The following is a 144179-nucleotide window of genomic DNA, read 5'->3' on the forward strand; positions in this document are numbered from 1 at the left end:
CACCTGGACTTGGCAGGGGCAGCAGAGATGGAAGTCCTTGTTACATGATGGCTCTGCGATCAGAGTTCAGGACAGTTTCTGCTGCCGGGAAAGGTGGAAACAGATACCTGCAATGGCCCGAGAGCTGGGAGATTAAGTTCTGAGCACCCACCATTTGGACCAAAGACTCCCTATTAGCGGTCCTTGAGGAGCAAGTTGCACAGGTGCGGATAGATATCTATGGCTCTTTGTTTGGTCTAATCCCACACAACTTAAACCAAGGCTCACTGCCCACACCTTTAAGCTGACTCTGCGACACCTGAGGGGCCTGGCCACTGAAAGCAGAACTCAGCTACTTTTGTGAAATGTGATTTGGCTAATTGATTTTGGAGTGGCCAGTCTAGAGTGCCTGAGGGGAAAAAAGCACAGGGATGACTGTGATGGAAGCCGAGGGTGCTTCCTTTATACACAGCAATGCAGGTGGTAAAATGAACCTGCTGCTACCAGAGCTCTGTCCTTTCAGGTACAAAATGATGCTTAATACAAAACACAGACATCTTAGCTCAAACTGTTAAGAAAATAAACAGTGACCTGTAGCCAGAAACCATGTAATGCTTTTACAGATGTTGTGAGAACCTCTCTTTCCCTGTTCTGCCTGGCAACAGCTGTTGCTTCATCTGTCGTTTGACTCAGGTATGGAGCCAATCTGTGGGCCAGGAGGGTTTTAACCCCAATCTTTTCTTCTCTCGTCTCACAGCCTGGCACACATGGGCTGTGCAGCTGCACTTCCCATTGATCTGGGCTGCCTGGATGGCTGGCTGGAGGGAGATAGATTGGAGGGGAAATGGCTTAATTGTCCTCACTCTCACTGCTGGAATGCAAATAGCCCTCCACCACTGGCCTCCTCTGTGAGGAGATCCCCATGTTGAGAAACCAAGGTCCTATTTGCTGTGGGGAAGAATAATATAATATAGTATAGCATAGTATATGTATGTAATAAAACACATGAAATCACCTCAATGCTGTGTTCTATCCTTTCGCCATGGCTGTAATCAAACAGGCAATTTTAATTTTTAATGTTTCATTACCTATTTTGTTTTTGTCCAATAAAGAAAACTGGCAGCCTCACAGAGGGCCTATATTGGTCAAACAGATGCAGAAGGTGAAGGGTTATGACTCATGTATGAAAGGCGGAGGAGATGAAAGAGTTAAACACTGAGGCGTATGTATCCTGTCTGACTTTGATCTCTGCCTCAGGTAACTCTTCCACAGCCATCAATCTTGGCCAGGAGCTGATGGGAGGCAGCTCCCTTTGCGAACAGGCTTGCTCAGACCGAGACTGTCTCCTCGCCTTGACAGAGCGCTGGCTTGGCAAGTCAGATGTCACGACACAAAGCTGACACAAAATCCACAACGAATCCTCGGTTTTTCTGTTTAAATTTTCCAATTGGTCTGATTTCAGTCTTGCGCTAATCAATTCAAAAGCAAAAGAAGGCTTAAAGGGTGTGGGGCAAGAATGCGGGCAGGCAGGGAGGCAGAGAGGGGAGTGTTTCGGTGAGGTTCAAAGATGATATGAGCAAGTCTCCGGGCTTTGATGTTTCTTGGCAGGCTTCAGACAGCAACTGACAATCTGATGATCTGGGAACACAGGCCTTTTTAAATCCCCAGCCCATCCTGGCCCCAGTCGTCTAGCCCTCCAGTAACAAACACTTTAATATGACAAGGTTAAACACCTGAAGCACTGCAGCAAAATGGTCACGACCAAGCTGGGGTCAGGGGAGCAAACTTTAAACACTAGGTGGCTTAATGGTTTACTGTGACTGTTTACTTATTCATGCCTGTTTTGCACAACAGGCCTCCTCTTAGTTTGTAAATTGAATCTTGAGGAAGGTAATGTGAAAGAATGGGTGTTAATGAAAACATTAATTAAAGCTGCTATAATACATATTTTTATATACATGACTACTTGTAGGTGACCCTATACAGGATTATCACTGGACTCTGCTGTTCCCTTCAACTCTATGGAGCTATATTGCCTCTTTAAAGTCACTGTTTCAGTTTTGGTGTCTCACTGCTCTCATCAGCGTCATTTTTAGACACAACAGGCAGCTGTTTTCAGTGAAGAAAAGCTGTAAAAACAAAACAACTGTGTGCTACCTGCCCAGCACCAAACAGCAGAGAAAAAAAGTTAGAAACTAGCTGATGAACAAAGTGGAGCATTAAGCAGCTAACAAGGAGTTAGTAATGACCAAAAGCAGAGCTTTAAGACTTGCAGTCATCATAAACATGACTCCGAATGAAGGTGGTGTTATGACACTGTTGTCGTCACATCTCGTTTCTGCTGCAGTATGTGTCTACTTATTTTATTTCCTAAAAATTCTTAATAATAAATAAATACATGTGTTTCCTGAGATCACTACTATTGCATAACTATTGCAGTTAATTATTATTATAATTAACTTCAAGGGGGGGTGGTTCAGTGGTTAGCACTGTCACCTCACAGCAAGAAGGTCATGGGTTCAAATCCCGGTTGCCCCAGCCTTTCTGTGTGGAGTTTGCATGTTCTCCCCATGTCTGTGTGGGTTCTCTCCAGGTGCTCCGGCTTCCTCCCACCATCCAAAGACATGCAGGCTAGGTTAATTGGTGACCCTGAGTCTATGTGTGGCCCTGCGATGGCAACTGGCGACCTGTCCAGGGTGTACCCCGCCTTTTGCCCGATGCCAGCTGGGATTGGCTCCAGCCCCCCACGACCCTGTATGCAGGATAAGCGGTTGACGATGGATGGATGGATGGACTAACTTCAAGGGAACCTTTAACTTGTTTTGAAATTATTACAGACAAGTGTTAAGAATTTCAGTTAAGTATTAAGTTACATTTTTTTATAGTATAGTATACACTTTTGTGTTTGTATGATATAGAGGGGAGGGCACAGGCAGGGAAATTACACCGTCAACTTTCTGTCACCTCACACTTTTAGATAGGATATCTTGTTGGTTATTGTTATTTCAATGTGTTTTCTAGATTAGAGTACTTAGGGTACACGTAAAGAAATATTTGTAAGTATAAGAAAGAATTTGAAATTACGTGTATTTGAACTTCTAAGAAATCAGAAAACTCCAAACAATCCTTGATCCTTTTTGTTTTTAACATTTTCATTTATACTGAGTAAGGAATTCTTGGATACCCCCATGCTGCATGATGTAAAAAAAAAAGAAATGATACATACAATAGAGACATTTTCTTAAAATCAGTTTGACAAGTTTTTCTCTGAGAGACGCTGTCATTTGATAGGCAGCGTGGTACAGGCTAGGTGCCATTGTGCCATATTGTAGGTCACAATGGAACTTAACACTTGACAGAGCCGGGGCTTGTTGTCAGGAGCTGAACTTGATCCTGTCAAGTTGTTCCCATTGAAGAGCTATAAAGAAAGGGCTTCGACCTTACGGCGGTGCAAGCTCTATATCAGGCCAAATATGAATTCTCTGTTTATGTATAATAATGGAGCTGCTGTAGGTGTCTGTGCTTTGCTGGAAACGTGTTTTGGCATGTCTGTCACATGTTTCTTTACTTAAATTCTCATAAAACCACTTTTTGATCCAACATAAAAGGATATTTTGGTGTAAGATTCTGTGCCCACTGTCACTTAACCTAGCTGGCAACCCTGCCCAGATGACCCGTCCTGACCAGACAGATGTCCCGTCCTCCGAGGACTGTCACTCCCGTCACCTCTGGCATCTCAAACTGACGCTTGCCTTGTGCACTGTTGCCCTGCAGACCACAAAAGGGGGTTCACGTTACCCAGAGGGGCAGGTAACTTCAGAAGGATAATCCTTGGACCTGGTAAACCGGTCTTTAACAGGACCTACTGTCTTAACCTGGCAACCCTGAGCAATGTGTCATTGTGTGTTGATTGGGTGTGCATGTTTGACTCCCCTGGGCAAATCATTGTCCGGTGTGTTCAATATTTCCACCTCCGTCTGTCAGCTCGTCTGCTCTCAAGAGGAAAAACAATAAATTATAGAAGTTAAATTATTTTCTTGCCTAAACATCTGCAGCTTGTTAAACCTATGGGCCTTTCTACTGGGTTTATGAGCATGGTGAATCTTTCTGTTGTTTATAGAGGAGATTTATGGCCTGGACACATTGTCTGTGCAGTTCTCATACATTATTTTCACAAACGGCCTCAGTAGATGTCCTTTGAAATACTGCTGGAATGTAACGTCGGGTGCCTGTAAACGGACAGTTTGCATACACAAGCTGCCCTGGCGGCTCATGATGCCACTCCCCCAGCAGTTCTGGCCTCAGCTGAACTCATATGCCATCTCAGCCACCAGGCCTGACAGGATTCTCACACAGAGACAACTGTCTCTCTCTTTCTCTGGGCCACTCCCCCAGCTTTTGTCGCCCCACTGATCCATGCCAGCTTCCAAGCTTTTGTTTTCCTACCAGCCTCCCTTGATACTGGGGGCAAGATTTACAGTGGAAAAATATAGTTTATTTTTCCCCCCATGTTGAGCTGGTGAGTCTGGAATGTGTGTTTGGGCAAGATTTTGCGAGGAGTGTGAAAAAACAACAGAGCTGTAAACACCAAGGGTAGACCCAGACTGGCTTCTTTGTTCCAGATGTGGAGCAGGCACACAGTAATAGTGCAGCTCCAGCCAAGCACTGGGCTGTAATCCAATACATGCCACCACTGTCCCACTGCCTGTCCATCAGCTGGCCTCTGGCTGCATTTGCTTAGACAGGTTACTGCATGAATCTGCAGAATTTTGAATGAGAACAAGCTAAATGTGTGTGTGTGTGTGTGTGTGTGTGTGTGTGTGTGTGTGTGTGTGTGCCAGCGCCCATATTCAGAATTGGTACCAAATGCACATTTGAGCGCAACCAGACGATTGAGGATAGAAAAGAGAAAAAAAATCAACTATGTATAATTTAGACATGTGACCGCCGTTCTCTACAAATGAAGCCGTTTAAATCAGATGCCCTGTGTGACACCGAGCTCAGGTTGCACCAGAATGGCTTATGTGCGTATTACGGTTAAAGGATTCCAGACGGGTTTTTTCCCCCGAGTTGCCAAGGCCTCTATATTGAACCAATCAATTAAAAGTTTAAGTCTAACAGTCAGCGGCAGTGGGCGATGTCGCTGTCATCCGCTGTCTGGTAACAATTATGCCAATGATGAATTCAAAGCTCGAGCCAAAAGACCAGACGCACTCCGGGATTTCCCACGCAATGTTCACTTTTAGTCACTTTAGTTTTAGGAGGTAATTGTCAGTGTAATTTATTTATTTATTTATTGAGTTTATTATAGCCTATCTATTTTTCTTTTTGTGCGCGGGTAGCCTCGGGCACTCGATGTAATTTTCTCTTCTTCTTTTTTTAAAATGTGCCAAAAAAAGTTACAAATAACCTGATTGATGAAGCTTTTAAATCTGCAATTTGACTCTCATTTCTAATTACCCAATAAAATCCGCGCTTTGAAGATAACCTATTCCAAAACAATCCAGGTAAGCAGTGCACGTGTGGGGTGTGAAAGGTAATACATGAAGGGATTTTTTTTTAAATCATCGAAACAAGAATTTTAAACAGAATTAATAAACAAGGATAAATAACCAAAAATACTTTTTTTTGCCGAAGTATAAAATAGCTTTTTTGTGCTTGACATTTTCCTTATGAGGAGAGACAAATGCAAATTTTCTTTTCATAATTTAAATTAAATGTGTGAATGTAAAATTAATTGTTTTAATGGAATATTGACCTACCTTATAGTTCCAACACAATCAATGATGGACATATAAATACTTTTTATTAATTAAACTGTATTTTATGTCATATATTCTATCATATTTTTAACATCATATTGCAGGTTCAAGATAATGTGTGGAAAAATAATCTGAAGGTTTTTTACACAAGCTTTATTTATTCACAGCAGACAGCACAGTATTAACATTTTAATTACTGTCTAATATTTATGAACACAAATGGAAAATGTAAAAAATCCATACCTCAAATATATTAATTTTAGTAAGAAAACATAAATAAAGGTTGACACACTTTTAATTGAATTTAGAATTAGAAAACCACAACATGTATTCACTAAATTGTTGCCATTAAAATTGGCAACTTCTCAACACAAATCAATCACAACATAATATGAACTACTCACCTTAAAGCTGTCAGTCCACATCAACAGCATGCAATTATAGTTATGGTTTATTTTAAAGGCAACATTTCACACAATAATCAATAAACCAGTCAATCCAATTTATTGCAGGCCTCTATGCCATATAGTAGAAACAGAAATTTGAAGTAGAATAGAGATTACATAATGCAATAAACCAGACAATTTCTTTTTTAATCAGCTGAGCCAGCCTGTAAACATTTGATCTGTTTGTGCCAAGGATTTCACACATGATTGATGTCGATCACTGGTGAACTCTCTGGGCCCTCAGAGGCTGCCAGCACAGGCACAACACACGCATATAAGCTGCAACGTGGCTGCACTTGAGGAATGGGAGGCCGGCTGTGCAGATATTAGTGTTTCTGTGTGATGGCGCCTGGAGGAGAGATTAGGCCGGTTCATCCTCTTCTCTGCTCTGGCTCCTCCTCTGCTCCCTTCTCTATCCTGAGGCAGAAAACAGTCACAGAAATACGTCAAAGCTATTGTTTGCATTGGCTTTGTTGGTGCAAAAGGATTTGGAAAAAAGCCGCCTTGGACAGTGATCATGACAGACACCTGCTTAAAGTGAAAGAAATGCAAAGCCTTATCCAATCAGAATTAGATGTTTTCATATAAATGTATAAAACCATACATAAAAGTCAATATACATTATATGTATCATGATTATGATATCTGGTTTTCATCTGCTTAGAAGTTAGTAAAAGTGTTTAGATGTTTATCATGGCGTGTACACACTTTGATTCTTTCTGCTGGGATAATTGTGTGAAACCACACCTCAGCTTTGGATCCATCATAATGTGCTGCCAAAATGGGACATGTGGGTCTTTATTCGTGTCTATTATGAGGTGAGCCCAGTCTATGATAATAAATCCTGGCATTTTGTTGGGGTCGTGGACCGTCAGTCTAGGTCCAGGCCTCAGCCTGGGCCCCAGCAACAGAGGGTTACTTGTAAAACACGATGTGCCAGTGGAGAAGATCACAGCCGAGGCAGATGCCTGGGAATGTAGTCTTGGTTTGTACACAAAGACTGCTGTCACTCTGCATCAGAGCTGCAGCAGCAATGGACAAACTCAACTGGTGTGTGTGTGTCTGTGTGTGTGTGTGTGTGTGTGTGTGTGTGTGTGTGTGTGTGTGTGAGAGAGAGAAAGAGAGCGAGAAAGAGCACACACTAAGGACACGCACCTATGTTGGACACACCTCTGGAGATGTATGCCTTTGTGCACTGTGCAGCAAAGTAGACGCCAGTGAGTCTGGGCTGAATTCAAGAGTGTGACTGTTAACATCATCCCTTTGCGTGTGTGTAAGACAGCTACGGAGGAGGACTCATCCCTGCCCTATATGACTGCAGGGCTCAGCTTTGTTCTACACCCCTAATACAGACATAATTACAAGCCTTAAAGAGCCTCCTCACCTTGCTTTCTCTCTCTCTGTCTCATACACCTTGGATTTGCTCGGTTTTGACAGATATTCACATCCAGGCCACAGTCCCCTGCATTCAGCTGCTGAAGTGCCTCACAAGAGCGCTGCACACCTTACGCCCACAGGCCCCTGTGTCTTCAAAGCCTTGCATTTTGTGTTTATCGTCATTTGTCCTCACTGATCCTGTCCATCAGTCAGAGAGTGTGACTTTTCTGTGAACTATACGCCCACAAAGGTTGTTTCCCCAATCATAACATGGGCTCAAATGCAACACCTGCTCCTATGGCAACAACACTCTCTCAGGCACTGCTAATTGAAAAAATACCATATTGCTGCTATAATCCCGACAGCAATAATTTGTGGTAAATTCCTAATAGACTAGCCACAGAATCGCATTTTCTCCCAATCCTCAAGTGAGGGCTTACAGCTGTGTGGCCTTATGTGTGAAACTCGCACCCACGATGTGAAGCTGGCCTCCCAGCAACTTTTTAAAAAATTTTTATTGTGTCTGAAATTTTACTATGATAATAATTTGTGGCTTTGTTCTGGCTGGCTGCTTGGCTGAGGCCTGTGGGGAATCGGGAAGCGGTCCAACCCCCAGCAGGCCCTTTAGTGCTGCTGGGTTCCCAGTAGTTGCAGGCAGAGTAGGACATGACCAAAATGACGGGGTTGGACAGCAGCTCAGCACCACGCTCAACCCAACAAACACTCTGTTTATAATTTGACTGCAGCATATATATGATTCAGCGCGTATGGGAGGTGAGATCTGTATTAAACCATGCTGTAACACGAGGTGAATTTATTAGATTTGACTTAAAATATAGCCTTAGTGGCAGGATATCCACTCTTCTCTCCTCCCACTGTATTTTTCTCCACCTCTGGATTTACTCTGCTTGAGGGTGAGTCAACAGAGGCTGAAATATGGAGACAGGGTTCTCTCTTTAAAACTGTGGTCACGATTTTCTCCCCAACTCCCACACTTTATTCACATGCACCTTGTGAGTTTTTGCTGACTCTGCAGTGTGCACCACAATCCCGCCCTCTTTTGGCAGGTCTGTGTTTGCCTTATTTTATAAACTCTGAGATTCAGTTGGAAATAATTTGAGTGACATGTGGGCTGAGTATTTTTATTTCAGGTCAAACTGAAATCAAACATCCTTTTTGATGGAGCGTTTTCTTCTTCTGTCTCCTTCAGGTTCCTGAAATGATTTATTTAGTTTTAGAGCAATCACTGAACCATTAGTATTTATTCAATTATGTGTAACATATACTTTTGCACTAGTGCTAATTTTTAATTGGGGTTGCTGTACATCAGTATCCCCATTATAAGGCTAATTTATGTGTTGAAACTTGGGATGAGGTTTGTTGAGTGAGCAGTATGAAGCTTTCCTTCCTAAACCAAGCCTGAGTCAGCATGTCTTGCTAAATGGCGTGTGGACACAGTGTCAACAGCAAAACAACATTTTATGTATCTGTCTTTGATTTTGCTGCTGGACTTGTCCATAAATATTGTAAACGCTTGCTGCAAAAGTAATGGAGCAAAATTCCAAATATCAAAAGATGTTGTCTAAGTCATCGCGAAAATTTTGGAGTCACCAGAATCTCTGGTGCAATAATATTTCATTATCCGGTGCCACAGAGGACACTGATGTTTTTAGCAGCACTGCTGAAAATGAGAAATTAACCTGTTTGTTATCTGTTCTATTCAGTGAATAAAGGGTTTGTAATAAACTTGATTACATTATTAAAGCTATTATTAAAACAACGGAAATTTGAACTCGAATTTTGACAAGAATTAGGGCGCATGAACATTATAAATGAAACGATGTCCAATCTCTCTGTATCTGATTTATTAACACCAGATAAGATTAGTCTAATAGCTCTAACTTACATTGTATAGCTCCTGCATTAACCACTGCACTGGCCAATCCCCTTTATATCATATAGTAGAGCATCACGCATATTTTTACTTGACAATTCAACAAAATTGTCACTATTAAATAGTAAAAGAGATATATTTACCGACATTTTCACTAAGTTATTAACTGTCCCAAAGAAGGTAGGCCAATGTTTAAAATACAGACAATATTAAGTCTGCGATTTGACGCATTTTTATTTGATGGAATAAATTACTAAAATAGCAATTATATGATTATTTCATAATCCATGGAAGGAGGTTCCTGCTGGCTGCAGAGCTGCATCCTGTATCATATGTTAATGAAGTTAATGGTGGGGCTTCAGTGACAGCTGGCTGCTGAAGACCAATCAGAGAGCTCGCATGGAAGGCAGTGTGTTCGAGGCTCTGCAGGCAGGAGGTGTTTGAAGAACCATGTCAGCTCTTCCAATGATGTAAAGAAGAATCCCTTTCGCGATTAACCTCATAAACAGTGGTGAACATGAAAACCTTAACTTTTTGGAGCGGAAAACGTTTTTTCAAGAGCAATGCATTGGACTTGAGTGTGGATTTGTTCCAGGTTTTCGTCGTTGCCCGGCAGAACTCATGAAACCCTCTTCAGATCGACGGGTTTATGGACTCGCGTATTAGCTAATGATGTCTATGGGTTTCATGCCTGATAGTCTGAATGCCTCAGATCCCTCCAAATCGGCCTTTCTAGAGTTTGGCCACGGACATCCGGCACACCAGCAGCACTCCTCCGGATTCTCTCACATTTACCCCGTTCACGGCTTGCATGCTGCTGGGCATTCCCAGCACGAAAGTCCTTTTCCTGGCAGCGCGTCCTATGGCCGCTCTTTGGGCTACGCCTACCCCGGCGCGGTGAACACTCATCCCCCGTCTGCTTACATGTCCTACCAGCAAAGCAATCACAGCAGCAGCAGCAGTGTGGCCCACAGCAGATTAGAGCAGACAGGTATGTGAGAAAGTCAAATCGAGCCGCACTCAATTGTGATTTCATTCATGGCTGTAAAATTCTAATCTGTCACCATGCTGGAGCGCAATTACGCGCATGAGCGCGCAATTTCCCTGACCGGTGAGGAATTAAGTTCACTTGACGGTTTAGAAAGTAAACAAAAATAACTCATTTTTCTTCCTAAATAAAGTCTTATATTGAACGTTTAATTATGGAATTGACGTCAGGAGGCATATTCTACCTCAATCATTAATGTCCAAACAAGGCCTATAGCGTTCAACCAGGCCTCTCGGGGATGCTCCCTCTTTACCACTCATGTTATAATGAGGCAGATGGTGCCATTCATTTTATTGACCATAATTTTCTGTGGGTAAATCCAATTATGGCCCATGTAGTCTGGGCCTACCTCAGGAACTCGTTTTTACCCTCATTGTTAGGGTACATTGACAAAACGATTCCAGAAAATAGCCTAGTCCTTTCATGTCTGTGTGTGCTTGTGGGAGTGCTCCTATTTCCCACTTCTTGCATGCTTTTGTTGTTAAAGTGTGAGGGTAATATCTTGATCCAGCGCTGTCAATGCCACGCGAATCCCTTACTAAAACACAAAGCTGAAACTCTAGACTTAACTTAATAAAAACTATAATTAGGCCATTTATGTTCATGGGATTTGATGAAGCTTTAACACGATGGTTAAAAAACACACAAGTTAACTTCCTTTTTTGTGTTCATAGCATGAACTGCAGGGCCTGTCAGTGGAATTACCAGACACTATATTTCTATTTATTGTTTGTACTTTCATCTGTAAAATAGAACATTTATCAGAGCTCTTATGTTGTTTGAGATGGTAGATTTGTTTTTGTTTTTTAGGAGATCAGGAAAAGCCGAAAGCCAGCTCAAACGTGACATCTGACCTCCTTCTTTAGAGAAAAGTAAAAAAAACAAAACTCTCCTTATTTCATCTCATTTTTGGTTGTCTGTTGTCATTTTTTGTTTTTCTACAAGATCGCGAGAAGTCCACGGTGATTGAGAGCAGGGACACTCGTCTAAATGGCAAGGGGAAGAAAATCCGGAAGCCTCGGACCATCTACTCCAGTCTACAGCTGCAGGCGCTGCACCAGCGCTTTCAGCAGACCCAGTACCTGGCCTTACCGGAGCGCGCAGACCTGGCGGCCAAACTGGGACTCACCCAGACTCAGGTGGGCCTTCGACTCACCCAGTGGTCCTAAATGGATCAGGGAAAATTAAGGGTTCAGGATCAAAGATGTATCATTATTATTATTATTATTATTATCATTATTATTATTATTATTATCATTATTAGCAATGAAGTTAAGTTAAGAGGATGTTAAGGAGGTTGTGCATGATAAATTTCCAATTATTCAGCAAAAACTCCCAGCCTTAAATATCAGGCCTGCAATATTTAGCATTTAGTGGGCTATTAAATAGAACTACACGGCTAATATTTAAAAGTCTCGAATTAAACACAAACTGAGAGATTATTAAACGTATTACTGAGAGAAAGGGGAAGTAACGGCTGAAAAGGCAACGTCTTTTCTGCTGTGTTATTAGGGATCACGGCGCTTCTGGAGATCAAATGAAAAAACTAATTCTTGTGATATGTAGCTCAATCCTTTAATGCTGCCTTATTTACTATGCTTAATTTTGCTCCTGTATTTCCTTTGTCAACCCAGGTGCTTGGAGTGCTCATTTTGTGACTGCAGCCATGCTTCGTTCACCTTGACTGCAGTTTCAAAATGATCAGAAGAAAAAGAAAACAAATAACTGGCCATTACAGGTCTGCAAAAATAGGGTCTGGCAGCTGTTTTCAAAGTTAGTTTATAATAAAATATATTTTATGAAATAAACCAGTTCCTTATAGGTTTTAATCGAATATATTTGTTTCTTCCTTTGTTCCTATGTCTTGTTTTTTATTTATTTATTTTGTTTTATGTGTAACAGCTCATCAGTCTGGTACATCTCTTCTGCACTTATTTAGAGCGCGTTTTCACGGGCATTTTGTAAATGAAATGCTGAAGTGTTAAAATGAGCAGTATGGGAATAATTGCATTCTAATTATTTTGGAGACAAGCAGGTGCACGTGACAATTTATCAATCTCAAAAGGGACAAAAAAATTAGGTCATCAGATGTCGGCTAGCTCTTTTTCTCTCTTCACTTTCTGGAAGTTGTCTGACTACAGTTTTAGTTTCAAAATAACAGGTAAACAAATTAATCTAATCTAGTCATTTGAGCTGCCCCCTGCACATTTTTCTCAAGCCCTCGTCGTTTATCTCAACAATGATCTCTCACTTATATGTTGCCTTTCGTGCTGTTGATGCTTACATGTTTATAGAGTGTTTCGTTTGAGCTTTTTGCTGCAATTTAAGAAGATCCACACCATTCTTTCCGTGTAAAAATAGCCATCTTATTTGGAATCAGCCGAAATTTCAGTGACCTACCACAGCGCTCTTAAGGGCTGTTTTTATTTCACAATATTTTTAGTCTCAGCTTGTTGCTGTCACACTCATGCACAATTGGACTAATAAAACAGCGAATAAGAGAGCTCAGTTTTAATGGATTACAAGTGCCGCTCAACCATAAGGCTGAATAAGTAACAATGCGCCAGCAGTATAGCCTGGGATTTGCAAAAACCAACACAAAAAAGATGAGAGTTATGAGGACTTATTTATTGTTTCCAAATGTTCACTTGGGTTTAATTGAAGGGAAATATGCTCATAAAAAAAACACAGTATAATTTATTTTATATTACTGCTGATTGACAGTGACAATTATGTGCATTTTCTCTTTTTAGGTGAAAATTTGGTTTCAGAATAAGCGCTCCAAGTATAAAAAGATCATGAAGCATGGCAGCGGATCAGAGGGAGAGCATCTCCACAGCACTAGCTCCATCTCTCCCTGCTCGCCCGGGTTGCCCCAGCTTTGGGAGGTCTCCATGGCGAACAAGGGAGCCCAAATGCACCCAAACAGTTACATGAACACTTTTGGTCACTGGTATCCAAACCACCATCCTCACCAGGACGCGATGACGAGGCCTCAGATGATGTGAGTGGACTGTTTTTGGTGCAGCCCAGGTGCATCGGGCCCATATGAAGGGCACTTCAGACTACACTGAACTTGCTGGTTTCTCTCAAGGCCTCTTCTCAAAACTGAATTGTGTTTAAAACGTGTGTTTAATAGAACTTGTGCATATTCATTGTATTTCGTGTGCGTTTTGAATTCAATTTTCACTGCAAAAAAATCGACTAGGCATCAAATATATTTTTAGCTTTGTTATAATGTCACTGAAACTAAACTCACTGAAATGTGGACTTTAAAAGAGTGTGCAGTTTAACCACATACTCTGGATGACAGATTTTTTTAAAGAATACGCTGCCTATTTGTGTGCGTGGGTCTTCTTCATTAGCAAAATAGTTTCAGCTGCATGGTCCAACCTATGGTATGAGCATTATGCAAATAAATAGCTGTTGGATTGATGTAATTATCATTGATTTCTTCTGTGACGTGTTTGTTTGGGTTGCTGCTTTATCAGTTAAATGTTTTCACTAAGAGATAGGCATATGGTTTTTTTCATCACAAAGAGCCGTTGACTGCTTATGTGAGTCTAGATTAATGGCAACTGAACTCAACTGTGAGGCTTTAAGTAAAGGTCTTCCTGGTCTGTGGGTAAAATACAACATCTCCAGACTGGTTTAGTGTAGGCTAATATAGAGAGTTTTGTTAACCACCACAGCTCAGCCCGTGTTGTAATTTCTAGCTGGGATATCAGCTGTCTTTTGTCCATCAACACTTCTGCCCTGCTGTGGATGAAAACCTAAAGATGATTGGATTTCGAGAGTTTTGTCAAAACAAAGATTGATTCCTGTTTATGATTGGTTTCTTATATCTTATCCACTGTTCATTTTAGTGTTCGTGTTTTAGGATGATTACTTTAAAGGTAATGCAACATATCACCCCTCCCGTAAAGGCAAAACAAGAGTTCTCAGCATGGTAGCCACAGTGGTTGTGTTCAGTATAACCTTTACGCACGGACAAGTGAGGACACATCGCTTCCAAATTGTTTATTTGAAGATGAAAATCAGCACTGGAAGAGGAACACGGTCATGTATTACAAAAACTTAGGCAAACTGTTTCTCATTCACTAAAACAAACTTTTACGCATATAAGTAACGTTTGTCATCTGCTGTTAAAGAAGGCCTGATGCCTCGTCTCTCCTTTCCCCCGAGAATGACACATGCCACGAGGAGAGGAGAAAGGATGTGCAAGACAGCATTTTTATGATTTTTTTTTCACTCTCGTCTCAAGTTAGCTCAAACAGAAACCTTGCCGTTGTTGTAATAAAATGACAAATGGCCATGCTATTCCTCCAATAAACTGCGCCTGATTTATGGTCGTTTGCACTGATTTGCACATTCTGGCGCGTACACTGTTTAAACACAGATAATTAGTTATTTATATCTTTGCAAACACACATCCCGCAATCTGGGCTGATGCTCTTGATTGAATGGGGAGTTAAGCTCTGATTAATGAACCCGAATAGTGCGTTAAAGACACATCCAATTACCTCTTTTTATCTTTTTAATTTGCTGTCTTGGCAGTCTGGCAAACATTAGATACAATTTGTCTGATGTCACACACACACACACACACACACACACACACACACAAAGGGGTTTGAAAAATAACCATGATCATAGATGCAGTTTCTGTGGACATATTCTCTCCTAATATTACTGGTATCACTGAGCTCTATTAAAATCCATCATATTTCTATTGTAGCTCATTATGAGTGATGTCATTTTAAAGGGTCATGACTTTTCACACCTCGTGCTTAAAGGGTAACTTTATAACTTAACGCTATTTTGTTCAAGTTGGTCCAGCAGCGCTGCAGTCAGAAGCAGCGAAACAAGGCTGAAACTCAGTCCTTGCAGAGTAGGTCCACTAAAGTGCTTGGTTTTGCCACTGACAGGCTCAGATTGTTATTATACATGTCTGACTACATTATAGAAAATTTCCACACAGAGATATACCTTTTTTTTAAAGAGTATCATTTTGAACTTTTGTTCATACAGAAACAGTCACCATATAGCTCTCATCAAAGCCACCAGACTCCCTTGACAAAAATAGTAGTTTTACTTCTCTGATATCCCGCTGCCTTGATATCGGTTAGTTTGTGTTAGTGTATGACTTTGTTTTTTTTAACCCTTTAAAACTCCATATTCACAAAATCACATGAACAAACAAAAACAACAAAGTTACAAAATAACACAAACTAACTGACCGAAGTAGCGGTCGAGCAACGCCCATGTTCTGTGAGGTGAAATTGCTGTTTTTATCAAGAGTCTGGTGGCTTTGACAAGAGCTATGTTCTTACTCTCTAAAAAAAAAAGGTCTAGCTCTGTAGGGATCTCCAGAATGTTGTCAGACACTTATAATAACAATTTAAGCCTGTCTATGGCACAATCAGGCACTTTAGTGGACGCGTTTTGACTGGACGCAATTGTCTGCAGCAACCATTTCAAAAATGTTGTCCCAATTAGTCACATTGACACAAAAACATTGGAACATTCAAGGTAGAAAAATATAGAAGCTACCCTTTAAGCAGAGGCGTCCTAGCACAATGTATGCAAAAATAAAATTTTAACCACATCAACCATATGCCAATAAATTAATTGAACTTTAATTTTGCACTTTTCTCACTGAGTTTTGGTACAGCTGTGATTTTTTTGCTGTTTAATTACAGCAAAGGCCACTCGATACACATATTATTGCATTCGAAAATAACATGCCATATAACAGCCGACATTCAAGCTTCTATAACCACCACGTCACCTGCCAACATAAAGTCCTGTCTTACCTTAAGTCAGAGAAGCGCAGCCAGGAGGTCTACAGCCTGCTGTGATGTTTCTCTGAAGAACAAAGCCACATCAGAGCCCTGTATTTTCACTCCTCCAACCTGATTTTCTCACATAACGACAAGCATTGTGTTACATTAACATCTCCTTCTTTATATACATACACCCCTGATGCCCCTTTTTCCTCATTCCTGATCATTATGTGCCTTGTTAAACATGCAGGCCCTGGGAAGAAGAGGCGAGAATTGCTGAACCAAGTGACGGGGCATCAGGGAAAATTATAGGCAATTTCGCATCTCCAGACTGCAATAATGGCCTGTGGAGTTGGACAGATAGAGTAGGACCTTTCAAACGGGCGGCCAATTATCACGCATGGCAGATTGAAGGGAAAGTGAAAAGGCTCCTCGTGTAATAGACAAGCTAAGAGGAGGGGACGGAAGGCCGGAAGATGGGTTTGAAGGGTAGTGATAAAGGCAAGTCTGACTGTATCAATGCGCTGGATGGTCGGAGTTATCAGATACAAGGTGTCTGATGGGTTTTAATTGCAGGATAGCAATAAGAGGGAAAATAGCTTGTTATTAAATCCCAGTTGCTTTGAATGGACGAATGGCAAAGCAGGTCTCTGGGGTGATTATTGTTATTATCTAGAGTGATCTGACATCTCGGGTAATTGTGAGCGGCTCCCCTGATAGAGAGAACGCATGATTTGGTTTCATCCGAAGGAAGGCTTGACTTAGCTTGGGGTACGATGCATACACACTCTGAGGGGTGTTCAAAGATGGAATACAGTTTGGCAGGCAGAAGGGCATCCAGACACACACACACACACACACACACACACAGATTAGTTTCAAAACACTGGATTTAAGCGGGAAATGCAGCATTTCCCCCCTATTCTTTTACAGCATTTACAGTTTCTAATGTCTGTTTTTGTGTGTGGAGGACACGTTTTTAGTTTGTTGGTGAAGGTGAGTTCATGCTGGAGCAGCACCCTCACCATGGGGAAGGTTTTATCTGGATGTGATGACTGGATGTGAAGCATCAGCACACAGCCCAGTCTTGCCCTGGCGTGGGGTCAGCAAAGGTTCACAAGTCCACAGCTGTCAAGGATGCCTTTCCCTCCTTCATTTCTTCCCGGTTTACAGCAAAATGCAGGGAGTGAGTGATCCTAATGCAGCCGAGGCTCGGCCCAGGCCCGGACTAAGTGTTGGACAGCTGCTGGAAGTCTTTCCATGGATGCATTTCAGTTCCCGACCTCCATCTCAACCCATATCGCTGCACCCCAGAGACAAGTGCCGACACCACACTGCTGACTGTTGCAGGGGGGAGGAGAAAGGCTTCTAGGGGCCCGGGCAGCGGCTCTATTTAGGGTGCTGTGATGTTGTGCCATGCAGGATCACATTCAAGTTCAACAGTTCACCTCCATGGCTACTAACACTTGTTAATGTTCAGAGATGACATATATGGACATGTCTGACAGCCCACACACACAAGTGTAGCCTGTGGCGAACACACGTTTGTCTTCGGCACAAATGTTTCCCCTGACAACCGCAGCCGAGGGCCACACATGCTGAGGGAGCTGCCGAGGGGAGGTCACATGTCCGCTTGATGAGATTTCATTGATATTAAAAGGCAATAGTAATCATGTTGCTTTTGTCAAATCAGCACAGTGCACTGGAATGGTGAGTGATGCTATAGACAACTGGTGTTGAGTTCACAGAGATAAACTAAAGGGAAGACATTAGAGAAATAGGATTCAGACCTTCATAGACATCTGTGACATATTTGATTGTTTGTGGCAAAATGTTTGCGTATGTGTGCGTTTGGTAGAAATACGTACAGTACTATTTAAATAAAATGTCAAAGGAACCAAGACGTGCACTAAAAAACGTTATGGTAAATGTGACTAAAAGAAAAGAAAATTATTGGAATCACAAATTACAGTTCAATAACACTTTCAACTGATCAATGGAAAGAATAAAATTCTGTGGGAATATTCTAACATTATTAAAATGTTAAAACACTGCATGACTGAAATGATGACAAAGGTTCAATTGAATTAATCTTAAAATGAAGAAGAATGGATTGCACAATGTGACATGCCTCACAGGTGTATAGGCTTAATCAAAATTTCCAGTGTATTTGTCAGTTATATGTGCTCATATACAAAATAATAATAAAAAAAACACAAGGCAGGATCTAATTCTAATTCTTTTTTAAATTATCATGTTTTACATATAATTAAAATGAATAATACATTTTTAAAAAGTCAACCAAAACGATGTAATAACCGAATCTCTGTACTGAGTGAATTATATAGAATACATTATTATTATTATATGATCGTCCTCAGTATAATAATAGAGTAGTCTATATATATAGGCCTATGGTAATAAATAGCATATACAATTTAAGAAATAAGAAAATAGTTTAGGGCACAGAGTTTGACGGCTCAAGATGAACATTTCCAAATTTGAAGCTGTAATGTTCTGAAATTATTGTAATGACACAATGTTTCAATAAAGTATCATACAGTAACACCTTCAGACCTGGGCGCATACCATTCTACTTACTAAAAGCGGTAGAAAAGGTTATAAAACCGCTAACGCCGTGGGTACATTTTCTCTGGTTGCATAATGTCGCCTTGGTGGTCCATGTGGATAAGATCGCCATTAGCTTTTTCTCCATCATGTCATTTTTTGAGCAGCATATTTAATAACGTGTGGTTTTTGTGGCTCAACTGAGGTTTTGTCCAATGTCATTAATATAGCTGTGAAGACGCAGAAAGACAGGTTGTTTTTTCTATCTCATTGTCTCATTCTCACCGTCATTGTCTTTGACAGTCATTATCGCAGTAGTTGTCATGTTAATCTGGCATCACTCAGCTAATTAATATCCCTGTATCCCCCAGGTTTCACTTGTGTCACACTTGTTGCCTTAGGCTGCTTTATCATATTTTTTTTAAAGGTGTGTATGTTTTAAAATGTATTGTATAAATATTGGATAAAAAGTGCCACATGAATAAGCTGAACTAAAGTGTGAAAACCTTGGATAATTTTTTTGGAGAACTATAACTTTGCAAAATGCAATAGAATGAAATCCAATGTCTCAAGTGAAAATAAAAAGGGGGTTGCTAAAACCTTCAATATTCCGCGTTTCCATCTATCCTGCTGCGAATGTGTGCGAGTGCGCGCACGCTTGAGATCCCCTTCGGCAACTGCCCTGCTTCACCCCCGCACACCACCAACCCCTCCTCTCTGCGTGTGTGTGTCTGTGTGTGTGTGTGTGTGTGTGTGTGTGTGCAACGCGCTGAATTCTCTCTTGTTATCTGGCAGCAGAATAGTAATAAAACCGAGTGACTCCAACATGTCTGCTTGTGAGTCGCCTCCTACTGCAGCGCTTTGCACGCAGCCCACGGCACCAAAACAGAAGGAGTCGGTTCACTATACCGTGACCATAATACTTCTGTGCACAAAGTGGAGCATTGATCTTTTAGGGTCAGTGGGATAAATGACCTTTTTGATAATTAGATAATGAGCATGTATAACAAAAAAGATTATTACGAAGAGGAGCATTGGTTCTGTCATTTAACCTTTTGGTTCCCAAATTAAAATCAAAAGTGAATTAACCAGTGCATTGTACCATAATTGTAATAGGCATGGATACACTTAAACACTGCCACTATAATCCTCTGCACAAGACTGTATATGAATTAAGCAGTTTCCAGTGCAAGCACATTCAAACCAGGCAAACGTATCCTAAATTCAAAGTGAGTAAACTAAATATCTGATTTAATTCAATAAAACAAATATTCAAACAGATAAAACTGGGAAACTTCACCACATTTCACCACATAATCTCTGTCCCTCCAGAAAGTTGTCCTGCACTGTTTACTGTTGTTAAGGTGCCGTGGACTCTAAAGACCCTACATTTAATTATCTGCACGGTTTGCATCTCAGAAAAGGCGGCTGGACAGTTGCCTGTTTATAAAGGGGCTGGACACACAACATGCAAGTAACTCCTTTATTCAATTGAAAAGAAGGCAACAAGTTGACTAATTACATGGATATGAAAATGGTTTTGGAAGCACCACAGAGCAGTCTTTCCATTTCAAACAAATACGATCATAGTGGTTCTGCATATAAACACATATTTACAGCCTTCGACGTTTTGTACAAATCTATATAAATATGACCTGAGTTTTTTTCGCACTCTCTACAAACCCACATGCATGATTTGAATGTAGCATGGATCACCTGCACAGTTTAGTCAATATTCGGTTTCTCGTTACTTGTTTAAAAAAAACTTTGCATATTCATTTACAAACGAAAGTAGGGAAATACAACAGAAGCGATAAATAATTTAAAAAACACGCCAGATGTCCGTTAAATATGCTGCCACAAGTGATCAGAAATCCCTTATGTGCTTTGTGAATGGAAACCCCAGTTCTGAAAGAGTCTTGATCATCCAAAAAAATAAAAATAAAACGCAATGTTTCACTTCAGGCCTGTTCCCGGTCCAGTCACCCTTTGCTCTGCAGAGTCATTGTAGAGAGACCTCGTTTGAATAAAATTCTGAGGAGACTAATCTGATCTTGAGTCATTGTCAATAAACAGCTCCCACACTTTGCTGCGGGACTGGGTGGTGCACGGTGCCCGGGTGCTGTAGGTGTGATCCCTGCTGGTACCAATGGTTGTTATAATCCTCCAGGTACGGCGGCGAGGAGCTGTGCGTCGGCTGCGGGACCTGAGGTCTGCTGATCGGGGTATTCTGAGAGGTGCTGTTCTCCCACACTGCGGGGGAGGGCGGGGAATTGCAGGCCATGGAGTCGCTGGCGTTGGGACTGTGGTCCAGGGGAACCTCGCCGTTTTTGTACAGTTTCTTGAACTTAGACCTCCGGTTCTGGAACCAGATCTTCACCTGAGAGAAAAAAAAGTCTCAACATTAATTGTAGTGCAACAGAAAAATTTAAGACAAAGGGCTACATAATGTGTATAATGTTTTAACATAAATATGATCTCTCATGTACAGTTAACAAAACACACAGTTAACAGTATTTATTCACAGTGAGAAAATAGAGAATTATTTAACTTGTATCTAAATAAAGTCGACCAAAACGAGACACAGACATCCAGAGTCTGCTTTGCGTAATTACGCATTGTTGGATAATTACAAAGCAAATTGTTGGCCATTTTGGGAGGTCCTGGCTCACGTGACTCCAAAAGTATTAATTGATTAGAAAACCTCAGGTGCTACACCGGGTCAGGCAACTTACCTGTGTCTGAGTGAGGCCCAGCTGAGCCGCCAGCTCCGCTCTCTCGGGCAGAGCGAGGTACTGCGCCTTCTGGAAGCGCCTCTGCAGAGCAGCGAGCTGGTAGCTGGAGTAGATCGTCCTCGGCTTGCGGATCTTTTTTGGTTTTCCATTCACCATGCGGACCTCAGGCTCTGGCTCTTCTTTTACTAAAAAAAATACAACAAAAATGTCGATTAAATACACCATCAAGAAATACGTTCAGCGGCCATAAAGTGTAAAACATTGAGTATAGGCTAATGAAATGTAAAATGTATGTAGGAGGTATTGAGAGAATTTCGTCTGCCTAAAAACTGGGTCTGGAAAAAACTCTGCATTTTCCAATATTTTGTCAAATGAATGTGGAAAGATTGCTTCAAAGTTAAAAGCTTAAAATTTGGCAAACAACACACATGTCATAAAAGAAATCTAAACTAAATCACTGAAACGGCATGATTTTATTTTGTCAAATTTCCAATTTGGCAAGCCAGAGTAAACGTGTTAATATTGATGGAGTGAATGTTATTAGCTTTGATCAGCCATCATCGTTTTACGGCCGACTGTTAATGACTGGCTCATTCCCAGGCGGGCTGTTAAAACGCGACATTAACATTAACATCAGCCGGTAGGTTTCCACTGAGCAAATGTTAGTTTTTCTACCTGCAAGTATAATGAATCAAACACACCGGCAAGTAGCCTAAATATTATTCTGGCCATGCAAGGTAAAATGTATGGAGACATGAAACGTAGAGAAATCACGTTACACTTTATTGTCTCTCTTTATTGCCTGTACCATTTCTATACCACAAATGTTTTCCACAAACTAAATGGAAAAATACGTTAGATAAAATATCAAAAATGAGACAGAAAAAAACTTGCGGGTAATACAGTCTGATTCGTGTTTTCATGTGCAATCATGGCTCTTTTACAAGACGCTTAAGAGTTATTCGCGCTGGATGTAAACATTGCAGTAAAATATAGTGGTTATTTACCTGAGCTCGGAGGCGAGGCCTGCAGGTGATCTCTGTTGTAATGTCCATACTGTCTGTAGCTATTTGTGTAGGGGTATTCGGATTTGGTGGCATACGCTCCAGCGGCTCCCATTCCGTTCAGATTAAACTGATGATGGTAAGAGTTCATGGGCTGTCCGTACGGTTGACTCTGATAATATTCGTGCTGGCCGTGGGCCGTCTGTCCGCTGTAGTAGCCCATGTCTGTCACCGATGACTCGGGCAGAGTAGGAGAGTCCTTGGAGTTCGGGTGGCAACTCATAGATCCTGGTAGATCGGTCAAAATACACGCAATCTTCTTCTCATATGTCTGTCCGGCGCTCATGGTGAAAGCAGCCCTCCAGAGTAAAGAAAGTCCACTGGTCGATTATTTCGTTGTGGAGTGCGCAAAGCAAACCCGCAATAAAGAATTGGTGTGCGCGCGCTCTTTGAACGCACAGCTTTAAAGCGTCTATAGTCCAGTGAATCTCTCCCAGCTGCAGAAACTTGGTTGTGGCATGGCTCAGCCCCTGTGACACAGAGTTATAGAGAGCTGGGCTGGAAGCTTCCTTCCAATTGGCTCCCCCGTCCACCCCCCTCCACCCCTTGCGCTCCAGGCGAAGTCGTGGTGAAACCCAGCCTTCAGCCAAGAGCGCCTATGCACGCATACCTCAGTGTCCTGGGTTTTTTCTTTAGATTTGCATTTACCTGTTCAGTGGGCGAACATGTAGCTCCGTAAGCCTCAAGAGACTGTCAGTCTGAAAACAGTACTACCTACAGGTTCCGTTTTCCTCACCAGCTGCAATGTCTACAGGCTGGCACCAAGATGTTACAACACAATAACATCTCAGAGCCTTTCTAAAGCCTTAATCCTGCAGCCAGACCGTCCCCTTCATGTTTTTATGCAATGTTTTCTTAACAGAGCCTAGAGATCACACTTTATTCACCCTATTGAAAGGCTGCTAGCCAGTCTCCCACAGACTCCCATTGTCATTCAAAAGTGTTGGCGGACAGTGAACTTTACCTGAAAGAGATGGAAGAGATAGGTAAAAGACTCGTTCAACTGATATTGCCTGCGGGTAAATTCTTCCACACTTTACGTGTTGTGTGTATAAATGCAAATTCGTTCAACACTGTTAGAAAATGACGATAAAGCATTGTAGTCGCAGAAGACACGGTGGAGGGTAAAAAAGTCCGCATTAAATCGTTTCATTTTGAGAACTATTTTGCTGAAGAAATAGAAAAATATAGTTTGACCCATAATTTACACAGGGAAAAGTTTCCATTCTTTCCGTTTTTTTCTGCAGCTCATGCGCAGCCAGCAGACAGGACGATGCACAGCGCCCCCTGCTGTATTGATTCACACATGGTACTGTCGTTTTCTGCTTGCAAAATAGATCCATACAGCTTCACACAGCTGACGGTGTGCAAATTGTGTTTTGCCGACTACTGCCAATATTTGCCATTGTTACATTAACATTTCTCACAGACCATACTCTCAAGTTTATCAATGACACCTCTAGTATAACATGCGTCTCCTCTGTAGCCATTCATGTCCGATAAACTACCGCCCTCTTTTGGTAAGTTTCTGAAGCACTGAGGTGAAGTGTTAAAGGGTGAGTTCATCCAAATTGAACTTCACAGGCACCATCTTTGCATTAAATCGTGCCCCCTACTCTGTAGCTAACCCTAACCCTAACCTTAACCAACGGAGGCAACGATTAGCCAATAGCTGTTGAAAACATGGAAGTAACTCTCAGAGAGTAAATCATAAGTCAAGATAGTTGTATATTGAACCACATAAGGACACATCCATGATTCTGTGTGCACTTGACAATGGTTGTAGCATAACAGTACTGAATTTATATTAAAATCTTAAGAGAGTCGAAGCCCCAGTAATAGGAAAAAGATGGCTCAGGCAGCTACGGTGAAATGTCAAATAAATAAACCGATTAATGTGCCTATTTGAATAAAATAAACAACTCTGATCCTTTATACCCGTGTTGAAAATCACCTTTCAATGCTAATGGGCTAAAAGTAAAGTAAAATATTAAGTGTTCAGAGAAAACCAAATCATTTTCACTTAATGATATATTATTCTCAGATGTGTAAAGTTTTGTGTTTTTTGAGATTTTCGTGCTGGCTGCAAATGCCACAATGTGAAAGTGTTTATTTTTTATTTGAAGAATATGGTGTTGCACATTGGTTGATAATTGAACATATGCTTCTTTGTGTTGTTGTAGGTTTTCACTGTTTGGATGATGTGACTCAAGACTGTTCAACCTCATTAACAATATGTCATCCCAATCTCCCATGTAGGTTACTTAGAAACAGAAGTTGAAAAAAACATTCTGGTGAATTGGGGTTGCACACACATGCACACAAACACACACGACCAAATGCATTATCCCCTCCAGACTTGTGCCTGGCAGAGATAAAAAAAATACAAAGAGGACACCTTTTATACTAATAATTACACAATAGCTTTGAGGCAAACTGAGTGTTGATAACTATAACCTCTCTTAGAGTATGTAGATTCACTCTCTTTGCCTAAATTAAAAATTGTTTTTTTTTTTTCGGTAAAACATGTTCCCGACCGCTTTAAATGCAAATCAAAGCTTAAGAGCAGACCATAAAATCTGAAATATAAACAAAAGTGAGTAGACATTCACTTCTCTTGTATTGTTCCTATCCAGTACAGATCTGTCCCAGAGAGACGTTTCCTCTCTCTTACCTTCGGGGGGAGCCAAATCACAACGTTGAATTGTGCAGTTTTAACCCAAAAGACACAGGGAAAGTGAATACTTTTTTGTTTTTGACAAGTTTTCTATTATTTGATATTTATCCTTAAAATAATCATAAATATTTTTTTACAGATACATTTTTAATTTTAGAATTTCAAATTACCCATTAATATATTTAAAGAGACATTGTTGCACCGGGGAAGGTGTTTTGGCATTTGTTGAGGGCAGTACACTACTTGTTCCTGCAGGGAGGAACAATGTCTTACAATTAACTTCACAGCACATCAGTGGTTTCTGATCTTGCTCATAACTAAACTCATTTCATCTTTTCCAAGCTTCTAAAATAGTCACCACTTTTGTTATATTCCTGCTTCACTATTTCAATGGAAAACCCAAAATGTGTTTAAGATACTACGTAGAAAAACTTTTAGGTTAATGAACAGCAGTTTTATGTTGTGAAAGTGTTTTTTTGTAATTATTTTGCCAAACCAGCAAACCAGTGAAGACACTGTGGGAAGCGGAGGCTAGCCTGTGTGGTCCGATCCAACAGACGAGCAACTGTAGATCAGATATCTGAAAAAGTTCATGCTGGTTCTGATAGAAAGGTGTCACAATACACAGTGCATTGGAGTTTCCGTATGTGGCAATGTAGCTGCAGACCAGTCGGGATACCCATGCTGACCCCTGGCCCCTGCCCACTGCCATGAGCATCAGAACCTGACCATGGAGCATTGGAAGAAGGTGGCCTGCTCTGATGAGTCATGTTTTCTGTCACATCTTGTGGGCGGCCAGGTGCGTGTGCTTTGCTTACCTGGGGAACACATGGCACCTGGATGCACTATGGGAAGAAGGCAAGCTTGATGCTTTGGGCAATGTTCTGCCACAAAGCACAAATGGTTCAGGAATGGTTTGAGGAACACAACAAGTTGAAGGTGTTGACTTGGCCTCAGAATTCCCAAGATTTCAGTCCAATCGAGCTTCTGTGGGATTTGCTGCCATGGAGGCCCCATCTTGCAACTTACAGGACTTAAATAATCTACGGCTAACACCTTGATGCCACAGCACACCTTGAGAGGTCTAGTGGAGTCCATGCCTCAATGGGTCAGGGCTGTTTTGGCTGCAAAATGGGACCTACACAATATTAGGCAGGTGGTCATAATGATATGGCTGATTGGTGTAAATTGCTGTTTTATAGTGAAATGGTCATGCCTTTGTAATATCACAGAACATCCAGAAGATGGTGTAAATGTCTTAAATTCAACGTGGCATTGTCACTCTTAAAAAACTTTGTATTTGCCTTTGATCCACAAACTTCTGGTTAGATTCTAAACTGCATTTTGTTGTCTCAGTATATATATTCTCTGTGCAGTTTAATCTTATCTAATAAAGTCTAATCTTATTTTACAGTCTGATGCAATTGCTCCTCTGTAAGGTATAAATGAGTGTACAAATGGGCATGAGTTGCACCATTGGTGTAAATTCTTTATTCCTGTCAGAGAATATGTAATCTTCAGGTGAAAATCTATCCTGCATACGTTCAAATGAACTCATTATGTTCAAACCCTCCACAAGACAGTAACATGAGACAGCTTTCAGGGGCATGTTTTGTACTTTTCTAATGTGTAAAAGTGGAACAGCTGGCTTGGTTCCAACACAGGACAAAAGCTCAAACCTTGCACAGAGGAACCCTGGTAATTACTGGCCAACTAGGGTTTGGTCTGTTCGCTGTCAAGGTAAAGAAAAACATATCGTTTGTACTGTACATTACAAATGAAGCCATCTTCAAAGCACTGTTCTTCTCATTTTCAACTTCTCAGATCTTCCTAAGAGTCGTCAGTGTGAATACGGGAGCCCAAGAACAGCAACACTAATGGTTGTGACCCTCAGACATGACGTATGAGGGAGAATCAGAGACATACCAGACTAGGAATTTTCTCATGACCTTGATAGGATGACAATGGCTGTAGTTATCAGTCTCAAGTACAAGATGTACCTCTCTCTGTAGTTCCCCTTACAGATCTTCACTGGTTTTCAGCTTCAGCATTCCAGGTTGAATTGATTCTCCCTCAGATTGTAAACATTTTTATTTTTTAAGTCCACAAGGCTAATATTGTATATTCTGTTTTCTTGTGCATAAATGGAAAATGATTTTGTTTAGGTATATAGAAATGCAGATGATGTAAAAAGCTTCTAAGTTTTAACAAATATGCAGGAATACCATGCGCCTGCAGGACTAACACATGCATTTATTTATACACCAATCCAACCTGCTGCTCTGCATTTCTACATAGACTCTATAGCAACACAAAGTGTAAAACTTACCCCCCTACACATATAAACAACTCAAAGGGATCCCCATCAGTACAGTAATGTGCACATAATCGCACATACATACACCTACACTGCAGAGGATGTTTAGACTTTAATTATGAGGGGGATGGTGACATCACAAAAACAAACTCCCCTCATTGCTTCCTACACCCCCGCAACCATCAACCGCAATTTCATCTCCCTTTGAAAACTTCAAGGCAGCGGAGTGGAGCTCCTTGAGATAATGAAGCGCCACTGGCCAGTTTGTGCTGATCTGATTGAATGGTCGGCTCGCTCTGGGAGTCTGGGCACTCTCATGAGTGGGAGAACTGGAAGTCTATTAACTGCTAACTCTCTCTTTCTCTCCCCCTCTCTCGATCTCCCTCCTTCCTCGGTCCTGATTAGAGATAAAACAAGAAAATGGCAATGAGTCAAGGACTCTGTGCCATCTGTGTAATGTAGATCTGTGTGTCCAGATGGGGAAAATCACCTGATGCTTTTTACTTCTACTCTGCTTTCATGAGTAAACTCTTGACAGTCTTCCCTCAAAATGTTTCCAGATATCTATGAGCTACATGATCTGTAAAATGCATTATCCAAACACTGACTTAACATGTACAATATAATGGCCCAGAGAGAAACTCAAAGCCATCAGAAAACTACAGTAATTGGCTTCCCCTGAAACAGGCCAACATCTCAGCGCTCCCATTCCTCCAAACTAAAAATACTCCACTTGATATGAGATTTCTCTGGAACAAATGATCGTTTCAGCCTCCCAGCGGTGTTGTAAGTTGGCTATGCTACATGGGATCGAGGCCACATTGTTCTCAGGCTGCTTCACATCAGGAAAGCGCAGAGATGTGTGTGTGTGTGTGTGTGTGTGTGTGTGTGTGTGTGTGTGTGTGTGTGTGTGTGTGTGTGTGTGTGTGTTTTGTTCACTGAAGGGGACCAGAGGAAAGAGCCCAGGTAAGGCCTGGGCAATGTGTTCCCAGGGGTCCACAGCTGCCAAAGGAGTCAAAAAGTTAATGGAAGACACATGTGGCTAGATGTTAAAGGGCATGTCCCTTACCCCGAACACACATACGCACATAAACATATCCAAAACATCTTCGAAGGCTAAACACTCCCCTGCAGGACTGCTTCCACCCACACTGGCTTTCCTGTCATCTAAAAAACAGAGTGGGTCCACTGCTACTGGCCATCTGTTGCTTTTAATGGAGCACTAATGACACTTGTCTCTCCGTAGTCACGCTCAGCAGTTAACACACTTCCTTCACTCTTTGACTCGCACCCTGTTACAGTATAGATAATCTTTAATGTGAATTTGTATGTTTATTTGTTTTTACACACACACCTTTTCTGAGTCTGAGATCATCTTTTTTCTTTCTGTATTCTTAGCATCAGCTCCTGTTGTTGTCCTTTCAACTAAATAAGTTGCATCTCACATTTAAATCATAAAAATATCAAATATACGTCCATTCGTTCATCCTACTATATAAAATGAAACAGAGAAATAAAAGAGCTGAGTAATTCAATTCAATTCAATTTTATTTATATAGCGCCAAGTCACAACAACTGTTATCTCACATCGCTTTTCATAAAAGAGCAGGTCTAGACCATACTCTATGATGCTATTTACAGAAGCCCAACAGTTCCCACCAAGAGCAAGCACTAGGCAACAGAGGCAAGGAAAAACTTCCTTCTCTATTTTGTGATTTAGCTTCCATTTGTCATATCATTATATATATCTGAAACATATTGTTATTAATTCTGTCATATCACTGAATCTGAAATTATTGTAATCAGCCTCCCTGAGGTGAACACATACTTCAACAATTATTCAGTCTGTAGTCCGTCTGAATGCAGAGATGTAAACAAACAGGCCTCTGACCCGGAGAGCATTCCATGTCAATCAGCATTTGCAACAGTGCACTGCGCTAATTGAGTGGTCCGGTCCAACTCAGCTGAGAGCAGAGCAACACACAGTGAGCTAGACAATGGCAGCCTAACAACCCACCAGAGTGTGTATCTGTTGCATGTCTGATGCATCCTCTGTTAGAAGTTTGCTTCCTGCGTCTTTCCTATCTCTTGTCCATTGTGGTTTTTTTTGAGTTTTATGATATATTTTCTTCCCTCTGATGTCTCTCTCTCCTCTGCCATGCCATGCTCCTCATTCACTCCCCTCCTACTAGTCCTCCCTATCTATTCCACTCAGCTGGCACAAACACCAGACGCTGCACAGAGGCATCCGTACAAGTGTCCCCCGTCCTGGCAACCGCAGTCTCATTGACAAGAATGCATCTATTCTCCGGCTCCACTTTGCCAAGAGTGGATGAGTAAGAGCGGCCTGTAGAAACAGCTGTTCAGGGCGTGTTCAAAAGAGAGACTGCTTTGATTACTGCATCTTTGTTCGCCCTCCACTTAAACTTTTGTATTCACTAAGGCCACTCTCAGAGTGGGCTTCAAGCCAACGGAACACACAAGGCAGTAGCATGCTAATTGGAGTGAGACTATACTTGTATCTGTTTGTATTTTATAGCTGTCTACTGCAACAACATGACAAACATCACTTCCCAATGATACTAATTTAAACTACAACATTTGCAAATGTCTCAGTCTCCCATGACTCCCACTATCCCACAGTTTGTCTTGACACTTCACCCCTTTGTTACGATCTCTTTTGGTGCTTATCACAGAATAGTGAATATGTAGCCTTGGTTACAGCTACACTCTCCTTGAGTCCGCTGGGTTGAGATGCCCTCTCCCAGGATTCTAGCAGGAAGCCTCCACCCAAGCATGTTTGTTTTGGCTCAAACTCAAACGCATGGAGGACTAGATGAAACCACTCCCTTCTATCTGCAGATTATCTCTTAATAAATAAAATATCTGCTGGCAGGATGACACCAGTTTTCATCTCAACACAATTGAATTTCTAGCAAACTTTGCCCTGCACTTTGCTTTAAGGCTACAGCCATTCAGTCTCATCAAAGTCTTACCAAATGGTCACAGTAGTGTGTCTAGAAAAGTGGCTTTAACACCAACAGTGTGATCTAGCACTTTTGACGTATTTCTTGTATCCAGTAACTGTAGAAAGCCATGTATAACAGGAGACCCTTCCAAGGTTGAGTTTGCAAAATGAAGATCTGTATTTACATTAAGCTCAGTGTTAAAATCAAAAAATGTCACGTAAAAGATTAATTATTAATACTAAAATATAAAATGAAAATGTTTTCAACTGCCACAACATCCATAGTCACATGTAACACCCAGCGGCTTTGTGTAAACTTAATTCATAAACTGAATTCAGATGCCCAGAACAAACGCCTTTGACTGGAAATCTTTTGTAGGGAGGAAAATCACAGAAAGTCTTGTGTAAGACATCTACCTGGTTATTTGGTGGGCTTGTTAACACAGCGTAGAGCGCTGTCATTTTTGAAGGCATGCCTGAGCACGGCAGATTTTGGGAGTTTCCGTTCTGCCCTCTTTTCCTCCTCAGCTTACACAAAAACTCCACCATGGTCTCTCATCTCCATCTTGGAAACTTGCAGTCATCCACATTAAATCAAATGTGGCAGAGTGAGTCAATCAGCTTGCAAAGTCAGGTTGAAACAAAGTGCCTCAGTCTACAGCCAATAATCCATCTGACCATGAGTAACTTTCTGCCTAAATATTTGGCTCCAGGAGGTGAGTGCCCTCCCCCCTACCTCTGCTCCCTTTTCTCTTGGATTTAGTGTCCTCAGGGAAGTGATGACGACATGAAGTCTAGTCTAGGAAACAAGCGATACGCACCAGGTATTTCTGCAGAAGCTTGGGGGTACATGGCCAGATTGTGGAGTAGCTTGACTAAGTTGAAAAAGTATAAAGTATGATTTGAATTTAAAAATACATCCACATATTGAGTCGTGTTGAGAGTGCTTAACAAACTTCTTAGCAAGGAGGCAGAGAACTTGAAACAGTTTGCTACATGTGATGGATAAATGGTTGAAATCCGGTTAATTAACCATTACTGGGTAAACAGTTGAAAAATGGAAAAACAGCTGAAGTAGTTAACTTAAAGTAATGAATAAACTGTTGAAATGGTTAACTAAATGTGATAGGAAAACAGTTAAAGTAGTTATCTTAAAGTAATGGATATATAGTTAAAATTGCATTAAGTAATGGATAAACATTTGAAATAAATAAAAAGGTAAATGGTAAATGATTGAAATAAAAAAAAAATTAATACTATATGAAGGAGTACTTCAGATCATCTGACTGGGCTGTGTGGGGTGTGTCTGACAAAAATGGTTAGGCACCACTGAACTAGAGCATCTTTTAATAGATATTATTTATTCATTAACAACAAACTGTTAAACAAAGTACAAACAAAGTTGTATTGTGCATGTTCAACTGAAAATCATAGCTACCTTTGAGCACTTATCATTACAATGGTTATCTCAGATGCTATACTTGACTACTTGGCATTTTTGGCTGAGGCAGCCCACCAAAATCAGTCGGATACCCCTCACCAATACACCATCGTTCCATTTAGGGGGTCAGATTAGACGTGTGATGAAACACTGAGACGTAAGATTTACAGAAGATTGGTGTGCATGACTACAAGACAAGAATATATGGTAATAGATCTACTATTTTGAAAAAATATTTATAGATTAAATATGTGATAGGGGGGTTTGGGGGTCCTCCCCCATAAGATTTTTAGCATTAAACACTTAATTTCCTGCATTGTGGAGACATTTTCTGTCTGAAAAGTCTTTATTTTTATAAAGGTAAGCACAAAATTCAGGTGGCAGGTGACAATTCACAATATACAAATATAATAAAAGTAATGCAGTAATCAGTAGCTTATTATTATTTTTTGCTTAAGTTACTTTTTTTGTACAAGGCAGAGGTTTCTTCTGTATTTACATTGCATTGCAGGCTTATTGTGCAAATAAATGTGCAATATTTTCATAGCATTTTTATTTGTTAATCAACATTTCTTGGTGCAAGCTATTTTTCAGAACATTTTTAATAAATGCTTTCAAAAAGTGGTGGCTACATGTCCCCAGCATCCCCAGTGTAAATGACCCTCCCTCCCTGCTCCCTCCATACAGGTTGAGCTACTTCATGCTTACAGCTTCACCTCCATTCTCCTCCTGCTCTCTCTCTCCCTTAGCCCATCATTGTCACTTTGTCACTCTGTTTCACTGTCTCAGGCCTCCTCCTCTTCCTGCCAGTGGCCACCACAGCTCTTTTGCTCCTTCAGGTGCCTGTGCCTGCACTACGCAGTGTACTGCAGCTGATGTTGAAGCTACTGCAGCCCCGGCAGCAACCAGATCGGTTGTTTTCGCGCATTTGGTGGCCTCTGACTGAAGAATGTTTTTTTTTTTTTTTTTAATGGCCCGCAACGCAAGAAACAGAGAGCAGAGGGGGTGGGGGCTAGTAAGAGATGTGATTGGGCCAGCCCAATGTCAGTATAGAAAATTACCCAGTAAACCGCTGTCCATGCTTTATGGGCCGATCGTTGGCCCGTTTTTTTTAAAAACAGTTATATAAATAAATAATGTACTTTAAACCGGCCCCAAAGGTGCGTCAGCCCACTGTGCATTTGCCCGGTATGCCACATTACCAATCCAGCCCTAACTCCCACCCACAGTGTTGCAGGCCACAGTGTGAGGGATGGTGCCCACAGACAGGCCTCTTTGTGTTTTCTTTACTGCTGAATCCCTGCCAGTGTCCCTTGCTAATGAATGGCCATTTAATGATCTGAGAGGGCCATTCAATTGAGTGGAAAATGTGCAGGTCCACTGGAGTACAGCTCCAGCTTGTCGAAGGAAACAAAAGGCCCGGCTCTGTATTCACACACACAGCAGAGAGAGATGGAGTGGATTCACACACTGGCTCGAAAGGAGGCTGAACACACACATGGCATGCATGTCCTAGGTAGTTTTTACATGCTTTAGTGACACATATTAAACAGTACCAGACTGGATTGTTTTTAACACAGAATTTTTAACAAGCATAAGGGGTGATATGCTCTGCTTTCTAAAGACATGGCAACAAATCTACCAACTAAAAAGTCTTTCTGCTGTGAATTATAGTACAGTTAAACAGTACCCACAATTACTCCTTCATCTCCTGCTTCTTCATCAGAAAGCTCAATCGCCTGAACACACACACAGAGACGTGAATATTTCCAATCTCGTGTCAAAACAGTGTCACCACCAATCACATCTGAACCATCTGCCAGCCCCATCACACTCACAACAAACGAAAGGACATGGATCACAGGTTTGGCTGTCAAAAACCAACACATTTGTGTTCAATATAAACCTGTCCTTGTAAGTTCTAACATTAATGTCATGCAAGCCTAGTCATAAACAAAATGGCACCATGTGGTTACAGAGGATCCACTACAAACAGCCGATCAAAAGACGACAGGAAAAGGAGTCCTCAGTGTTTATAAGAGGTCTAAGGGATGACCAGTCAACCAGACAGCCAATACGCTGTGCAGACAGGAAGGAGGCTTTAGAATGAGCATTGTAAATCATTTCAACTCACTTTACCACAGGATGAGAGGACGAGCGATGTGGGAGCAAGCTAGCATTGTGTTTACTGGTCAGATTTACTGCAGTTACCCTTCAGATTGTGTCATTATTCAATGGTCTGTCCACCAGATTACATTAGGCTTGGTCACAGTACAATGCATCAGATTTACTGCCCAATATATTCACCTATTACCCAGGGTGAAGAATAGTGGGGCTCCTAATAATTGGATCAGGTGAATGTAGGTAGGAATATAATTATGCAGTTTGTCAATGTAGCAGTGTGACTTTCAGAGACAACTGTAAGCCAATATTCCCAATCTTGTCATGATATTTCATCTCCAGAGATAGGACTGTTGTGTTAACTAGAGTAAATTGTGTCCACATGTGTATGTTTTTTCTGCTCTGTACCCGTAAAGATAATGCAGCACTTTCTGAAAGAGGGGACTCTTAAGGTCCCAGAGACAGATAACTGCTCCTTTGGTAAACATTGCAGACAGATGATGGTATGGGCTTCACTGGGTTGTTAAGTATCAAGTTCTGAGTTAATGTGTCCCATGGGAGGAGCGGAAAATCTTGACTACAGTGAAATGAGCTCCTGACCTTTTTGAGCACATGCAACAGCCAATCTCAATAACTAGAGTGGTCTGATGAAAAAAAACACAGTGAGATACCATGATTGGGCTCTGGCTAAAGTTCAACCTGGTGTCATTCCCCAGAGAGATAGCTCTTTCACCCTCCCACTCCCTTAAAGATCTGTATTTTCTAGCTGACATATACGCTGCACTGGATGAATAATAAATGTATGGTTTTAGGGGTTTGTTTGGTGGTTATTGCTCACCTATCTTTCAGACTAAGAGCTCATACCCAAGGTTGTCGGTCTTGGCACAAAGCCAGATCAAACCCAAACTCCCCTCAAACATTTCTTTCTTTACCTATGACGCCTCTGCACAGAATAGTTCATTTTGAACAAAAGAGTCTCCATGGGCAGAGAAAGGAATGCTGCATGGAGTGACTCCTTTCTTAATGATTAAACATTACCGAGAGTGCACCTTTGTACAGCTTGTGTTTTAATTTCATTTTCACCCTTAATTAATCATTAACTCTATCACACATTCCTATCACTGTTAATGCAACGTTTCCAGAAAGCAGTAGAAAGGTTGGGAAAGGACGTTTGTTATCACTGGTTGTGATTTTTCTTTGCTACCTGTGGTTTGTCTAAATGCTTTATAGTTCTTTTAAAACTGGCAATGAGCTGCAGGAAGAATGAACTACTCAGCTCTAAGTGCATTTTTAGCAAGTTATAAATTCCATTAAGAAATGTGTCTCACCAACAACATGTTTAAAATGTTCTGATACTGTGAGATGTTGTGCATTACTTTCTGGCATGACAAACAACGTTTTAAAGGAATTGTTCACCATTTTGGGTTATACGCTTATTTGCTTTCTTGCTGAGAGTTAGATAGAAGACCTATACTACGCTCATATGTTAAACTACAGCCAATAGGCAGTTAGCCTAGCTTAGCATAAAGACTGGAAACAGGGCGAAACAGATAGACTGGCTTTGTCTGAATATAACAAAATCAGCCTATACTAGCAACTCTAAAGCTCACAAATTATTTTTTATTTGTTCTCCTTGAGTTTGTGAGTATAACAGAAAGTCACTGCTCATGGCTAAGAAATGTAATTTTACAGTTTTGTGTTTTAATTAGACAAAGAAGGTACAGCATCTTAATTTATGAGCTTTAGAGGTGCTGGTATTGGCCGATTTTCTTATCTCAGACCACAGACTGTATACAAACATAGACGATTGGGTGATTGGGCTTAGAGCAGCGGTATCGTGGTCTCGTCCAAACATCAGGCCAACTCAATCGTGTGCAGGGCTCAGCTATCAATAATGACATGAAGCCCCCTTTTTATAGCATCAAATAACAAATTAAAACCAAACTTAAAAGGAAAATGAACACTTGAACATATATCAGTGTTTGACTTCACTTTTGGGGAGTTATTATGTCGTCCATTTATGCCTCAGACAGGCTAGCTGTGCTTATGCTAAGCTAACTGGCTGCTGGCTATAGCTTTTATTAAGCGGAGATGATATTTCTTTCAACGAGAAAGCACAGCTTTTTCCCCAAAGTCTCAGTGGAGAGGGTTCATTGTTGTGCTGGGAGTATTGTATTTATAACATTACTTTGTGTAACAGCTGTTTTGTTTCCATATCACAGAGACTATGTCCCGCTGTCTCCCATCACTCTATCTATTCTGCCTGAAAGCTAAGCTGAAAAACAGGTGCTACAGGACAGTGGGAGAGTGTTCAGAGCCACGCCTTCCTCCTCAGGCTATACATTCCTACACTTTGCACGAACTGGAGACCTGAAGAACAGCAAGACTTTGTGTGGGTCTCGAAACCCCTGCTGCATTTCCTTCCTGCCACACATCAAACACTCAAAGGACACGCACATGTGGAAGCTGACATACAGCCCCCATATTAAGATGAACAAATGTGAGCATATAGCATATAGCATCACAGATATTTCCATACACACAACCAGACATACTACATGTATGTACTGTACACATGTATGCAAACATTCAGAACTGCCATGCTGCTGCCCTATACATGAGGATGAATGCTCAGCAACCTAGAGAAGTCATAAAACACAATTATTTCACATGCAGAAACATTGTATGGAGAGATATTGGATTACATCAGGCCAGTTGTTCCATATAGATATAGAATACAACATATGTGGTCCAATGGGGGCTGCGATAATGGAAATTCCACATTGTATTAAATCAAGTTGAAGCCCAAGATTTGTTTAAAAAAAAATTAGTTTGTAACACATGAAAAACTGATTCAAAGAGAAATGTGGTGCTTTGGAGGATAAATAATCGCTGATTTATTTTTACAGTGTATCATCCCTCCCTTAATACCGAAACTGATTAGGCGATTAGCTGGTGTCAGTTGTTTCCCTGCTGTTGTGGACATTTGTTTGACAAGACATGGCCAATATGACTGCCCCTTCGCTGTGGACTGTCCTGTATTTATAAACCTAACACTAACTGTCTTTCTGTTTAAACACTGACTGGATTATTCAGGCAAAAGCTTGGTATATGAAATAACATGACATCTTATCAGATTTTGCTCATGTATTAATTCAATTAAAAAAATAAATCGGTTTCATTTGTGTCCAATGACAGCTAAAGTTACAGCAGGGAATTAGGGAGTTAATTGTATATTGTCTTCCCAGGGTGTGCAAAAGTTCATTTGATATTCTGCAGTTTAATCAAGTAAAGAAGGAACTACTAAAGTATGAAATTTTTATCTTCACTCTGGGACAAGAATCTGGCCTTGTAATAAAGCTGTATAATATTCGTGTTACTGTGCACATGCGTCTGCATGAATATGTGTGTGTTTCTGTGGTAAATTCCTGATTTAGTGTACAGAACCGAGTGGATCATGTTTTATTCCTGTGAAAGGTCATCCGAGCTCCTGACTGGAGTTTAAACAGATCACACTGTCTTCCTCCACAGATGCTACCACCGCTCAGGACATACTGGCTTCATAGCAACTCTCAGCTCCATGGCAACGGCCAGCTCTGTCATTGCCATGCAGCAAGGACTCGATGTGAGCGCGTGCTGTGTTTCATATTCAACCAATGTCCTGCTCACTGTTAGGTTCGCCAGTTAATGTGGAATAATATTCATGGAAATTCTACACCAGGCTGACATCTAGTTATTTTGAGGCCACTGATGTTTTTTTGTATCTGGTTTATTTTCGTGCTCACAAGGCTGTACTGTGCCATTCTCACATTGGTTTCATTAGTCTATAATTCAACCCACTGCAAGACTTTACACAAAGCCTATTGGGAAAGTACAGAAACAAGAGATAAGTGTAATCGGACTATTATGGAGCACACTGATGCACTCAGTCTTTACATTTGCTCTGCTCTGGCTACAGTGCTCTACAATAGCCAGTCCATTTCTATTATCACACATTCACATCAGGAACTCCACATAGCATCCCACTCACCCACCCCATCCATCAGCCCTCAGCGTTGTTTGAATGGATTCCTTGAGAAGACTCGGTGGAGCCATTTGTGATATATACGACAAAACACAAAGAAGCAGGAAAGTTGAGCGGGAAGATGTAGTATGTATGTAGGCTTAACCTCCTCAATTAAATGGATATTATGAGGCACAAAGAAAAACATAGGACAAATGAGAAGAAGAGGAACGGTTGAATTCTGTTTTATTTCCAGGGAAGGTATGGTGACGGGGGAGGACGGTGGTGGGTTTGGTGAGGAAAAACACAGGAAACTGGGAGATAAATAGCAAATTACATTCCATGTGTGTTGTGTGGGTTAAGACTGGAGGGTTCTACAGCAGAGGTCTCTGGGGGCAGCAGCAACTGCATTCGGGTCTTTGTCCCGATGGTTCACAGAGCCTGGTGTTGGCTTACAGTTTGGTCTGGGGAATACACATTTAAAGGCCGGAATTCTTTCTTTTTCTACTGTAACACTGGAAAGAGACAAAAAAAAAAGTGAAAGTGGAAAGTGAACGGCTCTCGTGCGAAAAGTTATCTGATCACAGTTTTTGTACTTTTTAATCTCCATTGCCAGGCAACTCTGCAATTGCACACCTTGCAAGACTGTATCTTTTTCTGACAATAAAAAAGAATGCATTTTGTCAGTATCAGCTGTCTAAAGGGTGGGTGTATGACCCAGAGGGGTTAAGGATAAGGTGCTCTTCAGCCGTTTCGCAAAAAGCATGGGAATTGATCAAATAGAGCAAAATTAAAGAGGTGGTATTATGCTCATTTTCAGGTTCAAAATCTTATTTAGGGGTTGTACCAGAACAGGTGTACAAGGTTTAATTTTCAAAAAACACCATACTTTTGTCATACTGCACATTGCTGCAGCTTCTGTTTTCACCCTATGTGTTGAAGGGTTCATTTTAGCAATGGAGTGATAGATCTTGCCTCTACATGATATTTGTTGGGGGTTGCACATGCGCAGTTCCTAGTTAAGGACTACTAGCCAATAAGAAGCAGAGAAGGGCGGGTCAGTGAGAAGCTGGTAAACACAGCTTCGGTTCAGCTGTATATGTTCCCCTTACCAGCTTAGCAACATGGAGTGTCAGAGTGGTGAGTTATTAATTTGTAACAAAAGTATCTTTCATCCATAAAGTTTAACTAAGCTCTGTCTCTACATCACAGTAACAACTTTATGTCCATTGACTGCCTGGTGGGTAGCTAGTGTTTGGAAGGGAGAGGCGAGGTGTGTACTGCAGCTCATTGTTTTTCCACCGGTGTTTTTGAGGGTGTGTCAGACTTGTATTATGAGCATTATGGCACACATTTAGCTTTCATCCCTGTGATGTCACAGGGATGAAAGGGAAATGGCTGGACTACAAACGAGCTGTTTTCAGGCAGTTCAGAGCAGAGTTTTCTGTAGGAGAAGGAACTCCCTTTGGGGTGGCTTTTTCACTTTGCAAACCTATTACATGCACAAAAAAGGTATATAACTCAATAAAGGAGAGGTGAAAGGCAAAAAGCATAATACCACCTCTTTAAGGGGAAAGTCAGCTTGCTCGTCTGTTGTTGTTTAGTCTCTTTAAATTCCTCTCTGCTAATGTCTCTCAGGGTTGCCCATCTTCTGCTGAGGCAGGCAGTCAAGGAGGGTCTCTATTTGCACAATCGCATGGATCTGTTCAACGTCGGTGCTGTAACAGATGCACATCTTGATAAGGCAACAACAGGTTGTTGACACTGTATACACTGGCAATTTGTGCTCTCACCTTTGGGCATGAAACGCACTTGCTAGATAATATCAAAATGCAAACGCAAAGTTTAAACCTGGATTAACTCTCACATGACAGATTCCAAATGTACGGGCCAGGGTTAAATTTAGCAGTATATGACCTCCAACAAAGATTATGAGTCAGATTTGCACTGCATTACAATCCATGAAATGTACCCCAACCTGTTAATTGTAACGCATTTTCTCTGTTTTGTCATATACATACAGTACTTCTTGTTTCTTGGAAACAAAACGGAAGTCACAGGGCATGTGCACAAATAGGGACAGCACAGCAGCAATAGTAAAGAACATAATTACCACTAAATACAGACTTGAAGCACACATCACAACACTTTTGCAATTGCCCTATGGAATGTGCATAGTGAACTAAATTCCCCATAGGGCATTATTTCACAAAAGAATGGAGCAGAGATTACCTCTGGGTGAGAGAAACTCCTGAACTGTGAGGAGAAGCAGAGGAGTGGGAGCTCAGCTCATCAATTAGATGAGGTCAGTGATGCCAGAGGAGACAGCCAATAAAGCAGACATAATCAAAGTTTGCTCATTGCCGAAGTAAACGGGGAGGAGATGGAGCTGTAGCTGTTCTCTTGACACCAGGGGGTTTCTAAAAAAGACAAGAAAACAGGGGAGAGAGGGTGGAGTGGCATTCATGGAAAGGACAGGATACTTTTTAACTACTTACTGGCCTGTTCCATGAACTCTCTCTAAAGGGATTAAGGGTTTAATGAACTGCCTGTTGGATGCCAGAAGTTTAAGCGATAGGCAGTGGAGCAAGGCAGAAGTTGGCTGTCACAAGAGCGCTCATGTGCGTCTATTAGTTGGCTTGGAGGAGTTTTGACAGAAGGCCTGTCATAATATAGTACCCCTACATAAAATATCCTGCGCTGAGTTAACTCAGTTGCATTACATATGTATTTAGACATTAAAGCAGTTGTATCAGCTGAAAAGGCTTTTGTACGACCTTTCTTTCAGGCAAAAAGTGCAAAAAAGGTTTTTCAGTAACAGACAGAAGCATTATTACCATGGCACTATTCAACTAACTTACATGTACTACGTGTATTTGGAACAAATGGCTGTATATTGTGGTTTCTTTCAAGTTCCTAAAAGGAAATTACTGAAAGGAATGTATTAATAAGCTAATTTAATTGTTGACTGAGGAAAAAGGTGTTGATGGAGGTGCTGCTCAAAACATAATTTAATGCTGTATTAAGAGTTTCACAAAGGCATGAATGAAAGTGTAATGAAACTGTTGTTTATATGATGATATTTGATTAACCTTTTTCCCTGAAAAGTGCAACTGCAACTTTTACTGTTGGCAGGCAGAACAGGTGGAAAGCAAAATTTGCGCGTGTGAAAGAAAGAAATAGAGACAGGGAGGGGGAGGAGGCAAGAGACTGAGGTTAACACAGCCAACCACACAGTGTGACAGTAGGCTACACTTGTTCCAAATGGGTGTGGAGGGCAGAGGGAAAGGAAGGAAGTAAGGAAGGGCAGAAGAGAGAGGCAGAGGGAGGCACACACCGACACCTAGGCAGTCACACCGAGTGCGCGCGTGGATCTCAATGGGGAGGTCTCTGTGAAGCGCAGCCTACCTGTTGGAGCTCATTGCGGGAGACTGTGCCGGACCCAGGCTGATCGTGGATCTGCGGGAAGCCTACTGCACTTGCGAGGAATGAACAGAACGAACATGTCTCCAAGACTATTGCTCTGCGCTGTCTTGGCTGTGTACCACGGGACGCAAACCTGCAGTGGATTTAATATAGATGAACGTTTCCCGGTGATCAAAGAGGGGAAAACCAAAGGGAGCTTCTTTGGATTCTCAGTAGCTCTGCATCAGCAGACGCAGGGCTCCACGAAGTACCTGTAAGTTGCCATCCGTGCATGCCTGAGAAAATGCCCCACTTCTTTCTCATTATGAGGTTAAATAATGTCCGTGTAGGCTACGCACCTGCTTCTGAACAGGAGGCGTAGGCTAACGAAACAACAACCATTTTATCCCTCTAAGAAGCTTGTTGCGCCCACTTCCTGCACAAAACCGCGATAAAGAGTCCAGTTTATTGCTTCTAACACCTGTCGCCAGTTTATAAACTGCGCTTACTTCGTAAAACGCGTCGGATAGTTTCCTTCGCATCAGACACTTAACTTTCTACATGGAAAGTAGTTCCTTTTAAGGCACCTACCTGTTGATGGAAACCTGAGCGGGTTAATCTTTACAGATTTATTCAGGCCTGTCCTCAGTTTTTAGTTGCCTACACTAAAAATGTCTCGAACAGATGTTCTGTGCCATGGCTTTGGCTCTGTCGCAAGTAAAAGGGAATGATGAAGGCCCTGCGCGAGTATTTACCTGGTTGATTATTTTTTAAAGGATCTTGCGTTTTAGTCAACAAATGTGGAAAACAGTCACATCAAACAGGAATCTATTAAACATTTTAAATATTATACATATAAAACATATGTGAATGCAAAACTGTTTTTTGCAATATTACATACATTTTATTTGTTTTGGTGTTTTACATGGGCTAGTATTTCAGTTTTTGATTTTTCTGGCTGACATGTTTGTCCAAAACCTTCTAACATCCAATTATTGCTGGTGCCCAGTGTTACTGCAGCCATCAACTTCCACAATCCTGTGGTTGAAAATGCATAATTGACTAAATAAGAAATGCCATCATTCCTGTCACATGCATCTTTGGGATGGACCATGTGTGAAACAGCTGAGCTGTCTGTGCTTTGGAGTTCAGTAGACAAGCAGAAGTGTCTTTAAGTTTATCACAGCATTTGAGAAATTAATTATTAATACTGTTTTAACAAAGTTATTCCAGGTACATTTTTCAGCTATTATGGAAGCACAGAAATCTGTGACATAGCATGCTCTACTTTCTTACGTATCATGGGGCCATTAGGCTACTTTCAGCTATGGCTTGAAGATGTTTATTGGCCTGTAACACTTGTAGGTTGTTATTACCAAGACATGAATAGTCATGTGGAGTGTTTGAGAGGATTTACATAAAAGTAAATGCCTTTTGTTTTTAGGAATAGTTAGTTGTCTTCTTATGTTGCTTCTTTAATGAAAGATCCTCAAACTGTTTCAGTGTTTAGTGTAGGATTTCCCTAGGCCAATTACAGTGGCCCCCTCATCCTTCCGCATCCATGATCACACAGCACGTTCCTAACATGCTGTTATCTTTGTCTTCGCTCTGCTTTGAAGGGTAACGCAGGGAGAAAATTGCAAACCAGCGCCCACTTCCTCTGTGTTGTCACCAGTGATGTCTGAATGTAAAGTTTATCAGCCAATTGCATTCCATGCAAAGTGGGGGATTGTTGTACAGTACAGAGATTTCCCAGTTTATTGAAAGGATACCAGTGTCCAGCTGACACTTGATCAATGTGCCATCTTGGCCCTTTCCCCAGAGGGATGGGGACACTGTCCACAGACTGCAACCAAAGAAGGGGACCACATGGCCGTGGTAATGAGACTTGAGGCCTGTTGGGACAAGAGTGCTGTAAAAAGTCTCATCAGTCTGCTGCTAGCTAAGAGGTTTAAGCAAATGCATGCTCAGTTGTACATTGCATCGTATATCTGAATATGTTAGGATATACCTTTAACACTAACGCTGACCATGATGTCCAAAAGCACTTACACAAAATGACTAAAACATGCCTGGATCAATTAACCTCAGCAGGGTTATGGTGATGTAGGAGTGGAGGTTCAAGCCAGGGTACACTCTTTTGTTCTTTTAATTTGGTATTCACTGATTGATTTCAGGAATGAATGTTTTTCACATACCTCTAAGTTAAATATAAAGGAATACTGTTATACGTTTAGGGAAATACAGCTATTGGCTATCTTGCCAAGAGTTAGATGAAAAGATTGATCCCACTTTCTCCGTGCGGTAAATAAGTTACAGCCAGTACGTATAAAGTATATGTCTCACTAATAACAACACAGTATAACTTCAGACAGAGCTAGTCTTGCTGTTTCCCTGTTTTCAGACTTGAAGGTGGTGTCAATCTTCTCATCTAACTCTCAGCAAGAAAGTGAATAAGCATGTTTCTCAAAATTTAAAGATGTGACTCTAACCATCCGTTTGATTGTGACCTGTGATTCAACCAATTGGTCTGCAACCAAACTCACTTTCACATCCTGCATTCTTGAGGTTTTGCAAGGTGCAGTATATAAATAACAACAGTACCTCCCGTTTCAACAGTGTCCTCTCTAAAGGCCTCTTTGTAATCTGTGGAGCCACCACTGTTGAGTAAAGACAGTCCTCCAGTACTCAGATCTAGTTGTGTACATACTCTGTGATTCTGTAAAGACACATGTTTGACAAGGGTTGGTTTTACAGTCTTGTCTGTTTCCTCCGTGTTGTCTGGCTTGTTTTTGTGGCCCCAGATCTGTTTCACTGCACCACAGAGCTGTTTGTTACACATTTCCTCATTATTGGAGCGAGCTAGAGTGTGAATATTTGAAAAATGCAAGAACAAGGCATAAACCAGTCGTGACATGTAGGCTACATTGTTTAAAGTGGCTACTCTTAGCGCATGCATGAGTCAAACAGAGTCTAAAAGTCAGAGACAGAGGGTTTCCACTCCCAGCTCTGCAATAAAGCGAGCGCAATAAAGATTTTACTTAACCTCTAAAGATGTAGGCTATTATCTCATTAGTCTGAATCTAGCAGTGTATCTTGGCCTAGCTGAAGCAATTCAAAAAAAGCATTTTGAACTGAGGGGGGTACATGACCAAATAGTAGACCAACACTACTTCTTCTTGAGCTGCGCCTGAATAATCTAAAAGCTACCTGAGGCCAATTTGTACAGAGCATTCACCTCACCACTCCCCCCTGCTCTTTGAATCATGCATTTAAGGTCTCACAGAGGTTTTTTTCCTGAGAGGGCTTTTTTTGTTCTCTGTTGTGGCAGGGAGGAGGGCCTGGGCGGTCAGCTGGCCACCTATTGGCTCTTCCAGTCCCCTGACCCCATGGTATGCTTGGAATGTATTACCCTTCTCCGCACAGTCACAACCTGCCAGGTTTCAGGTTGAGGCAAGACAGGAGTGAGAATGATGTTTCTGGGGACTATTGGGGAACACACACAAGCCTTCCAAAATTTAAAATCTTTCTGTTCATCCTTCAGCAGACAAAGTTTCCTTAAGTTTATAGATGGGAACCTCTGTGACCTGAGGAGAAGAATTTAATTTCTCTGACTGATGCATATTTAATCAGAGTCGAAGTGCTTTTGCTTTTAAAGCTCATCTCTGTCTGACTACAGTGGCCTGAGGCCATGAAAGTCAGCCATTTAATTTGACGGGGCCTTCCACTTTCTGCAGCTACAGATTAACAGTCTGACCTGCTGCAAGGTTTATAAACACAAACAGTTTCATGTTGAGTTTGAACATGCACAGGATCATGATCTGCTTTTCCAAGAACCTCCTAGAGTTTGTTGCAATTAAAGGTCTGATTCCTAAATCAAATTTCTGTTTTGCAAAGTTAACGTAATGTTGCAGACAAAATGGTACTCAGAAACGTTCAATACTCTAAACTTCAACTTTATTCATTATGACAGAAAATAGTGCATTAGAAATACATTGCACGTATTTACATATAAACATAGACTGGCTGTTTTACACTTTCAGTCTTTTTGTCAGTCATTTTCATGTTCAGTAGAGTATTATGTTTTGTGTTGTAAGTTCAAAGTGAACAGAAGTACTGTGGCAGAGGATTTCAGTAAAATCAGAAGTTAGATTTTTGGTATCATGTCACCTAAACTCAATGACCTAATGTGTTATATGACGTGCTAATGTAAATGATGCAGGTGGGTATGTCTAACTTGGCTGTGATCCAACATTCCCCCTCATAGAAAAGCTTGTGGTCTTTGTCTCTGAAGTAGGGCCATCAGAGCACTATCGTCATGGCACAGTGAAACAATCTTGTGTCGTCCATTAGTCCCCCCCCCCCCCCTCCCCAGACATGCATTTAATGAGAGATGTGTTCCTGTGAAAAGGAAGCATTGCAAATTTCATTTGAGAGACATTTGATGTTCATACAGTATTTGCAGTCTTAACATCTTAAAGAATTGTCCTTTATGAGCTATTACGTACAGATGCACAGAATTGTCTTTTAAAAATGTACGGTTTCTTACTAGTGTGTTCACTGTGGTAATACATAGTGAGCTACATGAAATGCTGCATATGTAATATGTAATTTATTACTAAAAACTAGATTAATACATATTTTATAGTATTATATTTTATAGCTATTAATAGTTATCAGTTTCTGATGAGGTCAGTTTATTCTACTCAGGGGTGGTGGTGGCGCATAGATAAGATGCTTGCCTTTGGTGTGGGAGACCTGGGTTAAATTCCCCCTGTGAGACATCCACCATTGTGTCACTGAGCAAGACACTTAACCCCTAGTTGCTCCAGAGGCGTGCGACCTCTGACATGTATAGCAATTGTAAGTCACTTTGGATAAAAGCGTCAGCTAAATGAATAAAATGTTAAATGTATTCTTGTTTTTTATTGTTCGTTTCCTTTTTCTACGGTGCCCTTTACAATGGGTTTATAAGTTGTAAGTGGCTTAATTGGTGTTAAATACATTTTTTAATAATTCTTTATAGATCTGTTATAAGAACAAATTTTTGGTTGCAACGCTGTAAAAAAAAAACTCACTTTGATCGGTTAGATCATTTCTTTTTAAAAAGAGACAGTCTTTTTTTTATAGAATGATTAACATTTTTAACTGCAGACATGGTGGCTTATTAGAGAGAGAGAAACCCATGAGCATACACACCTGACAATGAGACTTTTTTTAACCAAAACCTGTTCTAATTGCTTATAATATATTGTATTATTATGTTTGCCGAATAGAACTTCCAATCCAACTGGGTTGGAAGTTATACAAGATTTTAAGTCCTTTCAAATTTATTAAAGTCCAAGCCCAGCCACCATAAGTGTACAAGACCTTAATAAAGTTAAGTGCAAGTTTGTTCATAGTGACTGGCCCTAATCTTTATGGTATTTATTGCCTGTATCCAGTCACTTGGCAATGGCATGAGTTGCATTTTGTGTAGCAGCAGAATGAATGACAGCTTCTAATAACACGTTGAAATGGATCCCAGTGGGGCCTCGTGCCTCCTGCTAGTCTCCACAGAGGAGGGTCTTTATGGTGGGGCTTTCATTGGAAATACCTGTAGTGAAGACTGTGTCTATCTTAACAAAAGTGTAAAAGATCCCCCTTTTCTCCCTTGGTTGTACAAATGCCCTAAAACAGCATGAAAAATAAGCTGGTGTAGATGGCCTCCGGGCTAATGAGAGCTACCTGTAGCTAGAAAAACTATGATTCAATACATTCTCCTCTTCACGCCATTTTTATCTTTGAAGGGGAAATGATCCTGAAGTATTAGTTTACACTTGGTATGTGGATGTCAGTGTATTCAGTAGCTTGTTGTCTATTGTTAACAGTGACAATAAGTTATAAAATGCTTCCTATTATGTTGTTTATTGATACATGTAAATAACACATTAAGCATTTAAACATATGATAGATAAAGACAGATATCAGCTCCAGTGGTCTTTCCTGGAAGTTTTCCAACTACATGTAAAAACAGATGTTTCATGCACACACCTGCACCGCCTTCAAATAAGCTGAGTAATATCTGAGTGAAAACTTGGCACTACGCAGGCACGCTAACAGTGTTGACATCTGATCCATTATAGCTGTGAGGTAGTCCACCTGTATCCATCCCCTCTTCCCCTCCTTTACATATAGCTCAGGTCAAAATGTTAATGGAAATGCTGTTAATGATACTGTCTCTTGTGAATTCTGCCATGGCTGCATGATGTGAGTTTGCAGGAAAGAAGTGTGCTTCTTTGGGGGGGGGGTCACAGAGAAACATGTGTCCAGGCTCAGTCCAACTGTGTGCGCATGTGTGTGTGTGTGAGTGTGTGTGTTCCTTTTTGAATGCATACATTTGTGTGTATTTCTCCCTGTCAGTTTGGTAGATAGCATGTTTGTGTGTGTGTGTTAATCATGTATGGTATTGGGGTGATGGTGGCAATGTCTGACAGTCTGTCATCATTCATCCAGGGACAACAGACCCTGGGTGGGTGGAGTTAGCAGACCAATAGACATAAGCCAAATAACATTGTCTTTTTCAGACAAGGTTTTACTTGTTGCTAATGAAAAGTGAGTTTGTTTATTATCAGGGATGACCTGCAATGTTTAATTTGTCATACTGAGTCTAAATGAGTTTGCTCTCTTGTTACTGTTTCACCAATGGCAGGATGTTTGTCCAGCTGAGATACCCTGTTAGACTGCTATGTGTGTGTGTGTGTGTGTGTGTGTGTGTGTGTGTGTGTGTGTGTGTGTGTGTGTGTGTGTGTGTGTGTGTGTGTGTGTGTGCCACCTCACCTTCCTTTTGGGGACAAAACGCAAGTCCCCCTAATGTAATTATCATATTGTAGAGTGAAGACTTGGTTTACAGTTAGGGTTAGGGTAAATCTCTGAGGAATTATTGTATGTCAATGCAACGTCCTCTGTAGTAATAAAACACAACTGTGTATGTCTGTGTATGCTTGAAGAAGACAGGTGCAGACTGATATTTTAACTTATTTAACTCTGTTCTATTGTTGCAGTAATGTATGCATTGCATTTCATTTCCATTTTTCACAACGATGCCAGCGTTTCATTTTCTCTATTTCACATTTTTATGCATACACAGTCTTTGTTTCTCTAACGTCACCATCAACAGCCACACTGTGAGAGTCTTACAAGGCTGATGACTTATGAAGCCTTGTTACTAGAGATGAGAGCGCAGCTCAGTGACAGTCAGTGAGCTCAGAGAAATTAAAAACAAACGCTTTAAAAAGAAAGACGACCCTGCAGCAGTTTTCTGACTGCATCCTACCAGACGGGCTGCTGTATTGGGGGGTGTTTTTTTGTGAAATAACATTTTAATCACATCTTCCCTCAGCAGTGTGTGTAGATTTTGCTAGGTGTGCACAATTCACCACTAACTTCCTTTTAATCTATGCATGTTTGCTTTGTTAATAATTGACACCCTTGTCTTAATAAGAGGTATACTGTAGTTTATTTCCTATAGGACTCTAGAATGTAGATCATTTTGTGTGCAGAAGGTTGTAAGGGTTACGTTTTTGTGGTTGAATGTTGTTGTTTGGACTGGGCCATAGTTCCATGGTGTTGTTTATCTACTTTATTTGACTTTTGTGTATCATGTAATTATACTACTCTTTTCAGTTGTCCACATTCATCATTCTGTGCATGCTACAATTAAAAACCTACAAAATGAGTTATTGAAGGTCTTGTTTCACATACTGGACATGTCCCATGTTGTGATATAAATCAATATTGGAAAATGTCCTTATAAACATCTTTATAAACACCATATTGCCCAGCCCTGAGAATTAAAAGATATAGGAGATTTAAAGGTGCCTTTAGGCCGGTGTGACTAACATTTTTCTACTTGCAGCAGGTTGATGTATCACTGTTTGTTCAGAGAGGACTCATCTGTTAGCCATGTTCTGTACATGCAGACACATAGTCAGTGTGTTAACAACTGGGCGTGCTCACTGTGAATAGTCTGAAAGCAATGTGCATGCTCACCCCCACCTACTACCGTTTTGTGTGAGTGTTTCCTGAAAGTACAAAGACCTGGATTTATCAGAGTGCTATTGTAATGCAAGTAAAACCACACTGGGTGCATAGCAGTTAGAGAAAGAAAAAAACACACACACACGTTCATCACGTGACTTTGTGTGCCCTCTGATAGTCAGCGGAGTATTAGCTGAACACACTATAACACACGATGTCTATCATATCAACCATCCTCTCATCTTTCAAGTGGAGTCATTACATCATAACAAGAGAATAAAAAGATCTCAGCCCTGGTCTGCTCTTGTGCTTAATTCAATCTGCAAATTGAGACGCTCCATTCAATATTATCTCCATTTATTTGCTAAGTGGCAATGTTTCCCTGGAATCAATATGAGGTGCATGTAGTGCAATAGCTTTGTACCGTGCTGAAAAATACTGAGGGTACAGTATAGGGGAGTGTATGTGTGTGTGAGAGAGAGAGTGTATTGGTGTGTGTCTGTTAAATGGATTTAGGATTAAGGGTGAGGATTAATAGCATTTTTTGTGCCTGTTCCGTGCCCACAGTTGTTTGGCAATTTGGTGACCTGCTATGTACTACAGTGTAGAACGGGGAGTGTCAATACAACGTTGGTGTGTTGTCCGTCTTGTGCTGGAAGAGGCACACCTACCAAGACCTTGCCGAAATCACAGAAACATCTGTCATATTTAGTTTGTTTCACTTTAATTCTCCAGCACTTGTAGTCTCAGTGTGAACATGCCCTCCAGTTACCTGAAATAATTCCCACACAAGCAGCAATGTTGCAAAATAACTAACCAACTTTCGTTCTCTTGTGCAAAAAGTGATTTTTGGAGTGTTGGAGATGGAGACATCATTGGCACATTTAGACACAGTCTATGCACTTCTCTTAAACTTCTCTTTCCTCTGCACACCACTGAACCTCCTCAGCACTGTTCATTTCCACCAATCCTCCCTTTGTATCCTTATCCAACAACCACTTGTTACCAGGGGCAACATCTGCGTGTCTACTTGTTTCCAGTGGGTCTGACAACAGCAGCATGATGCATCACATTTTTAATTTCAGAAGAGGTAGACCACATTCTACATGATGTATAAAACAGAATCACAACTGGTTTATATAGCTGTTGGATGCTATTTAAAAAATTCACACCCTGCAGATGTGCCTTGATTCACTAAATTATCATGCATATGATTTGTATATTGTGTCACACGGTGCTCTAGAAGAAATGAAACTTGTAGAAAGGTGACAATAATCACAACTTCTTTCTTCATGTTGTATATCAGTGGTTCTTCAAAGACTTGCATGGCTAATAATATAAAACAGGCCCTGAGGTTCTTGATGTGAAGCTGAAGGTTTTTCTTTCTATTTTTTTTTTCGCCCTGAGGGCCACAGCCACACCCTGTGACAAAAAGGTAGCCTTAAGCCTTATCTAGAGATGTGATCCATGAGTTGTGTAAGGCTGACATGCTCAAACTCACTCGCAGCGACTATAGTTTTGAGCATGCACTCTAAAAAAAATAAAATTAAAAAAAAGACACACACTGTCCACAGAGAGCTAGAAGCATGAAGTTCCCTCTTCGTTCTTTGTTCTTCTCTTGTACTTTCATTTCTTTCTTCCATCTTGGTCTCTTTGTCACCCCCTTTCTCTCACTTCCCCATGTTTAAATATTTATACCTCTCAGGGTGAAGAGTTGTGTGCCAGCAAAAGACATATATCATGTGTCTCATCACTCTCCTGTTCAGACTGGGCCCAGATGAAGATGAATGTACTAATAAAAGATGACATTTTGCTCTTCTGTAAACACAACTGACTGACCCTGCACATTGTCTCTTTTTGTAGGTCTTGCCAAAGCCAATGAGATGGAGAGTAAATGTCATCCAAAAGGGGTTTAGTCATCTTTAATTAAGTTGGGTTTCCTGTGCTGTTGATTTTATTGAGTCAGGAGCAGTCAGGTGGGGGGAGGGGGGAGCGAGAGCCTGAGTGTATAGAAAGATGTCTGTTTACCAAACTGTGACCAATGTAGTGTTTTCACTTTTTTTCTCTCTTGTGAGACAAGGAGCGATCACCCTTTTCCTTAGCCTCTCTTCCTCCCTTCCATCACTCCCTCGCTTTTTCAACACCTCCTCCCTCTCCTCTTTTTTTGCTGTTGTCAGGACCTTTGTGTGAGTGTTTCTGATGCTGTGGTGATTAAGATGACCAGATAATTTGACCTCTGTTTGTTTAACTTAACACCACTGATATGAATATACAGTAGTTCATCAAACTCCCTTCTACTGAGAGTTTTTCACTCCTAGATGTCAAAAATGCAGCCACGTTCACCTTGACTGGGTGTGTTTGCCACAGTAAATGTTTGGTTTAGCCAGCCATTCGGATCACTTGTTAGGCAGAGGGGGCAAATTTCAACATGTCTTCAGAGTAGGAATGCAGCTGCTGCCCCCCCCCCCCCCCCCCCCCCCCCCCCCCCCCCCTCCTTCCCTGGGCCTTTGATAGCCTGTTTATGAGGAGGTGATGAGCAGGGAGGCAGATAGGAGGAGAACACACAGTGTTTCAGTTGGAACAGGATATGAGGTGTGTTGTCATGAGTCACCGCTTCGTAACTCACGCTTTGGAGATTTTTATGTGAGTTGAGAAGACTTAGGAAATCCCTTCAAATCCCCTCAAATAAAGTGACAATCATCAATTTAAAAATACTTTTTTGTTGACATTTGGAGAGACGTTTTTACCTGATAACAGTGATATCATGGACAGGCTATGGCTAACAATGTTTGGTCTAGCTGGCTTGCTTTTGTGTATTTGAAAAGCATAGTCATTACTGTAGCACAGATTGTTAGGGTCCTATTTAAAGTGACATTTCAAAATTTTGGGAAATACACTGATTTGTTGTCTTGCCACGAGTCAGATGAGATACCACCTTCATGTCTGTACATGAAATATGATCCTGCGTCAGCTTGCTAGTGCTGATTCTAGCTTCGTATTCGTATAAAGACTGGAAACAAGGGCAAACAACAACAACTAGTTTAGCTCTGTTTAACACCTTAGATCTATGTTTTTGTGAGCTTATTAAATGTTTATTTGGTAGTAAACTGAAATGTTAAAACAACATTGTGGTTTTACAGAGGATTATATGCCCAACAATTTCTTGGTCGGGCCCAGTAATTTCTTATTGTCTTATTGTATTGAATTTTACACATTATACAGTTTTTTGTGCTGATTTAACACCACGTTAATTAGTGAGTTTTAAAGGTGCTGGTGTTTTTGTTATCTTTGAACAGACTATGAGAGCGGTATCAATATTCTCATCTCTCTGCAAGAAAATGAATAAGCCTATTTCCCAAAGTCAAACTATTCCTTTAATTAAAGTTTTACTACATGACTTATAACATTATAACACCTGCTTCAGTCAGGCTGAAAACACCATTTTTTAGTTTTTAAGCTGTGTCTTCACTATATATCAAATGCGATAGCATCAATAAACAGTGTTGAATTTCCACAACAAACACAGGTGACCCACTTGGCTCTGATGAGACAGTCAGATGTTTATGCTCATGAGGTTCAGTTGGACTAGGTCTTTTCTTCCGGTTTGCTGCAACAAGCACTCTGCCAGACAAGGTCACCCAAGCCTATCTAAAGCATGTGTGGTTAGCGCTGGACTGTGTGAACAAAGTTCACACTAAGTGTTTTATAACAGTCTTGCTTATTCTCTGGGTTGAGCCCTTTCTTTCTTGCTCTTTCTAAATGCGGCTTGATTTACCCACAAGAATGGCTAACCGTGCAAGTGAGTATGCTGAGACACTGGCCATGACTTCTGCCTTAACAGCCATGGAAGTAGAAATGCTAGTCATAAGTCACTAGCAAATACACACTTGCTTGCTCATGCGCTTACATGCTCTGTATTATGGGAGCACATGCATGTGCTCACTCTTACTGTAGAGACAGTGGGACTCTGTGGCCCTGATTCTCCACATATCTGTCAGCCCCGCTAACTACTGCAAACCTCTGTGGAATCTCAGATGCTGTCTACATTAATGAATGATTACCTGAACCAAGGTCTCTTCCTCCCAGTCCACTGGGAAATACTGGCCATCAGAGGCCATCTTGGCTCTTTCTGGTTGTCATCACTGCGACAGGAAAGTTGATTCATTGCTGATTCTGGTAGCAGAAAGAAGAGTTAATTGTAACTTTCTGTTTCAAATGATGCAGACATGGCTGGAGGATGTCTGTTTTTCGTGCATCAGTGGAAAATATTCAATGTGGGGTTGTTATATAAAATTTGGTCCAGAACTATGACCACATTGCCTCTTTAAGGGTACTTAAAGAGGCAATGTGGTCATAGTTCTGGACCAAATTTTTCAGCCTGGTTGTAATGAGACTAGATAAGAATAAAACATATGCCACACCTAAAAATGTTATCACCAAGATAGTTTCAAATCGGTAACAGGGTAATTCGTTCATTGATCAGCGGCAGTAGAAAACTCACATGACTGACTTTCAGGCAAAGACAAACTTTCTGAGTGACACATCAAAGAGAAAATATTATTGTCTGGGCTCTTCAGGATTAGATTGCAAGTAAGTATGGGGGTATTTTGTCTATGTAAGGGGGTGTATAAATACAGAAGGCTGTGGTGGAGCAGTAGAGCCTGGTACACAGTTTCACAGTTTGTGTAGCATGAAGACCCACCACATAACCTATGAGTAATGTGTGACCAGGCAATAATATTTTACAAACTCTATGAAATATTTATTTATGTTAATCCCCAGATGTGGTCAAAGTAGTTCACAATGACCTTAATCTAAAGGTGTATTTTCAAGTCTAAACCCATTATGTGTGTTTGTTCTTACTTATCAGTGCGTGTAAGGGAGGCAGCTGCTCTAAAGTCAAGTAATATGTACACAAGCTTGACTAACAACTTGACTCACCATTTTCCACTTTCCCCCATTCACCACTGCGAGTAACATGCCAGCGTCCAACCAGCAATGCGTGATAGAAAGCGTGAATGAACCTATTGGGCACTATGCTTTTGTTTCCCACGTAGTACAGCAGTCCATACGCACACTGTAAACAAGACTCTCGGCACCTTCCGCCCTCAAAGTGGAGCTAATAAATCTTGTGTTGACAGTAAATAGTGTGTCCCAGCACAGAGCCTCGTAGAGGGAGTAATCCCTCTGCTTCAAAGTTCTGTGGTGTGTTAAAAGGTGCTGATGCAGGGAATGTCAGGGTGAGTGGACAAAAAGATCAGGTCCATCACCAAGAAGCTAGTTTGTGTGTCTTTGTGTGTGTGTGTAGTGCCCAGACTTGTCACGGGTCATGCTCTGACTGCTCCACTCCTTCCGCTTTTAATTTACAGATGAACTGGCTCACTCTTTGTGTGTGTGTGTGTGTGTGTGTGTAACCAAATTCAGTACATACTCAACAAGTGTGGACAAGTGTCCAAGGTGTCACCCTTAATGATTCATGTACTTTATAAGGGCAAGTTATTCTACTGTTAAATGCTGCTGAAGTTGGAAGCAAGATTCTCATATTCAAATGTAACTTTAAACCTGTAGGATAGGCTTTTCTGTGTTTAGACTAGAATTTTTATTATCTGAACTCATCTAGCTTTTTACGTTGCTGCTACTGTCTCTTTGTTGTATTGTCTAACACCACAAAGCTCTTATATAATCTGATAATCTTTATCTCTGCCTCTCTGTCTGTGTGTATCCAGGATTCTTGCAGGAGCACCCAAAGAGAAAGCCGAATCCCTAAAAAATGTCAGTGAAACGGGCGCTGTCTACTCCTGTCCCATTACAACAGACACCGCTGACTGCTCCAGAATGGACCTGGTCAGCACAAGTAAGCATGATGCAGAGCTCTCAAAAATGATGAGTCGTTTTGGTATTTAACAGGAGAATGCAGAGTTGTAGTATTATAAAAGAGTTTCTATGCAAGGCTAGATAGTGATTTGAGTGAGCCTGATGCACACAGTGATGGTAGTTGACTGCAGTCTGCAACTGAGCAGACTACAAGATGAGGCGGAGTGGGAGAGAAATGAGCATTGATGTGAAACCAAGACTATGGCCAGTCTACAGCTATGCTAGCAGCTATGTGAGCCTGTACTTAGGCAAGGCAATGCTTTGAGCTAAATGCGAACATCAGCATGCTACATGCTCACAATGGCAATGCTAACATGTTAATGTTATGTTGTGTATGTATAATGCTTACCCTGTTAAACCATTCTCTAACGTGTTAGAATGCTAACACTTGCCAACTACAATTGAGGCTAAAGGAGATGTCGTTTGTTTTGAAGTACTGGACATATTAAAATTGTGATCTGATTTTCGGCACTACATGAAAAGTCAGAGGATCACCACAGTGAGGGTGACATGAATGTCTGTACAAAATCTTCATGGCAAACCACCCATTAGTTTTTGAGATCTTTTAGTCTGGACCACAGCGCTAGTGTGGCTCAGAAGCACTCCAGTAATTATTAAAGGGATACTCAATTAAATAATTTAATAATTTAGTATTTCACTTTCATAAAGTTGATTAAAAGTGGTCAAATTAAAATGGTCAAAATTGAAGCAGCAGAGGCAGCGATTAAACTCTAATCTAAAGGTTAAACTCTACAACCTATTTCCCATAACTCACCCAAAAAGTATGTTTTCTGGAAGACCCTCACTGTCTTTCATGCCCTCAGTTTGCATTTCAGGCTTTCTGGTTCTCAAGCTCACGACAAGATATAGCTGATGATATCATTAGAGGTTACTTTATCAGACTTGCCAAAGCTTCCTTTGCCACAGAAGACATTATACAAGGGGTTTCACAGGCTGAGTTGTACTCCCCATGACGAATAAACAGACCTTTTATGTGTAAAATCACTGGAGTTTCCCTTTAAAGTACAGTTTATTGTAGAGGATTTCCCTGACTGTTAAGTGAGGAACTGTAAATAATAACCTGCAAATGATAATCAGTTAGCTTCCTCTTTATTCACTAAGGACAGACCTAGTAGTGTCAAATAATCTCAGAGTCTTATCCCCCAGAGTGTCATATAGCATCATTTGCACTTTCACGATGAGCTCCAGGATATGAAACTCTGAAAGTGCAGTTATTAACTGATAGACTTACCGCTCTACTAGCTGGAGGTGAACAGGCCCCCCGCAGGCTAAATGTAAGAACCATAATAAAAGGATTCCTTGTCACTTTTGATGTTGAGGTTAGAGTGACTGTTGCTGCAGTCACAGCACATTTTTGTGGTTAATACCTGTCAGGGCATGATCCAGGCCAAATGAAGCTTTACTGTTAGGGTTGGTTTTCCTGTGACTAATATCATTATAATCATGTTAAATGTTTTTTTCTACATAATATTTCTACACATCTAGGCTGACTACGGACTTTATGCTGGTTTCTTAGGTTAAAATAACAGGTTAAGGTAAAAACCTTAACCTGTTAAGTAAAAGCATTTCAATAATCTGCATTTTATATCCACATTGACAGTACCGTTTTGCACTTTTAATGTTATTCCCACATCTGACCCATCCACAGCAAATCCATCTGAGATGGTGGAAGGCATGTGGCTGGGTGTGACAGTGGCCAGTCAGAGAGACCAGCAGGCGGGACGCGTGCTGGTGAGATGACATCCTGTTTTACTCGATTAGTCATGTGTCACAGGTGGCATATTACATGGTACACGGTAACATTTACTCTTGCACTGAGGGGATGCAGGGTGAGATAAAACCCTATGTATTTCAATATGTAGTGTCACAGATGACACAGTGCGCTTGCTGCAATATTTACTGAAGCATACAGTAAACGGAGGCTACAGTCAACACACACACACCCAAGACAGAATGACACATGCAGGTACGAAATGGCATGGAGAGTGATACTTATCATGGTAATAAGTAAAATATTATATTGTTCCTTTCCTTTTTATATGATTCATAGAGGAAATATGTTTTCTTTTATTGAGGAAATATGTTTGACTATGAATATACTGTACACATGTAAACACATTGGCTGTATAATCAACTATCATATAATTTCCATTTGATTGATTTTAAATTGTAATAGCACACCTGACACTTCTATTGTTGCTGAAAATTGCAAGGGGGTGTCAGGGTTGGCCGAGTGCAGAGGCAGGTAAACTGAGGTGTGGGCCCAAATGCAGACACTTGACGGAGTAGATCTAGTAAATCATGATTTATTTAAACACAACAAAAATCTCAGAGTTTACATGAAGTAATGCAGGCAAAGATGATTGTCCAAAAATGTAACACAAATCTGAAAGAGAACAGCGTAATCCAAAAACATGGCAAAAAAACATTGAAACAGGACACCCAACTTGTAACGAGGACAAGACATGGACTGAACAGAACTGAGCACATTAAATACAGGGGCAAATGAGCAGGGAAGGAGCAAACAGGTGAGGGTGCTTCTCAAGTGTCTTATTTGTCGTTTCCTCTCTCCTCGCTCCTCGCTTGAACTGGAAGTTGTTCCCCTCCGTCATCTTGCAGACCATCCCAAAGCTCTTATTTGCGCTGTGAGGAGCGAGGAACGAGGATCAAGGAGTGATCTCTGAGGACCTATGAGCGAGGATACACCAGTGCTTCCTTAGTGGAAGTCTTTTACTGACTGATAGGCCTAGATCAGGACAGATGACATTAAACCTAACAGACAAAATCAAAACAAGGACACAGAACTAGAACACAGGGGCAGGGAGTGAATCAACAACTAGCAAACACGTGGAAATGGCAAAATGACAATAAAACACATCATAACAGACCCAAGCAAGATTGTAGCACAGAGCACAAAACCAAACCCCTAACAGGGGGAGTATGGGACAGGGGGATGTTTTAATTTTAAAATTTTTATAGACACAGACATTTGTTATATATATATATATATATATATATATATATATATTTGAATTTGTTTATATTACAATTATAACCATTATTTAACCAGGAGTTTTCTATCCTAATGTATAAGAGCATTTTGCTAACATGTTATATTGTTTGAGTTATATTGATGTATAGGGAAAGACTACCTCATCCTACTGTCCACAAGGAACATTACTTGCATTCATACAAAAATATTTGTGATGCAAAAAAGAGGCAATTGTACAGTCCATAACATCCCAGAATACACACTCTGGTGTCCAGGCATGTGGGCATCGCTATGTGAAGATCATCCAAGGCAGCTCAGAGGAGCAGCGGCGTATGACAGGAAAGTGCTTTGTCAGGAGTAACGACCTGACATATGACCCCACTGATGAATGGCAGACTTATACGTACGAGGTCTGCAACCCCAACTTTGACATGGAACTTGAGGGCATGTGCAACATGGGCATCTCAGGCGGCATGACTGACAATGATGTCTACATCGGCGCAACAGGCAGCTACGTGTGGCAAGGTGGGCACTGAAGAGTTAATGTCAAAAAGAGAGTGTTTTGTTACTTAAAATTGAAATAATAGTTGGTTTATTATAGCTATAGCTGGTTTCATGGACACAGATTAGACTGTGTGCAAGGCTGCTAAATTTCAGTGTTAGTCTAACGCTGACATTATCCTCTGTCTGGGAAACCTGTCCATTGTGCATGAAGCAGACATTACATTGTTGTCTAATTCTGCTCTGTTTTACAGGAAATGTTCACGTAATATGGAGAGATCCAGATCCTGCGAATGCCTGGGACTCTATAGACAAAGACTTTGGCCAGCTAAAAAGACGAAACAGTTATATGGGTAAATATACAGTATGATTTTTCACGGTATAAATTGTAAAATCATTGGAGGAAAAAAGTTCATTAATTTAAAACTGTTTAAACCTCACACACTCAGATGTATATCTATCTGTCAGTATAATTTGCAAAAGTAGCAGAAAAAGCAAGATGATGTTATGTACAGATAGTTTTCATTTCAGAAAAGTGTCATATTTTTTATATGTGGGATTCAAAAAGGCCTGTAATGCCAGTTTAGCATTGAATCTCAAATGTTTTCTTCTGCAGGTTATTCAGTTGTTGAGGAGAAAAGGCTGCTGCGTCATGACGATTACACAGTGGTGACAGGGTCTCCCAGGGACGACTCCAAGGGCTCTGTGGTGTTCGGGACAAAGACTGACAAAAACATCAAGCCGGTGCTCATCATCCCAGGGGAACAAGTGGGCTCGTACTTTGGGAACAGCCTGGCTGTCACCGACCTCAACAATGACGAGTGTGTTTCTGCACACCACACTGAAAATTTATACTATCTTTAGACTTTTCATTTTATATTTTAAATATAAGGCTCCTTCACAATGCACTCGATTAGACTACTGCTGGGAATTGTAAGGACAAGGATACCATGCTGGGAATCTATCTATTCTCTGTAGATCATGTTGTTATATATCATGGTGTTTGAGAACAAACCCAACTTAGAAGTGATTTTTAATTAAAATTCAACAGTGTCCTCAAAATTAACAATAATCAGTGTGGCCCAAAACAAATTGTGGATGACAGCACGTTAATTAGTTCAGAATTTCAAGCACGATCTGCCTGTAACTCTAAATTCTCAAATGGGAAAATAAAGAAAATGTGTGATGCAAGGCATATAATTATGAATAATGCTCGGTCATATTTAGAATGCCATCTTCTGGGGGGTGTGTGTGCATATAAGTATATTTTTGGATATCTTTTTTGACTGTTACAGCTGGAATGACCTGATTGTGGGCGCCCCATTTTACTTTGACCGTATGAAGGATGAGGGAGGAGCAGTGTATATCTTTATGAATGAGAATGGATCTTTCCAGAACAACGCCACCATGGTGCTCAAGGGTCCATCGGCCTCGGGATTCGGCTTTGCAGTGGCTGCCATTGGTGACGTCAACCAAGATGGATTCCAAGGTATGACTCTGAACGCAACATTTGTTTTGCACTGACAGGGACAAACGAAAAATAAAGTAAATACTAATAGTACTAAATAGTAATAAAATGGAAAAGCAGTTGAAAACACGGCTTCAAAACTCCAAAAAGGCAAAATAATTGCACCCCAACTGCAGGTTCATTGATAAAACAAGGTGATGTACTTGTGAAATGGTACTAATGCAGGTACTTTAAGTTAAAGTCCATTTTAAGAAGGGTTTTCATTATTTTGTCCACCCCTGTGTATACTACTCTATATTAAGAGTTGGTACACTGTTCTGCTGTGAAAAGAGGAGTGTGAAGAGAGGAAGCATGGGTTAGAGTTGTTGTTTTTATGCACTGTTGCTAAGTGGGTATCTAAACAGGGAAATATAATGTACTGTGTTGTATTTGAGACTACTTGAAAACCAAAAGATAATAAGATAATAAAATTGGTACTGCTGCCATTTTACTAATCATTCATTAGTGCTTTACTGCCACCTAGGGAGCTAATATGTCCCATGCACAGCCTCCCTTAGATTATTTTCAGCAGCCTGCGTATGCATGGTTCCTGTCAGTATTTCACTCTATTGTCAATGTGTGCAGATTTTGCAGTGGGAGCTCCATTCCATGACACAGGAAGGGTCTACATATGGATGGGGAGTAAAAAGGGAATCTCACAGGAGCACAGTCAGGTAACATCTGTCTTTAAGCCATTGATGCACTTAATCTGAAAGGGTCAAAATTTATTGTGTTGATCTCCCATGTGTCATTGTTGTCCTCTGTAGGTGATTGAGGGTAAATCAGTGGAAAATGGAGGATTCAAGACTTTCGGCTACTCCATCAACGGAGGAATGGACATGGATGACAACAGTTACCCTGACATCTTAGTTGGCTCTCTGGATGACCGCATGGCCCTGCTCAGGTAGAAATAAGGGAGAGGCTATACAGAAACATGGCATTATTGAGTTAAACCCGGTTTCTTTGTTTGTCATGATTTTACTTAAAATAAATATGAGATAGTCCTGTAGCCTTTTTTGAAAACCTTTTGGACGTTTTGGTCAAACAAGAAAATTATATTTGCCTAATGCAGTTATTTTAAACTTAGATCATGAAAATATTGCATTGTGGAAGGACATAGTTTTCAAGGTTAACAACAACTTTTGTTGCAGTAAATGGTGGATGCCTCAGTTGTAAATAGGTAAAATGTGTGTACTGTTTTTATATGATAATATAACTTGGTTACAATTTGATTCCTCTTTTTTTTAAATTTGTTTTCAGAGCTCGACCAGTCATCCACTTAACTAAGAACTTCACCGTCGGGCCAAAGATTGTGGACCCTAATCAGTGTGCTGGAAATACACCATGGTGAGATGTCTGCTCAGAATATTTTATTCTGAAACAGGCTTATTCAATTTTGTTTGAAAATAGATTGTGATTTTTCTTTGTGTTTTACAGCATTACAGCGACTGTGTGCATGTCCTTCACTCTAAGCACTGGAAACAAAAACTTCAAAAAAAACATCAGTAAGCAGTCTTTCTTAAATTTGTGATTTCTTTCAATCACAGACTGAATGAAATTAAGGCTGCAATATTCAATCTGCTGTAAATCTATAAACTGTGGAGATACTGGCTTGCTTGCTAGTCTGTCCTAATGTGATTTGTTTGTTACATTATTATGTTTATATTGTTGTATTATTTATTAAACAGTTGAACTTGCCGCAGGGTTTTAAAATGTACTGTATGTGTCTCTACTTTGTAAAGCGGTAAAGTATACAGTGGAGGCTGACATAGAGAGGAAAAGAAGCCCCCGTGTTCGTTTTGAGGACGGTAACACTGACACATATACCGGCTTCCTGAGCCTGCTGTCTTCCGTATCCAAGTGTGAAACTCTGAAACTGACTGCATTGGTAAGGTCTCAGTACAAATACATGGTATTGTGTGTGTGTGTGTGTGTGTGTGTGTGTGTGTGTGTGTGTGTGTGTGTGTGTAGTAATTGATATGTGTGTTCTCATATTTGTAAATGTGTGTTTTATTTAACGCTGTGGACATTTAAGACTAATATAAGATTCTTGGATGATTCTTCAGGCGACTGTGAGGGACAAACTGAAACCGGTGGTCTTTTCCCTCAACATGTCCTTAGATGAACAAAAACCTAAAACCAGACGTGCCCTGCAGAACCTGGACGCCTTCCCAGTTCTCAGCCAGGAGCAGAAACTCACTGAAAGAACTGAGGTATGGAGTGGGGCATACACCATATTTATAGGCCACATTTTAAATAACTGTATATTGTGAAGCATGTGTATATGTGACAGCCTCCCTGTAAGGTATAATGTGAAATTATTTGTTCCATTTCCTGCAGATTAACTTTCAGAAGGAGTGTGGCATAGACAACAAATGTAACAGTAACCTGCAGGTGACAGCCCAGTTTGTTGACGAACAGAAAAACCCTTACCGCAGGTGAAACTAAAATCTGATTATTGAAGCCCTCATTGAATGAGAAGGGGTTTAAAAGCTTCTACAGAAACCATATTTTTAGAAGAAAGTCACGAATAGCTAACATTTGAAAGAATAGTTTGACATTTGGGAAAATACACTACTTTCTTTCCAGAGTTAGATGAGAAGATTGTTAGCATTCTCATGTGTGTAGGGTAAATATGAAGCTACCAGCAGCAGCTTGTTGTCTTAGCTTAGAATAAAGACTGGAAAGAGAGATATAACATGTCATATCTTGTTTGCTTAAGCCGTACAATTACCTTGGGACAGACACAGGCTAGCGGTTTCCAGGCTTTGTGCTAATAAGCTAAGCTACTGTCCTGGCTGTAGTCTCATATTTAGAATACAGACATGAGAGTGGTACTGAGCTTCTCATCTAACTCTCTGCAAGACAATTAAAATGTGTGAATCCCAAAATGTCAAACTGAATGCTAATGCAGAGTGGCCTCTATTAAATTTGCCATTTCTAATCTGTAACCATCACTAAACTTTTTATTAAAACCAGTGCAAAAGATTAGAATGGAATGTCTGAATATAAATTGTGAATGTATTAATTAGCCAAAGATAATGATTGAAAAATAATTGAGTAAATAATACATGTTGTCCATGCGTCCCTGTGGCCAGGCAGGGCAAATTCCAGGTACTTGAGTTCCGCAGCACTATGAAGATAATAAGGCTGATGGTAGAGGTGACCAACGACCAGGGTGAAGATGCCCACCAGGCGATGCTCAACATCACCATCCCTGACGCACTGAGATACTCTGGCGTCAGGTCGGAGGTAAGTCCACTGGAGGGCAGCAGATGACTGAGAAATGTCTATTATGAGTTATTTCAATAGTTTTTCTGGCACATGCATCTCCAGGCACTTGAATTGCTTAATATAATACTTTTGTTCACTTTCTTAATGTGCTGACTGTGTGCTCAGGACCACGATGTGCAATGCAGTTTGGACGTCACAGTGATTTGTGAGCTGGGGAATCCATTTAAAGGCAATGGAAAGGTAAGTTTGAATAATTGTCATTGATTTTGACTTTTTTCATCTGCTGAGCTGGATTTGAAACGTCTCACTCTCTTGCTTTCAATATCAGGCATCACTTTCCCTTATGTTTGAGACATCAGGGATCAATCTATACACACAAGAGATTGAGTCCCAGCTGCTTCTGTCCACGTAAGTGCTTAACATTGATGCGTGATTGTATTTCATTTATATCTAAGGTTAAAAAGGAATATGACCAAGTGTCGATAAGGGTGGCAGCAGTTGCATATTAGAAGCTAGTTATAATTCAGGTCCACATGTATTCATATGTCTTTCCCAGTTTTGATTCCACAGTAGCTGTTCCTAATCAGATTTTTGTTCAAGTTGGTTGCATTGTCAGTGGGTCTGTTATTGTGACAATCACTAAATATTACACAGGAACACAATATAATGTAATAAGATGTTGTTTCTTCAGTCTTAGTGAGCAGAGTGACCTGACGCCTGTGCCTGTGGCCCTGCTGATTGAAAACACCATCTTCCCCTCCTTCTCCATGTGAGTCCCATTCCCTAACAACTCATGACGTACTGTACATACAGCAAAGAGCACAGATATGCCATGGATAATAAAGTACTCAATGTCACATCACATCATCTTCCTGATCAGTTTCTAATTGCACAGTGCACAATAATTTCTAACTGTCACCCTGTCCAGAGTGAACAACATGGTGCACACAAAATTTGGTGGGGAAGTGATGGGCGAGTCAGCCATGGTCAACACCAGTGACGTGGGCAGTCTGGTGGAGTTCACCTTCAATGTGAGTCACCTCCACCACCCAGACTATATATTAGACCTCCAGGACAGTATATTGAATCTACAATATGTGTGCAACCCACATTTCCCGCATCCCCACCCTGTCTTTGAAGGCAAAACTTTCATTCCTTAGAAGTTTAATATTGCGTGTTGTTATGTGAGAGCTATGGTTTGTGGTGCAAGCAAGGCCAGGGGTGGATACTATTTTAGAGTAACAAAGTCACAGTCAAGCCCTGTCTGTTATTTCACACCATCTGTTTGATTTCTACTGAAGTTTCCTTTTTTGTGCTGCTGACTAGGTGGACATGAGTGGACAGCCCCTGGGAGACATGGGGACCCTCGCTGTGGAGTTTGAGTGGCCCTTTGAGGTAGCCAATGGCAAGTGGCTGCTGTACCTGACGAAAATTGTTGTAAAAGGGGAATCAGAGGTGGAATGTAACCCTCCTGGAGATGTTGTCAACCCGCTAAAACTAAAAGTAAGGCTCTTTTTCTAGGCTTTGGTTTAGAGACACAATATGATGGTTTTCCTCAGGAGCCAGTGAAGTACATTGTATTACCCTCAGTCCTTCACTTGGTCAAGTGAATGCCCAAGTATCTTGGATACAATGAAACACTGTCCAGATTGAGGTTGAGGTAACGTCTAAATCTGACACATATACTGACAATTATGATCAGAAAAAAAATACAACAATACCTGTGATTCAGCAGCTAAAACATCCCGGGGTGAAATACAGCCTATAGAACCTTTGTTAAATCCTTTCTATTCATTATCTCTGTGTACTGTAAACTATGCAAAAGCTTTTCTGTTCTTAGATTTCTTTTCAGCTTACTACTGCCCACACCAATGACATACAAACATCCCAAAATATCCCATTACTGAAAAGCCACAAGGTTGCATAAAAATACAGAGGTACTGGTTGAGATGATAGGACAGGAACAAAAAAACAAGACCAAAGAGACTACAGCATGCTAGCAGCTGTTGTGAGGCTTGATAGAGGCACAGTGGTGCTTTGAGCTAAAATGCTAATGCCGCGCCAGCATGCTAACATGCCCGCAATGACAGTGCAGACAGGCTGATATTTGGAAGGTATACCGTTTACCATGTTCACCATCTGGGTTTAGCACTAAACACAAAGCTGAGGCTGATGGTGGATCATGTTTGCAGGCATCTGACAAACAACGTTTTCGACCTAACTGACCTAATCCATGAACTCTTTCTAAACTAATATTAAGCAAGACTAAATTCACTGTAATGTTGCTGCTGTTGAGTGTATTGTGCTGTTCACAGACGTGTTACATGTACTGTACTGTACTGAAGCAGTCTGAGTAGTATGAGTAAATGTCAGTGGGAGAAAAGTAGTGTGAAAATGGTCTCCAAGCCAAACCACAGCTGTTCAGGAATACATTTAGGAAAAAAACATCTGTGTCGCCACATACAAACCTCACAGAGCCCCAAATAGAAAGTCATAATGTGTGCAGCCCATATATAGACAGTTGAAATGACAGTGCTATTCTGAGAAGAATTTGGTAATGTCTTTATCAAAACCAGTAATTACCACGAGCCCTCTGATGTCATGTCTCTGTCTCATGTGCTTCCTTCTTTCATTTTCCCTTCTCATTGTCTTGTCTTCCAGTTGTCAGGGAGCGGACCAAAGCGCACTAAACGTCAGATTGTGGTGGATGATAAAATGACCAAGCCACAGGCCGCCATCACACTGCTCACTCCTCGCAAAGAGACCTACATGTTGGTAAGACATGGATCCGCCTTATCAAGCGTTCCCATGAACAGGTCATGTGTCATTTGGAATATACATCAATTATAATTTATCGCCATGGTGAGGTCACCCCATTCCATCTCTCCTGTTCGACAGACAGACAGAAATGTAGCTAGTACAAACCAAAGAAAACATATAAGTAATATTTCACATACAGGCAAACATACTGTACATCCAGCAGTATGTTTTACTCTGAATCACGAATGTGTAGGTGGGGCCAGAAGAAAAGTCAGAGGATCACCAATATCAGTAGGATTCATCTTCTGTGGATGATGTAAGTACCAAATGTCATGGCAACTTGTAAAAGTTGCTGAGATATTTGAGTCTGGTAGAAAGACTGACTGACCAACAGACCAACACTACCATCCCTCGCCAGGACATCCTTGTACAAGAGATTAAAAATCTCAATGGATTTCTTTCCTGGTAAAATAAAGGTTAAATAAATAAAATAAATAGGCACTAGTGCGGCTACATACCACTAGCAACGAACTAATTTCACCAAATACTGTAGTATAGAACATTATCACTGAATGTAGGAGGGAATCTTCCACCACACTGGCAGTCTCCTCAAACTGTGAACTCCTTTAACTGTATACCTGACTTTAACTGTATTTGTCTGTGTTTGTTTAGTTGTTTAAAAGCTGTTTCTTTCTTATCATATGTTAAAGGAATGCTCCAAGGGGACAGCACGATGCGTGACATTTACCTGTCCACTGCGCAACATGACTGACTCAGCCAAGATTTATGTCCGGTCCCGTTTGTGGAACAGCACAATGCTAGAGGTCAGCTCACCAGCAAGAGGCACACACACACACACACAAAATATTAATAATTTAATAAAATTGTCCATGACTTCCTCCTGCTTCAGCTCAGGAACAACATTAATGAGTTGCGCTTTCCTTTCCAAGCATTTTTGCTATTTTAAAGGTCCTAAAGTAAAAATATACCATCCAAAACAAATATTTTTGAAGTATATTGTTCTATCTTGGCAAGATTTGAGTCATGTACTAAATGTTCCTAATAATCCTTATACTTAGCAGTAACATCAGTGAGTTTTCTGCAGTGGCGACTTGTAATACAAGACTAGAAGGCAAACACATGTTTTTCCAAGGACATAGAAGGAGTATACCTGGGTTCTGGGCTTTTACAACGTTCTTTTTGAAAATGTTTTGTGTGTGTGTGTGTGTGTGTGTGTGTGTGTGTTCCTGCAGGAATACTCCAAAGCTCTGGAAGTTACTGTCAGAGGTCAAGCCACACTGAAGCTCATAACAGATAAACAAACCATCAAGATGGAAAGTCAGACCATCATGGTGCGTGATGATGATGATGATGATGATGATGATGATGATGATGGTGGTGATGACAAGGATGTTTTAATTGCCTCTTTCCACCTTTCTTGTAGTTCAAAGTAGAAATAGAACCGGTGGAGGGGGTGGAGATACCCTATGAGCTCCCACTATGGATTATCATCTCTGCAGCTATAGCGGGAATTCTACTACTGGGAATAATCATTGTTATTCTGTGGAAGGTGAGACTACCAATCATTACATGATCCACGGTACTTGGCACTTTGAATAGCCCTAAATCTCTCCACATGTACTTTTTATGTTACTCACACCAACAATCTTCTCTGGATTACATGATAGCTGTTGACCCATTCATCTGACTGAACTCTAGCCTCCATATTGAGGCATTAGTCTAACCTTTGACTTACCCTCACCCCCTTCCATGCACCCTCCACCCCCAGTGTGGATTCTTTCAGAGGGCCAGCAGGAGAGAGATGTATGAGGCCAAGGCCCAGAAGGCTGAGATGAAGATCCAGCCCTCTGAGACAGAGAGGCTGACTGAGGACTACTGATGTCCCCAAGGGTCCCCCCAACAGCACACACGAGTGGGGCTTTTGGGTAACACCCCTACAAATGGATTTTCTTTCGATACTTTTAATTACAGCACTAAGCTTGGGATGCTTACCACTTAACTTTCTCTTTCTTTTCTTTGTCAGCTATTTGTATCTACCTAACATTACTTCTACTTCCCTTTCAGACTAATGCTGCGCATTGCCCTGCTGATCATTTTATATCATGTTTGTCTTCACTATTTAATCTGTCTTGACCAATTTACTTAGCACGGGTTTATCTTTTACCTAACTTGATTTTCCTCAGCCTAAATCTTCATCTCAACCCATCATTAATCCCAGCTCTCCCGCTGTTTAAGTGTATCCTCTTTAATGTCACCTCCTTCTCTCTCTCTCTTTCCCCACCAGCTTGGATTCTTCAAGCGAGCCATTTACTACCGGATAATGCCAAAGCACCAGGGGGTGAAAATTCGTAAGGCTGAGCGCTATCAGTTCAATCTGGGATTTCAGCCTGAGGAGCCACAGAAAAAGTATTGGATCACCAACTGGACAGAGATGCAGCATTACTACTACTGAGGCATTTACTTTGGAACCTGAACCACTTACCATCACACTGGTTTGAAACAGGCCAAACAAAGAACATTGGGCTCAGTCGACCCACAAGGACTTTACAGCGCATGGACCAATTGTGGATTCAATTTATTTTAACTTTAGCAGATTCATCAGCTTTTTCAGTGCAATATACTGAACATTCTGTTTCAGAGATTGTAATTTGTTAAGTTTGAATGCAGTTTTGTACATTAAAATCGGGGTTGAATTCAAGAGTAAATTGTAAATTTGATTACGTTGCTGTTTTTTTATGTATTGAACTTAGTGTTTGTGTGTATGTTTTCATTTCATTTTTTTTTTTGAATCCTCTTAGCAGTTGCTGGTCATTCATCATGTTTATTTCCACCATGTCTGTTTTCCTCTCTAATCAGAGGAATGAGTCTATTGATTTTCTCTGTGAATTGTGTATGTCTTTCGTGCTCTGTCCCCATGCATCACTTTGTGGTCAGTGGTTGTAGGCTATGTAAGTCATTTAGGAGATCATTTTCAAACTGCTCTCAGAATATGCTGACCAGCCTCCACTCTGCTATGAGCGAACAAGCATCTTTATGTGAATGTCCATGTCAGTGTTTGGCAAGCATTACGCAGACTTGCATCTCAAATGCAGTTTATAGTTGTGGCACAGACCTCATATGGAAAAAGTGATTTTCCTGATTCAGGGAATAAATACAGAGAGGTTCAGAGAAAAATGGTACTCATTGGTGAATAATTCATTTTATAGCCCAGCTAGACATGTTTTTATTGCCCACATTTGATTGAAAAGCAATAGCATCTTGTCTGTATGTAGACTGAGTTAATATGTGTTGATGAGATGATGGGAGTACACTTGATAATTATTTATTACACTGTCTTGTGTTATCACAGTAAAGAACCAATCTGGAAAGCTTAACAGGGAGTCGTGACACTGGATCAAATAATAAATGATGTAATATACTGTATATGTCTGAAGACTGTAAGCTCTGGCATAGATAGTTACGTTATAAATTGTACATAGTGACAAGTTATGTTGAATTGACTATTTGAATGCTTATGTCACTGGCCTTTGTTTCACGGTCCCAAAGCTTTGTATTTTTGTACGAGACAGTAAATTGACACTTGGATTGTTTCCAAGCCATTCAGGCCCCATTGAGGTCAACCTGCAGTGCTGAAAGTAGACTGGACCAGGAGAAGAAGTGTTGCATTACCACACTAGTCCGTGTTACCTGAGAGCCCACAGTCTGTGACTGTGGATGCTACAGAGGCTCCATTGACTCTGTGAGTAAAGAGGGAAGGGCTGAATTCAATGCACAAACTCTGTTCTCTGTGTTGGTGTTGTGCTGTACTGTGCAGTTTCAATGTAATTAAATTGTTTTTAACAACCGTTGCAGTTTTATTGCTACCCTCATCATTCGATTATCCGCAATGTCTTGTATGAACACAAAGGCAGAATAAATATGTAATGTCTTTATTGTAGAAATGCAGAGAATTAAAAAGTAATAATAATTAAAATCAAATATTCAAAAATTCTAACACAATTAAAGACTTTACAAACATTCATTTAAAACATTTCCCTCCCTAAACATTCAAATATTGCAAATAAATTACAAAAGTGTCCTTTTGCATAGGCAAAAAATAATTTGACTAAAAATGTATACAAATATACAAGACTAGATAAGGAGGCAGACCAAAAAGAAAAGCAAAATTCATCAGATGTACTGAACAGTACATAAAAACACAGATGTTCACATTGAGGTTGGCACTCTGCTAGCTACAGTAAGTCAGGCCTCACTTCAGCCCTTTAGCCGTCACAGATATCTAGTCCTTTTGCTTGAGTTCCATCGTGGATAAGGACTTTTCAGGCTTTTTTGACCTCCTATACTTGTAGGCCAATAGGATGGTGGCCACCAAGAGGACCAGACCCACGACCAACAGGACCCACTGGCCAGCTATGGCAGCTGAGTCATCCACGCTTATACCCAGGAAGTCCACTTTACTAGGCTTAATTTCACCTGTTGGACACACATAAAATACCAAGTAAGTATAATAGTGGTGATTTCACTCACTCACACACTCACTCGTTCACATTTAACATATTTAACAAGCTGTAGCTTTAAAGTCTAAAACCTCAGACAAATAAAAAACAGTTCGACAATTAAAGTGAAACTGCGATACTTACTGCCTGCCAAAAGTAGAAAAAAAGATAGTACTCTTCCTACCTACAGATGGTGGACATCAATATGCCTAAAGCTCTAAACTGCTGCCGTTATTAGATTGGTTGCGCAATTCGATTCTGGACAGGTCTGAAAGTGCAGCTGGTGCAGCTTTGTATCTACATGATAGTTCTGATATTTGGTGATATTGATGATATTTTTATGTACTTTAATGGTTTAAAAATGTTAACTCAATACTTTCTGTTTTAACTTTAAAAGCCTAACCAGTGACAGGGGTTGCAAATTAGTCATGGCTAGAAACCTGTTTGTATACTTGCTTGTATAAAGCAATGTATCACGCATTTGTCCCTGTCAAATAACCAATAGAAATAGAAATAAATGCTATTTGGTGGTTTGTATCAATGACACTGTTGTTGTTGACCAAAACTCAACATCTCCAAATGTCTGTGCTGATGTTAATGCCACATAATAATAATCAAAAAGGTGTAACTTATTCTCTTTTGACACAGTGCAGTCTGAAGAAACAGTCACTTTCTTTTACCTCCTTTTATATTCTTTTCAATCAGTTATTTCTTCTGGCATCCAAATTCTGCATTTCTCTCTTCATCTGGGCGACAACAGCTGTGTTCTCTTTTTCCCTCTATCTCTTCCTAGCTCTCTTTCACCCTGTTGCTAAGAATCTCATCAATCTAATCTGTACACATACTTTCAGCAGGATCTCATCAGTAAAACAAGGGGAGCGGGAGATTGATTTCATTATAAGCCTCAGCAGAGGAGAAAACCATAATGAATGTCTCTGTGTGAAGACATTTTTTCTGGGAAGGAGTTCAAAAAACATACGGCTTGGAGATTGCAAAACTTACAAAAGACTTTGTGCTTTTATTTATTTTTCTGATTAAGTATGAATGTACGTGGATGCACGAATGTGATGGACATACTTGAAGTGTAAGGTTTCCAGTCATACTCGGGCCACCCGAGAATATCATTGTTCTTCTTGTTCTCTGCATCCAGCCATTGAATGAGAGGTTGGAAATACTGCATGAGTGGCTGGGCACTCATTTTGGGCTGGCCTGTGATCATGGCCATAGCCTCGGGCCAGGGCTTACTGAAGCCAAGCTTCATCACATCACTGCAAACATTAAGACAGGTCAGAGAGGAGGGTCAGAGGAGACAAGGATCAGTAGCAAGAGTGTGTTCTAGAGATAATTCCACACACATGGTGTGAAGCATGTTTTCACCAGCTGCCTGCACTGACAAATATTAAAATCTTTAACAATGTCAGTGCCAATGTCAGTGCTACACTCATGTAATAAAATGGAAGAAAATAAATATAATATACATTGTTTTTAGTAATTTCTAGTATCTACAACCATCTGTGAAATCCATTTTCTAATGGTGACGAGAGCTGAGATTTCAATTAATTTCTAACAACATTGAGGTTTTTCATGTCACAAATGCACCCGGGACATGGATGATACATAAAGGATATTTTTTGTGGAAAAAGTATTACTGGTTGCATATCATTCTGGGTGTGTGTACTAACCCCAGCAGTTTCCCAGCTTCTTCCGATTTGTAGATATCGCAGGTATGTAGAGGCCCAACATGCTTGGCAGCATCACACAGAGCCTTGTGGAACTGAAACTGGATGATGAAGCTAACGAAGTACCTGATTCAAGATCATTAAACATGTTCTGTCATCTTTTAATGTCAGCAGAAACCAGAAAAACACAGCAAAGCACAAAACAAACCTGCATTGTCACATAAAGTGTTGAAGTGTTATCAATCTATCTGTGCTGAATTATCAGGTGCTCTGTTTGTTCTGCCGAGTTAGGAATATTTACCTCACATAGGGCACGTTAGCAGGGATGTGAAACTTTGCACCTGGGTCAAAGTCATCCTCAGTACGGGCTACAGGTGGACACAGTCCCTGGTACTTCAATCTGTAAGGCAATAAAGTTTAATGTAGTTTTAATTTAAGTAAATCATTTACAAATGCAATCATTTGTTACACAATCAATCTACAACTTACTGATTAACTTATAATTTGTGTTTCTAGATGATAAACATTGCACTTTGTAATTGTTCTGTAAGTGCCGGTGATCTTTACCTGAGGTTCCACCATTCTTTATTGTACTCAGTTGGTGGGATGCGTCCGTCAAATACTTTCCATCTCCACTGATCCATCAGGTAGCCGAATGGTAGGAAAGCAATCTTATCAAGTGCCATGCTCATCAGGAAGTTGATATCACCATCTATAGCAAGGGAAAGAAAAGAACAAAATCTTAAGCTGAACACTGTGTTATAACATCAAATGCTTTTACAGCATAATACTCATGGTCATGGCCACTTACTATGGTCGTCAACAACTTTGTCCAGGAGACCGATGCTCTGCAGATGTTTGGGCGTGGACACTGACAGGGCTAGCACATCGCCGATGGCCTCGTGGAAGCCAGGGTTGGCTCCATCGCGGAAGGATACAGGCTGGTCTTTGTACTGCAGGAAGTACTGGACGTGGCCCATCTCATGGTGCGCCGTGATCAGGTCATCCATAGTCACAACAGTGCACTGTTTGATCCTGGAGACACAAACAAGGCCTTAAGTACAGCAAATAACACGTGAATGTGACAAATAAAACTTGAATGTCTCATCTCATTGGCAAAATTTGAACATTTAATTTTTGATTTTTTTATTAGATGTCTGTGATATATGTATGAAGTTGTGTGTGTGTATGTTTAAAGTCTAATCTGTGTACTCAGGTGTGAAGTTTGCAAGTTTTGAGTGTGTATTATTGTCTCTGTTTGAAAGCAGTGATGACAGCCTACCAATCAGTTGAAATTTTAGTGTTACCTGAAGTCTTTTCGGTTATAGAAGTCCCATGCAGAGGCGTGGCACACCACCTGGCGTCCGTCAGACGGCTTCTCCAGCATGGATTTGTCCCAGAACTCTTTTGGCATTGGCAGCAGACCCAGTGAAGAGAAGAACCTGTCGGATTCCTGGAACATTCTGGTTGCGTTCCAGCCCTGAACGGGGAAAAGAATCAGTGATGATGTAGATGCATGTGTATATACTGTATAAACAGGAAATGAGATATTCAACATTTGGACAACAGCTTTGTTTAGAAAAATAGATGACTGCACAAAGTGTAAACAAATTATGGTTCTAAAAGAATATGAGGTGACATATTTGTTTCCCTTATAATTTGTATACATTATATTCATGTATTAAGTACTCTTCATGTCAGTTACAGATGACTGGTGCTTTTTGCTACTTTTATTCAGTGCAATTTAAATCCACTGTATTTATCATTATTCTGCTCCACTTTGGACCACACCAAGTCTTATTTTCACTGAAACAAACTGATCCCTGACCTCTAAAGCTGCTTGGCAAGTGGTGGAAGAGTGCGTTTGAGGGTATGCTCTTTGTGCGTGTCCTTGTGCATTCATGTGTGCAGTGGTGATCATTATGCAACAGCTGGTTCATGTGTGCATTCACCTGTGCCACCATAGCTGGAGTGGCATCAACCTGCGTGGCATCTGGGTAGGGCATGACCAGATCCATTATGCCAGACCACGTCTGTGCCCACATGTTGCCTGAAAGGACAGAAGACAGCATTACATATCTCGATCTAAAAATTTACGGGGGAAAGTTGCCCTCTGCTCTGCCAGTGTTAAACCAAGTGGGATTTGTGACTCTGAGTCCAATCCCTAACCGTGTGGAACTGTCACACGCAATCACACGCTTGACGCCTCTGAAAGCAAATTAAATCCCGCCTAAATCCAAGTGCATCTTCAGCCAGCAACTGAATATCAATGGGGTATGCTTCCACATAAAAGGCGACTTTGGGCTAAATTGTTAGAATCCTTTAAATTCCATAGAGAAATACTGCCTCAAGTGTGGTTTTGGCCTTTGACCTTAGCCTTGACTCCTGAAAGCCTGGTATAATCAAAACAACATTTCTGAAGGCAGTATAAAGCCCCAATTATTGTACTTACACACACTGTAGCTTACTCACCCAGCAAATGTGCAGGAATGGGTCCCTTCAGGTTGATGTACTTGGAGCCGTACTTTTTGTATAGAGCTCTGCGAACATAGGCATGCACATTCTGATAGAGTGGCTCCAGCTCCTTCCACAGAGCCTCCAGGTCTTCCTCAAAGGTGGGGGTTTCGTACAGGGAGCGCCAGAAAGCCCCATTGTCAGAGTGACCTACCGACAGCAGCACAAGGGATAATAAGTCTGTAATGTAGGCAATGGAGACTGAGTTTTGTGCAAACATGTCTTTTGAGCAAAGCTGCTTCTGAAGCAAAAATATAAATATATAAATGGTAAGTTTAACATTAAAAGGGGAAGCCAAGAAGCTATATTTTGTTGTTTGTATTTTGCCAGTGGGAAGGTGGACTCATCGCCAAAATCTAACATTGGCAAAGAAAATACAGCAACCACTAGCAACTTGTTAGCTCAGCTTAGCACAAAGACTGGAGATGGGGGGGAAACAACTACCCTTGCTCTGTCCAAAGCTGACCAAATACTACCAGCAGGAGCCAGACTATTACTTGGCTGGGACCAGGCAAACAGCGGAGACTCCAGGAAGGTGCTGGTCCCAACCAAGAACATATATTTTTAGACTCAGTTTTTGTTCAAGATACAACTTGATATAGAGATGATAGGCAAATGTTGTTGCCGAACAGAGCCAAGCTAGCTATTTCCCTTTGTCTCCAGTCCATATTTACTATACAGACATGAAAATAGTATCAATCTTCTCATCTAACTCTCAGAAAGAAAGCTTGGAAAATTTTTATTCTCAAAAGGCTCTCTCCTGCTCTCCAGGGCCCACCTTCTTGTATTTCTCAAGCAAAGAGAGATCGGGGAGAATCTCAAGGTGGATGTAAAATTACTGTCCAAGGTCATACCATTGAGTGTGGCGGCTTTGTTGGCCAGTTCAACATATCTAGTGTAATCCTTGCGAAGTACTTTGCCAGCAGCATCTCTCCATCCTTTCCAGGCAAACAACAATTCGTCATAATCCCTGGACTCTGCAATGATCTTCTGGAGATCTGAAATAAAACACATTATTTTATTACACTAAGTTTACCTACTGTATAATGTATGAGTATTTGTGATGTCTTTCATTAGATTTCTAGTTTTATCTTATCTTAGTACTGCAAGGTGATAATTATTGCACATTGCAGTACAACAGATATTGCATTATTTCATAGTAGTTCTATGTAATTACCTGTAATTAAACAGTAATTTGCCATTAAACAGTTACTGTACTGTTTGCTCATATGCTTCAATTGCTTAATTATTCATTTTATCTATATTTTTTGGAGTCAAACTCTCTTACATTAGGAATATATTCTAAAGTCCTACCTGGATCCAGGGGATGGCATGTCCCATTATCTCTGCAGACCTCAGCCACACTGTACTTGGTCTCCATGTTGGATAGCAGAGTGTTGTACTGAAAAGGTAAAAGCATTAGATTTCACTGAAACCATCAGCAATTCCCTGGTTTTGGTAAATAAATGTCCCATCTTTCTTAATTTACATATTGACAATAGCTACAGGTAATAATTGTTTTTGAGTGCCTCAGCCTGCTGTTGGTTAATTGTTTCCCCTTCGCTGCAACACTACATTTAGCAAAAAGCATAACACACAGCCAACAACTTCAGAGAGAAGTCTAACGGGCAGTGAAACATGCTACAAAGTTGTTTGTGTGTAGCTACAGTCATGCATCGTGGCAGGGGCATTTCCAGGTTCTTGAAACACTGGGGGCTTAGCCCAAGCCCAGAAAACCTACCCACCCACCCCACCCCACCCCACCCACAATAAGTCTAAAGCAACAGTAAATTACCTCTACTTAGACCCACAAAAAAAAAAACACACAGCAACTCTATCAACTGTCATATTTTCTGCTGCTACCTTATGCCATTTGTCAAAATTAACCTACTTTAGATATTATTAAATTACTATATTTATATATTAATTTGGGGGGGCACCACCCCCTGAATAAATTGGGCTTTAAACACTTAATTTCGGGCGGCACAGTGGTGCGGACCTTCACAGCAAGAAGATCGTGGGTTCAAACCCTGGTTGCCCCAGCCTTTCTGTGTGGAGTTTGCATGTTCTCCCCGTGTCTGCGTGGGTTCTCTCCGGGTACTCCGGCTTCCTCCCACCATCCAAAGACATGCAGTCTAGGTTAATTGGCGACCCTAAATTGTCCTTAGGTGTGAGTGTGAGCGTGAGTGGTTGTTCGTCTATGTGTGGCCCTGCGATGGACTGGCGAGGGTGTACCCCGCCTTGCGCCCGATGTCAGCTGGGATTGGCTCCGGCCCCCCCCAATGGATGGATCCACAATGGATGGATGGACAGACACTTAATTTCCTGCATTCTGGGGAATTTTTCTGCACCAATTTATTGAGGAAATTATTCCATATTTTATTATTATTAATTTATTTTCATAAAAGGAAACACAAAATTCAGGTGACAATTCAAAATATAAAATAGAATGGTGTAATTTAATGCAGTAAGGCCCTCAGGCATTCTGTATTGCTGTCAGACATGTTTCTCCTCTATATCAACTTTTCTCATTTAATTGCATCCCTGCTGAGTCTACATACATGCAGGTATGACTGAAGTAGCCTAAAGTCTTCAAATGTGCATGTAGCGATAAATTAATTCATTTTAATTCAGTTAGAAACTCCGGGACTTCTTCTGTGTTTTAGCAGGTTTCCTGCTCATGTTCAGAACTTTCTGCACATTAACAATCTCTCCATATGTGTTCTCTGACATTTGCAGAATAATATTTTGAGACAAAAGTCGTAATATTACGAGAATAAAATTGCAATCTAATGAGAATGAAGTCATAATATTTTAACAAAATCTACCTGTCCCTCAGCTGTGCATTAGCGTTATTGTTCTGCTTATAAGGTACAGTAGGCTACCCTCTTTAGACCATCTGACAGACACAGAGGCTGTCTGGGACTGTACTTGATGAAACGAGCGCAATGCTCTTCCTCAGAGGTAGAAAACCGAAACTGAACACTTGTGATCAGACATAAATCTCAATACAAATCCACACAAATGTTAACTTCAGCATCTCTGATAAAGTGCAGCTCACAGCCACTTCAGAGGGCATCAGAGAGACAGTCAAACAGAACAAAGTGTCTCTGAGCGACGAGGACAGAGACAGCTAAGAGAGCGACAGGTTTCTGTGGCCCAGTCAGGTGTGTCATGTTATTCTCTCGCTAGTTGGTGGTGGACTGTTAACCATTTGTGTAGCAAATACTAGAGACCTACTGACAGACAACATTTAGGCTGTATCTTATTGTTTGGATTAAAATTTTGCTGGGGACAAGTCAGTAGTCAGTGACAAGCCATGAAGCTGTGAGCAATAAAATGCTATACAACTAAAATTACAATATTATAAGATCCACTGAAAAATGAACTTCCAAATCACAACTCATAAACTCGGAGCTTCCAAAAAATTTCCACTTTCAAGGTTGTGAATACCACAAGATGAGGGGCGTTCATATGGACTTTCACAACCTGTAAGATCTACTGTAACCATGTGCTATGGATTAACATCCCCAGTACTACTAGCTGCAAATTCTCTCTTTAGCTAGATAATGTTTGCTAGCTAGAGATGACTTAATTGTCAGCGTTAGCAAGGGCCAAAAACAAATTTGCCTTTAATTCTTTGTTTTATTTTACTGGTCTCCAGCAATGTTGGATAAATACCCCTAAATATATGCTCATTGTGATAGTGTTTTCTTTTGCATTGACAACGGTTTGCTATGTGAAACACATCTTGGTTTTCTCTGTCAGGTCTATTGTTGCCTTGAAAGAACAACTGAGCTTTCCCCACTGTGATTTAATTCAACCAATAAATCAATTCCTGCCATGGGAGCAGCTCTGTCATGAATAAATATTTGTAAAACTAAAACTTTTTCTCCTCCACACCTCTTCCAGTTGCGCCGCGGGCAGTGCAGCCCTCTCAATGTCGCTGAGTTTTTTGATGATTCGTTTGACCGAGCCGTCCTGGAAGTCAGTGGTGTCGTACTGACGGGCCTTCTGTCCATACTTCAGGGTGTGGGCTGACATCTCCAGGTTCTTCTCAAGCTAGAGAGGAATAATGAATACTCTTAAATGTTACTTGTACATTATGTGTCAGTGGAAGCAGGGTGATTGGATGGATGGATGGATGGAAGGATAGAGGTTTCAAAATGCACAGATATGTACCAATTACTTTGATAGATAGCAACATGCATACATGGGTTGATTAGTCGCTGATTCAATCAATTATTGATTCAGAGACATGTTTGATTAAGAAATCATTTTATTGATTCCTGAACATCAGCATAATATGCAACAGTCCTTTACAGTCTTGATTGATCACAGGGGATGCTTGAACAATGTAAGGGTGATCTCAGTGGTCAGTCAGTCAGAGGGTCTCACCATCGCCTTCTTATTGGCTTCATTGATGTCGGTGTTGTACTTCCAGGAGGCCTCCGTGTAGGCGTTCCACACCCCCTCAGCTGTACTGTTGTACTCATCCAGAAATTTCTTTGCATCAAGCTCATCTGTAATCTTGTCTGGGTAGACAAGGAGAAGGAAAAGTCAGCTGAAATGCAGGATTACAAATACAGATCCATGTGATTAGGTCTGAAAAATACTATCACATTTTGAGGAAAATCATGATTAGAATGATTCACATGCCACAGGCTTTTAGTTTTTTTAGGCATTTGCTTCAAATGGAAAAGAAAAATGTACTTTTCTGTTTGCGTGCATGCAGAGAAAATCTTGGCACAGGCTGCGAGACATAAGGCAAAAGAAACACTTCGCACCACATCTAATCCTCTCTGCACCATTTCTTTTTAAGATCTCAGAAAAAAACTGCAATGTTCAGCCCTCTTCACTGTCTTACATTACATTCATTTATTTTGAACGCAGCTATACCTTTTATATAGTATTTTTCCTCTCTTACCAATATCCTCAGGGTAGCCCTCAGGGATTGGTGGGACCCAGCTGAAGTCAGGCCATCCTAGGGTCTCATTCACATTTTGCTTTTCCAGCCATTTAATAATGGGGTCAAAATATTTCATCAGTGAGTTGGCATCCAACTTATTGGTGCCTATAGCTTCCTGGAGCACCTCAGGCCACGGTCTGGAAGAGCCAGCCTGAAGAATATTCCTGGAGGAGGTAAAATAAAATTGTATCACACCATCACTGCTTCCATAACCCATTATTCATGCTCTATGTAATGAACAGAGGCCCCAATCAGATCACATACTTTAAAATGGCCCCTGCTTTTGGGGAGCGGTAGATGTCACATGTGTGCAAGGGACCCATGTGGTTGGCCGCCTCACACAGTTTTTCATGAAGCTGGAATTGCAGGATGAAGCTGACAAAATATCTGCAGGGGAAAGAATAGCTTTGTCATCTCATCTCTGCACTAGATTTATACTCCAAAACGATTTCATTATAAAGAAAAAAGAAATCATAATGAGTTATACAAAAACTTTAAAAGCAGGTATTCCCTATTTTTTGGAAAGACTAATAAAATCATTCATACTTTAATACTCTGACTAGAATACAACAAAACTTTAAAACATTTCCCCTAAATTTAGATGATAAGAATGATGCAAGTGTGTGTTTTGGCAAACCACTACACAAAACGTTTTTGTCTGTTTAAGTGTGTATTTGACCGTCACTCCCCACATTGTTAAAGAAACCAGCTGGGGTCAGAGGCTTTTCATATAGAGGCAACAAGCTTCCTGCTATTGTAGGGTTATTGTATTGTTTAAAACCACACTCAAGTGGCAGTAATTGAGTCCAGATCACAGCACACAATACCCAATTCCCAGCTCACCAGACATTCTTGCATGTTCATTGGTGCCTTCATATGTATGTGCAGGCATGAACACACACAAACTCATTATAATTTTGCAATAAAAGGCGCTGGCCCCATTGTAGGGTAAACTTCTTTCCTTTAAGCATTTTGTGAAGAATTTGTGTGAAGTCATGGAAATATCAGTAGCCTAAGTTTTAAGTTAACTAGGACTGGAACACGATGCTACCTGATGTATGGCGTGTTTCCAGGGATGTGGTATTTTGCCCCAGGATCAAAGTGCTCCTCTGTACGCCTGGTGGGTGGGCAGATGCCTTGATACTTTGTTCTTTAAAATAAAATAAGAGATGAAGGAGAGATGGATTTAGAAAACACTGGCATGAGTTACAAAACATTACATACATACATTTTAGAAAATTATTCAGCCTACTGATACAGACTGGGTTTCTCTTTCCTATTTGTTGAGTTTTATGTATCCAGTGTGCATGTGTGCTCTTTTTTAAAACAGACCTCACATCACTAAGACACACAAACACATTTAAGTGTAATTGCCAGCCAGTACAACCACAGTCTAATTCACGGTGGAAAACAGCTGGCTCTGTCCAAAGGCAGTAACTTCCTGGTCTCCACTGCTTGTCTTGCAACCTCACAGTGACGACAAGGCTCCAGGAAGATTCTGCTCCCAGCCAAGAACTAGTCTGGCACTTAACTCCCTGTAAGACCACAGCTTGTTGTTGTTTTTTTTGTTAATTATTGAGCTTTAGAGGTGTTGGTTGGTGGATTTTGTTACCTTTGGACAGAGCCTGGCAAGCTGTTTGCCCCTGTTTCCAGTCTTTGCACAACGTTAAGCTAACCAGAGACTAGCAGTAGCTTCATATTTACTGTGAAGACATGACAGTGGTGGTGACCTTGTCGTGAATATTCACATATTCACAACAAGAACATCACAGTGAATGTGTGTATTTCATCACCACAGTGAATATGTTTATTTCCCCAAAACATCAAACTATTCTTTAAACGTATAATATCTTGTAAGTACAGTATATTAAGTCTATTTTTGTGTAGTGTAAAAAAGCCTACCTGAGGTACCACCAGTCAGAGTTGTAGCGCTCTGGAGGTGTGTGTCCATTGAACACACCCCATCTCCACTGATCGATGAGGTAGCCAAAGGGAAGGAAGGCTATCTTCTCCAGAGCCATCTTCAACAGGTAGTTGGTGTCAGTTTCTGGAGAAACACAATGCAGCATTTTAGGTTTTTTCAAACATTTGATGATGAATAAGATATTTAAGAATTCACCTAATTGCCTAATGTTGACATTTCATCCACATCTGTTTATTGAGAGGTTATTTCTATCTGAGTCTCTTTACCAATGTCAGAGGTCACAGTTTCCAGCAGATTAATGGTTTTTAGATGTTTTGGTGTGGAAACGGAGAGAGACAAAACATCGCCAATCGCCTCGTGGAAACCGGGGTTGGCTCCGCGACGGAAGCCCACAGGCTGGTCTTTGTACTGCAGGTAATACTGAATGTGCCCCATCTCATGGTGTACAGTAAAGAGCTGCTCCATCTTTACTGTCGTGCACTGCTTGATCCTAAAGAGGATGAAACATGAATATAATTTTTTATCATGGTTATCAACAAGTACAGTTGTACAGTGTGTTGGTGTGGGAGACCGGGGTTCAAATCCCACTGCGACACATCCACCGATGTGTCCCCGAGCAAGACGCTTAACCCCTAGTCACTCCAGAGGCGTGCGACCTCTGACATATAAAGCAATTGTAAGTCGGTTTCGATAAAAGCGTGAGCTAAATGAATGTAATGTACAGTAATCACTGAAGGATTCTTTAAATATTGAGAGTGCAGTCCCGAAGTATTAGAACTGTTTTGAAATAATTATTTAAAACACATCCCATAGACTTTTCAAAACCCCATGAAAGAAAAAAAGTTCCTACATTGAAGCTGAAAGTTAGCAGTTCAGTGTTTCTTTTCAAATCCTGTGTGTTGGATCAGAGCCATAACCATAAAAACATGCAGTATTACTGTCCACTAATATCTCTGTACAAGAAGTGCACAATAATCACAATATAAAGTTTATGTTTTTCAGCTTGTACATTAGCAATTAATTAAGTGTAACTCACTTAAAAGCTCAGTTGTAACTAAATGAATAATTTTACCTGAAGTCTTTGCGATTGTAAAAGTCCCAGGCAGACGCATGGCACACCACCTCTCGACCATCAGGCTTCACCAGCATGGATCCATTCCAGAACTCCTCAGGCATCTCCTCTAAACCCAGAGACGTGAAGAACTCCTCGGCCACACGAAACATGTGCGTGGCGTTATAGCCCTGTGAAGCGGAAACAATCACACAAGTCACAATTTAGGCCAGTGAGAAAAAAACTACAAGCACCTAAAATCTGAATGTTTGTGGTGGCATTTTTCTGCTTGTGAAGTCACTGTCAAGACCTACAGAATTATAATTTTTCCCCGTACAACCCATCCCAGTGGCAAAACATTTTTTCCCCCATACATACTTGTTTGACCATTTCATCAGTCACATCCATGTTGGGTTTGTCAGGAAATGGGATCATCATACCATAAATATTGTTCCATGTCTGGGCCCACATATTTCCTGAGGGTGAGGGGAAAAAACACACTTGAGCAACAATTCTAACTTGTTCTAGTATACTCCACTCAGAGGCACTGTAGGAAATGCCTCATTCACAGTAATGTGATAAGCACACACATTTACTTGATTTACTGTTTGCATCTTAATACTCTAGGCTTATTGTCTCTGACTTCTCTCTTCTCACTCTCTGACTTCACAGCAGCATCTTCGAAGTTAGTTACAGTGAAAATTCGACTACCGTCCCTTTATCAAAAACTAAAATTCTGACCTCACCTCCGCCCTAATCATCACCTTCCCTTCCCTAAATAAATGGTATGTTGTACCTAGCAGGTGGGCAGGAATGGGTCCTTTGAGGTTGATATATTTGGGACCGTACTGTTTGTAGAGCTGGCGGCGCACAAAAGCATGCAGGTTCTTGTAGAGGGGTTCAATGGTCCTGTAGAGATCCTCTACATCCTGCTCAAAGGTCTCAGTCTCATACCAAGAGCGCCAGTAAGCACCAGTGTCCGCAAATCCTGAATAGGACAAAATGTTAATGTTCTTTCTTTGGTCTTCAGTCAGTGATCAATCATTTCTACTCCTTCAATCTTCTTCTTTCTTTACATCATTCTCATTAAATGGATAACTTATTTGTAGCATTATGAATCGTGTGCTCTCAATGTCACAGGTCAAGCGGACGTTCTTACCATCAGCTCGAGAGGCTTTGTTGCTGAGCTCCACAAACCTGGGGTAGTACTCCTTGAGAGGTACACCTGATTCATTGTGCCAGGCCTCCCACACGTACAGCAGCCTCTTGTAGCTGCTGGAGTTGGCCATGATGTCTGTGAGATCTGCAAAATGATAAAAAAAAATCCAACACACCCTCAGTCATGAAGAAAAGGATGGAATGTAAAGAGAAGCAGACCCTACATGGTGCACAAAACAACAAATATAATTTAAAAGCTTTTCCTAAAACAATCAAGATGTCTTGGTGTTTAGATGACTCCATGATCGCTCAGCAGGAAAAAGGCAGTTGTTGCTGAGAAAACAAAGAGCCATTGTTCACAATACTTGCCAGCAGCATCAACAGCCTTTATAGCTTTTTACTCAACAGTCACAGGCACATCCCTAACACTTCCTTTGGAGACCTCTCTTCAGTAATTTGCCCATCCTGTTACTTTTCCAAGAGCAGATAAGATCTTAACTACTAACTACTGTTTTTCTTTCCAGTCGTTCCCCTCCACATTGTTTTGTATTCCTCAACATTGCTTCGTTCCCGTTTCTTTCAAATAACTCCAAAACATCTGTATCGTATACATAACACATTTTGAGGGCCAAACTGAGCCGTAAGTCTGTTTACTCACGAGGTTCCAGGCTCCAGCTTATGTTTGGCTGTGGACTAACTTTGGATGTTGAATAAATGTTGTCCATGGTGCTGAGAATTTTGTTGTACTGGAGACAAGAAAAGGGAAATTTCAAGTGGCCAGCATTGATGCAGTGACAAAAACATGATCACAAGGACTCACAGTAAAGTTCCCAATTAGAAAATATGAAACAGAAACAAACCTCCTCTCTTTCTTTCTGGGGTAGGTTGGCAGCTCCCAGTATCATGATCTTGTTCATGAGTTTCTTGTCTTTAGGGTCAGGGAGAGAGTCAAGAATCTCAAGAGAGAAGACCTGCTTGGCCTTTGACCCCCATGCTGCAGAGAAGGCCTGCTCTTCAAGGGATGCATTTACCTAAAGACGAGAGGAGAGAGTAAAGGTCAAGGTCAAGGTGTCTTTATTAGTACCCGAGGGTAAAATTTTGTGCAGACAGGAGACTTTCGGCAATCCATACATAAAAACATCAAAACAAACAATAAGCATAGAGCATTATAAAATATCCAAAGCCTAAAACTAAATGATAATGAAATACTGAATCACTTAATTTCTGGAATTATTCAGAAACTATCTAATGTTTAAAGGCCTACCAAGAGGAGGTAGTAAATACGTAGCATTATACATTAAGCTTAATTTTGTCTTAAAGCGTGTTTTTATCTTGGCTGAGTGTGGCCAGGACGAACTCATGGTGGACATGAAGGGACTGAAAGACACTGAAACAAGGGTGGGTTTGATCATTTGCAGGACCTCATGGAGAGGGAACAACAATAGTAGCTGAATCTACTTTTTAAGGAAGCTCAGGTTCTTACATATATACAGTATATATAGTATAGTATATTTGGTTTCTCATTATTGTGCACATGCCACCCTTTTCTTGGCAGTGTTCTGGGGCAGTCACATCAGAGCATAAAGCAAAAAGCTCTGTCTTTGGGTCCAGTCTTACTCTGATTTTTCATATCAGTATCAGATTCTTCTCTTCAAGTTGAACATTTACATTAGAATAACTTTTATGTGTGATGAAATGTACTTTAATTCATCCAATACTTTGGTTTACCTATCTAATAGTTTTCTTAACAATGACTCATATGGCCTCACAGAGCCACTCACATGTCTGTACACGCTTGTTATTCAACTCCTATACCTACAACTTGATATCTTGCTTGACAGCTGTACCAACACATCTTCCCCCTGGGATCGATAAAGTGCTCCATCTATTTGGAGCGAGAACAGAACAGCAAAAGCTGAAAAAAGCTCGAAGATAATATTTTTTTAAAGGCCATCTTACATGGGCTCATATATGGCCTCAATGAGTGGCAGGAGCTTTTCTTTACGGCACTCTGGAAGGTCATGGACAAACTGTAGGAGTTCTCAGTATGACAATGCCAGAAGAATGGATGGAGTCATAACTGCAGTGGAACATTGCATGGATAGTATTCCCGTTTCACATTGATTTCCTCCTATACAAAATTATTAAGTTCTGCTGTGTTGTTACCGCAAAATATATATCTCATATACCGCACCTTTGACTTTTCATTTGCCTGAGAAAAAAAATGGTGTCCTTTGTGTCATGTGAAAGTTAACAAATGCAGATCACACTGTGAGCAGGCTTACTCACACTTAATGGAAAATATCTGCATACACACTAATGTTGATGTAACCACAGAGCAATGAGTGCTCACCGCTTGCTCAGCACTGTTCATGATCAAAACAGACAGAACAGTAGCTCTATTCCTGTAATGTTTTCATTAAAGCCTTCTTTATCTGTCTGTCACAGCCTTCACTAAAATAATAGGCAGCAGGAGGGAAAACTGGTCATAGTGAGGTGAAGTATTAACTCTGACCTTTGTGCTCTTCCTCTGAACCAGAGTCTTTTCTCAAGAATTATTTCTAGCCTGCCTACACCCATCCATCCAACCAGATAATCACATCTCCAACGGACCAAAAAACACAAAGTTTGCTGATATTATTTCCCTCACTGTCTTTCTGTTATCAACAATCAGTGCTGTTAATTTTTTGAGGAAGCAACATTTTTGTGGAGTGACTTTTCCATTAACAAATCTTCATTCTTCATACACGTTAATCCTTTGAACACTTTATGTATTATATGTGTGTACAAAGAATTACTGGACTTGAATCCAACAATACTGTAAGAGTTTCTTTCCAAAATGAGATACCACATTGTCTTTGATTGTTAACTTTTAAAGGTAAATACATTAATGTTAGCATTTACCTAAAGATTATAAATATACATATTTAAAGATATCTATATCTAAGATAGTTGAATTTAAAAGAAAAAATAGTGACAAAGGTGACAAACTGTTTCTTAAAACAGATTTCTGATTGTGACACACAGGACATCAGTCACTGGCATCCTTGACTGAGCCTCAATTGTGGCAAGGTCAGTTGCATGGGCTGAGAAAAGTGTGTGTGTGCATTTGCATGTTGATTTTGTGGGCATGAGCAGAGTGTAATTGTTGTAATTTAATCTGCCAGTTTATTGATAATAATTTGAATGTAATGGACTGCAGCATACGTGGAATGCCAACATTAGAACATTCGCGTCTGGCTGATTTGCTGTGCTCGCCCCGGACTGCCAGATCAGGTGGAACTCAGCGCTCTGATCCACTTTGATCCCATCTTTGAACTATCCAGAAAAAAAGAAATCCTGCTCTCACAAGCCTGCTCATCTTTCACCTTACATCCCAGACACATTCTGGAGAGCAGAACACATTCTGCAGCCTGACCCTGTTGACACTGGTGTGGTGGGGGCCACATCTACACCTGTTCGATGTGACCAGCGTTCAGAGCCTGGACAGTGTACGGAAATCTTGTTGTGACAGCTGTCCAAACACATACAGAATAAAAAACCAAAGGCTTTGCCCTGAGTGTGTCTGTTGGACAATTTGCTTTAATAAGTTTGAGTAAGCTTGTATTGTTTACACGCATCCATGAATATGTGTGTGTTGACGCTTGCGTCCAAAGGCGAGTCAATACTCTTTCACACCTCTAAAGTTTCACTGGCCCCGGCCGCCTCCCGCCTGTCTTTTCTCCAGCTTCATTGCCAGCATACTTTCTCCCTTATCTTCAGTGTTTATGCAAACGCTTCTCAGGCATATGGTGAGATAAAACTGTAAAACCATTGTAATCTGCTATTACTGTAATGTCGCATAGCTAGTCTCTAAAAAAAAACATTTTGAAATTGTTTCAAAAGGTGAGGTCAGCTGCAAATATTGCCACATTAGAACATGAAGACTGTTTGTGTGTATAACTGCATCCTGTAGTGGGTGCAACTATCTGAAGAAACTGAACAAGCAGAAAATATCATAAATCACAGTTAAACAAATAAATAGCCATCATAAAGGCACACAAGACCCCCTGGAAATTCATTCAAAACTTGAAGACGTTCACACTGCAGGCAGTCAAATCTGTTTTATATTTCCTGTAACACACAAGCAGAGTTGGCTGCGTTGGAAGGAAACTCAGCCTGTAATTCTGGAAAGAGATGAATAGGGGTGATCTCCAAGTCAAGCAGGGCTCAGCTCCACAGAAACCCTTGACCATGCATGCATTTTTGGTGACGAGGTGCCAGTACTGGCAAGATCTGACTTGGCCAATTTAAATAGCAATGTGAGATGAAGGTTCAGCTAACACGTCACCCTCTAAGCTTAAGACTCCTGGAGTTGTCCTACCTGAAGCTCGGAGTTGTGGTCCGTTATGTTGGTGTTGTAGTTCCAGCTGGCAGAGACGCTGAAGGATAACACCTCCTCAGCAGTGCTGTTGTAGTTGCTGAGGAACCTTAACGCATCAGCCATGTTGTTTGCATATTCCCCAGGCAGCCAGCTATCTGGCAGAGCCACTGAGATTCCAAAGACTGGCAGCAGCAGCAGCACTGTCCACAGAAACCTATCCACACCAGTGCCCATGGCTAGCCTCCACCAAGGAAAGAGTGGAAGAGAAAAACTGTAAAGTGAAAGAGCTGGGAGCTAAAAATACCAGTCCAATGAAGTGAGAGTACACCTTTCCCCTGGAGCTGTTGTCTCATCCACTCCTTCACTGCACCCCTCTTAGCCTCCCTGCTGGTGAAATGCTCAAAAGCCAAAGCGAGCTTCTTTTTAAGTGCCAGTTTAACCCAGCCCACACTTCTCTGCAGCCTCCCCTATTACCACTTTACAGCACTGGACATATTTACCCCCAGTTCCCTTCTTTGCTATTATCTTCTCTCCCTCCCCTCTTATATTGTTTTCCAGCCTGCCAGAATTTAGATGGCTGGCAGTATCTTTGATCAGATCCAAGTTTCTATAACTGTAAGAGAGGAGAGATAAGATATGACACACCAGTGTGCCTGCCTGCCTGCCTCCTGCCTGTAGAGTTGCAGATCCTCAATAACCAGCACTGGATTGTCTGGGAGGGACTCCACATACTTTGCTCTCAGTTCCCTCCTTCAGCTTAGTGACGGGGGGGGGGGGGGGGGGGGGGGGGGGGGGGGGGGGGGGGGGGTGCGCTATAAAGACAGGGGAAATAAAGGAGAGAGGGCATAGGGGAATGAAATGGGAGGGGGGTGAAGGGATTGAAGGCTGAGGGTGGAAAAGGCTGTAAGGGATTAGCAGAAAAAGTGAGACAGAGGCACAAAGTGGTGAAAGGAGCTCACCTTAAATTCAGTCTTTTATACAGTGACTTTTGTACAGCACAGCTTTCTCTCTCTCTCTCATCTGAGGAAATAAAATGTATATCAAATCATTACAAACGTAGAGTGCATTTTCTCATGCACTTGACTGATTCTCACATTAAATTTACAGAGTAGGCTACCAGTGATTACTGATAAATTTATGGTAACACTCACCTGATGATTATGAACTACTCATGGAGAGATTGGTCAATATTTTGATTCACAGACATTTATGAACACTATTATAGTAAAAATCCAAAGTGTATAGTCCCACTGTTCTCCAGCAAGTAATAAGCCCTTTTTCATTGGCTTGTGCAAATAAAACATGACAGCGTATTGCACATTCTGATTAGAGCTAGAATATTCATCAAATAAGGGGGGAAATATTCCACTGAGCTGTTTGTTTCCTCCCCTTGAGGGAATAAGAAATATGCCATAATTATTGAGTAAACAAACCAAATTCACTGAGTAGCTCTTAATCCCAAATTGTACATGGTGGACTATTTAGAAAGCACATTGTATGCCTAGAGCAAAACACAAAGTACGTTTTGGCTCTTTGGCATACTTAAACCAGCATTAATAAATTTTTCAGGGCAGTGGGAACAAATTGTAAATGCAAAACTGATGTATTATGAGACTTTGGAGGTATCTTTAAGATTTTGAAAACAATTAATGATTATGATATCAAATCCCATTTTTGACACAATTTATGGTCTGTATTTTTTTTCCTGCAATTGCCATTCAGTGTATTTACTTACAGTAATTTCCTCTCTGTAAAATTGTATTGTTCTTCAATATACAGTAGTATCAGGCAGACGTTGTGTCAAAGGTTTCTGTACAACAGATGTCTCAACAACTCTGCAGAGCGAAAGAGCAGTGCGTGACGATGGGATATGGGTAATTGCACCAATGCTACTGTGTCATTTATTATGACATACTGCAGAGAGAGAGAGAGAGTCTATTCCCAGATGTCACTAGCTAAGCACAAACAAATCGGTAAAGGATACAAATCCAATCAAAGCTGAATTGGTTTCCCGTCACATTTATCCTGTAATCCCTTTGATGCTTTATGATGCCATGTTAAAACACTGTTAAAATCTAGTAGCTGCCTCTGTTGCTACCATACTAAAGAATATGCTCTCAGGTTTTGTCACAGCCAGAAACATACCCAAATAGTCCTTCTAGCTAGTTGAGTTTGAAAACATTGACAATTAGCAAAGAAGAAATTGTAAGATTTATGAGCACTGTAACTAAACTAGGGAGTGTGTCTTTAAGCTACTCAGTGAGGCCACTCAGAACGAAGCAGTGACTGAATGAGGCCATAAAACACAATAATGTTCAAATGAGTGATCTTATAGAGCACAAGCTGGGGATCATACATCTTAAAGACTTCAATAGCAGAAAAACAGTATTCTTAAGAGTTTGTCTTACTTTTTCACAAGCAGTTTGGATGGATCATATTTATTTTTTCCAACAATCAAACAGCTATCAAACATTTAATATGACATGTCTAATTATTGGTTAGCCATGAGGCAATCAAAGTATCTATTAACCTTGATAATCACATGACCACAGTAAATTAATACTTATGACTTTATTATGTTCTATAATCCTTATCATCCAATAAAGGCCTCTAAATTGAATCTAATGTAAAAACAGAATGTCTTTGATGCTGGAATAAATAGTGTTACTGCTGATATGGTGTTTCCCTCTGGAACAGATAAAGACATTTTAATGATGCTGACATTTTACTTTTAAGCTAAGTGATCTCCCAAGAACTTAAGTCTAATCTACACAAGGTTGAGCCTATTAGGATTCCTTGACACACACTAGCCAGTGAAATAAGTGAATTAACGCTGTGATCTCATTAAAAACCACTGATTGAAGCTGAACCCTGGGTGGTGTTTGTCAGGTCAAGGCTGAGGGAGTCATTATCACCTCACAGTGAGACAGGGATAGCTATTACATGAGTAATTCAGGGTCACAATGAGTTCATCTTTTGATCACAATCCACTGTCCAGCAGAAGGTGCTGAGATCTGCCACAGTCAGCCCAAGAGAAGTGAGCTTAGATATCCATGAAGCCATAAAGCATTTATCTTCAAAAGAGATAACAGATATCTCAAAAAATATCTGCAATGTTCCTGTACACAGCCTTGCTGACATCTTTGGAAACATGAGGCACATGTCCAACACGTGAACTGCCTGAAGTGGACTGGCTACATATTGATAGAGTACATCTTAGCCACAGCTGGGCCGATAGAAATGGTTGGATAAATCAAAGTTGCTCAGATGTGCCTGGCACGTGTAGCTGATGATGCCTGGTCTTGATTGTGTCAAGCCAGACAATCTAATCAACGCGCAAAGGATAATATCTTCTGTGAAGGAATTAAGTTCTAAATTTACTGGAGAAAACAAATATATATTTATATTATGTATGATTTATATTCTTTCTTTCAAAGCCAGCAGCTTAAGAACTGCCAAAAGGTTTGAGAAAAGGGTGGCAGGTGCCTGAAGACTAATTGGAATTGAGTTCACAATAAAACCGCCCACAAAAGTGTTAACTGCTGCCTTATTGTGTGTGTGTGTGTGTGTGTGTGTGTGTGTGTGTGTGTGTGTGTGTGTGTGTGTGTGTGTGTGTGTCCTGAAAAGGTAGTTTTCCTGCAGTCTCTGGCACAGTAATTGAATTTTGCTTTTCTTTTAATGGAAGTCTGTGAGGTGTGGAGAGGCTGTGATGGCCCGAAATATCCAATCTCCACAGGCATATGTTGCACACCATTGGACATGGATGCTGCGGTGCAGTATGTGTTTGTGTGGGATGACATGTTAACTCTGTTGCAGTGTGCAGTTTCTTCACAAACATTTTGAATAACCTATAACTCCATGCACACAGCAACTATTACTCCAGTTTAGATTAATCTACATTCATAATACATCTTGGATGTGTCCTGTTTTGCAAAATCCTTTAAATATCAAGGTGATAATGTTAAAAGAGTCATCAGTTATGCCTGTGTAGTCGCCTCTATAGAAAGACCAATGAATTTTGAGGATATAATGGAGTGCCAAATTAATACAAATGGGAGATTTAAATGTTTGAAAACATTCTCAACTCCCACCTTGTAAGGTCTGCTAATAAAACAAAACGTAAAACCATAATTCACAGTCAGTGACTACTGAGGTTCGATGTTAAATGAAGGTAGCAGATAAGAGGCTGACATATTTATTCCAACTGTACACATCTGTCCTTTAACAGGAACCTAACTGTGTGTACAGGCTTAAATCATTAAGCCATAAGTTGACTGTGAGAAGCTCCCTTTTTTGCAATCATGAAGGTATTAAAGAGCAGTTGTTGTTGTGCTTCCTAATACTTCAAATGAATAACGAGATTCCCAAAAATATTAAAGCAGATTCTGGTTCAACCCTGTGGACTTCATATATATCACTATGGATTAGTTTTCTTATGAGTGGGTCCCTGATTTGTTTGTCTTGTGCACCCATGTGCACACACACGTGACACGGCACACATTGCAAACATGTGAACATGGTTCACAGTTACACTAACCTCTAGATGCCGATAATATACTCAGCAAACAGCCAACAGAGGCAGGAAAAAGAAGAAAGTTGCGCCTGTTACAACTCAAACCTTTGTGATTCTTTGAATTAAGTGAATTTTGGTGAACTTGTATAATTCCCAGCAGAGCTCCACCCAACATCCATTTGATCTGAGGTCAAATTAGCAAGAATAACTGTGCAGGTCGGACCTTGGATTTCTATGTTAAGATAAAAGCTGTGAAGCTGCTTTGCCTTCTCCAGGCTATATTAATATTGGAGAAATCTCAGGAAGTTAATGTCATGATTTTGGCATTGAATAATGAAGCCTGTGATTTTTGAAATCTGAGATATTTCAGCTGTCAAATTAGACAGCAAAGACAATGTTTGTCTTTACTGTTACTGAGAAACAACCCTGCTTGTTTGATATTTCATGTGAGTGAAAATGACTTATTTCTTCCACACCCTCTACTAAATAATAACTTTAATGAGGGTAAAGTCACGTTTCACAGCCAGCTCCATGATATGCACATTGGTTTTGGAAATCTGTCACAGGAAGGGGGCCCAGTGATATACATTTCTTTTCAGATGATCGAGGTTAAAGATTATGAAAGCGTTTATTAATGAAGTCTTTTCACAAATGTGACTTCTCTAATACTGAGATTCCAGAGGATAAAACGAGCATCACAACAAAAGCAATGAGTGTGTGAAACTGCGACTGAAAGGGTAATTGAGGGTTGCAAATCCTTGTGGGCATTTGAGGCTCAGAAAGAAAATGACATGATGTCTGAAGTCAGTGAGAGGGCAGAAAGGTATAATGTTCTCCCTCTCCTCAGCTAGAGTAGGTGTCTCCAGTATATTACATCATTAGGCCATGGCCAACACAATGTCAGGGTACAGTGCGTTTCTCTGTCCAAGTATACATTACCAGCTGTATTAAATCGTGCACAACAACAAAAGCAGGAGACAGAATTACAGTTATTTGTCAATGCCAAACAATGAGAAAGTATTCATGCAAATAAAATCAGAGTCAATACATTTATAATAATCAATAAATGTAGGGATTGCCTTAATTATAACAGTAATCAGTGTTATCATCTTTGTAAATTTCAATTTGTCTTTACATACATAAAAAATACATGGTAGCTAAATTATTCGTATATTAACATGATTTGACTCTGTGCACAGAGAAAAGGAATGTTCAATAAAGAAATAAAGTCCTCCATAATGTTTTATCAGCAGACAAGGATCCTGATGATTCTGTAATAAAAAGCGACAACCCATAACAGCACATATTGTTGGAGAAATTCACTCCTACACTATCAATCAAACCAGACAACAATTTGGATTACTTTCAAAGGAGGACTGAGGCTCAAGGGAACAATTATCGGATCATTGTAACATAGAAACCCACTAGTTTATTAAGTTTATTTATTACGTTCCTCAAAGCTGTTAGGGACCAAGAAATCAAGAATTTAATTCTGTGGCCTTATAAAAGAGATCAACAAAATCTAGCAATAATCAATATAAAATCAACTAAACAACGTGTTAACTGAACAGACTGACACAATGACACACAAGGGAACATATATAATGGTTTGACCAAACCAAATAACACACAAGGGGTAAACAAGATGAACACCAACTACAACTAAATACAAAGCAAAACTAACTAATACGAGAAGCCATGGTAGTGAGAAAATGAGGGAGAAAATAGGAAATAATTTTGCAGAGACTAGTGCAAAGAGCAGTGAAGGTAATGGGGCAGGAATAGAGAAGAGAGCCCAAGAAGTTTTTTTTTTTAAGATCATATTGAGATTTGGCGAGGGTAGAGGAATTTCTCAACCTTTTTGAGAAACATAGAAATACACATGGCAATGGTTTTGAAAGACGGATATTTGTTGAATGTTTTGCAGAATTGAAGAACAGAGAGAATGGTCTGGCAGGATGAAAGGATTGGTGAGGTTCAAAGCGGTTAAGTGCAAGCCATGTTGAAAGAGGAAGTAAGGGCTGTAAGGGAGTGATTTGGGGGATGGCAGGCGGAGTCACAGTGGAGGAAAGGTGCTCAGCGGTTGCAGGAAACCAAAGAGGGAGTGAGGCAAGACAGTGAGTATGCTGTGCTTGATTTTGAAGAGGAAGTGCTTGCAAAGAATGTGACTCTAGACATCTTGAGTTACAGAGAGTACATCCCAAAGCCAATAAGGTGTTACAACTGTCAGAGATTTGGTCATACAGCCAAGACATGTAAAGGCAGAAGATGTGCCAGATGTGGAGAAGTACGGGCAATGTAATCATGAACAACCAAAATGTAACTGTAGTGGCAGTCCCATGGTGGCTTATTTGAGGAAAAGGGAAATGGAAGTACAGTAAGAGCTTGGAATAAGATCACATATGCAGAGGCTGTGAAGATGGTGAATCAGAGAGGAGGAATGAAAGAAAGAAGAGGAGCAGGACAATAACCCACAAAAGAATCAGACCAGGCAAATGAGAACAAAGTGATTTTATATTAAATTTCAATCCAAAACAGAGAATACAAATAATTGTAAAGGCTGCAGCCCATCATCTAGATATCAGCAGGCTGATATGCGAGGAGGTGAGGAATGATCTCAGTTTTGAAGCATTACAGGAGCAATCATGGGTTGGATAGGACCAATAATGGTTCTCCTGCAACAGTGGAATGCTAGAAGTTTATTGGCCAATGGACAGGAATTTAGAAATGATGTAACCAAAATAAACCAGATGGCATAAAGGAAACTTGGTTGAGACCAAATTTGGATTTCAGAATAGTTCTGTTAGATGTGATGGGAGCAAGAATATGTAACTGTCGAGAGACAGAGGCAGGTGAGGGAGAGTTTGTAATTATTACAATCCCAGTAGGAAACCAGATTTAAGTAGCTTAACACAAGTTAACGGGCTGGGTTGTAATAGGATGTTGGTATGTATGGGGAGGAATGAGAATAGATGGTGAGGTAAAAAATAACTGCTAGAAGAAAAGAGCATGGTTTGTTTAAATGACGGGCAAGGGACAAGATCAGATGTGCACACAGGGAACACTTCAGAACTAGATTTAACCCCGGTATCTAGAAACATAGCAAGAATATGTGAGTGGAATGTATCAGAAGAAAAACTAGTAGGTACAATCAGTCAATTTCTAGATTAAAGGAAAAATTATGAAAAAGGCTGTTCACTGGTGGACGGATGAATGTGTGAAAGAAAGGAATAAAACTCTCAGGATGTTAAGGATAACTCATAATTTTCAGAATTTAATTAAATATAAGCAAGCACAAGCAAATGTTGGAAAGGTTAAAGCAAAAAGGCAAAGCTGGCAGGCATTTAGAAAAAAATTGGTAGATCAGCACCCGTGGGGGGAGTACAGAAGGGAATTTCAGTATCCAGTACCGAAGATGGGAGAGGAAGCAGCAGTGTCTGATGAAGATAGGGCAGAGATGATGGAGAAGGCACTTACTTATATCCATATTACTTGACTGAGGAGGCAAGAGAATAAGGGTAATGGTATACTCATCCTGGAATTGTTGAGAGAAGGGACAATATTAACAGTACAATAAATAAAAGTACTATGGAAGAAATTAAGAGGGCAATAGTAAGATCAGGATGAACATCTCTTGGGAATGATGAAATATGTTGTAATGTTATAGCATTTCAGTGTTTTAGCATCTATGATGTTATGTGTCAGGAAATGGTAGTTTTCTTTGACTTGGAAAAGGCATATGAAATGGTTGTGGGGATTCAAATTTTCAATAGACAAAACCAAAACAGTAGTGTTTACTAGAAAGATGTGTTGATGAAAAGTGTTTAGATTTTGTGGGGTGTGGTGCCGTGTGAAACTTTGCATCAAAGAAAACACAAAATTGCAGATTTTCAGCTTCATCAGCCATGACGGTGACCAGGGGGTTCAGCGTCACATTTACATGGATACATGATGCGCTGTATAGTGTTTCACGTCATGTGCACAGCGGCACAGACAGCAACAGACGGTCAGCCAAACACACACAGACTCTAAAACACGTCAGGTGTGGAGGTTTTCACCGCGAGGGATACATGAAGATACAAAGCTCGCAATTAATGAGCCAAAGTGCAGTGTTTCCCCATAGACAGACTTGCGCGGACTGCCCAGGTATATTAATGGTCGCCACAGAACACATTTTAGCATTTTTCAACACACAAAGAGAGACGTAATCTTGTATTACTTAGAACATGAGGACAGTGGATATTTAACAAGCACGAACCAGGTAAAACAACAGTGAACACACACCTGTTGGTGCCGATGTCATTCAGGAGCCCACCCTGTTGGTCTCAATCGGTAATCAACCACAAGCCTCTTCCAAACCTGGCTTACTGTGAAAACGGAAATGCAGGTTGGAAAAACAAAACAAAACGCGAGGTGTTTTTTTTGGGCGACTTTATAAAACATACTCCTGAGGAATAAAGTCAACAGAGCAGACAACATGTAAAAAGGAAGAAAAACAGCAAACAATAATAAACAGATGAACAAGAAAAGTCCAGGGGCACATTTTGTGCCCCTGAGGGTCATGCCAACCATTTCTTAATTTTGCTAAATATTCCTGAATGTTGCAGAAAACTGATTTTATGACTCTTCATGATTGCCATCGTTTGTTCAAGCTGATTAAATCAGATGCCAATGGGTTGCTTATTGCAAAATGCACAGTTGTTATATTTAACTGTCCTGCTATGTGGCTCAGTGCAGTGAGTGGCAGACTGTGAAAAATATCCAGATAAACTGACACATGGCAAAACATGTGCACTAATCATATGTAGTCTACAGTATTGGACTGAACCATTTGCTTTGAGACTGTAAGCCAACAGAAACCTCTGGAGTCAGGCTACAGTGAATGGTTGCACACACACAAACTCAATCAAGGAAGTTGTGGAATTCAAGCTGTTTCCCAGGCCATCCAGAACAATACAATGTATATTATGGGGTTCTGTTTGTGCCAAAAATAAGTCAGCATGCTTACTGTCTATGTTGATGGTTCACATGACTGTGTCAACTCAACTTGCTTCTGTCGTCTGCTGCCTTCCTTGTCATTTGATTGTGTTGTCTTGCTCTGTCTTTGCTAACTGTGTAATGACCATGTGTCGTTAATGTTACAAAGTAAGATTTATTTAAAAGCTGTGCAGCTGTGTCGTTGATCAGTTTTATAACTCGGAAACTGCAAGTTTCGCCATTTTGTTGTTCATTCAGTATTTATTTTGCAGGTTGGTGTGTTGAACTTTACGTTAAAGTGGTTAGGTAGGATGGTTTATTGTCACAATATAACAAGTTATTTAATGAAATTGAGTTTTGTAACTTCCTTCTGCTACATAGCAGACAATATACATTAAAGATGTGGTATTATGCTTTTTGGATTTTCCCCTCTCCTTTATTGAGTTATATCTCTTTTTGTGCATGTAACAGGTTTGCAAAGTGAAAAAGCCCAAAGTCCAGCCCAAAGGGAGTTCCCATCTCCCACAGAAAGCTCTGCTCTGAACCGCTTGAAAACAGCTCGTTTGTAGTCCAGCCCTTCACTTCCTTTACTTGTGACGTCACAATGAAAACGCTTTATAAAGCTTGCCAAGCGGCTAGCGGGGTCAGGCACACCCTCAAACCAAGCTAGTCTGAGCGGAAGCCTTTTGGCTCCACTCTCCTTTATTTGGGTTTTCATTGTAGAAATGTTGTACCTGCTTCCAGGTACTTTTTTTCATATCACCTCACCTGTGTGAGGTTCCAAGCGAGCTAAGGGATACTAAAAACACAGCAGACTGCTGATTGGTCAGAGAGAATATACACTATTCACTGCATCATCATTGCCTGCGCCAGACAGAGGCCAGCAACAGAAAGTTTTATATTTTACAGTTTTCATATGGAATTTCATCACTAAATCCACTTCTGAGAAGTTTTGAGGTGAGAAATCAGCTCTGTAGATTTCGAATATTGTCAGTTTTACGAGAAGTGATGTCAGAACAAAAATCTGCTTGAATATTGTCGGAGTTGAGCAGCTCCGCAAGTGGCTGCGGGGGAAGCCTGTGCCAACCCGCGGGAGGAGCGTGTGAGGCCGGCCAGCCGCCCGCTCACAGAGCCCTCTGCTCCCGCCGTCACACAGACCGCTGCAGCAACAACGGCAGAGGAAACACAGCTGTAAGGTTTTCATACCGCTTATCTGTCTTTACATTCTGAGTAATGTTGAAACATTTTAACTTAAAAAAGAGAGAGCTGTGTGGATCACTGGTGTGTGTGTCGCATTGAACATTACGTCGCGGCAGTTGTGTTTGGCGTCGCTATGACGACCAGCTACGTACTATCTCTGGGTACTATCTGCAATGGAAAACAGAGCAGGGCCGAGTAGAGTCAATCAAAGTCTATCGATTTGCGCTATTGTAGTGTTTTTCAGCAAGGCAGCATAGATCGACAGAACACCGGCAACAGTTCAACGTTTAGTCCTAATGATAAGATGTGGAACAATGATGTTGTGTGGTTGTGGACTTGAGTGAGTATCTTATACCATCTGCTACATTAAGGTCGCAGTCTGAGGCGGCTGTGATTTGGATCACACTACCTTGTTTCTTACGACCCGCCCTTCTCTGCTTCTGATTGGCTAGTAGTCCTTACCTGGGAACTGCGCATGTGCAACTCCCAACAAAGATTTTGTACAAGTAAGATGCATCACTCTGTAGCTCAAGAGCGGAGCGTACAACACATGGGATGAAAAGAGGAGCTGCAGCAATGTGCAGTATGAGGAAAAATATGGTGTTTTTTGAAAATTAAACCATGTAAACTTGTTCTGGTACAACCCCTAAATAAGATTTTGAACCTGAAAATGAGCATAATACCAGCTCTTCAATACAGAATCAATTATGAAAAATGGTAAACAAAAATAAACTATCATCAATGAAGCGGTGCTGAGGACGAATTAGAGTCTGATAACTTGGGAGATAAAGCTGCTCTGCAGTCTGGTGATGTGGCAGCAGAAACTTCTATATATCTTTCCAGAAGGCAGCAGGGTGAACAGGCTGTGGCTGGGTGGGTAGTGTCCTTTAGTATCCTTTGGGCTCTGTGCAGGCACCTCACAGGCTAGCCTGTATTATGCTGGAGCACTGCTGGGGCTTTTTGACTGAGGAAAGTTGTGTTGACGTTAATAACCACAGTAGCAGATAGGATGTGTCTTTTTGTGTGGAACTTGTGAAATACTGCAGTTGCTCAGCAGGTTGTGTTACAGAAAGCCCTTTTGCTGCAAAAACAAAGTATTGCAGCGTATTGCTTTGACTGGACAGTCTCTAACTACTCTGGCAACCCCCCCCCCCCCCCCCCCCCCCCCCCCCCCCCCCCCCGGAAATGATTGTATGCAGTGTGCTGCCTTATATCATCATGCTATGTAACTATGACAGATACATTTTAAAAGAGTCTAACTGTTTTGATTGCATTTCTATGTAGTTGTTGGAAGCAGAGGGAAACATTAAACTTTGCACTTTATGAGTAGACATGTCGCGCTGCAAACACACTCTTTGAACCTGGCCACTAGTTACTGTGTTGAGCCCATTGCCCGGTTACCTGCTGCTGTTTGTGCTGTGATACACTGTAGCACCACATTCACACAAACAGATATCATTCAGCATCCTCAGCATATGAGTGCACATTGATTTTTATGTATGCTGGTATTTATTATCTGTCACCTTATTTGGGACTGAATGTCTTTACCTCCAAAAGTGCTCATGAATTTTCCTTGTCTCCTTCCACAGGTCTGTGACTGGCCGAGAGAAGCAGTATTTGGAGAGTTTGAGGGCGAGGCTGATTGCCTGGAGCAGGACGAACCAACCAGAAAGGCAGGTGTCTTTTCCCCCCTATCTCATCCCACCCCAGCTCTTTACAATCATGATGACCTCTGATATACTGATTTACACCTTGTAAGATCACCTCATTTGCTCTTCTATCAGGCTGATCTGCTGTCACAGTTCAACACAAAGGGTCACAGCTCCGGCGTTTCAACCAACAGCTCTGCAAAAGATTTTGATAGGTAAATACTAAATTGTGTGGGTTTGGATGGATGTCACAGGGATGTAAACAAAACCATTCATATTAAGCAGTGGGCTATCATACTCAGACCTTACTAGTTACTGGTGTGGGAAAACGGAACACGAAAGAATATACATATATATATATGATGTGTACTAAAATGGATTCAGTATTCATTCTCTGCACTTTATTAATTGGATTGGAGGCACAGCAGAGCACAGGACATTTAAACAGTTTAATTTAGCTTGGTAAACTTGTATTATAACCGAATATTCCCCATTCTGTACATGGCTTTCCTCAGGTTCAAGTACTCTTAATAGGACAAAGTAGGTGATTTACTAATTAACGTCTAATCAAAGGGTTGTATCTTTAGAAATGCTACTACAGTAAACAAACACCATTAATATTTAAGAACACTTGTCGACGATAGGTAGTAAGATATGATCTCTTGTACATACAGAGAAATAATGCTTCACATCAGAAAACAAAGAGCCCCACCTAGTTGTGAAACAGGGACATAAAATGCTGCGTGTCTATATTACCGTCCAAATACCAAAGACTAAGACTAACAGCAGAGCTAACTAGCAAAGGTGAATACTACCAAACATGTTGAAACTAGTAACATAAAATTTATCTCCACACAGTGACATGGGTTGGCAATCACAAACAGTAACACAATTTAGCACCTGAACACGAAATCAGTACTGTATTACAATGTCACTCCTTTACCAAGGGTCCATGAAGGTGACAATTATCCAGCACTTACTTGAACATGGAAGCACGTGAACACAAATAAGTCCCCAACGATTAATTGGGCCACACAGTTCAGGGTATGGACTAAACTAGCCCTAGGGTGTGAGACTCAAGCAATTTGCCGTCAGAAGTCCCACCTTACACTGCAGCGGTGACATCACTAAAGCTCATCATAGGATGGTTGCTTATTATTATGCCTTTTTTACATGTACGCTTTATTTTTGTCTCACTGGATTATATAGTTTGATAATCAGGTTGATTAAAATGTTTCCTTGTTGTTGCAGCTGCAGATTGAGACTGCGCTATCCTGTTGAGCCTTGTTTGAAGAAGCATATAGATATTTGTACAAATATTCATAGCAGTCATTTTTCCCCAATCTAGCATTAGCTCTCCGCTCTGCTCTGCTGAACCAAGTCTATTTTTTATGGAAGAGTTGTCCAGCACAGGGCAGATTTAGCGGTCCAGGAAGTCACACACAGAACAGGCACAGCACATCCTTTAGATTTCAAAAGGAACTACTGCAGACTCCAAATTGTAAATCACATCACTATCAACATTAACTAAAACACAGCAATAAATCTTTAATTATAAACAACATGGATCAGACTTGAAATGTATTAACTTTTGCAGGTTACAGGGCAGAAAGTAAGACATAACATTAAACACAATTAAAAGAGACTCCCTTTAACTTTGTAGCCTATTCGCCCATGGCAGAAGCACAAAAATATCCAAATGAAAGCAGGATGATGTTGAACTGGCCAACATAGACTTTGGTGTGCATCTTGAAGTATTTATCTATCGCATGATCTCATGAAGAAGGGAAACCAGCTGCCTGGGGCTGTGCTCTGCACCGCTCTGCGAGACGATCCTGATGGGTTCTGGCACAAGCCCAAGATGGAATAAAACCACAGCTTTGCCATTTGACGGCGTGCACACTGCTGGTGGACTTCCAGCGAAAGCCTTCTAGTTTGGATCCTTTGGTGCCGACTGGCTGTTCAGTAGTGTCTTCTTTGATCTTCAGCTCTAGCTTCAGCAATGCCAAGAGTGATACAAAAATAGTCTAACCATTGTGCTTTGTTAATATGACCCAAATAAACACTCAGAAAATAGTCAATTTTTTCTGTCTTTGGTCAAAGGTAGTGATCATGTGAAAATATGTTATTTGTCCCTAAAAACTGATTGTTAAGATTCGTGTGTGGTGAAGCAGGTAGGACCCAAACGCAGGACGCACAACTGGCAGGTATAGTTCAGTTTATTTAACAAGAGGCGAGCACACTTACAAGTAGTGGCTGAATCCAAAGTAAAGTCCACAAGGGCAAAGGAAAACACCAAAGTCCAAAAACAGACTGCGCATCTCAAGGACAAGGAAGGAGAGAAACAGGCAAATAAATAGACATATGAAACAATGGAAATAAAAAACTACAACTCATAACACTAATGTTAATTGCATGTCAGTTCAGCCCATGAAGAGGAACCAAAGAGAATTGTTTTTTCATAAAGCAGAGTTTTCAGTGTGTGAGATCCTTACTTAATTTCTGGCAAAGTGGCTCTTCCACTTCAGTGACTCAAATACAACCGGTCTGTAACTACAGGTGAAACTCGAAAAATTAGCATATCGTGCAAAAGTTCATTTATTTCAGTAATTCAACTTAAAAGGTGAAACTATTTTATATTATATAGACTCATTACATGCAAAGTGATATATTTCAAGCCTTTATTTGATATAATTTCGATGATTATGGCTTACAGCTTATGAAAACCCCAAATTCAAAATCTCAGAAAATTAGAATATTGTGAAAAGGTTCAGTATTGTAGGCTCAAAGTGTCACACTCTAATCAGTTGAATTACTGAAATAAATGAACTTTTGCACGGTATGCTAATTTTTTGAGTTTCACCTGTATGTGTCCTCTGCTGATATCTACTGTCCATCTTTGTTGCACAACCCCAGTTTTTTGTTTACTGTAATGAGACTGTTTCAAAACAGAGACCAGATCTTTTGGGAATAGAATAAAGTCTAGCCACAAATGTACCGGGTACTTTGGGGGGGTGGGGCTTGCCTTGCAGTGAATTTCTGAATGGGCGAGTAGAGGCTACTGGCTTTAACTGGAGAATGTCGGGTGTTTGTCTGCAACTGCTCATCTCTTTTCCACCGTTGTTTGCAAACCAATAAATCACAATCAGCAGTCAAATAGCACAAAAAGCATGTCTCGCCGCTGTCCGCCTGAGATCAATTGTCAGCATTAAATGTAAATAGCAGCCAGCCTGGGTGTGTTTACAGGGAACAGCTGATGGAGTTACTACTGGGTCCAGAGTTGTTGTTGTTTTTAAATTTTCATCAGTCAGGAAGTTTCTACACAGAGCTGAAGTCGGTCTCCTCCTCTTCAAAACCAGCTGAACAGCTGATTACAGCAGATAATAAAGCTCGTTGAAATCACATTCCTCCGACACTCAGGCAACACAGACGTGAGTCCTGCGGCTGATCTGCAGCTCTTGTTGCTGGAAATGTTTTAATAACCTTCCAAACTGTCGCAGTTTTATCTGTGCTGGAGTTATTTTAAGAACTTGATGGTTTTATCCAGTTTGTTATCCACACGTCTCGCAGATGTCCGCCTGAGATCGTATGTCAGCATTAAATTTATAGAAGGAAAACAGCAGTCAGCATTCAGCAGTGTGTTTACAGTGCACAGCTGATGGAGTTACGCTAAATACTGGGTCAGAAGTTGTTGGTTTGAGTTTTCATCAGTCAGGACGTTTCTACAAGGAGACAAAGTCAGTTTCCTCCTCTCCAAAACAAACAGAGCGGCTGATTACAGCAGGTAAAGCTCGTTAAACATCCTGTTCCTCCGACGCAGGCGGACACAGACATGTGCTGCCAGCTGATCTGCAGCTCTTGTTGGCTGGAAATGTTGAAATAACCTTCCAAAATGTCACGATTTTATTTTTGTGCTGCTTTCTCTATGCTGGAGTTATTTTAAGAACTTTATGGCTTTATCCAGTTTGTTATTAAATGTGTAACGAACTTTATCACGTGTCTCCTCATTATAGCTCCAACACAAAAAAGCTGCTTTAATAGTCAAGCATAGCCTATAGTTTGTCATTATATTCCAGTCAAATCTGATGTTCATTTATAAATGTTGCTCATGGATAGTGGTTACAAATAATGATGCCTGTGCATTGCTGTGTACAGCCAGGCCTACAGCCTACGTCAGCTGGTTAATTTTCCTAATCTTCGTAGGTCTTTAGATGACAGTGGAAAAGCACACAACAGTGGGCTATAGGGACCTTTTAGTTCCTTGAAAATAGACCTGGGGACTTAAAAGTCCCTGGTACTTTTGGTCGAAAAGCACCTATTAACTAATTTCTACTTTGTGGAGCTATTGGTATTGTTACAATGGATTATGAACATTGTTGACCTGGTATTTATCTTGTATTTTGTGAAAATGAATAACTAATACACTGTAAGATTAATTCATAATAATGTTATTATTAATACTTTATCATTAGCATTTAATGGAGCCCATTAAAACATATTGCTGACTTTAGCCAATCTTTACTGTTGACATTTCTTTTTCGTTATTGCTATTTGTCTGATATTGTGATTGCTCGCGTTAATGTGGCAAGGTGTAATCTTCAATAACTGCCTTAGATGGGACCATACTGGCAGCCACTTTTGCCACCGCAGCAAGGCCAGGGTGTCTGCCACTTATTTAGCTGGGAAATTTGGTCAACTTTATAACCCAGTAAGTCCACACATCAGGAGGACAACCATAGCGCAGTCAAATGATGCATCACATCGACAGAATGAAAGGACACATGGCAACGACAGAGGGAGACAACACAATCAAATGACAAGGAAGGCAGCAGACGACAGAAGCAAGCTGAGTTGACACAGTCATGTGAACCATTGACATAGACGGTAAGCATGCCGATTTATTTTTGGCACAAACGGAACCCCATACATCGATGACAGAGGGTGACAACACAGTCATGACCATAGACTGTATATAAAAAGGTCATGACACATGGTCACTTGGAAACGGACTGACCCGATACAGGGGGTGTAATTGTTTTTCGCTGTTCTAGCTGTTTTCCGTCCCTTTGTGTCAACAGAGACCATCTGCCGGGCCGCCATCTTGGTGAGGTCGGCTTTGTCGCTAAGTTTTGTTTCTGTCCTCAGACTGAAGTAGAGAAGAAGAGTTTGCTTTGGCGGAGGCGGTCTTTATCGGCCTCTGCTGGCGACCCGTAGGAGCTATCCAGGATATGAATCGATTCGTCTCGTCAATACGAAGAGAAAGAGCCCACTCTGCAGCCCTGTAGGATGTTGTGTTCTCAAGCTGTGGCCTGTAAAGCACGGGAGTGCTTTTGGTCATATATGCTGACTGTTTTTATCAATATTTCAATGTTTTGGAAGCTTTATGTTATTTGGAACGTGGTTGTATGGAGAGAAATAATGTTTTGAAGATAACTCCCAATAAAAGTGAAAATATAAACAGTAAATATGGCCAAAACATGGACATTCACCTGTTGTTGTTTTTTTTAAAGATTGTGTAATAACTGTTGTATATTAGTTTCTTTTCATCAAATTTACAGTTACAGTTGTATTCCAGGTGTATTAGAAGATATTCAGGTGCATTATAATCTACCTTATGATGGTTTTGATGGTTTATTGCATTAAAATATAGCTTTTTTTTACCAGGCGAGGATGAAAATATCATAATTTTTCTGTATTTCATCTCCATGTAGTCTGTAATGGTAAAATAAATATGTTAATGTACAATGGATTTATATTCCTTAGCTTCTGACCTTTAAAGGAGACCAGAATTATGCATCTAGGCCTAATGGTTGAGGAGATATTACTAATTTATTTTGGCTATGTTATTTTAGGCGTTTTTCCTGGAAATAGGTGCCAGGGACCAGTTAGCAAAGACAGGGCAAGACATCAGTCAAATGACAAGGAGGGCAACAGACGACAAAAGCAAGTTGAGTTGACAGTTATGTGAACCATCGACATAGACAGTAAGCATGCCGACTTATTTTAGGCACAAATGGAACCCCATAGTATTTTGCCTTGGCGGAGCATTTTGTGATTATGTAACAATGTTCCATTTCAAATTGGAACATCCAGTCCAGCTGATGCTCTGTCAAACTAAGTGAGCTTTTCACTGCTTGGGTTATACTGACTGTGGTACTGAGTCTGTCATCATCATCATCATCATCACCATCATCATCATCATCATCATCATCTACAATGTGGACTACAACAGGCATCATCTGGTCAATAGACCTTGAGAGAGGATCCTTTCGCTACACTGCACTGACCTCTAGTGGAATTTTATAAATAATACAAGTGGCTGTCATGAGGCGTGATCGTGATATACACTGGTATAAGTTTGTGTATTTTATGTATTTTATCATTTGTAACTTGTTACTGTCTATGTGAAACGGTAGCCTATAACAATATATAGGGTACATCATATCTCCTTATGAGACCGATTTTTTTACAGATGTTTCAGTGGATGTCTACCAGGTGCAGCTCGCCCTTCCCTAGGACCATCTGCGCTGAGACGGTGAAAATCTTTACCCTCAGGTGGTTCCGCGTTCACCACCGACCAAACCCCTTCCTGCCTCGACTGACTCCTGCATCCTCCTCAAGCACCGTGAGTTAAATCTTTAAAGGGTTTTTTGTCAGCAGCGCCAACTGAAAGAAATGACGGAGCGAAAGAACTTTTCTGAAGTTATAACTCAAATATTACAAGAGGCGCCAGCCGCCAGGAGGGCTCTCGTTGACAACCACAGCAACCTCCTCCGAGTCGCAGATTACTGCGATAGCAATTTCCTTAAGGTGAGTAATTACTCATAGAAAAAAGGCACAACAACTCTAAAAGCATAAGTTTGCCATAGTTTTAGCTCTGTTCGAAAAATTACAAAAAAAAGGATCTGAAGCATTTTACCAGTGGTGGAATGAAACTTTAAGTGGCTACATTTACTCAAGTTCTATACTTTGTATTTCTTTAGTATTTCACTTTTCTGCTACTTTATACTTGTATCTACTACTATTAGATATACTGTAATATTGTAGCCTACGTTTTACTTCACCACAATTATCTGACAGCTGGACTTACTTTTTAGATGAGGTTTTTACATGTAAAACATGATCGGTTTAACAAAGATTCTTATACAATTCTTATACAGTAAACCACAGTAGCCTATATTAAGTAGGCTAGTTAAAATTAGCTCCATGACAACATTAATACACTGCTTACATCAACGTATCAGTAATAATCCAGTAAACATTCTATATATAACATTCTGAGCATTTTGCATAGGAGTACTTTTATTTTTATTAAATGTATGCTTTAAGTGCATTTTGATGCTAATACTTTTTTTTTTACTTGAGTAAGATTTTGAATGCAGGACTTTTATTTGTGATGGAGTATTTTTATTCTGTGGTACTTATATAATATAATATATAATATATAATATCTCAATACTTCATCCATCCTGTATGTACATTATAACCTATCCTGGTAAAATACAATAAAAATTCCTGCAGGGAGAGGATTCAGCCAAGGCTATTGAAGAGACCAAGGCTTTGGCTGCGCAGGCGCTGGCCAGCGTGTCCTACCAGATCCACAATCTGGCCAGCACCCTGCTGAGGCTGCTGGACTCGCAGGCCATGCACATCAAAGAAATGGAGTCCTCAGTCAACTTGCTGTCACTGGTGAGGAACAGGTTTTACCTAACATACACCTGAGCTCTGCCCCAGAAAGGGATGTGACCTCTGCGTAGCTGGCAAAAAATATCTGAAGCATTGTCGCACCATTTTTCTTTGTGTTTGATGAAATAACAGAATATTGAACAAACCAAGAAATACAGTTTCCTTTGTTTCTGATTTCATTACAGTCACTGCTGTAAGCAACTACAGCGCATTTGTAGAAAGTTATTTGTCATTAAAAATCTGTATTCACTGTACAGACTTGTTTAATGTGAATGATAGGTTTCCTAATCCTAGCCATCTTTTATGACATTTTCGTTTTCAGAAATTAGTGAAGTGCATTTTCCTTTGCATGGAATGTGTGACCTTCAGGAGTAATTCACTACATTCAAATAAGAATATAAAAAAGTATCACTATTTCATTTCCCCAGTACAGTCTTGGTTGTATATTTGGGAACCAAGTTGCTGTATTTGTTACACTTGCAGGTCATCTGTTGATCTGTGGTCACTTTGATTGCTATGCTCCATTTGTTTTATTGTTGCAGCATGTTTATGAGAGATTCTCTCTCTCTCTCTCTCTCTCTTTCTCTCTCTTTCTCAATGTGAAAATTGAGTTTTTGTGTTTTGTTGATGGGGGCTGTTAACACTGTGTTCCACTCCAGGCTGCAGCTATTCACTTCGACAAGATAGCCAGGAGACAGATTGGTGTTTCTACTACTCCCAAAAGCAGGAGTCGTTCCAATCTAATGACCCCACCGGCTTCGGGCAAGGAGCCAGAGGAAAGCTACTCAAGAGAGCCAATATCATATTCCATCTTGGACTCCATTGGACACAGTTTTGAGGTAAACTGGATACTGAATTGAAAGACTAAATGGAGAGTCCACACAACGTTCACCGTTCTTTTCCATACTGTAGTCCTACTGTGATGTCTAGGGTGTACAGTATGGCTATGACTGTGTGTAGAGCTGCCATGCCATCTTTTTTGTTTTTTTAACTTTCATTCATATTCTCTCAACAGGTTGCTGAGCAGCAGCCCACAGTGAGAGCAGGGACCACAGACAGCATACAGAGAACAGCAGACCACCCTGTGTATGTAGACAAAGTCTTCCTTTGTCATTTTTACAGCAATGCTATTATAATTAAACACTACACTTCTACTGATTATTACATTATGGGCATAATATCTTGTAAATTACCGGCACAATTTATGATCATGTCGGAAAGGTTTCTGCTTCGTGGACTGAAGAAACAGTATTGGGAAATGTGCTCATTCACTTTTCTGCCAAGAAAAGCTCAACACCACTCTCATGTCTGTCCTTTAAATGTTAGGCTACAGCCAACCAGCGAGTTAGCTTAGCTTAGCATAAAGACTGGAAACAAGGGGAAACAGCTAGCCAGGCTCTGGTTAAATGTAACAAAATCAGCCTGCCAGCACCTCTAATTCTCACTATTTCTTGGATCAGACCAATAAGCAGAGATACTAGGTAGTGGCGGCTATGGACAAAAAAAAAGTCAGACGCACAATTAAATTACACAAGCAAGACATAACCTGTTAATGTTGTGAGTTTAGAGGTGTGGGTAGGTGTATTTTGTTGCCTTTGGACAGAGCCAGGCTATACTGTAGCTGTTTTCCTCTGTTTCTTTATGTAGTATAATGTGAGGCGAAGCTAACTGGCTGATGGCTGTAGCTTCATATTTAATGTGCAGTACATATGAGGGGTATAAATCTTGTCATTTAACTCTTGGCAAGAAAGTGAATGACATGTTTCCCAAAATGTCCAACTATTTTCTTCTTGTAAGCAGATCCAGTCTTGGCATTGCTGTGCCTCCACCGTCAGTCCCCACCTTTCAAACCGCCTCCAACCCCACCAACAACAACCTGCCTCCTCCTCCTCCTGCCTATGTGGACCCTGATATGATTGCTCCTCCTCCTCCTCTACCACCTCCCTCCTTCTCTATGGACACTGGCCTACCCCCTCTGCCCCCTCCACCGCCAATCTCTCCATCAAATGACATGTACCCGCCTCCACCTCCTCCTGTAACAGGAGATGCCCCTCTTCCTCCTCCACCTCCTCCAGTATCAGGTGCTGGTCCTCCTCCTCCTCCTCCTCCACCACCAGTATCAGGAGCCAGTCCTATACCTCCTCCACCACCACCACCACCAGTATCAAGAGCTGGGCCTCCTCCACCACCAGCATCAGGTGCTGATCCTCCTCCTCCACCACCAGCATCAGGAGCTGGTCCTCCTCCTCCACCTCCTCCTCCTCCTCCTCCACCACCACCAGTATCAAGAGCTGGTCCTCCTCCACCTCCTCCACCACTAGCATCAGGAGCTGGTCCTCCTCCACCACCACCACCACCAGTATCAAGAGCTGGTCCTCCTCCACCACTAGCATCAAGAGCTGGTCCTCCTCCACCACTAGCATCAGGAGCTGGTCCTCTTCCTCCACCTCCTCCTCCTCCTCCACCACCACCAGTATCAAGAGCTGGTCCACCTCCACCACCACCACCTCCCCCTCTTCTACACTAACGAACATTATAGTTCATGTTATTGGATGATTTCATTCTTTCTAAGGTTGCTCAGATCACTTGTATAACTAATGGTTTTGCCATTAGGTGGATGTATAAGATGTCTGCAGCATGGGAAATATTTTCGGGAATGTTGTGAGAAGTTAAGCATGAATAAAAGGTTGAAAAAGTGTGTGCAGTAGGTTAACCTTGAGCAGTTTCATCTGTGTTGAATGGCACAGTGTGAGCCTGAATTTACTTTATTTTTTTTCTTGGGCCAGAACATCCTGCTTCAAAGTAAAACATTCTGCTGGGCAGAGAGCTCCAGCAGAGACACCTCCAACATGTTTCAACAACACCTTGACTGCATTCCTAAGAAACATGTTGAAACAGGAAATCTTGTGTGTCCCTGTTATTCTGTTTTTTCTCGCCATAATGTGATTTCCATTCCTCAGTACGTCTTTGCGTTGTTTATTCCAATGTATCTTAATCAGTAAGACACACCAAACAGCCAGCGACCTTTAGCCCAACACTGCCATGTGGTGAGAGCAGTGTCAGTAATGATAAGTTGTTTACGTCACTGGCGAGTTCTGCTACTTTAAACAGGTCGATGAGGCTATAAAATGTCTGGTGCAAGTCAACACTCTACTTAAACTGCACTACATGGCATGTACTTGAAGGTAAGCTTTATTTTCATCAAAGAAAATATCACTTTAGATAAGACAGCTTATCCAAACTTCAAAAATCTGTGCTGCTTTAAATTTGACTCAATTAAGGAAGGGATGAAAGTGGAGGAACAGTCAAAAGGCCTAATTCTACTTTTATCGATCCAAATTCAAATCTAGAATCTTTTGCTACATCCCATGGACGCTAACCTATGTGTAATAGGCTATTTTAACTGTAGTGTTGTGTCGACAAAGTAGTAGCCTAATTATATCTGCCTTAAGGGCATACTTTTTTGTGTCGGCGTGATTTAAGGATACGGAGAGATAAGGAGCTACCTTTGAACTTCCTACATATAAATGTATTGCATAACTCAACGTCACAATGCATGACAAACACAGAGTTGCAGTCTTCAAAACCAGATTTGTCATTTTGAATGACAATGACTCTTCACGTTTTCTTCAGGTGTGAAACCTGATTTAGAAAATAAAACTGACATGGTCATTTATTATCCTATTATTGAGTAAGTATGTCCTCTGTTCCCAGCACGTTAACATTCATCTGTATGCGTGCTGCACGCATAGTTAAACTGTCCTTTAATCTCAAGTTGTGTTGTGGAATCATTCTGTGGATTGTTTGCTGCCATTTTGCAAAGAAACGCAGAGAGGCAGAGGGCTGGCCCCCGAGGCCCACTAACTCTCCATCTGTGTACATCATTTTTTTTTATTTATTTATTTATTTTTTTAATTTGACCTTTATTTTACCAGGAAGTCTCATTGAGATCAAAAAGCTCTTTTACGAGAGACCTGGCCAAGGTAGCCCTTTATATGAGGAGGAGCGGGAGGAGGAGGAAGACTAGGAAGTAATGGATATAAATGAAGCATATTATAAACCTTACAGAGAGCCTCCCATGTACTGCTGCCAGTCCACCTCCTCCATACCAGGTAAAGTGTTGTGTTGTTCACATTCATTTATCATATTGCATTATGTATTTTAGATACAAAGTTGGTTTGAGTGGGGTTTTTTTGTTAAAGATTATCTTGAAAATGTTCCTCAGAGCGTTAGATATTTCATCATCTGCAACCAAATATCTTCTCTGTCATTACACGTCTCCTTTTCTCTTTTCAATCTGGAACCAACATGCTATCCAGACCCGCAATTATTACACACTGACCGCCCAGCTTACTCAGAGCAACCCTGAACATCCTCATCTTCTTCAAACACCCTCTAGCCTCAACACACTGTATGTTTTATAACAGATCTATGGAATCAAATAAGGTGTCAACAAGATTTTCACATTGCAAGGTGATGCTCAGAAATGAGTTCAAAACACCTGCTTGTGCATCAGCCTACAGTAAACCTGTCTGGTGAATAGAAATATCAATGTGCGGTTACAAAATGACAAGAAATTGCTTTTGTGAACATCTGAGTGCAAATTCAAAGCAGAACATTGTGAAGTTTCCACACTCTGTTTGACACTAAATAAATGAACACACGGAGGTTACAAGTTGGATAGTCCAGCTTTTACATTTGAAATCAGGGACAGGATTTTTTCTATTAAATAAACTTTTGTAAATGTACTTTCTGCTTAGAATATGTACCCATATTTTTAAAATACCTTGGCATGACCTTACAGCTGATACCTCTCAACAGGTCTCTTTTTTAATTTTTTGCGAGTATTAGCACAGGTTTATGAAAGTTTTTCTCTGAATATTATTTCACAAACTAAATCTTTTTGACCCTTGAGCCCATACAGGTTACAATAACCTTTAGTGCATCTATGTGTTTCATTTGGGACATATGTGTGTAAACAATCCACTATGTGGAAAGGAGAATCTTTATTTCATGGATAGAACTGCTGAAGTTTCAAAGACAACCCAGTTCAAACCTCACTACACGGTAATATGTACATTATGTATGTTTTGACAGTTTAACTATTGGAGTTATAGCACTTATTGTTTACATCTTTTAATAAAACTGTGGTTAGTTTTTAGTGTATGCGCTTTACAAAATAAAGTAATTTATATTCATGCATAAAATGAGTTCAGTTTTGTTTTCCAAAAAGCAAAGTAGAAAGTTTTTTGGCCACAAAAAATTTATATAACTGTATAAATATAGAACCACAAAATTGTTATTTGTTGGCTATTGTGATAGAAATTTGTGGACCATAAGTAGAAACAGAATAAGAGTGGTCTAATAATCGACCTCTGAGGAATGCCATTGTGGTGATTTGCTACAGTAAATAGAGAGTTAAATAGATTTGTGAAAGATTTTGTTCAACATACACAGGAAATATGCAAGACGGAGAGCACACATCTATGTCCTGTGTCTTTAAAAAAGACATTAATGCTGTAAAAGCTGTTCACGTTGTGTACTTCCCCGAGTGGCACATTATGCTTTGATGACAACCCACAGGTCAGGACGGTTTCTGTATGTTTTGGATTGTTAGACAAGGTAAGTACTGATCCCACTGTTAATGATAATATATCCATTTATTTAATTCTTTGTCATTAAGGTTACGTATGTTAGAATTATCTGGATTCAAATTATCTTGACTTATAGTTGTAATGCTATAGATTTGTAGGATGATGGTCCACTGTCTGTTAAACTCAGACAGTATAAAGTCAAACAGCATTCCTACTGCTTCATGAGCTCCTAGCTTCTTGATTTAACCTCTCCAGTTGTACACTGCTGAGCCATTTTCAGAGGTCTTTTAAAATGGCATTCTTGTTTGTAAGAGGTCACTATAGGTCACAGCTCTGTGATTGGACAGTTAGCACTTGCATTCTCACATAATTGTTCCAGTGGGCTCTCATAAACTAAGATGTAAAAGCTGGCACGTTATCATATCCTGTGATGTCAGCTCACACACAGGATTTCTGTCAGTTACATGTACACTAATAAGTAAAGACTGCCTAGTTGTGTTTGTATTTTTCTGTATATACTGTATTAAATCAGATTCTGTAGGTGTTTTGCTAGCTTGTCCATTACTACAAAACTAACTTCATACTAATTTTAACTTACATTTTATTTCAGAACAGAATACAGATTACCTATGTGGTATTCTCATTTCAAAGATTTACCACACTGTCAATGGAAGTCCATATTTCACATAATTGTATTGTTATTGATTTCAAGCAGGATGGCATAATGTCTAAATGTATTTTTACCCTCACAGTATTCTCAGCAGGTTGACATAATTCCAGCCATGACTGCAGTAGTGAATACCTTTCAGTATATGTAAGTAGTCAAATAAATAAGAAAGAATAAATCTCTCCATAAAGGAAGGGAATTGTTGACCTAAGACACACAATAATCAAGTCTTGAAATGATGGGCGTGTGTTCCTAGATTGCCAGTCTTGGTGGTGTCCATAGCTGTGGTGCTCTTCTGCTTCTATCTTCACACAAAAAAGAAAAGAGCATCATATGTCACCACAACTACAATGCAAGATGGCAACAGATCTTCAGTGCTCCACACAATTTCTTTGTCTGAGGACCAGGCACAAGAGGGCAGACATTACGACAGAGTCCCTCCTCGGTACAGCACTGTGGATCGCCCACCACCATACTCACTGGTGCGTGTGGCCTTGCTCACTACAGTGGACCTCTGTCACTCTGTCACAAGATCACCGCGCACTGATCTACACACAGATTTAAAGTAAACTTGTTAGTCAACTGACTAGCAAATATGGAATATCTTTTACCAAAATTTATTTTAGTATTTTGAGAATCACAAAATCACTTTAAATCCTAAATAGTTAAATGTGTCTGAAAAATCAACAGTCATTAAATGAATAGTTTGACATATTGGGGAACACGCTTATTCTTTTTCTTGCCTTGAGTTAAATAATAAGATTGATACCACTCTCATGTCTGCACCCTAAATGTGAAGTTGTATAGCTAGAAGTTAGCTTAGCATTAAGACTGGAAATGGTTCCAAACAACTAGGCTAGCAAGGTAACAAAATCTGGCCACTAAAGCTCATCAACACTATATTTCGTTTGAACAAAATACAGTAAATTTAATAATGTAACTGATGATATTAATGAAATATAGTACATATATGGTACAGTACCACAGTATTTGCTTTACCTGAACCGGTACTATAGGATTGTACCATATGAACACCACAGGAACATTTTCCAATACCACAGGAAATATGTTTTATGAAAAATATTGTTTACCATATTTGTTAATTAGGCTGCATGTTGTTGATTATGTGCCAGACTACTTACTGGCCGGGCACAGTCACTTCCTGGAGTCTTGTCGTCGCCACAGTGATGACTAGGTTAGCTGTTTCCAGTCTTTGTGCTAAGCTAAGATAACCAGTTGCTAGCAGTATTTACCATAGTTTCTAAGATTAGGCTCATATGCAGTTGCTGTATTATTATATGATTTGAATTATCAAGTATAAAACATTGGGTTACTTCAGGCTAAGTACTTTGAACTTCACTTTCATGCAGTTTGACCCCAAGCTGACAAGCGTTTTGCCGGGGGGCCCGCCACCTGCCCATGAGATGTATCCGATAACACTGCCTCTGGCACCAGTGATGACGGGATCACACCCACAGGACCTCTGCATCCAACCCCACCATCCTCACCCAGCACCCACCCATAACCACCCGCAGCCATAGAGGCATCCACCGGCTAAACTTCATTTTAACTGACAACCAACACTGATTATGCACCTTTTGCCGTGTCTGTGTATTTTGAAAAATAGTATTGTCATTTATTTTATAGAATATTGTGATTTTAACTAATTTGCATTAATATTGACTGTAGTGAACAGTGAAGTAATATTCTCAACATTTAAAATGTATGAACATCAAAACTACAGTGTAGTTGTGCAACTGAATCTACACACCAGCAGAATCATCAAAGCTCCAAGTGTTTCTCCATGTTATACTATATACTCTTTATTACAATACAGTACTTACAAGTTTCAGGGAAAATAAATATTAAATAAGTTGCCAGTATTATTTTTTTCTACTTTCTAAGAAGGAACAGTGATAGAGTGTTTCCTTGGCTTTTGAAACATATTAAGGCAAAAGTAAGTATAAATTCAAAGCCACTGATAATATTGTACTGTTTGTACATCAGTCAATAATAAAAAAAATGAAATGTGACAACTTCCATCAATTGTCCAACCTGTAAAGTTAATTAATATGTTTGCCTTCATTATACAATCAGTGCATATTGTAGGCTACGTCTTCAGAGTTTTTCTTCATTTTTTTTCATTTAATGTTCCAAGTGCTACAAATACAACTCCAACAGAATCAAGCAGGCAGTAGTCTGACACTGTGATCCATTCGCTGGATCTTCTCACTGTCAGACAAAGCAGATGCTTTACCAGCATGGGAAAACTAATTACAATGTAATCAACATCAGTGTCAGTGTGTGTGTGTGTGTGTGTGTGTGTGTGTGTGTGTGTGTGTGTGTGTGTGTGTGTGTGTTCATTTGTGTGTGTGAGGAGACGCATTTCATGTATATGTTATTATTCAAAATATTACTATTGCTGTTCATTTTTCAAATTAGTGGAGACATACAAGATAAAGCACATTTCTGAACACATACAATCATACTGTATGATACAATGGTAAAATATAGAGAATTTAATACAAATATGACATTTGGTATCTTTCCTTAACCAATCAGTCCTACCAATCCAATGTAAACATTTCACTACATAAAGTATTTAAAATTTGGAAAGGCTAAAAAGTTTAATATCCTTCAACGAAAACCTTCGATAGAGCAGTGTTATCTGCAAAACATATTCTTTACTCTAAGTCTATTTCCACGTTTATGATAACATACGCACACTCACTCACACTATTGCACTAGACCTCATAATCAGCTCTAAATCCTTCTCAACAAATATCAATAAAATTATTCCAGTTCTGACAAATAAAATACAACTTGACATTAGGCTCAACAGAGTAACACGAAGTTTGTACAAAAACGCTCTACATGAGGCTGGTCATTTGCACGGAGTCTTGACACTTGGCCCTTCATTACAATCCTCCACCACCAATGACTGCATGAAGACCAATGTGAGATCGTCACCCGACCCTCGACCTGAGGCCCCGGCACCTTGCTGGTGAGCTCTTGGTGACTTTTAGAAGACCCAGCTGACAGGCACCCACTGCTGCTCCGTTGACAGTTTCTCCAGTGCCGACCGTAGACTTCGGAAAGCCGCTTCCAGGCCATCATTTATGATGCAGACGTCGAAGTAATGTCCATAGGCCCGCTTAATGCGTTCACTCTCATCCACCGTCCTCTTTAATTCAGAGTCCTGTAGGGAGCAGCACGGGATAGTGAGACAACTGAGTGGAAATAAATGCAATGAGCAGGCAATTACTTGGATGGAAGAACAGAGTAAACTGTGAAAGTGGTGCCAAACTGAAGGTAAATTTGTTAATTTTTAAATGGTAGGAATGCAACTTTCTTGTTAGTATTCCTCTATGCTGAGTGAACACATTAGGTATTCCAATTACTAAAACAATGAACTTTCTTGCGTTTCAATCTAACTATTTCAGATATTTCAGGTAAGGCCACTGACTTTTAAAACCCCTCCAAACATTTAAATCTGAAGTTTTTCCCAGTAACATTAAATATTTATGACAAAATAAGTAACGATCAAAGTTAAATTTCTCAAAAAAACATCCTTAGATATAATTTATTAAGAAACTCAGCTAATCTGCTTCATCACTACTGTGTGTGTGTGTGTGTGTGTGTGTGTGTGTGTGTGTGTGTGTGTGTGTGTGTGTGTGGTTTGATCACATTTAATCAAAACCCGCAAAAAACCCACAAACTATCATGACATTTTGATCCAAATGTTGCCAAATCTTGATTGGTGTACAAAAGTACCTGACATTGCCCTTTAATATCAAAGCCCTGTCCAAAACAGTGCAAAAGCACAGACCAAACAGCAGAGACAGCAATGTCTAATGTGAAATAGCCAAAACTGTGTGTGTGCAGCTACTGACAGCTACATGTACAGTCCCATTTGTCATAGTAAAGAATGAAAGAATAGGTTTTCTGGGCCTTTAAGAGAACACACACTCACCGCCATCTGTTTTGTGACCACTCCTGACTCAATTGCTGACCTATTCATAGCTTTGAGAACCTCAAAATCTGGAGCTTCAATGAACACAACATAGGGCAGGAACTCTGACGTCCGCAGGACTTTGAGAGCCTTTAGAGAAAAACAAATGTATATGAGACATTTTTACAATCACTGCATCGCTGCACAGCAAGCGATGGGAAAAGTTAAAACACACACCAGGTTATAAGAACTGATTCAAATGCAACTGCAGCGTCTTCATCTAACACATTTATCAAGTTAATGTGTGTTAGTAAGCCAAATAATGCTGATCATTAAGATATCCTTTTTGATAAATATTGATGATGTGCTTAGCCTGAAAATACTTTAATAGCACAAGCTGTGCATAATTGGTTTGAATCTAGAATTTTATACTAAAATCATTTACACTGGAAAATATGATGAATAATGGATAAAGGTTTAGATGGGAGAGGAACAGAAGCAAGGAATGAAGGCAGAGAGGAAATGAAAGAAGGTAAGCATACACATGTGAGCTTCGTCTACCTGTGGGTTGACGTCCAGTATGCAGATCTTTCCTGTTTCTATCACCTCATGTATAGAGTTGATCTTAGTGCCGTAAAGGTTCCCGTCGTACTCGCCGTGCTCCAAGAAACGACCATTTTTGATGTCGCACTCCATTTCGCTGCGGGTCATGAATGAGTACAGCTGGCCGTCCCTCTCATCCACCTTTGGTTTTCTGGAGGTGACTGAAATTATAAATAGAGGGAGAAATAGATATTTTGCACAGTGTGAACACTAACTGGTAAAATGCAAGGATAAAATCTCAAAAAGAAGGGGAATATACTAACACACAAAGTGACAATATCAACACAGTATGCAACAAATACAACAAAAACTGTAACAATAACAGAAACACATCAAAGGCACCAAATGACGTGTGGATTTGTGGATTAGTCTGATGATGAATTGGTGCACTCACAGGGGATTGTGGTGCCGTACCGCTGGGGATCCGACACCAGCAGCTTGTTTTTCAGACTGCGACGGCCGACCCCCTGCGCACCGATCAGAACCAGCGTCTTCCTCCTGAAGGGCGGGACCTTGGCAACCTCTTCATATATCCGCAGCTCATGGCGATCGAATTCTAATCATAACAAACCTTAACTTAACATGTTGTCCAGCTCACGCAAAACAAGAGACTGTGATTCTACGCTTTGTGTGGTGAGTCTGAAGTACCTGCATTCTTGGTAGTCAAATACATCATCTTTTTTTTCTTCTTGCCACCCATCCCAGCACATAGAGGACCTGAGACAGACAGCAATGCACAAAACACAATTAAAGAAATGCTTGTCTCTGCCAGCCACTTCAACAAAGTCCCTGTTAAAATGATGTACTATCAAGGTGAAATGTCTTTGAAAGCACTGCTGGGTCATAAATCCAAAGTCTTTGAAGGTTACAGGGAGACAATACCACTAGGTGGCACTGCGCACCAATATTGATGAGTCGATGCAACCAGTCTGCTGCCAAGAGAACACCTGTGACTAGGCGGTCTGTTCAATATGGCAGATTATTTAGCCATGGGGAGAATGTCTTATGAACTGATACATACGTGGAAGCAAACATGAGCTCAGTTGTTCACATCCATGACAGAATGCAACTCATCAAGCTGTGACAACAAATACTGTGAGCCAGAGGGCTTATTATGAATCTTAATTTATAGATTGGATAATTTGGAGATTTGATCAATAATGTCAGACCTCAACATCCAAAAATAACCTGATAAAATGTTTTATTCAAACCATGCTCTCAGTTGGTATAATGTGTGGAAAGCGTGCTAGCAGACAGATGTGTCCTTCCCAGGCTCCAAGGGCAGTACAGTTGGGCTGTCATCTTCCTCTCCTCCACAAGTGAAGGGCATGCAGCGGGCTGTGACTCACCACCTGTTTTGTTGCTGCTGAGGACTCTATACGGAGCAGATTAATCTAAAGGAACAAAGCTTCTTTTCAGAGGAGATGATTATTGATTAAGTTTGTATTTACGGGGTCTTATCAACGCTCCTCTCTCAATGCTCCATTCACCGGGGGGGGGGGGCTGTTTATGAATGTCAGACCCCGCTGCTTAATAACCAGCAGATTGGATCAGGCCGCCTGAGTCACGCAATGCTCATTACCAGTTCTCCAGTTCTCACTGACAAGAGCAACAAACAGGTGAGAGGAGGATGAGAGGCCCCGGCGCCAGATGAAATGCTTGTATGATATGGAGAGGACCAGATGTTGTCTTGCCCGTGTGTTTGTGCGGCGAGGAGTCTGCGTCGAATCTGCATAATGAGAAGCGTGTCTCTGCTCTGCTTAATGCTGCTGAGAGGCGTACCTGTGGTAGCGAGCTCAAGGTCTCTCTTTACAAACGCTTTCCTCTTCTCCTCAAGCAGCTGACTCGGAATGAGACCTGCACTGCCTCCCTCTATGTGGCAGGCCTGCGAGGGAAAACACACATGTGCACACAAAGAATTGGTAAACAAGCGAACAAGGTGAATAAAACTCTTCAGTCTTAGCTCAAGCAATTGATGCACAAAAGACTACCTTTTTATGAGGTGGAAACTGACCTGCCACCAGTTGAGGTCCTCCTGGTTGAAAATCTGCAAAATGTCTCCACTGCTGAAGCTAAGCCCTGCTTCCTTACAGGGAATCAGGTTATCATGGGATGGATCGTAGTCAAAGTGACACTTTACAAAGGCCTAAAAGGATAAAGAGGTTGAAAAGAAGGAGTGTCTCAGTAAAACTGCTGTAATGGATATCAAAACAGACAGGTCAGATTGAAAAAATAAACATTGATTTGTGAGTGATTGAATAAACAGGCTGCAAATGTATACCTATGCTGCCTCCGTGGTTGGTGTATGAACAGTACATGATCTGCGGTAGATGGATTGGTTGAGTAAGCGTCCATCACTATGAAACAGCCTTGCACACTTAAATCTTACTCCATCTCTCAGCTCACTTTCCCAACATCTCAAGGCAACAGGATTCAGCTCATAAACTAAATCCTGTATCCCAACCCCCACTGACAGGAAAAGGAGTCTGAGAGACAGACACACAGACAGAGAGAGAGAGATAGAGAGAGAGAGAGACAAAATCTGTAGCCATGGCAACCATCCCCTCCATCCCCTCTGCACTTGACGCCTTTCCTCGTACTGAACTGATGCATGAACATAAAAAAAGGCTGCCAGCCCTTACTGATGGTGTGTGTGTCTCATTCCACTGTAATGACACAATGGACATACACACACACACACACACACACACACACACACACACACACAGTCTCAACTGGCCAAAGGCAGCTGTCAGTTGAGTTTAGTCACCATGCGATGACCCAGCTCCAGGCGTGAGGCACAAGACAGCTGGATTACATTCAGAGGGAACTTTTTTGGGAGCAATTCTAATCGTCGCAACTACTCACACAGTACAGCATCCACCTACAAAGCCCTTTACACTGTGAGCACCGCCAAATCACTCTTTAACATCTCTGACAGACAGCCACTATTAGGTTTTTCAAGTATGCACTGGAGCTGGTACCACAAAAAAGCAAAACTTAACAGTTGCACACTCTGGTCTCACAAAGTGAAGGTCTTAACATGATCTACTATAGAAATGTTTTCTTACAGAAATATCTGCACCTTTAGAAATGTATGAAAGAGCCACGACTCAGAGCACACCTTTTCAATAAATAACCTTCAGAAATGGGAGGGCATTGAGTTTTCGTACAAGACAGCAATTTAAGACCATTTCTGCCGGATTGGCTGCTGCCCTCAGTTTCCACAGGTCTTACCAGAACAGTGGGGAAAAACACTGGAATCCCTGGAAATGGGATTATTAATTTTTCTTCTTTTACTACTGTATAGTATCTCACAAAACTGAGTACACTCGTCACATTTTTGTCAATATTTGATTATATCTTGTCATGTGACAACACTGAAGAAATGACACTACGCTACAATGTAAAGTAGTGAGTGTACAGCTTGTATAACTTAAATTAACGTAAATTTGCTGTCCCCTCAAAGTAACACATCACACAGCCATTAATGTCTAAAGCGCTGGCAACAAATGTGAGTACACCCCTAAGTGAAAATGTCAAAATTGGGCCCAATTAGCCATTTTCCCTCCCTGGTGTCATGTGACTCGTTAGTGTTACAAGGTCTCAGGAGTGAATGGGGAGCAGGTGTGTTAAATTTGGTGTTATCGCTCTCACACTCCCTCATACTGGTCACTGGAAGTTTAACATGGCACCTCATGCCAAAGAACTCTCAGGGGATCTGAAAAAATAGAATTTTTACTCTACATAAAGATGGCCTAGGCTATAAGAAGATTGCCAAGACCCTGAAACTGACAGCACGGTGGCCAAGACCATACAGCGGTTCATTCTCAGACAGGTTCCACTCAGAACAGGCCTCGTCATGGTCGACCAAAGAAGTTGAGTGCACGTGCTCAGCGTCATATCCAGAGGTTGTCTTTGGGAAATAGACATACGAGTACTGCAGCATTACTGCAGAGGTTGAAGGTGTGGGGGGTCAGCCTGCAGTGCTCAGACCATACGCCGCACGGTGCTTCAAATTGGTCTGCATGGCGGTCGTCCCAGAAGAAAGCGTCTTCTACAGATGATGCCCGCAAACAGTTTGCTGAAGACAAGCAGACTAAGGACATGGATTACTGGATCCTTGTCCTTTGGTGTGATGAGACCAAGATAAACTTATTTGATTCAGATGGTTTCAAGCGTGTGTGGTGGCAACCAGGTGATGAGTACAAAGACAAGTGTGTCTTGCCTATAGTCAAGCATGGTGGTGGGAGAGTCATGGTCTGGGGCTGCATAAGTGCTGCCTGCACTGGGGAGCTATAGTTCATTGAGGGAACCATGAATGCCAACATGTACTGAAGAAGAGCATGATCCCCTCTCTTTGGAGACTGGGCCGCAGGGCAATATTCCAACATGATAACAAACCCAAACATACCTCCAAGACAACCACTGCCTTGCTAAAGAAGCTTAGTGTAAAGGCGATGGACTGGCCAAGCATGTCTCCAGACCTAAATCCTATTGAGCATCTGTGGGGCATCCTCAAACGGATGCTCTGTGATGTCGTCATGGAGGAATGGAAGAGGACTGGTGAACTCCATGCCCAAGAGGGTTAAGGCAGTGCTGAAAAATAATGGGCCCATTTTGGAAATTTTAATTAGCAGTGTATTCACTTTTATTGCCAGCGCTTTAGACATTAATGGCTGTGTGATGTATTATTTTGAGGGGACAGCAAACACTGGTATACAAGCTGTACACTCACTACTTTACATTGTAGCAAAATGTAATTTCTGTTGTTGTCAAAGATATAATCAAATATTTACAAAAATATCAGGGGTGTACTTTTGTAAGATACTGTATAACTGTTGTCATGTGCAAATAAGCCCATTCGAGTTTAGGTAGTTTGCACATTTTCATTTCATTTCACAGATTACCCAGTTCCTCTACAAGTCTTTTCAGGATTTCTCTGATCTCTTTGGCTAATTCAAAGCCAAAAGAATAATCTACCAGGGCTAAGAGTCAACAGCCATGTTAGCATCTCTGCGAGTGCTTTGAATTGAATGCTAATGCTAGTATGGCAACATGCGCACAATAACAACACTAACATGCTGATGATGTTTACCTTTTATAATGATTACAATGCTCCCCATCTTAGCTTAGCATGTTAGTATCATTACCTTTGCTAATAAGCAATTGATACAAAGCACAGCTAAGGCTGATGGGAGTAGTTTGTTATAAACCAAACAACTGGACAAGTTATTTTTTTATTAATTGTAACTGATGATGGTGCCAGAGAAAAGGCTAAGTTAACAAAAAATTTAACTTAAGTTATTACAATTTAACCTGTGGAGGACATGACTGTCGGGAGCAGATCAATGTTCCCAGGGTCCTAAATTCCCTTACTCCCTAACCCCATAATCTTAACCCTAGAACTGGGGAACATATGACCCTTTTCGCATGTTCCCATTATGTGCCATATTAATCTGGGGAACATAGGGCCCTGGGAACATAGAATGACCCCTACCAATTTCCTGTTGCTACATCCAATAACTGTTAAGACATTTTCTCACAAAACCACAAATGTCAGCCCAGCTGCTGCTAGAAGAAAAGTCAGTGGGAGACCTCCTCTGGGAACTATGGATATCTCTACAAAATGTCATGGTAATCCATCCTACAGTTGTCAAGATATTTCAGTTTGGACAAAGTGCTGGATTGACCAACTGACTTAACTTTCATCCATCTGAAAATTAACATTTCAGTTGCTGAGATATTTTCACTAAAAAGCAACAATATGCTTGAAATTGATGCATGTCTTTGCTAATAATCCTAGCACAAAAACAGTCTCTAAATAATTTTCTTGTAGATTATGTTCTTGTATATTTTGGTCTAGAGTAGGGAATTCATTTGACACGGCTTCTTCAAGCTCTAGTGTTTCTCCTCTCTACCACTGAGACCAATCAGTCACAGAGCCTTGTCCCCAACACATCTCGAGCTGTACACACTGCATCCTCTGATGTGCTCTGTCTTCCCATCCTACTGGCAATATGTAACCAGGCAAGATAACCCTTCTATTTTCTTCACTCTAAACTGGGTCAGATTGTCAGTGTGACTAGCCTCCTCTGGCTCTTAATGTTCATTTCCTAGAACAACCCAATGAGAGCCACAATTGCGGCAATCATTTTTTAGCTATTAGAAAACACTGCTGTCTTGAGTAATTTCCTACAAATATTTGATATCCAACAAACTTATATAATCTGTCTGATGTGAATTTTACCACCACAGGAGAAAAAGACAAACTCAAAAAGACAAGCACTCCAGTGTCATGAACTGTCTGCAGGATCACTCTTTTTCTTGTTCATGAAGACTTCCATTATTGATCTATTATGTATAAGCAGAAAATTATGCTGCATCTGGATAATTGACACAACTGTAATGCAGGTATAATAGCCAAATAGCCAATGTCATCTACAAAGCCCCACTGTAGAATCAGATATATGATTCTTGGCACAGCATACAAGGTTACAGACAACAGGGAGGATGCAAGGGAGGACAGTAAGTGGTACTTACTTGATTGATGAGAATGACAGTATCCTGTCAAACTACTCAGAACTTTTTGTACAATATCTATTTCAGGATGGGTGATTAAAAATGTATTATGTTTTGAAAGAGATTCAAGAAGAAGTGGTGGAACTAAGTACATTTACTTAAGTACTATACTTAAATACAAATTTGATGTACTTTACTTTTACTTATATGTCTATTTTATGCAACTTTATAAATCTACATAGGCAAATACTTAATCCACTTCATTAGGTAAAATTAGCACACATCTAAAGCAGTAAAATGCAACATATACATTAATGCAACAGTAATATTAATTAAAAAAAAAACATTTAAGTAAGGTTTTCAATGAAGGACATTGGAGCATTTTTACAGTGTGGTATCAAGCAGGAAGCTTCCGGTCAGCAAACTGATGTGAACGGCCAAGTCCCTTAAACCTGCATTCTATCGAACGGCCAGCAGAGGGCGGCTTTTCTGGTTGCAAAAAGAAGTCTGGCTCCATTAGAAATAATGGTAAAATTCCCCTACTTCTCAGCTGAATAATTACCTCAGTAAACACTTTCCTGATGAGTTAATGGTCTCAATAGCTAGTTTCATGTCTTCTTCAATACAACATGACGTTCATGTAGAAAATTCTTTGGATGAAAATAGACCATAAAGCAGAGTATGCTTCAGATTATCTATAATTTACAAGTCGTTACCATGGCGACCTGTCAATCAGGCTAGAGTGACTCATTCCCATGGCAGTGTGTAAATTTAACCAGTGCCGTTGAAAAAGCTTATTAGGAGTTGGATGTTCACTTTCTCTGGTGAGTACATTTAGTTTTAAGCCGGTTGTTCACTAGAAAAAATTGTCAGCCCTGTTAAAATGACAGTTAATGTGAATTACAGATGCACCTAGCTAAGCAAGCTAGCTGGCTCCACACACGGCCGTTAGCTCCACTGTCTCATCCAAATATGGTAACATCCGGTGCCGCTGGTTGCAAAACATCAAAATGGCGGCGGGCTATCGGCCAAACTCAAGGCTTCAAAACGGTAGTCCACAAACCAACGGGTAAAATGCACATAAATAACATGCAAGAATCATGACTGGTTGAAAGGTATGTATTTGATTTGATTTGTTTATCCACCCCCTGCTGACCTGTCTTGGTGTGTGTGGCTCCTGGTAGCTGGGCAGGATCTTTAGTACCACACTGCCGCTCGCCTCCTTTAGCATCTCCTGGAGCACTTTCGGGTCATTGCCCACCTCTTTGCCGTTCACCTCCTTGATGATGTCACCCACATGGAGCAGACCTTGCTGGTCAATCATACCGCCATGGAGGATCCTGGCAATCACCAGCTCGCCACTCTCCACTCGAAACGTCACTCCCTACACACACACACACACACACACACACACACACACACACACACAGGTACAGTCAAAATGTAATAATCAATTATTAAGTGGGCTAACTAGACTCATTCAACAACACAGATTCCATTTCACACAAACCAAAAGATCAAAAACTAGATAGAACAGCCTTACAATGTCCTCCATTGCTCTGCCGTTCAAAAGGCAAGTCCATGGGAGTGATGTGGAGTGTTATGTACAAGCAGTAACTGCTGTGGCTGATAGGTGAAGAAATATCTTAAACTGCAATTACTGTAATGGCCACAAGACACTGGCTGCAAAAAAATAACCCACTGTTCCATTAAGAAGATATTTAGGCTTAAGTACAGACATATTTCAGGGTGTGTTTGCTTGTTTGATAGGTATAAATGGTCAACTGATGTTTTTGCTTCCTATGTGTCCTATTTAGACTCCACTTACGCTTACTCAACTTGTGGCAAGTTGACAAGTAACTTCCTACATGGTGGCAGCAAACCTAAAGTAAGGTGTCAAATAACCCTTAAGACGGCAGAGTATGAGGGTGAGATAATAGAGCACCTGGCAAAAATATCAGAGTCCTTTGTATAAATCAACATCTCAACTATTGCTGTGCTGGAAAGCATAATAAATCTGACTTGTTTCTCTTTTTAACAATGCAACAAAAACGCTCATTATAATGAGTGCATGAGCTGCTAATGAAACAGAAATCATTTATCCTGCCTCAGCGATTTTAGTGGTTTGCTCCTTAGCTGGGCAGACTTACCAGGTGCTCGCCGGACACCTTACGGATGCCCACCATCCTGACTGCATCTGGGGGAACAGGCTGGTTGTTGAGGGCTGCGTCCATGAAGGAACAGGGGCTGGGGGGAGGGGTCTCGTAGTTTTTGGACGCCACAGAATCATGGGTCTCCAGGAGGGACTGTGAGCAGAACAACAGGTGACACAACAACTGATGATGGCAGTGACGAATAGTAATTTTTTTCCACTACAGGAACTGCAGAAAAGATGGTAATAGAATCATGATATGCTGCAGAGCTATTGTCAGACACTACATGGAATGAAACACATAATCTACTGTAGCGCCAAATCAATTTAATCCATGCTAGCACATCACGCATCATTAAGCACAACTATCACTTTGAAAAGTAATCAAAGATTTAGCCTGAGTGCCTGTTAATTAAAGCTACAGCCTGCTGTGAGATGTAAGCCCTGCCCCTCCAAACCTGAAAGTGAGGCTCCTTCAGGATGCGGACCAGCTCGTCGGCTGCCTGACTCATGTGTGCTAACGGGCTGAGCTCCTTGAGGATGTCCTGGACCAGCTCCACGTTGTTCTCCCTCACAGCCTCAAGCTTGGGTTCCTCAAACTGCTCATGGGCCTGGGATTTAATGAATGTACAACAGATGTTACTTACAGTACTTTCTCTCATCACAAGTGCCAGGATTACCTGATTCCTTGATAACCTTGTCTATACTTTACAGTATATCAGTTTTACAAAGTTTCAGTCTTTGAAAAGGGATATTAAGTTCCATTAGTGCTTCTCAGTGAGCAGTTAATGCACCTTGCTGGGTTGTAATGACATGTTTTCTGAATTATGTGACTTCTTCTGGTTGTTGTGATTCAGTAACACAGAAAAGGGCACAATAACAAACAGCAAAAATAGCAACTTGAAACCAACCCCTGTTGAGAGCCACACACAGCCTGTACTCATAAATCTTTACTGGATTATACAAAAACCAAGATAGCTCAGCACAAACTTGAGTCCAATCTTGTGCCCTGTAGCTTTTTCCAGCGTGTTGCTATGAAAAATCAATATTTCAACCAACATTAATTTTTCACTTTCTCCCATGCTGCTACCAAGGACACAGGGTTCAGTGCCTATATGGACATGGCTTCCACACCTCTGATAAAAAGATAAAAAATGAATGAATTGATCCTCTTGGCTCATATTGGATAATTTTGTATCATGGATGTGGATTTGGGGATATTTCTATTTTATTTTTGTACAAAACTAGGGGAATAAATCATACATTTCTTTGCAAATAAAACTGAAAATCATTTACAGTTGCACGCCTCTTTTGTATTTTAACATTTACAATGTCACGCAGTCCCACAGAGGATTTCTCTGGTGGGACTACAGACTCCTTTGGCAGCGCAGTTGTTTGTTTGCTGAGGAAGACAGGAAGAATCCCTGCAGAGAGACAGGAAATGGTGCACATATACACACAAATAGATACACACATATACACAAATTCCTGCATATACAAGGTCTTGCACACAAATCATCATGTGTACTTTATTACACACATACTGCAGACACAGGGAAAACATACCAAACACACCTGCACAGACAAACCTATTTGCACATGGACTAAAACACCTACATGGACCTCTTCGGCCCTGTTTAGTGACACGACAGCAGGACCTCGCTCATTTGGTGTTTTGGCAGCATTCTTTGCAACCTGATGGAGCAAGCTGTGTCTGGCCCTTGGACAACATGCCAGTGTGGACACTATGATTACACTGTTTTGAGAGCCATGGACATGACCAACAAATATGAGGCATGTGTCTATTCTGACACCACTTTAAACTTGTTGCTTATATTTAAAGAGATAAAATGTTATTGGAATGTCTTATTATACTGTGCATGTACCAGTGTATCAGTTTTTCAAATTGTTGATATACCGTCATTGATACCAACTATTCAACAGTTACTCTGCCAAGTACTGAAATTGGTGGCTTTCAAAATTCCTGTTCCATTGTTAACCCTGTAAAGCCTGAACCATTAAACAATTTCCAGAAATTTTTTGAATATGGAGTGGTTGAGTTGTTATTAAACCTAATGCCAAATAAAAAAAATAAATTAATAGCCCTTTGCATGTGTGTTTTGTTTTATATCATATTTGATACATTTGGACTTTATTACAGTAACATAACATGTTTTACGCCTTTTATCATCATCAGCATCTACATCTTCGTCTAACTGCTCCATGTCACTTGAATTGCCACCCATAATCAGGATATCTTCAATGCTGTACTTTTTTGACATTTAAAAAATACAAACCAAACACAAATTACTGTGTATTTCTCCTCTGAATTGGTCAATTTGTATTTAAAATCAATGACCAAAAGACAATTATTATGAAGTCAGTCTTGGAAACATCCAATTAGAGATTTAGCATCTCGATACAGCAGGAAAATACAATATAGGCTACAAAATTTCTCAATATCTGCTCTAAATATACCTAATTATGCCTTTAATTAGTTTCCTTAAAAAATTATAAGACTGTATGTAGCTTAATAGAATGCATAATGAAGGATATGCAATAAAATTATGATCTACAGATGTATACATAAATTACTTAACCTGTTGAAAACACTCCCCTTTTTCCAGAAAAAAACGCCTAAAATTACATACCCAAAATAAATCAGGAATAAATCCTCAACCATTTCGCCTAGATGCATAATTCTGGTCTCGTTTGAAAAGTCAGAAGCTAAGGAATATAAATCCATTGTGTATTAATGTATTTATTTTACCATTACAGACTGCATGGAGATGCAATAAAGAAAAAATCTGATATTTTTATCCTTGCCTGGTAAAAAAAGCTATATTTTAATGCAATAAACCATCAAAACCATCCTGAGGAAGCTTTTAATGCAATATAATCTAATACACCTAGAATGCAATTGTAACTGTAAGTCTGATGAAAATAAACTAAAATACAACAGTTATCATACAACATTTTCAAATATACCAGGCGAATTTCCATATTTTGGCAATATTTATTGTTAAAATGCTGACTTTTATTGATAGATATCTTTAAAACGCTTTTTCAGTCCATACAACCAATTTCCAAATGAGGGTATGAGGGGGTATCAATCGATCCGGCTTGAGCAGACCTTTCATTTGATACATGTCTATATATCTCCAACGGATCGACTACAAAATGGCAAAAAAAAACACTCCCCTTTTTCCAGAAAAAAACGCCTAAAATTACATACCCAAAATAAATCAGGAATAAATCCTCAACCATTTCGCCTAGATGCATAATTCTGGTCTCGTTTGAAAAGTCAGAAGCTAAGGAATATAAATCCATTGTGTATTAATATATTTATTTTACCATTACAGACTGCATGGAGATGCAATAAAGAAAAAATCTGATATTTTTATCCTTGCCTGGTAAAAAAAGCTATATTTTAATGCAATAAACCATCAAAACCATCCTGAGGACGCTTTTAATGCAATATAATCTAATACACCTAGAATGCAATTGTAACTGTAAGTCTGATGAAAATAAACTAAAATACAACAGTTATCATTCAACATTTTCAAATATACCAGGCGAATTTCCATATTTTGGCAATATTTATTGTTAAAATGCTGACTTTTATTGATAGATATCTTTAAAACGCTTTTTCAGTCCATACAACCAATTTCCAAATGAGGGTATGAGGGGGTATCAATCGATCCGGCTTGAGCAGACCTTTCATTTGATACATGTCTATATATCTCCAACGGATCGACTACAAAATGGCAAAAAAAAACACCGTATGTTCTCAAGCGGCATGTTTCCTCTCTGCAGAAAAAGATGACAGCAGGCAGGCAGTTTGCAGGTATTGCGCAATAATCAAGATGGCGCCCGTTTAGACTCGGAGCAACAACATCGGCGGGTTTCGGAGTTAAAACGGCAAAAAAAAAAAAAATTCAATCAGTAATATCGCCCAGAGCACCATTGCCCGGTCTGTTTTCAACATCCTTACATACCTGCTGTATCTAATTTGATACACACATTTTCAACATGATTTTACTATAAAATAAGTTATCAAATCTTAAGTAACTATACATTAGTTCAATCTAGTAAATAATCATAACCTGTAGGTCACCGATTGACGACCTCCATTTTGGCTGTCACAATTGAAAGACCTATAGAGCATGAATTTCAGCCCCCTGGTGGATCATCCGTGCATTGCATGTATCTGATTGTATATATCAGTTTTTGGGGGGGAAATGATCACACTGATGATGTAGAGGTCTCTAAAACTCATGTATGATACACTGGGCGTTTTAATTACAAGACGCTACTAATCTTCCTCCTCTCAACCTCGACATTTTCGCTGTAAAAGCTAATGAGCACTCATGTTCTCAAGGCAAAAAGGAAGGGACAAAGCATTTGTACATTCAATATTTTGCATCTACATGAGATATTTCTGATGGATCTCTAGTTAAGTTAGCTAGCCTTCGCTTCTAAAATGTGAAAATGTACCACAACTTACCACTATAGTACAGTGGTTTGTAATGTAATTTGATCACTCAGTGTTGCTCCTATTGGTCATTAATAGTGGCTGATGAAGGTTATTTAAAGAAAGACTCTGTAAATTCTGCAATCAGTGGTTGACTCAGGCTGTATGAGGGGCTGGGACAAAAAAGTAAAAAGGGCACCAGCTATGTGCCGTCCAGTATATGGCACTGAATTGCATTTTTTCCACTGGAATGGCACCCTATAGGGGAACTTTATCATGTTTTGACCACTGGAAAGGCCCCAGCAGGATGTTTTCTCAAACAGCCAATAGCTTATGATGACTAATGTCAGAAAACTAACACACAGCATGTAATCTTCTGCCACTGGGGTTCTCTCACATCAAAACAGTAACAAAAGACGTAGTTTGATGATGTCATGAAGCAGCGTGGGATCTCAGGAACCGTTGTTTTTGCCATTATTGCCTTCACTGCAGTCAACTTCTCTCGGTTAGGGCTCCTTCAATGATTCCTCCCATTATGTGCAGAGGTCTCCACTCCAAAACAAATGGACCCAGTGATTAAAACCAGTAGAAACACTGAATAAAGCAGTTTCACTTCACACAAAATCATTGTTTACTGTTACACTATGGTTTTAGCATGAACCCTTATCCTGTAATTGTCACTTGTGGCCACTGTTGGTGTTATAAAGCAAAGGTTACAAGGGCCCACTTTAATGCCACATAATGTAATGGTAATAGACAGTTTCTCACATTGACTTTGACTGAGATGTATCATTCAGTAGCATTTCTCCAAGGTGCAAATTAATCCATGCCAGCTCCAATATAAGGCAACATATATTAACAAACCGTTTTTTGAAGACATTAGGATTTTATTTTAAATCAGACTGTTACTCCATGGTGAGCACTGAGTGCTGCATTAGATGTGGCGTACTTCAGCGCAGTGAAGACAAGCTTTTATGCATGATTTCTGTTTCCGTACTTTTAGCTAAATGTCAATAGCTGGCAGGAAATAGGGTAATAATTGTCAGGATTTGACCGCTTGCCACATAATAACTAAATTGTTTTGCACCAGCTGTTTTGTGTAGCAAAACCAGAATTCATTGTTTTGGAGGCCACATTGCACTATTTTACAAAGACCTTGGAGTCTCATTTAGAGTCTGAACAGGGAAAATTTGATAGCGAGGAAGTTGGGTTACATAACTAAATATCTAATATCTAAAAGCATGTGTCAGCTCATTTTGCCCTGATTGCTCAGTTAGATATGGAGCCAAGCACTGAGTCAGTTCCAGTCATAGCTGAAAATAGTTGAGCACCATGGAAGCTATTTTGCATGATCATCACTCCTGTTGTCAATATCTGCTCATTGTGGGTCTAATCATCATTCAGATTCATTATTGAATTGTAGGTTGTGCTGATTGCATCGTTCTGTAGTGCGAGTGGTGCAATCTGCACAATTCACCAAAGTCACCATGCCATATGCACACACGCATCAACCCTTGCTCTGTACCTCCATCCTGCTGTTAGCACGGTCTTTAAACTCTCAGCACAGTGACAGCTTGTTAGGGGTTTATAGCTCCATGAGGGGGTCAAGAGAAACTATCATCTTGGAAATCTTTTTCACGTCCTTCAGCGAGGCGTCTTCTTTACACACAGCATCAATACACCAGGAACCCCCAAGAACTCTCAGAGACAAGACACATGCCGGCACGTATGCACACATGTGCATTTTTGTGCAGAGGAAATTAATCAGTCTTAAGTGAAAAGAAACCAAAAGCAAAGAGACAGAGACAGGAATAGGGATAGAAGGGGGCAGAAGAGGCTCTGTTTTCAGAAATATTGGAAGCTTTTGATGCAGTACTTCCTGCTGCTCCCTGTGGATAGTCCATCTCCAAATTTCCTGCCTCTGAATTACTGAACAAGACTGCACAGCTTTTTACCTCCGGCTCTGTCTGGGTCTGAGGAGTAGCCAGCCAACCAATGTGTCTCCCTGAACAGAGCAACATCATGCCCACAAAAAGCTTCCACCTCAGTGTAAATCAGCTAACAGTGAGTGCAATCTTAGAAAGACACATGTTGTAATCCATACTAATGACAATAACAACATAAAGGAAAGGGCAAAGAATGAATTGTATATGACATGAACTGCATCCATACTTTTTGTCCTTGCACGCTTTTGCTGTGCACAGCAGCGTACTTTTTCCTTCTCTTCCACAGTTCCACACACAAATGTTTGTGAATTTGTGCATATGGCAAGAAGTGGAAGAGAAAGACTTTGACACATCGACATGACATGCAGTTGGATGAAAGTCTGCCACTGCTCTTGCACTCTCTCAAAAAGCTGTTCTCAATGACAACGACATCACTATACTCCATGTATAAATGGTGAACTAGTTGGGTTGGCTTCATAAGAGAGACTTTGCACAAGGAGAAGCAAGGAAACGTCCTTACAGACCTACTTCTAAATTCAAATTTTGTTCACAAACTTCTAAAACGTACACAATCAGACAAACAGAGGGTGAATACTGTTTGAAAGGTTGGAAGAGTGTGAATATATTATTATATATATTACTTTAGGAGGAAATATTTTTCAGACCAGCCAAAACAACAAAAGACAATTGCCAGCAATGTTTGAGTTTTCTTGGATAAAAGGCAAAGTATCCTTGAAATAACTTCACAGATTTGCTTCCATCCTGGACAAGCTTTAATCCAATGTCTAGGCAACTGCCCAAGAGAAATCTGTACGAATGCAACATGGATTTGAACATTTATCTTACAGATAAACAGGCTGTGAACAAAAAAGAACAATGCATGTATAGGTGCAGCTGGTTCTATATATTCTCATCTGCCACTATATGGGATGATTTTTAGGTTTCACCCAAAATCTTATTATATCATAACAAGCAGCAATAATCACCACATTTAACAGTGGAAAAAATTTATCAAAACATCTGTAAAAACTCCACTCCTGAAGTATACTGTGCAGAGAACTCGTCTGAACCATGGAGTGAGTCATTTTCAATTCTGTGTTATTATAAACGAAAGAAGGATCCTCAACTACAGCTTTCAAACAGGTTTTTGCAGTAAATCAATTAGTGTACAAAGTAATGTCAACTTGTAAACATGTCTCACTGACTGCTATTTCAATATTTGGCTCTGACTGACAGCTGGGAAACAGGAAATGTAAACAACCCCTTAAAAAGAAAGATGTATTTCTTGTGTTGTTCAGCTAAATGTTATATGTCAAACAGATGCCAAAAATAAATTATTAATTAATTAAAGTATTTTTGCATCAAAGCAAAAAACTGTCCAAGGCTTTTCAGCGACCTAACTTTTTTACAGCAGCATATTCAATATACCATCGGCAACACAAGCAGCAGCTCTCTGCTGTGCCTGTTATTAAAAATATGTCCATCCTCATCTATCTTGTCCACCTTCTCTGTAACTAGAAGCAATGAGGGGGTAAGCAATCTTTAATGGCAACCATTTTGCCTCCTTCGTCCCCCCTAAGTTTAAACTTAAAAATCAAAAACCCTCAAAGATATTAGCATCTATCCCAACATCCTGTTTCAGACACACCAAACCACTGAGAAAAGTTATGAAATGACTCAAAGCCTTTAAATCACCATTACCAGGTAAAACATATGCCAGACTAAGCAGCACAGAGATGAGTCGCTATTTCACTCTGCATTTGGGTTTTTGTCTGAATTTTATTGCACAGTGCAGCGTGACACTGAGTGAAATTAAAATACCAGATTTCTCTTTAATTTGCATTTCCAACTTATGAGAAAACAATGAAGCAAGACCATTAACATGGTAATGTGATCGAACTTGATGAATTTAAGCTGTCTATTTAAGATAATTATTGCAAGCTCAAATTTGAATTTTAAATGTAATAATGGGTGTGAATATAAAGTTTCCATTTTGCAATATAATTTTAATAACCGCATGCAAATCTCTGTGACAACATAATAATGTGTTAATGCAGGAAATGGCACATAAAAAAAATGAAATTGAAATCAAATATAAATGTTAAGGCAAACGTGCAAAATGCAAGACTGCAACTACAAAATGTAAAGTTGCGCGCATACAATTTTGCAGCAGACACTAACTAGCATCCAACTTCATATAACTAGCCTGTGTGATTTAGGTACATTAAATTTGAAGTCCTTTCACAATGACTTATCCATTAGTCTGTCCATCCCTAGACACATTCTAATTAAAAGTTCTGACTGTCCTCTATTGAATGTCAAACACACATACACATATTTCATCATACATCTAATAGTGTACACTATAAAGTTGTTCTCACCACTGGGCTTTCCATGATGCCTTTGAGGAAGATGAGGTCCAGGTCATTGGCAGTTGTGGAGCTTGTGCTGTCACTCAGGGTGTCCAGGGCCTGATGCATCGCTACAAACACACAGAGAAAAAAACAGACGAGAAAGAAAAGGGTTCATCTCACTCCACTCTCTTCCATATTCTGCAGTTACCCAAGGGAAATAGACTGAAGAAAGAGTGAGACAGAGAGAGAGAGTGAGAGAGCACATTTACAGTAGTTCCCACTACATGGCTGAGCAAGAGGAGGCTGGAGCAAAAGTGAGCGGGAGGGAGGTGGGAGGTGGGAGGTGCCTCGCATCCTTTCCCAAGCAATTTCACCTCTGTCAGTCACCCTTCTCTTAAGTCTGTCAGAAGCAACAGTATCTTTCTCCCACAACTCCCAACTTCCTCCCTCTCCCTCCTAAGCACATGTTCACACACACACACACACACACACACAAACACAAACACACATACAGCAGTTTAACATTAACAAAGTTGCTGATAGAATGAACATTTTTACCAGTTTGCACTTCACATATGATCGGTTTGTATGCCTTCACCAAACTACAGTACAGGCAGGAAAAGACTAGATTTTCATATGGCATAAATGGTGCATTTTTAAAATATATTTTTTCTGGTTCATGGTGCACTGAAAGATAAGCCCATAAAAGGAAATACATGCACACACACGTACGCAGTCTTATCTCAAAGATGTAAAATCAAACTGCTAAACCACAGACATCGCTCAATGAGACGACCAACCAATCAGCAGATGCAACGTGACGTCAACAATTTGATGAAGGTCAGGGAAGGTTCAGTCTAGCTTCAAAGCATCTCCACTGACTTTGACTATGACACATTAAAAGGTACCACACACTGACATCACCTCCCAGCAGGCATTAATCACAGCAGACATGAGTGTCAGAAGAGTGGGCATTTTTATTCAAAGGGAACATTTGTCTGCAGTAATATACCCAACAGACACAGAGGACTTTGTTTCCAAAGCTAAAAATACAACGCTGGCTTTTAATTTTAACAAAGCAGGCAGATTGGTGGTCCACCACAGATCCTGAACAACATACTTCATAAGTCTCTTCTCCTAATAAGGGCACAACAGAGCATTAAGAGGTGATTAGTCCAATTAGAGGCCTTCTAATTAGTTTTGTATTAGAAGACGGTGCTTTCAATGTTATGATTCTTACCATGTTTTAAACATGTAGCACCTTCATAAAGGTAAATGACAGGATGAAGTATAATTAGGATACCCAGTATGCAGGATAAAATAATACTGTCCCACAATGCAATACTCAACAAAAACAGAGAAGCTACTCACAGGTGAAAATATGGTAGTATAGCAGCTCATGAAAAGTATTAAATCCCTAAAAAGCTTTTTGTAATTGGCAGGAATGTTCACAGTTGCAGTTCATCCACCTTGTATTGTTTGCTGTTAGTGGTATGAAGTACACTGATATCATCTACTGTATACTAGTGGCCAAAATATTACAATCTGTGTATATTAAGTATAGTTTTATATAATGGATCAATGATACGATACACCTTATAACAGAACTCTGACGCCATGAACTGTGGATTTGCATACAATACCACTCACACTACACTATGCAACATTTAGCCTATAGTAACTATTTGTACAAAGTATGTTCCAATATGAAATGTATTTCTTTCTTGTTCCTATTGAGCTGAGTTATAGGAGCGAGCTAGCATGCTAGCATATTTAATTTGAATCACCGGCTGGGTCAGGGTATCTTGCTACAGATAGCAATGCATTTAAAGTGACCAATCGCACAGTGCCAATAAATAAGAGTCTACAGCTTGGCTTGAGGCTATTCTTAGCGCTTTGAGCTAAATGCTAAAACCAGCATGGAAACATGTTCCCAAGACAATAATCCCATGCTGAAGTTTGGCAGGTATAATGTTTAAGTACTTCACCATCTTGATTTAGTGTATTGGCATGCTAACAATTGCTAATTAGTACTAAACACAAAAGCAGCTGAATTTTAGGAAAAATATTAGTTTTATAGCTATTAGGAAAATGTGTCCTGATGGTGCAACAGGAAGAGTTGAGGAATCAAAGAGATTAAAATTCATCCTGAGCATAAACGTCTGAACCAAATTTGGCAATCCATCCAAGAGTTGTAAGACATGAATAAAATCCAAAAATGTCAACATTGAGGTCGAGGAAAACTCAACGCAAATGCAAAGTCAGTAGGATTTATCTTCTGGACCATGAACTGTACTGTAACATACAGTAAATGGTCTGGACAGAATCTCATGGCAATCCACCCAACAGTTCCTGAGATATTTCAGTCTGGAACCAAAGTGCTGAATCGACATTGCTATCAATCAAGCCATGGCACTAGCATGGCTAAAACCCAATAAATATAACAAACTGTTTTCAATAACCCACAGAATATCACTTCATGGAAGAATTCACATTTCACCTGTGACTATTTAGGATCATGAATGAGTCTCCCTAACCCAGAACTCCATTACTCTATTCAGTGGTTTCAATAATCTGCAGCCCGAAGCTGCTCCCTTGACAATAAAATAAAACAAAATGACTCAACAAAATGAAAACACTTTTGCCTCTAACTGAAAATGTTCTCTAATTCCCTTAACAATTATCCCTTTTTATCACCAAACTCAATGTTTCAAGTTGATCCTATATAGAAAAGAGTGAAAACAGGCTAGTGGGATACAAATGTGTCCATTGATGCTGTAGGCTACTTTTGAACAATATAGACTGTAAGTTTCAGTAGCAGCCATGGTTAACACACAACACAAGGTGTGTGTTTCTGTGTGCAGTTCAGGTCTGTCAAGAAGCTGGCAAATGATTTATGTTTCTGTTGCTCAGTAGAGCGCAGTGGGAGCTATTTTTTTGTGCCTAAAGAGGAGGGATGAGGTAATAGATATTTTGAGAATGAGCTGAAAGCAATTTAGATATATTCTGTGGTGCTTTGGACATATTTTTATGTGCACACTTAACTGTATATCCATATACAAACAGTCACAAAGACAAGAAATTATACTGGGCGTTGCTTTCACTCAGAAAAAATAGACAGAAAGCCATAAGACAAGAAGGCCAGAGGAAGACGACCTCGATGATTACACAGCCCATCCGCCCTCTCTCTGAATAATTTGATAAGTAAATTAAATAAATAATTACACAAGTCTTCCGCAGTGAAGTCTTGTTTTTCTTCTATTTACCCTTGAAGAGCAGCTCTGCTCCAGCAGGAGAGTTGCCAGATTCGCCTCTGGCACAGAATATCAGACCAGCAGGCTCGGCTTACAGGTCGTGCATAATTCTCTTTAATCACCGCAACTGTACGCCGGTGTTGTTGCCACATCGGCACTTTTCCCGATGTTAGCTCATCTCGGCTTCGCCCACCTGTGTGCAGTTGTTTTTTCTTTTTCTCATTGTTTCACTACTTTCCACTGTTTGTGTTCCTTTTGTGGATTCTTCCTTAACTTTCTCTCACACGCCCATGCTGTCTTAATATATTTACATATGTCAATAATAATTTTCTCCTTTCCCCTTCCACTCCAGTCCTAGTTGGAACCAACAATCCTGATAAAATTGACAGCTGCCTCTCCAAGTGCATTAAAGATATTATACAAAAACTTCACGAAAGGGGAATGGGTTTGACTTGTGTTTAGATGTTCTGTGATATTATCATTGCTTGGAAGTCACAGAGGAATCATGACAAGGTGTGAAAGGACTGCCGAAAAATAGCCATTTTCCAGTGCTGAGCATGCTGTCGTTCTATATTATTAATAGAGATCATTAAAAATCCAACTTGTCCTCCTTCTCTCAACAAAACATGGAAACTGGAAGCAATGAGGGGATGAATGGGGTTGCTTCTCTCATCGTCACTGGCAAGCGTCAAAGCAAAGACAACAGAAGATTGGCCATGCAGGTCAAAAGTTCACAAAGGAAGAGGTCTGAATATCAGGCTAAGATACAGCATTTATTTTCCGAACTGCAACTTTCTTTCGAAAACAATTTTCTCTTTAGCATTCAGGTGGAGTATTTCATCTCGTATAACGCTGCTGTCAAAGCCATCCTTCCTTGCATAAACCTGCATAAACTTCAAATAAATCTGCACAGCCAGGACCAAACTGCTTTTTTCTTTTACCACTAACTGTATTGATCTTTCTTCTTCTGCTCATGTCTTATTTGAGCTTCAAAGTTGCATGTAGACATTTCCGTGATAAAATACTCAGGTTTCTTTTCATCCTCTGAGCCTTTAAAGGGGTAGGTAATTTTTTGCTTGAGTGAGTCTAAATTCCCTATACTACACACTGCAACTCAATACCATTAGAGAACTCCATTTAGCAGGTGAGGGCTTAAGAGCATAAAAAGGGTCTCAGGTGTGCAGCTGGACTGAGCCAGTATGTCATGTGCTCTACAGATCCTACTCTTCTAGGGAAATGCTGTAAAATTTAAAGCTCTTTTCATGTTTGTTTGTATAGTACTTTGCCACTGCTTGTCACCAGATTTAAGGGGGAAAGTCCAGAAAGAGGAGCCCCAGTAGAGCAGATACATAATGAACACAAAAATCTAAAGCTCCCAAGAGACTGAGATGGTGTGTTCAAAAGCGAAGAGGCCAACAAACGTGGTAATGATTCAATTAGTTTTAATAGAGCTTAGGTAAAATGCTACTTTGCCAGCAATGTGTCATTCAGCTGATAAAAAAAATACAATAATAACACGCTGTGATGGCCTCCTGCACCGATTCTTATCAACAGCTTCCTCTCCACAGTGACAGCAGAGGACATGTAATCACAAGGAACCCAAATTAAAGGTGCTTTTGTCTCTTGTGACTTCACCTCCAAGAAGTGCTTTAATTAAACTGAATGTCATGGAGGCAGCTAAACAATCTGGGCTGTTGTTGTTTGTGGTTGGAGCACAGCAGGGGAACATGAACCTCTTAGCCAGCACTTACTGAAGGTTGTTCTGTTGCTATGGAGCGGCGGTTAGGGAAACGGAGTGATGGAGAGGGGAGCTGTGGGAAGGTGCAACATGGACAAAGAGATGTGGAAGATGCGGCTGTGTTGGTGTTTTGCCTTGCTGAATCCTCATGGGGTCTTAAACAGTGTACAGGAGTACAGCTGACTCTTTCTACACCCTTTGTCCAGCAATAAAAACTGTCTGGTCTGCTGAAATTTCTTAAGATAAACAAACTGTCGCAAGTGTAAATGCTCCACCCAAAAGAATATCAGCAGACCATAAGCTTCCACCAACCAGAGGGAAATTGCTGGCTCTTTATCAGCTAGTTGCTAACTGTGTCTCTCTGCTATTTTGCTGAGTAGGTGATGGGTCTTTATCCTGAAAACAGTTGCAACACTGTGAGAGCAGTGAGACTGAATCAGAAAAGTAAAGTTGTGGGCCGGATAGCTAAACAGTGAGCTGAGACTCACTATGTAGCTCTGTAAAGCAGAGGGGAATTGCAGATGCGCTACTTTCATCACCATGAGTGACCCCTTTCACATTGTTTTCACATTGTCATTTGATACATTGATACAAGTATTGGTTCTAGCTGCTTTAATATAAATATTCTCAAGTGTAAAGTACTTGCATATTACATGCTTTGTAATATGTAATACATAACAAGTGTTTTGATTCCCACAAAGAAAGGGGTTGTAATTGATAGTCGATGACTCCTTCCCTGTAGCAGCCTACTGTATATGTTCTGTGTGTGTTTGTCTCATGTCTTTATGATAATCTGTTCTTACATAATAAATATGCAGTTCAGGCAATGTGTGGACGCTTTGATTGATGTGTACAGTAACTCTGGAAAATCTCTTTGTGGCTTGAGCTAAAGGCCAAAGTCAGTCAGGACCAAATCCTTACTTTGACACCTAACCTTAATGAAAGTTTTAGTGATTGCATCTTATCCTACCAAATATTAATACCAATACAAATGGGACCTATTTTCACAGATTTAGTTTGAAATGACAAGTAGGTAAAAAAAAGTATTGGAACCCATGCAGTAGATGGCTTCATTCGGCAGCCACGGACTGGCTTCAGTGACTGCAACATATTCCTTGGGGGCAATTGCAGCCATCAAAATCATGTCCACAAAAAGTGCTTCTTTTTGCTGCAGACAGGTTCAGACTGTTACACCAGGTGTCTGACAATCTCATGGAAATATTCCCTATGACTGACACCCCTTGTTTTTAACCAGAAACAGAACTCAAGAAGTCAGAAGTCTCACTCAAGGACAATTCTCGCTCTGAAACCTTGTGAGAGGCGAGTTGTTGCTAACACAACAAGCTCTTCTCTACATCTCTGACTCATGTTTCTACCATCGTCTTCATGCAAAAACTCGCCTCTCGTGAGATTTCAGAGCGAGAATTGTCCTTGAGCAAGACTTCTATTTCTTGTTAAAAACAATGGGGTCAACGTGAGTCACTGGTAGGGATCCTTTCCATGATGTAGTTAGACACCTGATGTAACAGACTGAACCTGTCTGTGGCAAAAAGAAGGAAATTTTTTGGATGTGATTTTGACGGGCGCAATTCCCCTCTAAGGAATATGTTGCAGCCACTGAAGCCCGTCCACAGCTACCGGATGAACCCATCTACTGCACAGATTCCAAAACCCTTACATTTTATATCAGAAAGTAATTTTATTTCTATCCACATCCATATTTTAAATTATTCGACAAATTCTGAAAGTTTGAACAACTAGATGAGCAAAGCACGACTGGCATGCTTGTGGTGAAAAACAAAGGGACAAGACATGAAGATCTAAAGGAACAAGCCGGTGGCAATATACCAAAGCAGCATCAGTTTCATTGAAACAATGTTAGAAAAAAAATCAAAATGAGATTTATAAACCATGAGGTACAATATATTCACTAGTACCTCATCTGTGTTATCGTGTTTTTAATTCAAAACATATTTCAGTATGGAAAAGGGTTTTAAAATTCATTGTATAGCCAGAATTATACTGAAAGGGACATTGAAAGTCAGTTGCAGCAAAGACCTGGTGGTGATTAATCAGCGTACTTTCAATGGATAAGGTCAATGTTAAGCTTTTCAGAGTGCAGAGTGACTCCACAGTAATAACACCTGCTTTGTCCTTTGAAAACACAGGCAGATTTCTGAGCAGTCTCACTGATATTCTTATTATTTCCTGCACACACTGTTGG

At 40.5% G+C, this 144179-nt stretch overlaps 6 protein-coding genes and 1 long non-coding RNA gene across 15 annotated transcripts in view; 3 read left to right on the forward strand and 4 right to left on the reverse strand.

The window, feature by feature from the left end:
- Positions 1 to 9873: 9873 nt before the first annotated feature.
- On the forward strand, positions 9874 to 13940 carry dlx4b (distal-less homeobox 4b). Its single transcript, XM_046069367.1, has 3 exons — positions 9874 to 10449; positions 11452 to 11645; positions 13260 to 13940. Exons 1-3 carry the CDS (start codon positions 10128 to 10130, stop codon positions 13512 to 13514), a joined length of 771 nt encoding a protein of 256 aa, XP_045925323.1. The 5' UTR covers positions 9874 to 10127; the 3' UTR covers positions 13515 to 13940.
- Positions 13941 to 20394: 6454 nt separating this feature from the next.
- dlx3b (distal-less homeobox 3b) lies at positions 20395 to 23081 on the reverse strand. Its single transcript, XM_046069347.1, has 3 exons — positions 22603 to 23081; positions 21596 to 21780; positions 20395 to 21240 (listed from the first exon to the last, which is right to left on the reverse strand). The coding sequence occupies exons 1-3, from the start codon at positions 22943 to 22945 to the stop codon at positions 20926 to 20928; spliced, it is 843 nt and encodes a 280-aa protein (XP_045925303.1). The 5' UTR covers positions 22946 to 23081; the 3' UTR covers positions 20395 to 20925.
- A 15334-nt stretch (positions 23082 to 38415) lies between these two features.
- LOC123982550 lies at positions 38416 to 41931 on the reverse strand. The gene is made up of 3 exons (XR_006827998.1): positions 41595 to 41931; positions 40419 to 40606; positions 38416 to 38701 (listed from the first exon to the last, which is right to left on the reverse strand). It is a non-coding gene; the product is annotated as an uncharacterized LOC123982550 (long non-coding RNA).
- Positions 41491 to 70363, forward strand: itga3b (integrin, alpha 3b). Its single transcript, XM_046068144.1, has 26 exons — positions 41491 to 41865; positions 55337 to 55464; positions 57154 to 57236; positions 58773 to 59022; positions 59253 to 59351; positions 59615 to 59819; positions 60294 to 60487; positions 61091 to 61179; positions 61273 to 61409; positions 61766 to 61852; positions 61943 to 62010; positions 62248 to 62393; positions 62572 to 62718; positions 62846 to 62943; positions 63604 to 63757; positions 63905 to 63979; positions 64068 to 64147; positions 64431 to 64508; positions 64668 to 64770; positions 65066 to 65242; positions 66401 to 66514; positions 67210 to 67323; positions 67753 to 67851; positions 67944 to 68069; positions 68289 to 68445; positions 68805 to 70363. The coding sequence occupies exons 1-25, from the start codon at positions 41675 to 41677 to the stop codon at positions 68397 to 68399; spliced, it is 3153 nt and encodes a 1050-aa protein (XP_045924100.1). The 5' UTR covers positions 41491 to 41674; the 3' UTR covers positions 68400 to 68445; positions 68805 to 70363.
- A 70-nt stretch (positions 70364 to 70433) lies between these two features.
- On the reverse strand, positions 70434 to 97543 carry ace (angiotensin I converting enzyme (peptidyl-dipeptidase A) 1). Of its 7 annotated transcripts, none has more exons than XM_046068139.1 (28): positions 97472 to 97502; positions 96665 to 96722; positions 89634 to 89694; positions 88675 to 88915; positions 85172 to 85342; positions 84970 to 85057; positions 84313 to 84456; positions 83950 to 84141; positions 83532 to 83629; positions 83175 to 83344; positions 82369 to 82592; positions 82081 to 82225; positions 81230 to 81328; positions 80443 to 80565; positions 80137 to 80342; positions 79608 to 79744; positions 79113 to 79271; positions 76524 to 76611; positions 76064 to 76207; positions 75168 to 75359; positions 74648 to 74745; positions 74003 to 74175; positions 73507 to 73730; positions 73263 to 73407; positions 72997 to 73095; positions 72699 to 72821; positions 72094 to 72284; positions 70434 to 70993 (listed from the first exon to the last, which is right to left on the reverse strand). In XM_046068139.1, the coding sequence occupies exons 2-28, from the start codon at positions 96672 to 96674 to the stop codon at positions 70800 to 70802; spliced, it is 3939 nt and encodes a 1312-aa protein (XP_045924095.1). In that variant the 5' UTR covers positions 96675 to 96722; positions 97472 to 97502; the 3' UTR covers positions 70434 to 70799. The 7 variants fall into 7 exon arrangements, with proteins under 7 accessions (XP_045924095.1, XP_045924099.1, XP_045924093.1 ...); XM_046068143.1 differs by having other exon boundaries at positions 88675 to 88771; positions 97472 to 97497; XM_046068137.1 differs by lacking the exon at positions 96665 to 96722 and having other exon boundaries at positions 97472 to 97543.
- Positions 97544 to 105461: 7918 nt separating this feature from the next.
- On the forward strand, positions 105462 to 117000 carry abi3b (ABI family, member 3b). Of its 2 annotated transcripts, none has more exons than XM_046068930.1 (9): positions 105462 to 105897; positions 107486 to 107638; positions 108535 to 108702; positions 109359 to 109538; positions 109715 to 109785; positions 110500 to 112811; positions 115046 to 115107; positions 115217 to 115442; positions 116331 to 117000. In XM_046068930.1, the coding sequence occupies exons 2-6, from the start codon at positions 107486 to 107488 to the stop codon at positions 111224 to 111226; spliced, it is 1299 nt and encodes a 432-aa protein (XP_045924886.1). In that variant the 5' UTR covers positions 105462 to 105897; the 3' UTR covers positions 111227 to 112811; positions 115046 to 115107; positions 115217 to 115442; positions 116331 to 117000. The 2 variants fall into 2 exon arrangements, with proteins under 2 accessions (XP_045924886.1, XP_045924887.1); XM_046068931.1 differs by lacking the exon at positions 105462 to 105897 and adding an exon at positions 107193 to 107363 and having other exon boundaries at positions 107486 to 107823.
- Positions 117001 to 117456: 456 nt separating this feature from the next.
- Positions 117457 to 144179, reverse strand: part of mpp2b (MAGUK p55 scaffold protein 2b) — a 44345-nt gene continuing 17622 nt past the window's right edge. For both annotated transcript variants that reach the window (XM_046068929.1, XM_046068928.1), the window contains 11 exons: positions 136991 to 137091; positions 128648 to 128800; positions 128188 to 128343; positions 127194 to 127421; positions 121530 to 121661; positions 121298 to 121400; positions 120164 to 120232; positions 119910 to 120071; positions 119474 to 119676; positions 118934 to 119062; positions 117457 to 118159 (listed from right to left, as the gene is read on the reverse strand). In XM_046068929.1, coding sequence (XP_045924885.1) covers positions 117983 to 118159; positions 118934 to 119062; positions 119474 to 119676; positions 119910 to 120071; positions 120164 to 120232; positions 121298 to 121400; positions 121530 to 121661; positions 127194 to 127421; positions 128188 to 128343; positions 128648 to 128800; positions 136991 to 137091 — 1613 coding nt within the window. In that variant the 3' untranslated portion in view covers positions 117457 to 117982. The remainder of the gene's footprint in view (positions 118160 to 118933; positions 119063 to 119473; positions 119677 to 119909; positions 120072 to 120163; positions 120233 to 121297; positions 121401 to 121529; positions 121662 to 127193; positions 127422 to 128187; positions 128344 to 128647; positions 128801 to 136990; positions 137092 to 144179) is intronic.

The sequence above is a fragment of the Micropterus dolomieu genome, linkage group LG14 (genome assembly GCF_021292245.1).
Source record: "Micropterus dolomieu isolate WLL.071019.BEF.003 ecotype Adirondacks linkage group LG14, ASM2129224v1, whole genome shotgun sequence".
Classification (NCBI taxonomy): domain Eukaryota; kingdom Metazoa; phylum Chordata; class Actinopteri; order Centrarchiformes; family Centrarchidae; genus Micropterus; species Micropterus dolomieu.

Coding starts and splice junctions, on each gene's coding strand:
- ace (XM_046068137.1), bottom strand. Junction 85,058..85,171: donor CCCAGAAAGAAAGAGAGGAG/GTTTGTTTCTGT, acceptor TCTTGTCTCCAG/TACAACAAAATTCTCAGCAC. Junction 72,822..72,996: donor GCTAACGTGCCCTATGTGAG/GTAAATATTCCT, acceptor ATCTTGAATCAG/GTACTTCGTTAGCTTCATCA.
- itga3b (XM_046068144.1), top strand. CDS start 41,675: ATGAACAGAACGAACATGTCTCCAAGACTATTGCTCTGCGCTGTCTTG. Junction 61,410..61,765: donor GACCGCATGGCCCTGCTCAG/GTAGAAATAAGG, acceptor ATTTGTTTTCAG/AGCTCGACCAGTCATCCACT. Junction 63,980..64,067: donor CATTTAAAGGCAATGGAAAG/GTAAGTTTGAAT, acceptor TTTCAATATCAG/GCATCACTTTCCCTTATGTT.
- dlx3b (XM_046069347.1), bottom strand. CDS start 22,945: ATGAGCGCCGGACAGACATATGAGAAGAAGATTGCGTGTATTTTGACC. Junction 21,781..22,602: donor GGCCTCGCCTCCGAGCTCAG/GTAAATAACCAC, acceptor TATTTTTTTTAG/TAAAAGAAGAGCCAGAGCCT. Junction 21,241..21,595: donor TGGGCCTCACTCAGACACAG/GTAAGTTGCCTG, acceptor TTTTTCTCTCAG/GTGAAGATCTGGTTCCAGAA.
- dlx4b (XM_046069367.1), top strand. CDS start 10,128: ATGATGTCTATGGGTTTCATGCCTGATAGTCTGAATGCCTCAGATCCC. Junction 10,450..11,451: donor CAGCAGATTAGAGCAGACAG/GTATGTGAGAAA, acceptor TTTTTCTACAAG/ATCGCGAGAAGTCCACGGTG. Junction 11,646..13,259: donor TGGGACTCACCCAGACTCAG/GTGGGCCTTCGA, acceptor TTCTCTTTTTAG/GTGAAAATTTGGTTTCAGAA.
- abi3b (XM_046068930.1), top strand. CDS start 107,486: ATGTTTCAGTGGATGTCTACCAGGTGCAGCTCGCCCTTCCCTAGGACC. Junction 108,703..109,358: donor CAGTCAACTTGCTGTCACTG/GTGAGGAACAGG, acceptor GTTCCACTCCAG/GCTGCAGCTATTCACTTCGA. Junction 109,539..109,714: donor CCATTGGACACAGTTTTGAG/GTAAACTGGATA, acceptor TTCTCTCAACAG/GTTGCTGAGCAGCAGCCCAC.